At 41.0% G+C, this 109521-nt stretch overlaps 1 protein-coding gene across 1 annotated transcript; it reads left to right on the top strand.

The window, feature by feature from the left end:
* The first annotated feature begins 9308 nt into the window (after positions 1–9308).
* NWD1 (NACHT and WD repeat domain containing 1) lies at positions 9309–106930 on the top strand. The gene is made up of 21 exons (XM_089667611.1): positions 9309–9411; positions 16283–16368; positions 18819–18935; positions 27454–27808; positions 32426–32781; positions 34375–34701; positions 34780–35378; positions 42863–43066; positions 56421–56580; positions 62205–62322; positions 64174–64338; positions 69585–69782; positions 77388–77510; positions 81487–81683; positions 91103–91381; positions 91882–91972; positions 95042–95196; positions 95346–95622; positions 98523–99070; positions 103480–103585; positions 106433–106930. The coding sequence occupies exons 1-21, from the start codon at positions 9309–9311 to the stop codon at positions 106729–106731; spliced, it is 4863 nt and encodes a 1620-aa protein (XP_089523737.1). The 3' UTR covers positions 106732–106930.
* Positions 106931–109521: the final 2591 nt, after the last annotated feature.

Below are 109521 nucleotides of genomic sequence, written 5' to 3'. Positions count from 1 at the left end.
ACCATTTACAAGATAAATATTGATGGGCTCTTTTCACTATGTCAGACCAATATCAACCATGAAAAGTATGTTAGAAATTTCAATTTCAAATTTAACCCATAATAACAAAGTTTGGGATAGATAGAAGTTGTGCTGTGCTGTCTCAACCATTTAAAGGGAGGACATGCAAAGAGAGAGTAGGATGTGCAAATGAAGAATGGTCAAACACAGATCTTATTTTCGATTTATTTATTTTTTGAAATTCTAAGTTATATTTATAAATTATTAATAAATTGTTGCAAACCATCTACAAGATAGATATTTATGGGTTCTTTTCACTATGTCAAATTATGACAAAAAAATAGAAATAGCCTTAAGTGAGTTTATAAATATTTAATAAGTATGTTAAAACCAATATTAACCATAAAACATATTAAAATTTAATTTTTGAACAGTCCGGTGCCAAAATGAGGGCACTAAGTGGTTAGCACTGGGACCTAGGTTCTATTCCCATCAGGAATGCTAAATGTAGAATATACACTTGCCAATCAATAAATTAAGAATACTAGACATACTATGTAGGGCCTCACTTTTCCTTAAACCACCTTCTGTACTTTATGGCATGGATTCCACTTTTCCTAAACATTCCATTGAGATCTTGGTCCATGTTGTAGCTGAATGTATAGCTAGCAGATTTGCTAGCTGTACATTCATGCAGTGACTTTTACATTTTATTATATCTCAAAGATGTTTTACTGAATTCAGATCTGGTAACTGGCCTACTACATGCCTCACTGTCCAGTTTTGGTCATCCTGTGCCCACTTCAACATTCAGTTCTTGGCTGACAGTAATACAACTCAATGTGGTTTTCTGCTGTTGTAGCCCATCTTCCTCGGTCCTGGTTCACACTGATACAGTGCAGGATGGGCGGCACAGTGGCTTAGTGGTTAGCACATCTGCCTCCCAGTAAATGGGTTATGGGTTTGATTCCCGACCATGGTGCCTCCTGCATGGAGTTTGCACGTTCTCCCTGTGCTTGTGTGGGTTTCCCCCGGGTGCTCCAGTTTCCTCCCACACTCCAAAGACATGCTGGTAGGTTAATTGGATCCTGTCTAAATTGGCCCTAATATGTGTATGTATGAATGTAAGTTAGGGACCTTAGATTGTACACCCCTTGAGGGTTAGAGACTGATGTGAATGTTCAATATATATGTGTAAAGCGCTGTGTAAATTGACAGTGCTATATAAGTACCTGAAATAAATAAATTTGCAGCGATTCCTGTGCATTTCCCATTCCATATCACACTCCAGAAATGCAAACTGCTGCAGGTGTCTATGCTAAGTTAACATCCCAAAAACAGTTTGCAAAATGAAGTGTGATTGGCTGAATCAGATCACATGGTTGTGAACACCCATGTGATTGGATTACAGTGTGAAAAAAAAAGGGTTTCAGCACCTGTTGTGCAGGTGCAGTGCAATTTGCAGTGTGAGTTAAGCCATACAAAATGAATGGATCCAAATGCACTGCAAGGAATCGCATGTGATTTGAACAGGAATGTGGTGCAATTCCTGTCCAAATCACATGGGGTTTCCCGCACCGCAATAGTGCGAATCAAGGTTCAGCATGTTTTGCATTCTGAGAAGCTTTTCTGCTTACCACAGTTGTAAAACATAGTTATATAAGTTACTGAAGACTTTCCTGTCAGCTCAAACCAGTCTGGCCATTTTTGTTTTATTTTGGTCATCTACAAGTCTTTTCCAGCCTCAAAACTTCCACTCACTGGATTTCAGAGCGTACATAGCATGGTGCAAAAACAAGATTGTTGTACATGAAAAAAGTGATCATTAGTTACAGGATTTCTAAAACCAGCCCATCTGCCACCAACAATCATACCACAGTCAAAATCACTGAGATCAGAAATTTTCTTATTCTGGTGTTTGATGTGAACATTAACTGAAGCTTTTGACCTGCATAATTTTTTTGTGCAGGTTGCCACATGATGGACTGATTAGGTAAGTGCATGAATAAGCAAGTGTACAGATTTTTCTAATAAAGTGTAGTCTGCTCTAGTTTCTTCATACAAACCCAAGAAGTAAGAACTGGTTTCCACCCAGAACTGGACCTGCATGTGTGTGTCTGTCAAAGGAATATCAAATTCAGCGTTTCAGGGCTATTCAAACTATATAAACAAACATGCTTCACTCATATTGCAAATAAAACCTCATATTTGTAAGTGAAATTATTTTTGTGATTAACGCAGTATTGAATCCAAAAACAGAACTGTAATATATTGCAGTTTACTAATCCTTAAATGTGTTGGTTGCATTAGTTTTCTTTTTTCAGGCATTTTTTCCTTTATTTTCACCTGGTGATCTGGTCAGTAATAAACTTCCTGATTTCCTCTTCTGTCTATGGTACAGCAAAATAGTCACCCTTGGACAGCAGCAGTGTTTTGAGAGGGTAGTGTTAGATGGACTAGTAGATTTAGTTGGACTTTACATAAGAAACTAATTAGGGCTTGACTCTGGCTAACACTTTATAGTTACATAGTTACATAATTAGTCTGGCTGAAAAAAGACAAAAGTCCATCCAGTTCAACCATTAAAAAAAAAAGTTATAATCCTATACCCACATTTGATCCAGTGGAAGGCAAAAAAACCCAGCAAAGCACGATCAAATTTGTTCCTGCACGGAAAAAAAATCCTTCTTGATCCCCCGAGATGCAATAGAATATTCCCTGGATCAATTTTACCTATAAATGTTAGTATCCAGTTATATTGTGTGTATCTAGGAAATAATCCAGGCCTTTCTTAAAGCAATCTACTGAGCTGGCCAGAACCAACTCTTGAGGGAGTCTATTCCACATTTTTACAGCTCTTACTGTGAAGAAACCTTTCCGTGTTTGGAGATTAAATTTCTTTTCCTCCAGACATAAAGAGTGCCCCCTTGTCCTCTGTGATGACCTCAGGGAGAATAGCTCTACACCGAGTTCACTATATGAACCACTAATGTATTTATACATGTTGATCATATCCCCCCTTAATCTCCTCTTCTCAAGAGAGAATAAATTCAGTTCCTCTAATCTTTCCTCATAGCTGATCTCCTCCATGCCTCTTATCAGTTTAGTTGTCCTTCTCTGTACTTTCTCCAGTTCCCCAATGTTCTTTTTTTGAATTGGTGCCCAAAACTGAACTGCAAATTCCAGATGAGGTCTTACTAATGATTTGTATTATATTTTTTTTTCTTTTGGGATAATGTATTTAACCAAGTGAATAAAAGCTGACCATTGTAAGCACACCTGTTAGTAGTAATTGGTTTGTCTCAACCCTCTAACTGCCACTTTTGCAGCACAGCATGGTTTGCTAAAGAAAGCGAAAAGACAACTGCAGTACCAACAGGTAAAAAAAACTATGTTACAAGAGGGACGCAGAAAAACAAGCACTGATGTGTTGATGCTAATGACAGAATGCATCATATATGTCACTTTTTATTTTACCTTTATTACCACTTTAAGAGACAGTGACAATATATTAATGCTTTCTAACAATTATTTACACAGACTTTTGAAAGAGAACAAATGCAAAAAGGTGCTGTCGGTTGGGTGATAGGGAAACCGTGATCAATAATGAACAGATCAGAACTAGTCCAACCTGACTCCCTACAAAGCTTACCATTAGCAAAGTATGTGTACAGAAGCATGTGAACTGAGATCATTGGCAGCAGCTCCCTTAAGGCTCATTTAAACAGTCCCTAAGAGAAAACACATGTTGTTATAGAGATAGTGTACTGTCACACACATTGCTTGTCTCGCATTGTACTCCCCTGTAGACAAAAGCTGCTCACTGTTTCCTTGCAGTTCACACCATCAACAGCTCCGCTCTGTTACTTTCAGAATAATTTTTACAAGATTTTTTTGTATTGAACTTTTTTTTTAGTTCTGTCACTGTATAATCATTTCTGAGATATACATAAAATTCATATAAAGGTGCCTGAGTATGGAACCGAAGTGAAGGTTTTTTAGCAAGACTTGCCGTTAGTTTTCTACACATTCAGGTAAAGACTATTACATGACTAATGAAAGATTATTGTATTTATATATTTGCATGACAAGATGTATATTATTATGATTATGATTATTATTATACAGGATTTATATAGTGCCAACAGTTTGCTCAGTGCTTTACAATATAACGGGAGACAAAACAGCAACAATACAGTTCAATACAAGAGGGATAGGAGGGCCCTGATCCTGGGAGCTTACAATCTAAGATTATTATTATTATACAGGATTTATATAGCACCAACAGTTTGCTCAGCTCTTTACAATATAAAGGGAGACAATACAGCAACAATACAGTTCAATACAAGAGGGTTAGGAGGGCCCTGCTCCTTGGAGCTTACAATCTAAGATTATTATTATACAGGATTTATATAGCGCCAACAGTTTGCTCAGCACTTTACAATATAACGGGAGACAATACAGCAACAATACAGTTCAATACAACAGGGTTAGGAGGGCCCTGATCCTTGGAGCTTACAATCTAAGATTATTACTATACAGGATTTATATAGTGCCAACAGTTTGCTCAGCGCTTTACAATATAAAGGGAGACAATACAGCAACAATACAGTTCAATACAAGAGGGATAGGAGGGCCTGATCCTGGGAGCTTACAATCTAAGATTATTATTATTATACAGGATTTATATAGCGCCAACAGTTTGCTCAGCACTTTACAATATAACGGGAGACAATACAGCAACAATACAGTTCAATACAAGAGGGTTAGGAGGGCCTGATCCTTGGAGCTTACAATCTAAGATATTATTATACAGGATTTATATAACTCCAACAGTTTGCTCAGCACTTTACAATATAACAGGAGACAATACAGCAACAATACAGTTCAATACAAGAGGGATAGGAGGGCCCTGCTCCTGGGAGCTTACAATCTAAGATTATTATTATTATACAGGATTTATATAGCACCAACAGTTTGCTCAGCGCTTTACAATATAACGGGAGACAATACAGCAACAATACAGTTCAATACAAGAGGGATAGGAGGGCCCTGCTCCTTGGAGCTTATAATCTAGGAGTATATATACTGTATATACTAGTGTGTGTGTGTATATATATATATATATATATATATATATATATATATATATAGAGAGAGAGAGAGAGAGAGAGAAAGGGAGTGCCAACGATAAAACACATTTTCACAATGATATAGGACATATATACAGTATATATAAAATGTATTTATTTATTTTGGCTACTTCGTAGTTTGTCCAGATTTATTTTGATGAAATATATGCCCAAATGCATTAAAAAAATAAAATAATTGCCCAGTAATGAGTATATCTTTGCTTTCAATTACACTTAGGCCCCTTTCACACGTGGCAGACTCCAGCTGTGATCCGCTTGCTCAGTAGGGGATCTGTCCGCTGAACCCCCTGAGCATGCAGATGACAGGTCTGTATGCAGATCAGACACAGACACAGCTTGCTTTCATTTATGGATGGTCAAATGCAAATGGACCTACTTTCTGTTTACTCCCGACTGCCATCGGATCTGATCTATTGGACAGAAGGAGACAGATCCCGATCTGTCTGTTTTTGGTGTTTCAGATTGGACACGGACACAGCCCACTTTCCTCTATGGGCAGTCAAATGTAAACAGACCTAATGTCTGTTTACACCAGACTGTTGTGATGTTTCCAGTTGCCTATTCTGCCAAAAGAATTTGGCAGTATGCAGTATATTGGAAATTGCTGCTTCACTTTGCAGCATACCAATATGGCACCCTAGCAGGTGTGCTGCAGATGATCTTAAAACTTCTCTATGGGCTGATGTCCTATTGGCTGTACACATTGAGGTCGAGTTAATAAAACTGAAGAGTGTGAAATCTGGTGTAGCTGTGCATAGTAGCTGGTAGCCAATTGGCTTCTAACTTCCACTTGTTCAATTAAACTCTGACAAAAAAACCTGGAAGCAGATTGTTTTCTATGTAGGGCTGCACCAGATTTTGCACTCTCCAGTTTTAGTAAATCAACCCCATTGTGTATCTTTGGATCATCTATTGCACATTTCCATGGACATTTGAATGTGAGGATTTGGCTTGCAGTGGTGTATACTCAATAAAATGGAGTTCATTAGTGAATGTGACTGGACATACACTCCTATACACCACCCTCTTTCCAGCTGTATAAACACTTTTTGGCTCTGATGGCAATCTGTCTTCTAATGTGGAAGTAACCATTTGACTATAAGAATGGACCATCTGGTGTATATGCGGTAGGCGTATGTTCTGAAGAAGCAATTTAATCGCAAAACACATTGATCCCAGATGCCATATACAGGACAGTTGCATATACCAAATCTTATCTATGCCAAATCTCAGCTATAAAAAATTGAGAGATCTTAACATTTTATTAAGTTGCCCTAGACTTTGTCTATTAGTTGTTATAATAATGGTGCTGCTGGTTTTAGGGTTGCACCGATACCGGTATCGGTATCAGTGGCAATATTAAGCATTATTTGCACAAGTACTCGTGCAAATGCTCAGATACCTGAACCTGATACCTTTGCAATGCCATTTGAGCCAATACAAAATGAATGGGCCCAAATTTCACTGCAAAGAATTGCATGTGATTTGAACTGAAATAGCCCTACTCAGGGGCGGACTGACCATTTGAGCACTCGGCACTGCCCGAGGGCCCGGGCTCAGTAGGGGGCCCCATTAGATGCCCCTGGTACCTTTCATTGGCTTTTTCATAGGCTTTTTTGAGTTTGGGCAAGGAGACAGGGGCCCCATGATCCCCTATTGCCCGGGGGCCCCGTGAGTTGTCAGTCCGCCCCTGGCCCTACTGAATTAGTGGATTCCTGTCCGAGTCACATGCAGTTTCCCTATAGGTGCAATGCGGTGCGATTTGCTTCATTCATTTTATATGGCTCAAATTGCACTGCAATTCACACCGCATCAACAGGGAAATGGCATGTGATTCAGACAGAAATCTACTTTAGGTGAAGTAACACAATTTCAGATCAAATCACATGATTCTTTGTAGTGCAATTTGAGCCCATTCATTTTCTATGGGCTCAAATCACATCGCAAAGGTATCAGTAATTGGTATTGGCGAGTATTTGAGCACAGATATTGGTACTCATACTCCCCGATATGCAACACTAATATATGTGTTTGTTTTTGCTGGGTGGCACACTAAAGTCTCATTTTTTCCTCATCCTGCTTTATTTTGGGGGTAGAGGTTTTGTGGTTTCATTTAAATGACAGGATAATGCCCACAGCGCAATTAACATAAGGTACAAGACGCACCCACCCTCTGTTTTTCCTCTGATAATGAAGGAATGTTCCACTCTCGGTTAATAAAAGTAAGAAACCTTGTTTACCACTAACTGGTGCCCAGTGCCACGAATGGACTTCTACTGTTCTGAGCCAGATATTGAAAAAGCACCATTTAGTCATTTAGCTCAGTTATAAATTTACTGAAATGATTTCAATGCATTTTTAAACAGTAAACTAGTTTATGTAACTGCACATTTTTAGAAAAGGCTCTTCTAATACATTGCACAGCAGCAGCTAGCCTGGGACTGAAGGGGTCAGCTATTTGAGCTGGCCAGCGCTATAAAGCTTAGTGCCATCAGTAGGACACTGTGGGGTTGATTTACTAAATTTGGTGTACACAGAATTTGGTGTAGCTGTGCATAGTAACCAGGCTGATGTCCTATTGGCTGTACACATTGGGGTTGATTTTGCTAAAACTGAAGAGAGCAAAATCTGGTGCAGCTGTGCATGGTGGCCAATCAGCTTTCAACTTCAGCTTGTTCATTTATGCTTTGGCAATAAAACCTGAAAGCTGATTGGTTACTATGCAGAGCTGCACCAGATTCTGTGTGCACCAGTTTTAGTAAATCCCCCCAGGTGAAGTTGCCAACAGAAGGAGAGAACACAGGGATGAACCCATCAGTGCTGTATTTGTCCTTTATTGTACCATTCATCAGTGGTTTGAGGGAGGATATTGGACAAATCTACTGTATACTGCCTAAATGCAGTGGAGAAAAATGAGGTCATTGACCTGGCTATGTTGTCTACCAGGCATTCCTAGAGGACAAGATCAATTAAACAAAATTACAATTTTTATTCCAACTAAAACATTTCACATACATGCAGTGCTAGGACAGCATTAAAAACAGAGAATGTAATTCCCCCACACTCCCCCAAATGTTTGGAATGGTGTTCCACTTTTGTAAATGACTGAAGATTTGTTTATATATTTCCATCACAAACAGAGACTGGTAATCCATAAGGCAACCAAAGTAGGAGCCTAGGGCCTGGTAGATGTCCAGAGGGCCCAGCTACAACATTCATGTTCCTGCAGTGTACTGGGGGATGATCAGGACTGCTGTTAGAAACCACGGGGCCCCTTACAGCCAACCTGACAGGGCCCTCCCAAACCACAGGGCCTCATACAGCCAACCTAACAGGGCCCCCCCCCCCCCATTCTTACAAAAAAAAACACAGTTTGCTATGCTTCAGTTATGAATGAACACAGCGAGTGATTGGTACCAATTGTCTTCATTCAGGAATGGAAGGGGATGGTAAATTACAGTAACCAATCCCCTGTATATTTCTCTCTGTCGCAGCTGAAAGCCAGCCAGGAGCAGAACCCAGCTTTCAGCTGCTGCAGAGAGCCATACAGGGGATTGGTTCCAGTAATTTCCCCGTTCACCCTTCCTGCCGACATCCGATTCACCCAGATGCCTGGGCCCCCCTGCAGGCCTGGACCCCATACAGGAGGACTGGTAGTACCCCTTTATCCACACCCCTGGCGATGATGCATTTGGCCAAAGCTGTGTACCCTCTTGTAAGTTTACAAGGGGGAATATACTTGTAGGCAGTTGGCAGACAATGCCAATGGGGACTTTCTGTGCCTACTACAAAGCTTATCAAAAGAGGGGATGGGTTGCCAAAATGGTACCTTACTTGGGGCCTCATCCTGCCTTAACCCATCTCTAATCCCAAAGAAATTACATATGCAGTGTGAGCAGATTACATGTTGCAGCAATAATTTATAATCATCTGCATGGCCCAGGCACAGAACAGTCAAAAGCTACAGCTTTTGAAAGCTAAAGTCTCCATTAGTCTACTATGCTGATTTCTGAACAATTGTAAGATTTAAAATAAAGGTGTCTATGGTGTTACATTTTTTATTGTTAATGACTTGGCAATAGCAACTTGATAAAAAAAATAAAACCAATTCCTGAATTGTCTTATATTTTCACACAAATAGTTCAATACAGCAAAATGGATCTAGAAAACATAAAAGATATTCTCCATGGAAAAGACGTGCCTCTCCCTGCAGAGTCAACCAATACTGTCCGACTCTTCATAAGCTCCACATTTGCAGGTAATATCATGAAAGATGTCACCAGGCACACAGCACACATTGACCACAGCCGGAGTGTTTTTTTATTTTATATTATTTCCTCTGCAGGACAACTTTTTGTAGGAAAAGATAGCAGCTGTCACTGTGCAGAAGAGGTCTCTTGTACACTGTATCTTGTTTACCTACATCATTAATGACAATGATAATATGGATATAAATATATAATGACAACCTCATTCTTTCCTAAGGCTTACCCATTTCAAGGAGGCTATGCTGCACTGCTTCATTCTCAGAAAACATCTCGTAGACCAGCCTTTCTCAACCAGGGTGTCCAGGCACCCTGGGGTGCCTTGAGGTTTCTTCAGGGGTGCCTTGGCAAAATGTCTAAAAATTGCCCAAAACTTGTATACAAGCCAGCAGGTGGAACAAGCCTGCCTTTTAGTTACACAAAGTCGCAGGTTTTCATTGCGCACTATTCATGACCTTCTAGCCACCGGTGTCCTTTCAACCAATGGCATCATCAGTTGATAGGAAGGTTGTCAGATGCCTACACAGCATCCTAGTTTGACCCTCCCCATCAATGCTGGGGCCACATTAGGTCAGTGATGGAGAAAAACTGAGGGGGAAGAGAAACATTGGAATACTAGTCAGTACCAGTGTGCAAAAGTGTGTTGGCCCTGGAAGAATAAATCGCCTAACGTTGGGTGTCCTACATGTGTAAATGTTACTGTGTTATATAAAACTATTAGAATAGTTGTTCACATTTTAGAAAGGGGTGCCCATTCTAAATTGGGGTGCCTCAAGACTGTCTATCATTTTAAAAGGTGCCTTGGTACTGTCCATAATTTTAAAGGGTGCCTTGATTGAAAAAAAGGTTGAGAAACACTGCCGTAGACACTAGGGCCTTCAGGTATCATAAAAAAATATATATTATTCACACATCCTTATTGCCAGATGGTTCATTTCAACAAAAATCTTCCTATACAATTATATGTGCATTGTATGTTTTTTATGTATCTTGTTTACCAGAGAAAGCCCCAAAAGTCCTGAGACTGTAGGGCACCATCATCTTGGGTGTGCTGTCAGCAGCCCCAGCAGACTCAAGTGGCACTCAATAATCTCCTTCACTTCCTTTCACTCTTTCCCTGGCAGTTACATAAACAGGTTATTTAAGGAGGTGAAGGGAAGGGTGCATGAGCTGGGCCAGCACAGACAGTAATTAGGCTTTCTTAGAGACAGCAGTAACATGCATGGAAAAAGGGGGCTGTGTTAGGGATTTGATTCTTCCTGGAGTAGTCAATTTTTCAATGTCAATTTTTCAACATTATGAAAATTTTGCATTTAAATAACTATATTTTATGTGCTTTTACTTGTGTTTTTTAGTTAGTGGCACAATCTTTTTAAAAAGGATCATTCCGGAAAAAGTAATCCAATTGGTACATATAAGTAGAGATCCCTCCTGGGCCCAGTAGAGTTTATTCTTTAAAAAACCTGGAAATCAGTTCTAACCACATGGCACACACTGGTAACAAACATTGTTAGCATGCTTTTTCAGTTCAGTAGCTTAAAAATAATATTTTCTTTTGTCAATACACTTACAGAAGCCTTGCTACAATGACTGTAAGAAGATACTGGCATTTTCAGTTGTATGAAGCAGCAATTGTAGTAATGTGACTGTGATACTTAACACACTTTATGGTATCAAATTATATTTATAGAATACTGTATTTCTCTAATTACAAATTTTTAGTTACTACAGTATTGCCGTGTTTCATTTTGATGTTACGTTAGCATTTTTACAATTTTTTGTTTTTGTATAAAATATAGAGATTTGTAGATTAGCCACTAGAAGGAGTTCCATGATTTAGATTTGTATAATTAGAAGGAACAATAAAGAGCAGCCATTGTGTAAGACTTTAAAGCAAGGCATATATACCGGTAATAAGCAAATATGACTTCCTCCATGTATGTGTGTACATCATTGAAAATTATACATAAAAAAAAGATTTTTAAAACATTAACATACACTGACAAGGCTGTATTTAGATATCATACTGCTTTACGCACGTCTAAATAATACTTTCAGAAAAGCTCCAACCTTTCTATTGCGCTTTTTTTTTATTGATTGCTAGAATTTGTTACTGGTGGAAGCATGCAGAATACTTAAATATACAGCATTTTTTGTGAATATAAAGCTGGCTTTAGTAGAATTTAATTTGAAATTTTTACCATTAGTAGAATTTAATTTGAAATGTGTTGGTTTTAAGAACTTTTATTTTGTAATTGCTGGTGGGGTAAAACCACTGTTCATTTTCGACCATAGTGACAGGAAGATTCAAAAGAAAAGGATGAAATTTTTTTTAGAACTACTGATTTTCTAACAATTTATGTGGTTTTTGTTCATGAAATTATATTAAATTCAAAATTGGTTGTTATTTATTTCAGGTACTTATATAGCACCAACATTTATGCAACACTTTACATATATATTATACATTTACATCAGTCCCTGTCCCCTATGAGCTTACAACCTCAGGTCCCTAACTCACATTCATATATACAGTGAAGGAAATAAGTATTTGATCCCCTGCTGATTTTGAATGTTTGCCCACTCACAAAGAAATTATCAGTCAAAAAATTGAATGGTAGGTGTATTGTAACACTGAGAGACAGAATAGCAACAAAAAATTCAAAATACATGCATGTGTAACAAATGATGCACTGATTTGCATGTTTATGAGGGAAATAACTATTTGATCCCCTATCCTTCAGCAGGATTTCTGGCTACCAAGTATCTTTCATACAGGTAACAAGCTGAGATTAGAAGCAGTCTCTTAAAGAGAGTGCTGCTAATCTCATTTTGTTACCTGTATTAAAGACACCTGTCACAGGAGCAATTAAACAATCAGATTCCAAACTCTCCATCATGGCAAAGACCAACGAGCTGTCCAAGGATGTCAGGGACAAGATTGTAGACCTACACAAGGGATTTGCCACCAAGTACCGAGTCATGTTTTGTGAAGGGGATCAAATACTTATTTCCCTCATGAACATGCAAATCAGTGCATAATCTGTTAGACATGCATGTCTTTTGAATTTTTTGTTGCTATTCTGTCTCTCAGTGTTACAATACACCTACCATTCGATTTTTAGACTGATAAGTTCTTTGTGAGTGGGCAAACATTCAAAATCAGCAGGGGATCAAATACTTATTTCCTTCACTGTACACATACTAGGGCCAATTACCCTACCGGCATTCCTTTGGAGTGTGGGAGGAAACCGGAACAAACCCATGCAGCACAGGGAGTACATGCAAACTATAGGCAGGTAGTTCCTTGGTTGGGATTTGAACCAAGAACCCTAGTGGTGCCAGGGAGAAGTGCTAACCACTTAGTCACTGTGCTGTCCAACAAGCAAACAACATTTTTAAGTACCTTTGAATGATGATCATCTAGTTATCATATGTCCAAGAATATTTGTACAAATGTTTGTAAGAATATTCAGACAAACGTTAGTTTGAAAATCTGCTAGTGTATAGACAGGTTAAGACCAGCAAACGAGAGTAAGGAAGGTTGGTTTAAAATTTCTTGAACTATAGTCAGAAACCTGATTGCTCTCAATATATCCTGCACACTGGTTAATTGACCTAATTTAGCTAATATATCTAAAAATGTTCATAGGTTTCCAGAAAAGGGAAACAGAATAAGGGAAAAAATATCAGTTTATTGAGGCATTGTCACCTACCTGGTAGAAGTCTGAACTGACGAGGTCTCTCTTGTATCTCCAACCCAGGCCCCACTGAAGGTGGAACGGATGGTGCCAAGGGCAGGAGGAACACGAGTGCCTGCAAATGTTGATTGCAGAACTTGCGGCTGGAGGTGTAACCTCGGTAGATCAGGCAGGGCATCCGGTCAGGAACAGAGGAGATGCAGGAACGACCAGTCGAGTTGAGAGCTGGTCACACATGTGCAGTACGGATTGAAGCTCAGGTTTCACAGCATAGTAGCTGTTCACAGGTTCAGGTCAGGTTTACATCAGGTTCAGGACAGGAAATCGTACAAGACTCTTTTTCAAACCGCATTGAATCCGCACTGCCAGTGCACCGGATATATGTGAACAGGCACCATAGGAAGCAATGTTATGTCACATATCATACGAATTGGATGTGGGTCAAACTGCATCCAATCCGCATATATGTGAACGGCACTAAAGGAGCACACTGCAAGATCTAGGGGCATGGTTTGCTGGAACCTATAACAAACGTGAGGCTGGGACACACCGTGATAACTGGAGCTGATATGATAGACAGCCAGAGAAAGCACTCATTGGGACTGTAGAGCCGAACTGGAGCCAGAAGTGCAGGGGGGGTCAGAGGGGTAGCCAGGGTCAGCAGCAGGCAGTCGGTGAGGTACCACAACATCAGACAAGAACTTGGTTAGGAGCAAGCCAGGATCAGAAACCAATGAGCATAAACAGGATCCAAAAGCAGGTCAATGGCAAGCCAGGTCAGCGATGGATAACACACAGGATACAAGAAAAACACAAGAAAACAATTGAAGACCAGTCATCACTGACAGAGAGTAAGAGCTTTCTTTAACCTCCCTGGAGGTATTCCCGAGTGTAGCTTGGGGTAAAGTTTCAGCACCACAAACGGTAACCCCGAGCTACACTCGGGAATACCTTGCAGCGTTGCTCCGGGATCCCTTCTTCACTTACCTTGTCCTTCGCTCCTGCGATGTCCCCCTTGCAGCGTCCCCGGCAATGTCCTCCGGCCGATGCCGGCATCTGTCTTCCGGGTTCCGTTCCCTGCGACGTCAGGACGTACGGGGGACGGAACAGCGGGAAATTTAAAAATGTGAAAAAGTGACATTCACTAAATACACTAAAATCACATAGTAAAACATTACTGTATCAAACCATTTCACATACATGTTGTCCCTAGTGCTTTGTCCTGTGCCCTGCCTGCATTTTTACTGTTCTTTCTGCCTGGAAACTGAGAAATATCCATGGCATCCAAAAAGCGTCCCTTTAGGTCAAAATCGATTTTAGACCAGCTAGAGAACAGCGATAGTAAATCAGAACTACTTGCAGAATTGAGTGATAATGATTCGTGGGGAAATTATTCCTAAAAATTACAGGCCTACAATAAAAAAATTACATGCAAAAAAATGTACCGCTTTGAGCACAGAAATACTGACATAATCGGACTGCTAGGGAGGTTAAATAGCCTGTCTGGTGCCAGAAACTGTGGGCATGCTCCTGCATGTGTCCACTCATGTGAGCGCATTCTTGCGTGTATGGCAAACATATGCTCATATTTATTAGCAATGCGCCTGTGTTTATTTCTATGCGCGATGTTGTGCACATGCGCATATCCATGCACCAGTTGCCAAACGGAATTAAAAAAGCGGTAGTAAAGTGCAAAAAAACATAAAAAACATTTCCCCCTGCAAATTATGAGCATAATGTGTTAGTATGCATTGTATACTAGGACATCATGAAAGACTTACCTTAGACCAAAGCCCTCCAGTGGTTCGCTGTTGCAGCTGACAGGGTTTCCATCTTTACCCAATGTTCCTTCCAGGTTCGTGGGCTCCAGCTGTTTGAATGACTGAGCCGATATGACATCACTCCTGCGCATGCACATGGGAGCAATGGCCGTAGCACAGCTCTGAGAGCACAGTTCGCATGCACCGGTGATGTCACTGGCTTCTAGTAAAGTATGTTTAGGAGATATTTATTGTACCTAAAGGGAACCCTTATTATAGGCTTCCCTGTAGGTATAAATAAACAAGCAGAGTTTACTACTATTTTAACCACTTGCCCTCAAGAGGATTTACCCCCCCTTCCTGACCAGACCATTTTTTGCGATACGGCACTGCATTCTTCAGCTGACAATTGCGCAGTCATGCAAGCTGCACCCAAATGCAATGTATGTCCTTTTTCCCCCACAAATAGAGCTTTCTTTTGGTGGTATTTGATCGCCTGTGCGTTTTACATTTTTGCGCTATAAACAAAAAAAGACCGAAAATTTTGAAAAAAAACACCCAATATTTTTGACATTTTGCTATAAAACATGTCCAGTAAAAAAATTAAGAAAATCAAAATTTGTCATAAATTTCTGCCAAAATGTATTCTGCTACATGTCTTTGCTAAACAAAATCCCAATACGTGTAAATAATTGGTTTAAGCGAGAGGTATAGCGTCTACAAATAGCATTATATATACTGGATTTTTTTTGTTATACTTGTAATGGTGGCAATCAATGACTTATAGCAGGACAGCGGCGGGCATTCTGACGCTAGGGGGGAACTGTCACTGACATCCCCAGTGACACTAATACAGTGATCAGTGCTAATAAAAACCTCTGACACTGTACTAATGACACTGGGCAGGAAGGGGTTAACATCTGGGGTGATCAAAGGGTTAACTGTGTGTTGTGTGTGCTTTACTAGGGAGGCATGCTGTTTTGTATTGCTCTGCAATGCTATGCAATATAAAGCAGCATGCTGGAGCTCACATGGGAGAGATCTGTACTGTTTACATACAGACCTCTCCCCAGTTAGTGATAGTTGGCAATCACCATGTGCCGATGGGGAATCTCCGGCTGGGACCCAGAGATAGACAGCTGTAGCCACCAATGGCGGCGCAGGAAGGGCGTGTCTGCCCTCTACCCGGAAATACAAAATCACCTATATACGTGATTTTGCGCAACCCTGCCTCGCTGTAGCATTATTTGTGCTATAGGGCGGTGGGGAAGTGGTTAACATATATCACATGTAAAGTATACTATAAAATTAGGTTATTGGGGCATTTCCTTACAGACACTACATTTTCTACTTTTGCAATAAAAACTCTGTAAGTATTTTTTTTAACTTTTTAACCTTTTCAGATATGGCGGAGGAGCGTAATGCACTAATGGAGATGGCCTATCCTGAGATACAAACCTTTTGCCAACAACATGGACTAACATTTGAGGTAAAAATCATTCATTTAAGGAATTTATCAAGTGAAAACATCTTTAACTGTGAGTGGGGAAGGATCTGAACCCTTGTCGGGTTTTTATTACTATCAAGGGCTCTGTAAAATATATTTTCTCAATTTACTGTTCCAGTGACTACAATTTCTTCAGATAGGAAGATCTCCAAAAGCAACATGGACAACTATAAAAATGTAGAAGGGGAAGGTTAAAATTTTGCCAGCTTTTATTGCTATATACTGTATGTCTCCGTTGCAGATTTTCCCTTGACTTCACCATGACAAGAAATGAGTGCAAATCTCTTTAATGGAGCATCAAATATCCTTACAAACATGACAGGGGTTCTAATCCATTTCCTTTGTATCCAAAACTAAAAACTATTGGCTGGGATTACACTTTACAAAGAAAAAAGAAAAGTTACGCAACCTCCAAACTCCATATTAAAAGATTAAGCAATTAAAAAAAATCTGGAGTAGATGCTTGCATTCTGAATTGACCACCCTCCTATATCTCTGTAAACTGAACTGCATTATTTCCAATTCCAGTGTTCCTAGGTTCCCTCATCTGCAATAACCATTATGAAGGAACTTCTTCTAACATTTGAATATTTTACTTAAAGTGGTTCTTCCGTCAGGTTTCAATAAAATAAAAGTTAGCAGCTACAAATACTGTAACTGCTGACTTTAATAAAAGGAAACTTAGCTGTCCAGGGTCCAACACTGTCCACATCTGGGCTGGTTCTTCGCCAATCTTCAGGTCCCCAGCGTGGCATGTTTAAAGTGGGAAGCTGGCTGTGACTCCTTGCAGCTTCACAGCTGGCTTACCATCAGGGGCGGACTGACCATTCTGGCACCCGAGGGCCCAGGGTCAGTAGGGGGCCCCATGAGGTGCCCCTGGTACCTTTCATAGGCTTTTTTGGGTGTGGTTTGAGTGTGGGCGAGGACACAGGGGCCAAAATGATCCCCTATTACCCGGGGGCCCCATGATCCCCTATTATCCGGGGGCCCCATGAGTTGTCAGTTTGCCCCTGCTTCCCATTGCACATGTGTGCGCTACACTGCACGAATGGTCCCGCAGTCTTCTGGGACCTGTCACATGTCAAAGAAGGTTGCAGGCAGGCAGGAAGTGTGTGTGTGTGTGTGTGGGGGGGGGATTCCTGTGGAAAACTAGGTAACTGCTCCCCCTCCAAAAAAAAAAAATTCCAAAAGAGGAATGTAGTTTCAGTTGAAGAAGTGAGACCATTGCAAAAATAACAAGAAAAAACAACGCATGCGTGTGTGGCGCTATTGTCGAAAAATTAGTCTCAGGAATCTGGAGCAGTGAATTAACATCAAATTTTGCTTGAAGATTGGCAAGAGTGCGAGTGAAACTTTAGCTCTGTTACAACAGACCTATGGTGAACATTTCATGAAGAAATCAAGTGTTTTTGAATGGCATAGGCGGTTTAAGGAGGGGCGGGAAGATGTCCACGAGGACCCAAGAAGTGTGTGAACAGGAACTCGTTCAGAGGAAGAGACAGGAACTCTGGCCTGACAAATGAATACTTTACCACGACAATGCTCCTGCACATGACGCATTAACTGTTCACAAGTTCCTTGCCCAGGAATCCATTCCAAATTTTGACCAATCACCTTATTCCCCTGACATAGCACTCTTAGACTTTTGGCTGTTTCCAAAATTAAAAAATGCCTTAAAAGTACACAGATGTAATGACATTCCTGACATCCACCGCACAGTGACAAAGATCCTGTGCAGCGTTCAGGAAAACAAATTCCTCCTTTCCCAGCTCAATTCTTTCAATTTTCCTTACATACTTTATGTTAGACCCTGTTACATCATTACTGGGTCTCTGTGCTTTTCCATACATTGCAGGTAGATCATGGCTGGTGGGAGCAGCCAGCAAAGTGTTGTACATAGCTTTCTGAAAACTTCATAGCAGTCTGGCTTAGTACTAGTGTCTAGCCAGTTCTAGCCAGACAGCATTGGCATGCCCTAGGTAACATCCACATGTGATGCTGAGCCTTTATGACTGAAAGAATGGAAACCCAATGAATGAATGGGGCAGACCAGACCAGGGGCTTGGAAAGAATGCTGGACATCCTCCAGCCAGGAAATGAGGCAGGCTCTATCTGACTTGATGTAACTTCTAATGCACACTGTGAGCTTCTCACAGTGTGCATTTAATTAAGTAAACAATTTCAGTACAGGAGGGAGGAGACTGTACAACTGTCTAAAGGTATTGGTGGAGTTTGACTTTAAGTACACCTTAAAAGTGGGCTTGGCCTGTAACAAATCAGTACTTTAAAAATTAAATTGTTTCATTGTTCTTTTTTTTTAATGCCATTACTAAAGGAATATGTGCAATACTGAATGATGCACACCCATTTATGTATAGCACACTTTCCTAGAATATGTGTGTTGGGACTTCTTACAGTTTGCTATCTCACAGGTTGTGGACATGCGTTGGGGAGTACGTGATTATGCATCAGTGGATCACATGACTACAGATCTTTGTCTGGAGGAAATTAAAGCTTGTCGGAAAACCTCTATGGGACCTTACTTCATTGTGAGTTTTTGTCTTTTAGGACTTTCTGATTCTGAACCTCTATGCTCTTAACTAACTCCATATCAGTGACATTTTAATATATTACTCTAAGACAGAACACCTGAATAATATTTGTTTCATTTACCTACATCCATCACTTTAAAAAACCCTTAGGGCCCATTCACATTGTATTAGCGCTGTATTAATGAGTGTTATGCTGCACTTTAACATGCATTGCGTTGACACAGTCATTCATTTGAATAAGTTGCCCAATGTACAAAAAACACAAAAAAGCTGCATCCAGCGTATTCAACAGGTATGCAACTCAAATGCACTGAAAAGGTGCTTTGGGGTGTAATTCAGAATGAATGGCACTGCATCACACCAGCGCATACCATGTAGCATGCATTGCTGCAGTACAATAGTATGAATGAGCACTTTAAGCTGGAATCCCTGCTAACAGATGAAATACAGTATATGCAAGGGAGCCATTTCACCTCCCAAAGGATTTGCATATCTGTCCATCCATTCCTGAGATTTACGCAACTCTGACACACAGCAAAGCCAGGGATCTGATCTTTCTCTGTTGAAGTTTCACTTTCACTTACAGGTTTTGTCCCTCAATTGGCAGTGAAGGAGAAGCAGCAGACCGATAAGCCTTTCTTGCTTGCTTTGCTCTCTCTCCTCCTGTCAGCATGTTCCTTGTTAGCATATGAGCACTGAAGCGACCATGTGTTGCTTCTTACTCTTCATTTTGCCACCATGTGCAGCTAAGCACAACTTCCAGCCACTATGTGACCTATCTTAATTCTTTATACTCCTGGTATTCACTCCTCTCCCCCCTTTTTTTTGGAGAGGTCTGTACTGCGTTTTACAGTGCATCATTTGCATTCCTCAAGACAGTAAGGTATTTTTGTCTGGATATGGTGATGTATGGAGCTTATCCATGAGAGGCCGACATTTAAGTCAGTGTGTACCCATATTACACATCTGTAGCAATACAGATTGTATTATCTAATTAGTTTTGTCCATGGGGGTAACTCCATTTCCTTAATAGAGATTAAATATTCAAGCTGATAGGTTTATGATCAAACTACAGTGCCTCTTTGTATGCCGTCACTTCATCTAAATTAGTATGGTATTTGATTTGGTCTGGTGTTATTAACAATTTGGATGTAAGGTAAATAATTGCAATGGTATCCAGTCATATTGTTGTGCGCAGTACATTCCACTCCAATAGGTGTTAATTACAGCTGAGCATAAATTTTTTATATATTTGAATAAAGGTTATATATTTTAGATTCATCAATTGGCCAGATGGTGCGTAGGGAAATGCACCCTTGTCCAGTATAAATTTGTTATTTGCCAAAGATAATGATTTACAGTTAGGGCTTAGTTCAATAGTTGCTTCTCACTCTCCTAGTCTGAACTCTGCTGCATATGGGTTGCACGAAACTGATAACAAGTAAAATCCAATTACTTAACCTCCCTGGCGGTATTCCCGAGTGTAGCTCGGGGTAAAGTTTCTGTACCAAAAGCGGTAACCCCGAGCTACACTTGGGCTTACCATGAGGCGCTGCATAGGGAGTCCCTGCAGAGCTTACCTTGTCCTGCGCTCCCGCGATGTGTCCCCTGCAGCGTCCCTGGCCATCTCCTCCGGCTGATGCCGGCATCCGGCTTCTGTGTTCCGGTCCCTGTGACATCGGGACGTACAGGCGCCGGCGGCGGGAAATTTGAAAATTTTAAAAAAATTTCATTTTTTTCAAAACAAATTTTACATAGTAAAACATTGCTGTTTCAAACCATTTCACATACATTTTGTCCCTAGTGCTTTGTCATGTCCCCTGTCTGCATTTTGACTGTTCTTTCTGCCTGGAAACTTAGAAAAGTCCATGGCGTCCAAAAAGCGTCCCTTTAGGTCAAAAGCAGTTTTAGGCCGGCTAGAGAACAGCGATAGTAAATCACAACCACTTGCAGAATTGAGTGATAATGATTCGTGGAGAAATTCGTCATCAGACACTGAAAACAATTTTGCGACTTTGCTCAGTGATGTGCGAACTTGGCGCTATATTTCAAATTTCAGTGTTTTTGGTTTGATTATATTATTGAATTAAATGTATTATTATTATATTATTATTTTTTATGATTATTTATTAAATTATAATTTATGATTTTTTGTTTCAAATTTTATCATACCCGGGATGTTTAATAGACTCTTGTTCGGACAGATTTCAGTGAGTTATTCCTAAATATTAAAGCCTACAATAAAAAACTACATATTTCCATGCAAAATAATGGTACCGCTTTCAGCACCAAAAATCTGAAATAATCATACCGCTAGGGAGGTTAAACCATTTGCATTAAAAAATATATTTAATAATGTATTAATGAAAACAGAGCTGCATTTATTTGTATCATTTATACCTGCCGAGTTCAACTTTTACACCGATTTTATCCGTCAACCTAATTCCAAGGCCTAAACATAACACCAATCTTAATCTTTAGAGAGACATTGTTATGGGAGATTAATAGAGGCTACCATTGCTGAACTTTCTTTTAAGAAAGTTAGTTCCCTGGGTGTCATTGTTTGACTTCAGTGCTGTCTGAGTCGCTGACCTGAAACAAGCATATAGATAAGTAGCAGTTTGGCACTGGACCCAGAAGACCACAGTGATCACTGTAGTAGTGCTGAATACTACAATGATTTCTGCTCCACAGGGATCACTCAGGTATGACATATGCATACTTACATTGGTACAAGCTGGACTACTGTAACTATGTAATAAACATCATACCTAATCTTTCAAATTGCATGTACATTTGTTCTGTGCAAAAAAAAAAAAAAATATGAAGCTATTTCCTGCACTGGCCGATTGCTTTTCAATTTCAAATGAAAAATAATGCATCTGGCCACTGGATGGGGCAAAGTATAGTAAGAATTATCTAAGATACTTGATGCCATCTAGTAGCCAAATTAAGTATTTTCTGTTTTAAATCAATGAAAATCAACCCTACAAAGAAAATAACCCTTTATAATTTTTTTTGCCCTCTTATGAAGCATATTGTTATGCCCCCTCTATGTTATAAAGCAGTTTTTAGTCCTAAAACACTGTACTAGGGTGACAAGATGCTACTCCATAAATACATTGGGGTGAGTAAGCATAGTCACCATAGGGCACGAAATGTGTTACTGGCAGGATCACCATGTGAAAATGATGACAGTCTGAAAAAAGAAAACAAATGCAACCACCACTGGACTGGTAAGCTGAAGCATATTACATTTTTGTCTTAGGTTTAGGAACATGTTAAAATAACATAGTATGAATAAGAAATGGACCTCTTTAGCTGTAAAACACATACAAAAAAAGAACAAAAAAATTATACAAAAATATTACATAAAAAATTATAATAACACTTCAAAAAACAAATGAAACAGGGAATGGTCCCTGTTTTGCACTTAAAATAACTTATCTATCTTAGTCAATACATAGAAGTGGTGTAATTGTTACTTTTTTGTCAATTGCCAGTAGGTAGACACCTGCATCGTAAAGAAGAGAGTGACAGAGCCTTTGAGGGTTTAGACCAGGGTTTCCAAACTTTCTACACAAAGGACCAGTTTATTGTCCTACGGACTGTGGCCATTGGAAGTAGAATTGTCCTCGTGTCAGTGGAGTAAACAATGCATCTTTAGTATTTTGAGGAGGAATAGTGCCCCAATACTGATGTCACTAGGAGGAATAATGCCCCATCATTGGTGTCAGTGTGAGGAATAGTGCCCCATCATTGGTATCAATGGGAGAAATAGTGCCCCATTGTTGCTGACAGTGGCAGGAATTATGTCCCATTGTTGGTGTCAGTGGGAGGAATAATGTTTTGTATCGGTGAAGGGAAAAGTGCCCCAAGTGCTGGATAAAGGCAAGCAGCGGGCCACATCTGGCCCCCAGGCCGCAGTTTGGAGACCACTGGTTTAGACGGATCCAGATGCAAGATGAAGTAAAACCACAGTGTTATCTGTTGTTTGCTTTCAAATAGAATAGAAAACACATCACACTTCTCCCCTGAGTATATTTAACTTCTAATACAAACCTAAAGGAACCTCCCTAGGCAGATCACTTCATACTCATTATATGAATAACATACTGTAGGTGTGCATGTGTGCCATAGTCTTTATGGAAGACATGCCCAAGCTTCATGTCATCTGGAAGTATGCATCCACCTAAAGTGTTACTAAACCCAGGAGTCTGTATTCACTATATCTGGTCTCCCACAGTACACACAACATGGAAATGCAATTATATTAGTAAATATAAACTGCTAAATACCTTTTCTCATCAGCAGTTAGAGCAGTCTTACGACTTCTATCAGTATCCAGCCAAGCACATGTAAAACTTGTAGGAGGAGTCTTCATTGTAGGAGGATGCAGGACCCCTGACCTCTGTCTGGACAGTGCTGATTGGCCCTGTGCTGATCACATGCACTCTCCCAAGAAAAAAAAAGCCTCTCTAGCAATACACACCAAACTGAGCATGTGCAGAGTGTCTCCACACGATATGTCTAATCAGGAGATGAGGGGGGCACTGGAAGAAGGACAGGATCAGAGAAGTCAGGATCAAACAGCATTTTTACACAATGCAGAGGATTAACCCCTTAGGTTCCACAGTGAGTATAACAAGCATGCTTTACTGCATATACAGGCTGATTTTATTGTTGTGGGTTTAGTAACACTTTAAGGCCATCATTACATACACACAGCACATAACTAATTTTTAGGTTGCATATCAGCATGGCTATACCGCTGTCTGTCTTTAGCTACGTTAGAGATTCTGTATATAGGCCTTCAGAACAGACATTGCACAGTCCACATGTGTTTATCTGCTGATTCTCTACAAACAGGGAACAGGAAACAGGAACTTTATTATAGAGAAAAGACATAGAGTTTAACATAGATGCAGCTACAAACTAATAAACACTGCCATCTACTGGTTGAAGAATATATCTCTACTGAAAACTGAAGTAGATGTTGCAAAATACGTGAACACTATTCCAACAATTGCTTTAAAGGTTAAGTTCACCTTCACCCCCGTGACAGCTCCGCCCGCACAGCCGTATTGTTTATTCACAGCCACAAATGACATGCAGTTCTCAATGAGCTGCGAGGGTGATGGTGAGCACTCTCTTAGTTTATTGACACATCCTACAGAAAGACCATACACAGGTACGGGCAGAAAGCTGGAGATAGTGTCTGCAGGAGCCTGACACTGCCCCTGCAATCTGCTGATGCTCATGCAATGCTCTGCAGGCTTCTGAGAAAAAAATATAGAAAAATAATAAATGCACCTTTTTTACTTACAAAAACATATGCATTTACTTTTTTAAAGGTGAATTTTAAAGTATATTTCCACTTTTTCCAATATTTGTTGCATGTTTCCATACTCAGCATTTAAAAAAAATGCTGTTAAGATTTTACTTGCTCTTTTCTGAAAACTCCAAAACTAAAGTCTTCCTCTGCTGTGCAGAGGGGACTTGGGAGTTAAACTACTATCATTAAAATGTTTAAAACTGTAATGAACTCCCCAGGGGACCAAGTGCATGTAGCACGTAGTCCCATTCTAATTGGAGGTCCCATAGCACCCATAATGCAGCTCTTTATGCTGGCTGTAGCTTCACCCCCTTCTGAAGCCCAAATTATGGGTGTTCATGTGGGGAGGTGCAGCCAACACTGAGCCTGGCCCCTTGAATGAGCAAGCAGCGCAAATAGTAAAGTGAATAGCTGTGGCTCTGTATATTTTATCTACCTGCTCCCTGTATGACGTAAAAGTAGCTGCAGATACATTACACAGCGATGCTTCTCTGAATGATCTTCTACTACTATATACTGAAGAGGCGATCCTCCATTCATAATAGTGACAGATCACTTAGAGCTTTGGCCATGTGTGTCTATCAGCAGATGCTTTTACACATACACAGCCCAGCCAATAGATCACACAGCACTGCAGATTTTTTCAATTTTATGAATGATTGATCAGCAATGTCAGGTCAGAGCTGTGTATAACACACTCCAATAATGCTGGTGACTCATTCATAAAACTGAAAGATCACTCGGCGCAGTCTGATTTATCACCACGGCTGTGTATGTGTAAGAACAGCCGCTGGCCACCACAGAGAACTTACATTCATAGGCTGTGAACAAGCCTGTGTACACACTAACTAAAGCCTGGCACAGACATTCAGCGAGGTTATTACAGCGATCTCTCACCCTGTGACTGCCCCCCCCGCCAGAACACACTAATAAGTGCTCACAGCCGTTGGCAGTGAGTGCTGATCAGATGCTGCCCCAGAGGTCCTGGAAACCATGGAGAATCCAGGTTTCTCCTGACTTCCTTTCCAGCTGCAGTACCGCATCTGGACCTACAGAATCTACATTTGCCAGAAGCAGATGTATAAAGAACTCTACAGATGACTTGTAGGAGAGGTCTAAAGCCCATCCAGACATTGAGAGTTTACTGAGATATCTGCGTTGCAGAGGGATTTTTGGGGGGTATCCTCTTCCCCTAACCCTCCCTCCCCAAGACGATTGAGCCACTAAAATTGCAAAACAAGATTAAAAGTATTGGAATCTCTTTGTCCATCTGGGTTATTTATTTATTAATATTAATTCCATTTATTAATTCATGCAGTACTTTACATATATATTGTACATTCACATCAGTCCCTAACCCTCAAGGAGCTCACAATCTAAGGTCCCTAACGCACATTCATACATACATATACTAGGGCCAATTTAGACAGGAGCCAATTAACCTACTGGCATGTCTTTGGAGTGTGGGAGGAAACCAGAGTACCTGGAGGAAAATCATGCAGGCACAGGGAGAACATGCAAACTCCAGGCAGGTGGTGTCATTGTTAGGGTTCAAACTAACAACCCTGGTGCTGCTAGGCAGAGGTGCTAACCACTTAGCCACTGTTCTACCCTCAGATTGGTGAGTGTCTCGGAGTAGCTAAAAGACAGGTCACTGTTAAGAAGGCTAGCAGAGTCTGATGAATTTCCAGCTGCTTCTGCTATAGTTAGAATATAGGAGAAAGAATCTTCCTTCCCATATGGTTTTATTCTGTATGATCTCACAATAACACACTGGTATTTTTGAAAAAAAAGTGCAGAGCAAGGAAACATTCACCCAAGGCGATGTCATAGGTCAAGAGATTTAAAACATCATGATTGTCTTCCTTTACTCAATACATGCACAGACTTGCCTGTCTACACACTCTGACAACTAAAATCAATTTTGAGGAAGACCTGGTCATTCACAAAAGTTTACATGTAGCAGACAGTCCCATGAAAATTCAAGTCTTATGTAAACCAATATGTAACCTTTTCCTTTGTGCAGGTGTATAAAAAATGAAATCACAGTTGCAATATGTAGTGAATTATCCACCAGATGACATATATATTTGAAAAAATATAATTTTTCACATATGTATGTCAGTTAATAAGTTATAAAAATAGCCCTAATAACTGCAAAGACACATCGGCATTATTATATATTAGCAAAAGTGTGCCCATTCCAGAACAGTTAAGGTTGGGTAATGGCAGCAAGGGAAAGTGGGGTTTGCAGAATCGGTGCTGAGGGGGGAAAGGAGGATCAGGTTTTGGGGAAACGGGTGTAAGGGGGTGTGCTTCCAGCAGGTTTAGGATGAAAGTAGAGATGGGCTAACATAAGAGAGGTGGTACATACAATATGCTGTGGTGAAGGGGGTGCACAGCAGTGGTAGTGGGAAAGAGGGGTTACATAGTTAGTCTGGCTGAATAAAGACAAAAGTCCATCTAGTTCAACCATTAGAAAAAAAAAAAGTTATAATCCTATACTCACAGTTGATCCAGAGGAAGGCAAAATAACCCAGCAAAGCATGAAGAAATTTGCTCCCGCAGGGAAAAAAATTCCTTCTTGATCCCCCGAGAGGCAATTGGATATTCTCTGGATCAACTTTACCTATAAATGTTAGTATCCAGTTATAATCTGTGTATCTAAGAAAGAATCCAGGCCTTTTTTAAAGCAATCCACTGAGCTGGCCAGAACCAACCCTTGAGGGAGTCTATACCACATTGTTACAGCTCTTACTGTGAAGAAACCTTTCCGTGTTTGGAGATTAAATTTCTTTTCCTCCAGGTGCAGTGTTGGTGGAGGTATGCAGGGCAGGGGGAGTATTGGGGGGATGTTTTTGGAAGGCTTTTTTAATGGTAGAATCAGAGGGGCGTGTGTGTGCAGGCAATGGGTAAGGGTTTTTGAAGGGGAGAGCTGTATAGGTGGATTGTTGAAAACTGGGAAGAAAGTATGCAGGGATGGAAGGGGTAGTGTGCACAGACTCCAGTTGCATCCACAGCTGGTTGGTGAGGTACAGGTGAAGTGTTGGAAGGGGGAGTGCAGGTGTGGTGGGAGAAGGGACTTGCAAGCATTGTCTATGCATGTGTTATTTCTTTATTAGTGTTTGTGAATGTCTATAGATGCATATTATACATTTGTCTTTATCTTTATTTCCACAGGGATTAGTTGGTAATCGATATGGTTATAGACCCATGCCTCGAGTTATTGGTGAGGAAGAATTTAATATTCTGCATAAAAAAGTACTCATGGATGAAGCCCAGGCACAGTTGCTGGCCCACTGGTATTGGAAAGACACCAATTCTGTTCCTCCTATTTATGTTTTTCAACCAATCACAGTTCACTTTCCTCATTTCTCTGACACAAATCCATCCCATGCAGAGCTTCAGGCAAAAGAAATCAAGGAGTGGAGAGAAACTAAAAAACAACTATCTGAGGCAATGCGTTCAGCAGCAGAAATTGCTCAGAAAGAAGGACTGATTACATTAGAACAAAAACACAAGTATTTCAAATCAGGTTTGTAATTATAAATGTCTAGAGGATTTTGGGGTGGCTTCTGTTGCCTTAGGTTAAAGGGGAACTTTTTGTTTTGCATAGAATTAAAAGGGTAGTGTCCTTAGTCATATTTTCATTGCTATCAGAGTCTCTCTTAAAAAGATTTTTCTCACTTCCTGTCCTGGTGTCACAGACTAACTTGCTGTGAGCTGCTTTTCTTGTTTTACCTATCTGAAGTGCATTCTTTTTATATTCTTTGGAGAAACTACTAGGGGCTATTGACAGTGTCACAGGAAATCTGTAAGATTTTTCAACGGAATATGCTGAAAGCACACTGCAGGGTGTATCACTTGTTAGAAAAGATGTTAGGATGTTAGGAAAATATCTCCAATGAGAACAGAGGCAACAGTAAAAAAAGCTAACAAAAGATCTAACTCTTCCACATCTTATCCAAAACTAAAAGTAAATCAAAAGCCATTTTTCCAGTTTGGATAGAGCACGTTTTTGTAATCTCAGAGTCCCATTAGTGAGGTTTCTTTTTTACTTCCTGTCTCCTGTTCTGTAGACAGAAAAGTAAGTTGGAGGAATTATCTCCAAAATTTGTCACCAACAGAGGTGTCCCCAGTGGAATATCTTCTCATATCTTGTGTTCTGGTGACAACCCAAAATCTTAAATTTTCCCTCAGTTGAAATTGTTACCAGGACAAATGTAAAACGAGAGTCTCCATAAAAAAGCAATGACATCATTCTAGCTCATCAGCACCCCATCCAAAACTAATAAAAATTGCTTTAGTACAAAGTCTTGAAACTTTGAGACTGAAAATTGTTCAATCAAACCGGAACTTCCCCAAAAAATGCATTTTTGCTAGGGGGTCCTGGTGTTTAGTCCTATCTACATTCCACACAAATAGCACACCTGGTTCTAGTGGTTTCTGAGAAATATTTGCCACAATGGATTGATATGGAAGTGCTAGCTTGTCCCAGAGTTACGATCAATTCGTTGATATGGCTTGCTGAGCAGGTTGCAACCTCCCATCCTATGCTTATCCCTCTCCTATATACTTGCGGTCTGGGATAGATATAGATGTGCTAGAAGGTTACACTTTTGTCATTCACATTTTGCTCTTTTACTTAATAATGTGGAATTTCCCCTGGGTCTTCAACCACATTCTTTTCAATGGTGGGAAAACAAGGGATTGTGGCAGATAGATTCCCCATAAACATTTCCAAACTAACTTGAAAATACCCCCACTGAAATGTTTCTCTATCTTCAAATTATGTCTTGGTAGCTAACAGACCACTCGCCCACTCACCTTAAGGCTGGCCATACATTATACAAATGTCTTGAGAATTTTGCTTTAGATTTACCAAAAATCATATAATATGAGATCAAACCTAAACAACACTTTCAATTGTATCCAATTAGGCAGGCCCTTGCACTACATAGTTGAAGGTAAATCTAAAGGAAATTGGGCAGAAATTGGACAGAAAATTGTCCTTTGAGAATTTCTGTAGAGCGGCCACACCCATAAAAGGATATGTATCTTCTCTCTAGGAGCTCCTAACAACTTCATTGCACAAACTTCCCTATATGATATTCAATAAGTAGACTGAAATATAAAAGTGCATTTTTGAAAAGTGAATACATAACAGTCTGAAACAGTGTTTTTATATACAGTGAGGAACAGAAGTATTTGAACACCCTGCGATTTTGCAAGTTCTCCCACTTAGAAATCATGGAGGGGTCTGAAATTCACATTGTAGGTGCATTCCCACTCTGAGAGACAGAATTTAAAAAAAAAATTCAGGAAATCACATTGTATGATTTTTAATGAATAGATAAATTAATTAAATTCATTAAGTCTTGCACTGCTGAATATAGGTATTTGAACACCTGAGAAAATCAGTGTTAATATTTGGTACAGAAGCCTTTGTTTGCAATTACAGAGGTCAAACGTTTCCTGTAGTTCTTGACCAGGTTTGCACACACTGCAACAGGGACTTTGGCCCACTCCTCCACACAGATCTCCTCTAGATCTGTCAGGTTTCGGGGCTGTCACTGAGCAACACGGAGTTTCAGCTCCCTCCAAAGATGTTCTATTGGATTTAGGTCTGGAGACTGGATAGGCCACTCCAGAACCTTGATATGCTTCTTACGGAGCCGCTCCTTGGTTATCCTGGCTGTGTGCTTCGGGTCGTTGTCATGTTGGAAGACCCAGCCACGACCCATCTTCAATGCTCTGACTGAGCGAAGGAGGTTGTTGCTCAAAATCTAACAATAAATGGCCCCATTCATCTTCTCCTTAATACAGTGCAGTCGTCCTGTCCCATTCGCAGAAAAGCACCCCCAAAGCATGATGTTACCACCCCCATGCTTCACAGTAGGGATGGTGTTCTTGGGATGCAACTCATCCTTCTTTTTCCTCCAAACACGACGAGTGAAGTATAGACCAAAAAGTTCTAATTTGGTCTCATCTGACCACATGACTTTCTCCCATGCCTCCTCTGGATCATCCAGATGGTCATTGGCAAACTTCAAACGGGCCTGGACATGTGATGACTTGAGCAGGGGAACCTTCCGTGCAATGCATGATTTGAAACCATGAAAGCGTAGTGTTCTACCGACAGTGACCTTTGAAACTGTGGTCCCAGCTCTCTTCATGTCATTGACCAGCTCCTCCCTTGTAGTTCTGGGCTGATTCCTCACCTTTGTTATCATCAGTGATACCCCACGAGGTGAGATCTTGCATGGAGCCCTAGTCCAAAGGAGACTGACAGTCGTCTTTAGCCTCTTCCATTTTCAAACAATTGCTCCAACAGTTGATCTATTTTTACCAAGCTGCTTGGAAATTGCCCCGTAGCCCTTTCCAGCCTTGTGGAGGTCCACAATTTTGTCTCTGATGTCTTTTGACAGCTCTTTGGTCTTGCCCATGGTAGTAGTTGGCATCTGACTGACTGTGGGGTGGACAGGTGTCTTTAAAGAGCTCAGACAGGTGCTACTAAGTTAGATTAATGAGTGGAGTAGAGGTGGACTTTTTAAAGGCACAGTAACAGGTCTTTGAGAGCCAGAATTCTTGCTGTTTCTTAGGTGTTCAAATACTTATGTTCAGCAGTGCAAGACAAATAAATTCTTTAAAAATCATACAATGTGATTTCCTGAATTTTTTTTTAAATTCTGTCTCTCAGAGTGGGAATGCAACTACAATGTGAATTTCACACCCCTCCATGATTTCTAAGTGAGAGAACTTGCAAAATCGCAGGGTGTTCAAATACTTCTGTTCCTCACTGTAGGCCTGGAGCTCAGCTTTAATCCACAACTTAAAAGTTTCAACACTTACCAACACACCTTGAGGTATTTCAAAGAATTTATTAGGCCAAGCATAACCTAAAAGAAGAGAGGATTAGAAAATACACTTATGCAAACAATCTATATGGTTAAACACCTGCAGTATTCTGTCGAACAGTGATCAACAGATCTGAACAACATTTACCTAATTTGCTGTAACAGTTCCAGTTTTAATGGCCAAAAACAAAAAAAAAGCTGACTGGCAATGTTGGGGCCCTTGAAGAAAGCACAGCAGTTCCCAACAGACAACAAATTAACTTATGCAATGTTATCAGACCCAGGGCGCCCTCTTTTATGGGTCTCCAAACACATGTTGTGGTTCAGTTCAAGTCTTCAGACAGGGATAGGACTTGCTGTGATGTCTCTTTTTCAATCCTACTGAAACAGTCTAATTCTGAGCCCATGCTAACATATAGTATTAAAGTTCATATATCTCTGTAATTCTTCAGAGGCTCACTAGTTTTTTCTGGAGCTACTTGAGTGTATTTCCAAGGCTTCTATAAGCCTTTTTGAGGCAACGTAGATTGTGCTTTGGACGCCCAATGTCCACATTAGGCTCCAAGGTTTTTATATTGCTGGCCAAATCCAAGAAGTTAAGTGACCTTGAAGCTGGCCACAACAGTCCACAAAAGACCTGAATGATATGTGGAGTCAAAATGGGTTTGTGAATTAAACAGCTTATCTGCCATGGCGGACAAACAGTCTGTTTGAAATAAATACATGTTTACCTGCTATAGGATTTGTAATTAATTATTGTCAGTTCTGCAATTTGCACATATCTGTGGCATCACAAATCAGATGAGACATCTATTTTCTGTTTCAGCAATGCAGCTTTCATTGTCAACTCTTTCTCAATATACACTAGACCAGGGGTAGGCAACTTGCGGCTCTCCAGCTGTTGTGGAACTACATTTCCCATGAGGCATTGCAACATTACAAAACTGACAGTTACATCTATGACTTGCAGAGGCATGATGGAACTTGTAGTCCTGCAACAGCTGGAGAGCCGCAGGTTGCCTACCCCTGCACTAGACAACTAAATAGTATCATCATCCCTGTCCAATTAGTAGCACCATGATACAGGAGACACGAATATTGAACCAGAAAGTAGCAATGTGAGCTTTGAGACACTGCAACATTGGTGTGGAGATCACAAGAGCAGCTGAACGAAATCTTCCCATGTAGACAGTAACGTGTTTCAGCTGTAACTATAGCTGTTTTTCTGAAGTTTAGCTTTAGTGTAATACCAGTTAATGTATTTAATAAACTATTTTGTATCTAATTTTTTTCAGTGACAGAGTTTGAGATTGATTGTGGACTCTTTGCCTCTGACACAGATGAAGAAGGCTCTACTATTTTCTTCAGGGAAATTAAAGACATTGATCTCTGTACAGATAATGTTTTAGAAATGTTAGATGTCAAGGAAGATGGGAGCCCTGACTCAGAAGCTCATGATCTTTTAGAAGACCTGAAATACAGAATTGCCGAGAAACATCCAAACAAAGTAAAAACATTCACTGTGGAGCTAAGTAAACAGACGTTAAAGAACACTTACCTTAAGAAGCTTTGTGACCAGGTCAATGCTCTTGTAAGTCACCAGATACTTGGATGTCTGTCAACAAGAGAAAAGGAGATATCAAAATCACAGGTAAACAAAACTACTAAATTCAAAATACGTTTATGTAACCTTGTACATGTAATCTTCTACTGCTCTTAGAACGTTTTTTAGCTGGTTGCATTCTAATTATAAGTAATGCATTCTATATTTTTATTGTATCTAAAACCCCATTTTTTGGGGTTTTGGACAAAGTATAAAAAACCCTGTCAAGATTATTTGCTGTCAATGTCCCATAAGGCCCCTTTCACTCAAATGTTCTGATCAGGTCTGCCTGTCCTATTTTCAGGACCCGATTTGAACCTCCATTCTCCTCTTTGGAGCGGACATATGTCCATTTACACCCGCCTACATCCAATATGATCTGATCTGCCAAAAACAGATGGATGAGGATCCATTTCCCTTTCGTCCAGTGATTAGTTGGCAGTCGGGTGTAAGCGGACACTTGGTTTTTTTACATTCGACTGCCCATAGAGGAGAGCGGGCTTTGTCCGCTCTGCATAAGTGAAGCAGACATGGACCTGTCATCCCCCTGCTCAGGATAAGCAGACAGATCCCCTGCTAAGCAAGCAGATCTCAGTCAGAGTCTGCCATGGGTGAAAGAGGCCTTAGGATGATTATTCTTCACTTTTGTCGCCAAATACAATAGGAAGGCAAAAGGTGATCTCTTCAACATAAGGAGAATATTAGACAAATGTCACTGGAACAAGTGTCTCTATTGGAAGATCTGTTTTCCTCTACCAGTGACAAGCCAATATTTTGGATTTTCCCTCACTTTCAGTTCTAGCGACAACACTCACTAGAGCAAATAGAGAGGGTGAATCTCCCTAATGGGGATGCAGACAGCACTAAGAATTTTAAATGGGTTCTAAACCTATTCTGCCCCCCTCCAAAACAAGAAAAAATATTTTGGCTTTAGATACAAATGTTTCCTATAGCAGGAATAAAGGGTTGCACATGAGTGCTTATAAATTGGCTTCTAGCATGTAAAACATCATACCACATGACCTTTTTGTGACTGAACAGAATAGTCCAGGCTTTTGTGGCATTTGAAGCCAAAATCTCGGCAGATATAAAAGATACACAATAAAACAGTTCTGCAATTATTAATGCATTATACTTTTTTAATTTTACCTGGCATTACCCTGTACAGCAAGGCTGGAGTGTGAGAAGAAGAAGAAGCAATACAAGGAGATAATAATAAGTTCATGTGTTGACAAGGATAGGAGGAGAAAGCAGATAAACAGAGAGCTGAAACTCATCACTGTGCTGCTTCTCTTTTCACTGTCCAGTCACAGGCTGTGGCAGGTCCAGGGTGATCTGGGCTTACTGTAGAGGAAGTTGATAGCATGATGTTGGTTTTGAGACTGAAGGCATCTAGAGAGAGGAAAATATAATCTCTGCATTATAGGTGAATATTGCAGAAAAAAACATTTAAAAAACTCTATTGATGTATGGCAGTATTTCACATGCAAAATACAACCAAGAAGCATATATTTAAATGGTAACTGTATGCAACACCTGTTTACCACTATAAAACTATCTTCACAAATTCTTAAGTATCCAGATTTTTATGCACCCTTTTGAAAAAGTAGCAAACTAATCTTGGTTGGTACTTGCTTGCAGAAACAATATCCTTGGTTAGGAGGGCTTTTGCAGGAGGTAAAACATCATCTGCACTTGTCACGTACAAAGTCAGAAGTATTTTGTGGACGTCAGGAAATGCTCGATACCATTGTGAGTCGACTCAGGAATAGTAAAGCCCCTGTGCAGTTCCCTCTCGTCATCTACGGAGCTTCTGGGTCAGGAAAAACGGCTGTTATGTGCAAGGCTTTCGAAATGATGAGACAATCTGCAACAACTGATGGAAATCATGTGTTGGTCTTAAGGCTTCTTGGAACTTCACCTCAAAGCTCTGAAATCCATGATGTCCTGAAAAGTATTTGCTATCAGGTAGGTTTGCTTAGACTTGTACTTACGCTCAAACTCAGTTAGATTGCTGCATTCTTATGACTGTCATTTTCTACTTAGGTATGCTTAGCATTGGATCTGCCCCTCCCCACTGCACAAGTCACTAACATTTACAATGAAACAGTGAGATTTTTTCAACAGATCCTCACACAAGTATCTGATCAAAGGTCAGAAACATTGGTACTTTTTCTTGACTCACTTGATCAGCTCTCCTCATCAGATGGTGCCCATCATCTCCACTGGCTGCCAAAGGAATGCCCACCCAATATACATATTGTTTTGTCCACATTACCTCATGAAGGAGGAATTCTAAACACCCTACAAGAGAAAATCACGGATGCAACATCTTATTTGGAGGTGCAACAACTCTCTGGTGAACAAGCGGGCCAGGTGATTGAAATGCTCATGTCTTCAGTTGGACGGAAGTTGACTCCTGCCCAACTTGATATTGTGCTGAACAGCTTCAGAAAATGTGGGCAGCCACTGCTTCTTAAACTGGCATTCGATGAAGCCAAGAGATGGTCATCTTACATGCCACCCTCAGAACTATATATTGCCACAAGTACAAAAGAAGCTGTATATCAGTTATATCAGAGGCTGGAAGATGTTCATGGCAAATTATTGGTATCTCATGCCCTTGGTTACATTGCAGCATGCAGGTTGGTTAATACATTTATCTACATTATAAGAATAGCTTTAATATTATATGTATAGTTTAGGTTTTGCAGGCTACAATATCCTTTCAAATTTCATAGAGCCATTCTTACAGGCACAATGTAATAAATGTATGAAAATTGTTCAATACAAGAATCCAGTGTAGTGCAGACCGGGACTGGTCTGGCTGTTTGGTACCAGGTTACATTCCTTGATAGGCACACGGTAGTTCACAGTCACTCCAGTCAATAAGTAGGCAGTGAATGTCTTTTTTACAGTTTATTTGCTTAAAGAACTGGGATATGGTAAGCGTGAGCCTAGGGATACTCCAATAACATCAACAACTTGCAGTAGAGGACACTAAATCTGAATTATTCCTTCAGGGTGAAGGCACCCCTTTCAGATGAGGTAAAGAGGTACTAAACAGGACTCCTCAGCAGACATATACTGTAGCCCTGAATGTACAAAGGAAACGCTTTCCCAAAAGAGGCCCCAAAAGGCTTGCATTCAGGAGTGGAGTGACCATTTGGAAACTCGGGCACTGCCCGAGGGCCCGGGGTCAGTAAGGGGCCCCATGAGATGCCCCTGATACCTTTTTCATATGCTTTTTTGAGTTTGGGCAAGGACATAGGGGCCCATGATCCCCTATTGCCCGGGGGCCCCATGAGTTGTCAGTCCGCCCCTGCTTGCACTCACTGTTTCCTGAATACTGTGTACCCGCCTTCACTATCAACAGATCCTCACACAAGTATCTGATCAAAGGTCAGAAACATTGGTACTTTTTCTTGACTCACTTGATCAGCTCTCCTCATCAGATGGTGCCCATCATCTCCACTGGCTGCCAAAGGAATGCCCACCCAATATACATATTGTTTTGTCCACATTACCTCATGAAGGAGGAATTCTAAACACCCTACAAGAGAAAATCACGGATGCAACATCTTATTTGGAGGTGCAACAACTCTCTGGTGAACAAGCGGGCCAGGTGATTGAAATGCTCATGTCTTCAGTTGGACGGAAGTTGACTCCTGCCCAACTTGATATTGTGCTGAACAGCTTCAGAAAATGTGGGCAGCCACTGCTTCTTAAACTGGCATTCGATGAAGCCAAGAGATGGTCATCTTACATGCCACCCTCAGAACTATATATTGCCACAAGTACAAAAGAAGCTGTATATCAGTTATATCAGAGGCTGGAAGATGTTCATGGCAAATTATTGGTATCTCATGCCCTTGGTTACATTGCAGCATGCAGGTTGGTTAATACATTTATCTACATTATAAGAATAGCTTTAATATTATATGTATAGTTTAGGTTTTGCAGGCTACAATATCCTTTCAAATTTCATAGAGCCATTCTTACAGGCACAATGTAATAAATGTATGAAAATTGTTCAATACAAGAATCCAGTGTAGTGCAGACCGGGACTGGTCTGGCTGTTTGGTACCAGGTTACATTCCTTGATAGGCACACGGTAGTTCACAGTCACTCCAGTCAATAAGTAGGCAGTGAATGTCTTTTTTACAGTTTATTTGCTTAAAGAACTGGGATATGGTAAGCGTGAGCCTAGGGATACTCCAATAACATCAACAACTTGCAGTAGAGGACACTAAATCTGAATTATTCCTTCAGGGTGAAGGCACCCCTTTCAGATGAGGTAAAGAGGTACTAAACAGGGACTCCTCAGCAGACATATACTGTAGCCCTGAATGTACAAAGGAAACGCTTTCCCAAAAGAGGCCCCAAAAGGCTTGCATTCAGGAGTGGAGTGACCATTTGGAAACTCGGGCACTGCCCGAGGGCCCGGGGTCAGTAAGGGGCCCCATGAGATGCCCCTGATACCTTTTTCATATGCTTTTTTGAGTTTGGGCAAGGACATAGGGGCCCATGATCCCCTATTGCCCGGGGGCCCCATGAGTTGTCAGTCCGCCCCTGCTTGCACTCACTGTTTCCTGAATACTGTGTACCCGCCTTCACTATCAGTCAATTTCTGTACTTGGATTGCCTGTGTCCTAGATCCTTAGAAAAACTATCTGCAATCTTCAGCAGCCTAGAACAGAAGTCCCCCAGCCAAGTCTGGGACCCCAAAAAGTATTCTTTTAGCTGCAAGTGAACCCCCAGGGATGCCACAGCCCTCGGGCTGGGTCTTACTCCCCCAGGAACAACAGCCCTTTGTTCTGGGTTCCAGCCTATTTATGCCTCTTTATACCCCCTGCTAGTCACTCACTTACCTGACCAGGTATTTGCTGAAGAGGTATTATTATTCAGACCAGGATCTACAGTTGTGTCCAAAATTATTCAACCCCCAATGCTGTAAAGGGGTTTAGGGACTATAGTGTACATTTGGAATTGTATTCAGAATCAAATCCTACAAGGACGTTGTAACTACCCAAATGCAACTAAAATGACATCAATTGTTTATGTAATACAGTAGTAAATGGTTCTTATGTGGTTTCTTCATTGCCACAATTATTCAACCCCTTAAAGACTACCACTCTGAAGAACAGAGGTTCATACAGGTGCTTTCCATCAGGTATTGAAAACACCTGTGGATGTCACCGAGCAGCAATCAAGCATAATAAGCACCAATTAGGCAGCTTTAAAATGACTGTGATACTCAGCTCCTTCTAGACATTTACTGGTGTGGTTACAAACATGGTGAAGGCAAGAGAATGGTCCAGGAAGACAAGAGAAGAGGTGATTTCTCTTCACAGGAAGGGCAATGGCTATAAGAAGATTGCAAAGATGTTAAACATACCAAGAGACACCTTAGGAAGCATCATTCGCAAATTCAAGGCAAAGGGCACTGTTGAAACGCTACCTGGTCGTGGCAGAAAGAAGATGCTGACTTCGACTGCTGTGCGCTACCTGAAGCGTAGAGTGGAGAGAAGTCCCCGTGTGACTGCTGAGGAACTGAGAAAAGATTTGTCAGATGTGGGTACAGAAGTTTCAGCCCAGACAATAAGACGCACACTGCGTAATGAAGGCCTCCGTGCCAGAACTCCCAGGCGTACCCCCTTGCTGTCTCCAAAGAATAAGAAGAGTCGACTGCAGTATGCCAAAAGCCATGTGGACAAACCACAAAAGTTGTGGGATAGTGTTCTGTGGACTGATGAAACAAAATTAGAACTGTTTGGGCCCATGGATCAACGCTATGTTTGGAGGAGGAAGAACAAGGCCTATGATGAAAAGAACACCTTGCCTACTGTGAAGCATGGTGGAGGGTCAATCATGCTTTGGGGCTGTTTTGCTTCTGCAGGTACAGGGAAGCTTCAGCGTGTGCAAGGTACCATGAATTCTCTTCAGTACCAGGAGATATTGGATGGAAACGTGATGCAGTCCGTCACACACCTGAGGCTTGGGAGACGTTGGACCTTTCAACAGGACAATGATCCCAAGCATACCTCCAAGTCCACTAGAGCATGGTTGCAGAGGAAAGGCTGGAACATTTTGGAGTGGCCATCGCAGTCACCAGACTTAAATCCGATTGAGAACCTCTGGTGGGACTTAAAGAAAGCAGTTGCAGTGCGCAAGCCTAAGAATGTGACTGAACTGGAGGCCTTTGCCCATGAAGAATGGGCGAAGATACCCGTAGATCGCTGCAAGACACTTGTGTCAAGCTATGCTTCACGTTTAAAAGCTGTTATAACTGTAAAAGGATGCTGTACTAAGTACTAAGATTGAATGTCACTTGGGGGTTGAATAAAACTGATAATGCTGTGAGCACAGAAAAGACATTTGTGGTTATTTCATTATAACTGTTATGTTATATTTGTCTGACCTACAAGTGCCTCTTTAATGTAAATGTAAGCAAGATGACTGAATGATCAAAAGCAATGTCAAACTGGCCAAAACACTCAATTTCAGTGGGGGTTGAATAATTTTGGACACAACTGTATGTTCTTACACCCACTATATTCCATAATTCAGAGGGATGCAGGGGAAAGTAAACAAGCCTGCACCAGCAGAACCCAGAACAGATACTAATAAACAATTGTTGCTCTCCCTGGCTACAAAGAGGCCAAAAAACGAAATTGAACTACTAGTAGCCTATTGGAGTGCGACCCCAGTTTATATCCTAAGCAACTAAAGTACTAAACAAGGTTCATAGCAAGCCAGTGCAGATTTGTGATGACAAACAAGTCTACCAAGTAACACAGAGTTACTACTTGGGCATTGATGCCTGGGCATCAACATAGTTTGCATAGTCTTTGCATATTTCCTTCAGTCCTGTTGTGAATGTCATATGCATGAAGGTGAGCCCTAAACAGTGTACCCAAGAGTTGAATAAACACATGTGAATACTTAAGCTTTGTCTATAATGTAGAAATCGACTGTTCACAGACATAAAGCAATTTGCAGCAATGGCACCGCATATGTTGCAGGTCATACACTTCTTCAGACAGAAAAGGGGGCTGTTTATGCAAAAGGCACTCTCAATTGTAATATTACAGAAATAGCACACATACAGGGGTTGGACAAAAATATGGAAACACTACATGATTTGTAGGTGTGAAAGTGACTACATGCTTCACGTTGAAAGCGGAAGTGATGTAACATTCTTTTGCTTCTACTGTGTGATGAGACACCTAGCTAACAGGTGGGGAGCCTCATTTTCGTCATTCACTGCTTCAAAGAGAGAAAATTGTTGGTGCCCACTTAGCTGGTGCCTCTGTGACTGAAGTTGCTCATTTATTTGTTGTGTCACAAGGTACAGTATCAAAGGTTATGATGACATACATTTTCGGGGAAAATGTTGTCTGATAAGCATAACTGCAGTCGACGTGGTCAACTGACTGAAAGAGATAAAAGAACATTGCAGACAATTGTGACCCAGAATAAGTAAACAACTGCTGCAAAAGTGACTGCAAATCTCAGTCCCATGAAGAGTTTTGATTTTTCTACTAGTTGGTCTCTCGTTTTTTTGTTTTAAGAACACCAAACATACAGGTGACAACCAATTCTCTAAATGCTGCTATAAAACTGTACTGTGGAGTGCCCATTATACTGTCTAAATTTATATCTTTCCACAACCACATTTAATTTAGGCAAAAAAGGTCTTTAATGCAATGAGACCCGTATCTTAGAGTATGTACACCCTCACCTTGTAAAACAACCCATTCTGTTTAAAATATTATTGAAAGGCAAAACATTTATTTATACATATAAAATACATTGTAAATACGTTTTCCCCCTTTTTTATAAGAGATCATATACCCTCTTTCTCAGCTGCATAAGGAGCTCAGGGAGGAGAAAAAGTAGTACACTGATCTTCTCAGTGAATGGCTGTGCCAGCACAAGTCTAATCATAGGATTAGTTTCCAGCACAGTTAGAAAACTGACCGTGCTGTGCTCTCATGCCTAGTGTGGTCAGTTTTTAATACGAAAGCAAAGGTACTGGAAGAATAACAGGGATTTCACTCTAAGGAAGAAATACAAAGAGAAAATTATACTTTTTCATACAAGTAAATGGTACAGCATGGGCGGCACAGTGGCTTAGTGGTTAGCACATCTGCCGCGCAGTAAATGGGTCATGGGTTTGATTACCGACCAAGGCACCTCCTGCATGGAGTTTTCATGTTCTCCCTGTGCTTGCGTGGGTTTCCTCCAACATTTCAAAGACATGTTAATTGGCTCCTGTCTAAAATTGTCCTAGTTCATCCCTGGCCATGCAGGATCTCCTGCATGGTAGGGGTTGGGGAAAGACCTGGCAACCTACCCTGTAAAAATAATTGCTAAGAGAATTCATGGAAAAAGTTGCTTGTGAGTGACAGTCCATGCAATCGCCAAGGGTCGGATATGACTGAATGGATAGATAGAAATGGTACAGCAGGCACATACAGTGAAGGAAATAAGTATTTAATCCCCTGCTGATTTTGAATGTTTGCCTACTCACAAAGAAATGATCAGTCTAAAAATCGAATGGCAGGTGTATTGTAACACTGAGACAGAATAGCAACAAAACATTCAAAAGAAATGCATGTCTAACAAATGATGCACTGATTTGCATGTTCCTGAGGGAAATAAGTATTTGATCCCCTTTGCAAAACATGACTTAGTACTTGGTGGAAATCCTTTGTTGGCAATCACAGAGGTCAGACGTTTCCTGTAGTTGGCCACCAGGTTTGCACACATCTCAGGAGGGATTTTTGCCCACTCCTCTTGGCAGATCCTCTCCAAGTCATTAAGGTTTGGTGGCTGACATTTGGCAACTCCAACTTTCAGCTCCCTCCACAGATTTTCAATCGGATTAAGGTCTGGAGACTGGCTAGGCTACTTAATGTGCTTCTTCTTGAGCCACTCTGTTGCCTTGGCCGTGTGTTTTAGGTCATTGTCATGCTGGAACACCCATCCACGACCCATTTTCAATGCCCTGGCTGAGGGAAGAAGGTTCTCCCCCAAGATTTGACGGTACATTGCGCTGTCCATTGTCACTTTGATGCTGTGCAGTTGTCCTGTCCCCTTAGCAGAAATACACCCCCGAGGTAGAACAAACATTCAAAATCAGCAGGGGATCAAATACTTATTTCCTTCACTGTATCAGGAATTTGAAATGTTGGGTTGACATATTCTTAATACCACCTGTTGCTGGTGGATTATATGTAGTGCTACCCCTCCAGGAGCCACTTGTATATTTAGGTCCTCTGTTCATCACTAGGCCCAAAAGAGAACCGCACCCATGCTGGTACCACCAAAGTATTGGGAGGGAATCTCCTGGCGGCCACACAAGCAAAATACACACACACTATTGTAAAATAACTACATAAGTTTTATTAGGATCAATAGAAAAGGAAGGTGGGAGATTTAATGGGTAACAAAAGTTCACAATAAATGAGGTGATTCGGCACAGAAACCAGTCAATACAGTACAAATTCCCTTCGTAACGTGGCCGCTTCTCCTACAGGACTGAGGATATAAACTATAGCCCTCTGACTGGGAAATTACTCCCCAAGTGAGACAAGTATGAGTAACAAGGAAATAAGGCTTGTTCACATGTAGGTTCTCAGTCAGGAGAGTATAGTTTTAGGCTCTAGGAGATCTGGTAAACCTACTGCACACCAGTACTTTTAACAGAGATAGTCCCTGCGGGATTGGCAGGTGTGTTTCCTTTTAAATTAATAAATAGAGCTTAATAGGAAAAACTTGAACATAGATGGATGCAGCTACAGGGTTCTGCTATTTCTTGCAGTAGGCAAGTCTGATTAGCTGCAAACATGTAATTCTCAAATATATGAATCCAAGCAGTAAGAGGTGTTACAGGATCACTAGGTTATAGAAGAAAAGATGCAGGCTGCTGTAGAAATATAAGAGCCATCCTTGTTGCCAATCTTGTTGTGTCCTGTAGTTGGGAGGCAGAGTAGTTATGGGGTACTTTAATAACAAGTTCAGGCACCTATGAGTATATCATAACAGGAACAGCAACTGAAAGTAACTTTTACAGTGTATAGAAAGTATTATACATAATTTTCCACTTATATCTCAACTTTAGGACTGGTCTATCAGAAGCTGAACTAAAGGATATTCTCTCTATAGATGATGAAGTTCTCGCAGATATTTATCAGTATTGGGCTCCTCCAAGAAGTGATGTCATACGAATTCCTGCACTGTCATGGACTCACTTACGCCATGACCTGGATGGATATTTGGTGGAGAGGCAGGCCGATGAATGCACAGTGCTGGGACTATACCACAGGTATGAAAACCTAATCCTGTTTTAATGTGAACCTGTGTTTTGCCCATGCAGGCTCCACCAGCAGCTTAGACATATCTTCTCTTTGCTCCCTCACTTATCTGTTTGGCCAAAGGAAGCAAAGTACTCTCAGGGGTTGGGTAGCATGGGACTTGAATATGCTGGTGCTAAGTGATTGGCCACTCAATAATGCAGTGCTGTCACATGGAAATGGGTGGGAATCTTGCATCCTGAGTAAGCTCAAGTAGTGATACAGAGCTTACACAGAGGTAAAGCTCATCATTCCCAAACAAACTTATCATTGGGGGAGCACAGAACATCAGTATAGACTGCTGGTGGGACCACTGTGAGAGTGAATGCATTGTTTTGCCTTGCATAGTCAAAGCATAGGTTTCTTTAAACACATATAGCACTTTCCAGTTAGCTAGGTTTATTGTTTTGCAGTTAAGCCATGGATCAGTCAGCCTGGGAGAGAGGTAATAAGTTCACCTCAGCACAGGCTAGGGGGCTCTACAAGTCAGGGCTTCTGGAGTCCTCCCACTTATTCAGAAACTCAGAGAATATTCTGGAAGAGGGGCACAAGAAAGGAGGAGGCCCAGATCTGCATGTCTGAGGGACCTTGGCCAATCCCTAGGCAAGAGGCTGGGCATGTGAAACAAGAATAACTCTTAAATTTGTCAGAACCTGAGCAGCAACAGAGTCGGGTGGAAGGTGGACTCCTAGGGAGGACAACCTGTCAGCCAGGAAGGGGCCAGCCAAGCAAGAGGTCTGAAAGCAGCTTCAACCCACTAAGCTTACAGGACAGGACAGTGTGAGTATTTCCAAATCTCTAGTGTCAGATAAAGGGAGAGGGCAGTCAGGTGCAAGATGCAACTAATTCTCATCACACTCACTCTCACTACTTCATTGCTAGATCTTGGAATCCCTTGCCCAGGGATACCCTCATTGCAGCTGGGTGAAGAGGAGGATTCATCTGGGATATGAGGGGGTACACTGAGGGGACTTCAGTGCTTCTTAACCACTTTAAGTCCAGACACTTTCACCCTCTTCCTGTCCAGGCCATTGTTCGACTTTCAGTGCTATCACACTTTGAATGACAATTTCACAGTCATGCAACACTATACCCATATGAATTTTTTAGCATTTAGACAGATAAAACTTTATTTTGGTGGTATTTATTCACCACTGGGATTTTTATTTTTTTTGCTAGATAAATGAAAAAGTCCAAACATTTTGAAAAAAAAAGTGTTTTTCTTATAAAATTTAGCAAATAAATAATATTCCTTCATAAATCTGGGCCAAAATGTATTCAACTATCTTTTTAGTAAAAAAAAAAAAAAAATAACCCAAATTAGTTTATAACCTAAAATTATAATTTTTCAAAAACATATTTTACATTTTTAATTTATTTTTTATATTATTATTTCTACGTTCTTTACATACTGTCAACCTAGCAGTACAGTGTCACCATAGTGATGAAGGGATGATGAAGATTTTTTTGTTGTTTTTGTTTTCATAAAGGCTGTAAAAGCAATAATTTGTCCTTCTCTCTGGCTGCATTCTTGCAGCCATTGAGAAATACTGTGCGAGCTGTGATTGGTCACAGCTTGTCACATGGTACATGTCAGGAAGTGACATCTTGCTTACTGCTATTCATTTGATCACTGATTGGCCAATCAATGATCACATGATCAGACAGAGGTCCCGTACAGCGATCAGTGTTCCTCCGGACACAGCGGGCACCGGATCGCGGTGCGTGCGCTCCCAGGGAACGCACACAGGCAGGGAATGCAGGAGGACGTTTATAAACGGCCACCCGCTCCTGCACTGATCCTGTTCGGCTGTTTATATGCATAGGTCGGACGGGAAGTGGTTAACAGAGACAATTGTTATTTTTGATTTACATTTTTATACAGTATTGTTGCTAAGAAGTTTGTCCTCCAGTTTGCAGTTCCTTGGACATTCCATATACCCCTTGATCCCATCCAAGTTGTTAATCCCTTAATAAAAACAACTAAAAGCCAGCTCAATAACAGTCTACTGTCTACAAGTTTGCAAGTGTGGAAAATGTGTGTTGCCTGGCCGTGCAGAGCTTAGGGAGACCCAAAACAAATCCAGCGGCCCTCAAGAAGGAAGTGCTACACACATTTAAATTCTGTGCTGGTCTGTTAAAGTTTATGCCCAGACTCCAGCCTAAATATTTTTTAGTACTGGATGCAGTGGTAAAGAATTAAAATGCCTGTTGAATTTTACTGATAAAAATGGTAGTGCAGTGCCATTTTGCGTTGGTCTAGAGTGAAAGAACTGTACAGCCGAATGTCGGGGTTGTATTGCGCATGCGTGGGCACCATTTTCCCTTAGTCTCAGAGGAGGAAGCAGTGCAGACGGCAGTGTATCTGGAAATTGTCACAGCCAATGGCCGTACTGTTATGAACTATTATATATACTTTTATTACATCTCGGCAATTAAACTAGCAATATTGCCTTATGTTATTAAAGCTAATAATTAGCTAATATTTAATTAGTTATGTGCCGCCGCTAATAGATGCATCGCGCATGCATGGGCACCATTTTCCCTGAGTTTCATGGAGGAAAGGTGTACATGTCATAATAATGTAGTAGAGAGCAGGGGCGGACTGACCATTTGGAAACTCGGGCACTGCATGAGGGCACGGGGTCAGTAGGGGGCCCCATGAAATGCCCCTGATACCTTTTTCATCGGCTTTTTTGTGTTTGGGCAAGGACACAGGGGCCCCGTGATCCCCTATTGCCCGGGGGCCCCATGAGTTGTCAGTCCGCCCCTGGTAGAGAGACTCCGTTGTGTCAATATGTCAAATGTAGTTCATCCCTCACTTGGGAGAACTTAAAGTGCATATTAGATGTTTATAAAGAGAAATAGAAATATGTACTAGCATATGTGTAAAAATACCGCAATGTGAATACGTAAAAGCCCTCTTGAGCGCAAAATACATATATAAAACACCACTAAAAATACATCCATAAGAAGCATAAAATAGTCATGTCAGACCAGTATCACATAGTTAAGAAATTACATGAAAAATGCATGCTGGAAACATATACGGTAGATACATCAGTTAAACATATAAATTGTATATAAAACCATGAATGGAAATTAAAATGGTACTACCCAACAATAAAACGGTAAACGTGCATGGACAAAATGAAAAAAATTTAAAAGATGTAAAAAATGGGATCAAGAATACCTAAAATGTAATAAAATACTAGAACTTAAAATAGAACCATATAGACCAGGATACCTCAAAAACATATTAATTCAGCAAGAGGGGGAGAGGGATTGTATAAAAATGTATACAAGACTAATATGATGAATTATTGTACTGTAAAAAGTGAAAAACTAATAAATGATCATGATGGTCTCAAATCAACCCATATAGACCAGGATACCCTAAAGTGCACTGCCCAATAAAAAAGGATGATAAACACTAAAACTTATGCACATGATGCATGGTATATGAGATATATATCTCATAAATGGACACAAATTCCTAACTGCGGTTCCGCACATGCACACTTGTGCCCTTCTTTGGCAAGATGGCGCCCGATGATTTTTTATGCTTTTTTCAAAATTCTGAGGATATAAATAGCACAGTCAAGACGTCAGGCTGCAAATAGGCATACCCCCTTTGACAATGTACTTTTAGTAAGAAACGCATCAAGGAGGAGCCCCTGCAAGCCGTTGACATCAAGCCGTCAGATCATGGAGATCCAGCGGCCACCTAATGATGCCAGCTGGTTAGTTTGCTTTGTATGCAATTGTCATTATATTGCTCCTGTCATATACTGCAGATTTTGTAAGTTTTTGGATTTATTCCTTTTTTATTATCACGATTAAAGTACTATTGAACTACTACACTATGGGATTATCCCTATTTTTTGCTCTGCATTGAGCACCTTAATCCCCTAGCGATCCTCAGTGAACGTCCCAGTGCCTGGAAGAGGCTAAACCATCTATATTGGCTATTTTAATATCCTGTTACCAAAGGAAGGCCACCCACCCCTAGGCTGCATCGCGGACCACCCTTAGAAGGGACCCGTGACTGATCGACATTACATGATACAACGCGCTTTTGATTAGCGCATCTGGTGAGTGCGCATTTTATATATTTATCGGCACACCCACCTGAGGACCATATGTGCACTGGGATCTAACTGAGTTACCTGGAGATCTGTCTTTTAAGATTTAATGACATTTTATGATTCTAACGCACTTCACGCGTTATGCGTTTATTATGAATATTGTGATTTGATCTTTACGCATTTTTTTATGAATTTGTAAGACCACAACACACCTATAACCACCGTGTGAGTATTTTATATGATTAAAACGCACCCATTACCAATGTGCGTTTATTTTATCTGCTTAATATTTGTGTATTGCTCTATATTTTTAATTATTAATTATTTTTAGCGCTAGGCTACCATTTTTACCAGATTTTATTGAAGGCATATGGTTTACCTTTTTTCACCTGCTTTAGGTTTTAGCGCTCGCTTTTACTTTCTACCTTTTTGTTGAATTTTACTGCTTTTTGCTACTCTGTTTGAGAGATTTCTGCTCATTTCCTGGCACAGTGATAATTACTTCACCTGAGGTGAAGGGAAATTTAAAACTGCAGTGTCAAGAGAACCAGAGAGCACACAGAGACAGATTGCACGGAACCCAACGTGCTTTTATTGGGGAGGTTTTTGGGGCACAGACAACAGTTCCTTTAGTCCACAGATCCACACCAGACACAGCAACACAATACAGTTCTCTGGAAGGCAATATGGAACAACAGGGGTATTGTAATCCACAGGGTTAGTCCACACAGGGGGCTCCAGGCAGAGATGGGTTAAGTCCAGGCAGGTTCACGGAGAACAAAGCGTTAAATCCAGGTAGGTTCACGGAGAACGAGGGGTTAAGTCCAGGTAGGTGATAGATCCAGGCAGGTTCACGGGGACAGCAGAAGATCCCTCCACAGTCCAGGGATTCGAGGCAGCACAGACAGTCCAGGAGATGAGGAGGAGGACGGGGGATGAGAGGAGCTGGCCCTCAGCCAGCCTTCCCTCACACACGCAGCCAGAAGACCACAATGGGGGTTTTTCTGCTCACCCTTAAGAATAGAGCTGGTAACCGGATACTTCCTATCGGGTTACCATGGCAACGGGCCCTGTCTCTCAGGTCTCCAGACCTGCCCAGGAATTCATGCATGAGGGGGAAGGGAGGAGATGGCCTGTTTGTGTATTCCTTCAGCAGGAGGCCAAGCTGCAAGCCAGGGGGGTGAAGGGCTGCTGAGGTCTGCCTGTGTCAGGGACAAAGAGGACTAGAAGTCCCAGCATGGATGGGACAGAAGGGTGGCAGCCGGCAAACCTGGAGGATGGGGAAGGAAGGACCAGCTCTGTGACACCCCTCCCCCCTCCATTCTACAAGTGCCGCCAGGGGGACCTCAACAGGTTTCCGTAGAGGCACTTGTGGACTGCATTTACTGGGGGTCTTGCTGACGGGACAGCCCATCTGCATTGTGGTGCTGGCTTCCCCGTCGGTATTGGATGGTGAAATTGTAGGGTTGTAAGGCCAGGCTCCATCGTAAGAGGCGGCCATTATCCCCGGAGACCCGATTCAGCCAGGTGAGGGGGTTATGGTCCGTGAGGATGGTGAACTCCCGGCCATACAAATAGGGTTGAAGTTTCTTCAGTGCCCACACTATGGCCAGGCATTCCTTCTCTATGGTGGCATAGGCCACCTCCCGGTCTAATAGTTTCCTGCTAAGGAAGGCCACAGGGTGCTCCTCCCCCTCCTCATTTACCTGGCTGAGGACGGCCCCCAGCCCATAAGTGGAGGCATCTGTCTGCACAATGAACCTTCGCTGGTAGTTGGGCGCTGCTAGGACGGGGTCATGGGAAAGGGCCTCCTTCAGCCGATCAAATGCGTTCTGGCAGGCCGGGGTCCAGGTTACCATCCGGGGCATGGTCTTCTTGGTGAGATCTGTGAGGGGCTTCACAATCGTGCTGAAATGGGGAACGAATTTGCGGTAATAGTTAGCAGTGCCCAGGAACGCCATAACCTGTTTCTTGGTTTGGGGGGTGGGCCATTCCCTAATGGCTTCTATTTTAGCCGGTTCTGGGCGCAGTTTTCCCCCTCCCACCCGGTGTCCTAAATATTGCACCTCCGCCATCCCCATCTGGCACTTGTCTGGTCGAATCGTGAGGTTGGCCCCTGCAATTCGGTCCAGGACAAAGCCCACATGCTGGAGGTGGTCTTCCCATGTTTCACTAAAGATGGCGATGTCATCCAGGTAGGCGCAGGCAAAGTCATGACAGCCCCGCAGCAGCTGGTCCACCGTACGCTGGAAGGTGGCAGGAGCATTCTTCATGCCAAAAGGCATGTTGAGAAACTCGAACAGGCCGAAGGGGGTAATGAAGGCAGAGCGCTCCCGACCCTCTGAAGATAACGGGATTTGCCAGTAGCCCTTGCTCAAGTCCAGAGTAGTGACATAGCGGGCTCCAGCCAGCCGGTCCAGTAGGTCATCGATACGGGGCATCGGGTAGGCGTCACTAACCGTGTGGTCATTGAGGCGTCGGTAGTCAACACAAAAGCGGATGCTACCATCTTTCTTGGGGACAAGAACAACTGGAGAGGCCCAGGGGCTCTGGGAGGGCTGAATAATTCCCAGATCCAGCATTTCGTTCAGTTCCTGTCTCATAGTGTTCTTAACAGCTTCGGGGACACGATATGGGGCTTGCTGGAGGGGCCGGGTTCCCAGGGTCTCCACATGGTGAGTGGTGATAGTAGTTTTTCCAGGCCGTGCCGAAAAAGCGGAACTGCGCTGGCCCAGGACAGCATTCATGGCCTTCTGTTGCCCCGGGTTCAGCTGCAGACTCAGGGGCACCTGGTGCACATCAGTTGGATGGCGTGCTGCTTCCAGGAGGTCCGGTACGGCCTCTTCCTCCTCCTCAGAGGGTATTGGACAGACAGCCATAACAAGGGGGTTTCGGTCATGGTACTCCTTGATCATATTGACATGTACCATTTTCTGCCGTCTCCCCCGATCATCTAGTCCAAGAATATAGTTAGTGTCATTCACTTTCCTAATGACACGGAAGGGTCCCTCCCATGTGGTTTGCAATTTGTTCTGGGGATTTGGGACAATCATGAGGACCTGTTGGTTTTCAGTAAAGTCCCGGGTGCGTGCCTTGCGGTCATACCATGTCTTTTGCCGGACCTGGGCGGCTTGGAGATGGTCAGCTGCTAGGCCGGCTAGTTGTCCCATCTTTTCACGCAGTTCCAAGACATAGGGCACCACAGGGACCCCGGTATCTGGTAGTTGACCCTCCCAGTATTCCTTCAGTAGGGTCAGGGGGCCACGGATTTTCCGCCCATACAGCAGTTCAAAGGGGGAAAATCCGGTAGATTCCTGCGGCACCTCCCGGTAGGCAAAGAGGAGGTGGGGCAGGTATCTTTCCCAGTCTGGCTCTAGGTCTACAAAGGCCCGTAGCATGGCCTTCAGGGTCCCGTTGAAGCGTTCACACAGTCCATTGGTCTGGGGGTGATAGGGGCTTGTCCGGATGGCCCGCACTCCACAGGTCTGCCAGAGGGACTGAACAAGGCCTGACATGAACTGAGTCCCCTGATCTGACAGGATTTCAGCAGGGAAGCCCACTCGAGTGAAAACAGTAACCATGGCTTCTGCAACTTTGGGAGCTGTGATGCTGGACAGGGCGACTGCTTCGGGATAACGAGTAGCATAGTCCACGATGGTCAGGATGTACCGCTTTCCAGATTTGCTGGGGCGAGCTAAGGGGCCCAGAATGTCAATAGCTACTCGTTGGAATGGCTCCTCAATAATGGGTAGGGGCTGTAGGGGGGCCCGCAGGCCACCTGTTCTTCCATGTCGCTGACAGGTATCGCAGGTACGGCAGTAGCGAGCTACCGATTGGGACATCCCAGGCCAATAGAAGGCCTGGGCCAACCTCCTTTCGGTCCGTAGCTTTCCCTGATGCCCAGCCATGGGAATATCGTGAGCAAGGTGTAGCAGTTGGGTCCGGAATTGTTGGGGAACTATCAGCTGTTTAGCCACGGTCTGGGGCCCTCCTTCGGCATCGGTCTCCACCACTCGGTACAGCAACCCATTTTCCTGCACTATCCTTTCGCCGGTCCCCGGACCAGTCAGTCCTGCTCGGGCCCAGAAACTTGTCAGAGTAGGGTCGGTGGCTAAGTCCCCTTGAAACTTGTCCCGGTCCCATGTCACCCCAGCATTGTCAGCAGTCAGAGTTGAGTCACTCACCGCGGGCAGCGGAGGTCCGTCCACATGATGGGGTGACTCCTTCCTCTCAGCGGTTTCCCGGCAGGCCTGACTTCGTGTGACGGCTCCCACAAAGTGGCATTGAAGATCGCCAACATCATTCCCAAGAAGCACATCTGCAGGCAGTCCTCCCATTACACCCACGTTGCAGCGTTTAGGCCCCAAGCCATAGTCCAGATTGACGGTAGCAAGAGGGATGAAGCGTTTGGTGCCCCCTGCTAGTTTAATCACTCTCCCAGGGCCAGGCTGTACAGCGTCAGGGTGCACCACTCGGGGGTCCACAATGGTGAGGAAGGCCCCTGAGTCTCGGAAGCCCACCGCCTTTTGTCCATCCACAGTGACCTCTTGCAAGTGCTTTCCTTGGAGGCTCTGGGTAGGGGCCCCCACCGGCAGTAGGCCAAAGACTCCTGGGGGGGTGTTCTTGTCTGCAGAAGCAAGATCCCAGTCTGAAGGGGGTGGTGGCAAGTCCTCGGGAGCTTGGTACAGATCCACAGAATTCACTGGCCGGGGCAAGCTAGGCCCGAGAGTCTGTTTTTTGGCGGGGCAGCTGGACTGGTAGTGACCAATCTGTCCACAGCCAAAGCACCGCCTATCTAAGGCCTGTCTGGGGCCCCGCTGTGAGGTGGCGGAACGAGGTGGTAGTAAGGGCCGTAGCGCTGGCACTATTTGTGGGGCCATCCGGCGATGGGGAGGCGTGTAGGGCACCGGTGTAGGATGGGGCATCCTTGCCGCTTGGGGTGCCTCGGCCGCAGGCTTCTTCCATTGCGGGTTAATGAGGAGAGCCTCATCCGCTAAGGCTGCAGCTTCTTCCAGGGTGGCAGGTTTCCGCTCACGCACCCACTGTCGGAGCTCGGGGGGGCACTTGAAAAGGAATTGTTCCTTCAGGATGGCCTGGATGATCTGCTCAGGGGAGGTTGCCTTCTCCCCTTCCAGCCACCGGCGGCAGGCTACCGACAACTTGTGTGCAAACATTTTGAAGGAGGCCTCTGGGAGGCGGGGGGTAGTCCGGAACTGGGCCCGATATGACTCCGATGAGACCGCGTAGTAGTCCAGTACGGCCCTTTTTATCTCCTCATAGTTCCGTCTCTTGAGGGGGTCCATCATTCGGTAGGCTTCAGCAGCCCCTCCGTCAAGCAGCCCTACCACATGTCGAGTCCAGTCTGTGACTGGGACCTCCAGTAGTTCGCACTGGTATTCAAAGTCCTGGAAGAACCCATCCACATCTCCGGTGTGTTCTTGGTAGGGCTTAAAGTCCTTCCTGGATATTCTCTGGGCCTCCCGTGCCACAGGGACAGCCACAGGAGCAGCTGCTTGGTACTTTGCAGCTTCCCACTCTGTTTGTCTCTTTTGAGCCTTTTCCATGGCCGCCAGCTTTCTATCGAGGGTGGCATCCTCCCCCAGAATGGCCATCTCTTCCTCGTACCAGATGACCCAAGGGCTCTTGCCACTTGTGCTTTGAAGCTCTGGTCCATCTCCTCTCAGGACCGCTTGGCTCCTGCCTGTGCCCGCATCTTCCCGTTGCTGTTGGCTGGTTTCCTCCAGCATCCGGACCAGCTGATCTTTGGTAAGTCCCTTGTAGTTGAGGCCCAAAGTTCTGGCCTTTTCTTGTAAGCTGGTTACCGTCCAGTGTTGATATTCCGGGGCCACCGCTTCCATTGTATGCAGACTCTCATCTGCCATCTCGAGTGCTCTCGTCCCGCTGCTGCCAACCAGTTGTCAAGAGAACCAGAGAGCACACAGAGACAGATTGCACGGAACCCAACGTGCTTTTATTGGGGAGGTTTTTGGGGCACAGACAACAGTTCCTTTAGTCCACAGATCCACACCAGACACAGCAACACAATACAGTTCTCTGGAAGGCAATATGGAACAACAGGGGTATTGTAATCCACAGGGTTAGTCCACACAGGGGGCTCCAGGCAGAGATGGGTTAAGTCCAGGCAGGTTCACGGAGAACAAAGCGTTAAATCCAGGTAGGTTCACGGAGAACGAGGGGTTAAGTCCAGGTAGGTGATAGATCCAGGCAGGTTCACGGGGACAGCAGAAGATCCCTCCACAGTGCAGGGATTCGAGGCAGCACAGACAGTCCAGGAGATGAGGAGGAGGACGGGGGATGAGAGGAGCTGGCCCTCAGCCAGCCTTCCCTCACACACGCAGCCAGAAGACCACAATGGGGGTTTTTCTGCTCACCCTTAAGAATAGAGCTGGTAACCGGATACTTCCTATCGGGTTACCATGGCAACGGGCCCTGTGTCTCAGGTCTCCAGACCTGCCCAGGAATTCATGCATGAGGGGGAAGGGAGGAGATGGCCTGTTTGTGTATTCCTTCAGCAGGAGGCCAAGCTGCAAGCCAGGGGGGTGAAGGGCTGCTGAGGTCTGCCTGTGTCAGGGACAAAGAGGACTAGAAGTCCCAGCATGGATGGGACAGAAGGGTGGCAGCCGGCAAACCTGGAGGATGGGGAAGGAAGGACCAGCTCTGTGACATGCAGATTTTAGAAAGGAAAGGGAAGGATAGAACCCCTGGTTTATTGCTGTTTGTGCCTCATTTGCAAGCTCTCTTCCTGTCCGGTGAAACCATTGCAAGCATGACAATAAGTAAAAGGAGATCTATCCAATGAATCCCCAGATAGGAGTAAAACCTAACATGGGTTCTAATCCTTTGCCATTCTATGGAAAATTTGTAGCTTTACACATTTATTTCATAAAGTAAATAACAATTAATTTGACTACATGCAAAGACCTACAATTCTGCAAAACATCATGTTATGAACTACACTGATTTTATATTTCCTACCCTCCCAGACCAACTGCTTTATGCTGACCACATCCTACACCTGATTACCCTTAAATTCACATTAATAATACTTGGAGCTCTCTTTCATTTTTTTTCTGTTCTGTTTTTTTTTACTATAAAAAGGAAGAAGATCCCCCCCCCTCCAAAAAACAAAAACAGTTTACCTTATTCTCTGATTTTAAACAGCAAATAAAAAGCCAAGACAGTGAAAAATCCTCCACAATTGCCTCTTTTTGTAAAGTAGACACCCAAAGATGATCTTTTTTTGCCTCCATTTTTGGAAATGAAGAAACATGCTGGTGTTGAGGGATTTAAAACATGGAGTTTGGTAGTGGTGCACAAGATGTAGTAAATGTAGAGCTCATACACCAAGGGATCAGGAGGTGAAAAGTTTAATGTACTTACAGTGGGAGGATGGAGATGAAGGTGAGAGGTTAATATACAGGTCAGATCACAGACAGGACTCTTAGCACTGTTACTGCATTGAACTGAAGGTGTGTATAAGAATAAAGAGCGCATACTTATCACCAGCCTCTAAAAGTGACATAGCAGTTCACAACAGCCTTTGTTTACTCTATGTGATGCTGTGATTGGTCACAACAATCATGTGGTACAGAGCTACTGTAATTGATGCTGTACCACTTGCCTGTAATTCAGTGTGTCCAATCACAGTGCAGTCACAGTGCGATTGCAGACTATGCATGCACAGGAGCACACGGGGGCGCAGTTCCCAAAGGACATAATAGGGGAGAAGACATGCTGTACATGTACAGTGGCCAGTCCACACTTGTTATATCATTGAGTGCGTGGAATTAGGTAACTGATAACTGAACATACTCTATTCTTTTGCAATAATGCCACACAGAGCTATCAGTCTTGCCAGATTATGTTTTTTTTTTTATTATTAAAGGTACTTATATAGTGCTGTCAATTTACCCAGTGCTTTACATATGTATATGTATAGTATATTCATATCAATCCCTAACCCTCAAGGGGTGTACAGTCTAAGGTCCCTAACTCACATTCATACATACACATACTAGGGCCAATTTAGACAGGATCCAATTAACCAGCAAGCATATCTTTGGAGTGTGGGAGGAAACCCATGCAGGCATAGGGGGAACATGCAAACTCCAGACAGGTGGTGGTATTCGAACCAACAACCCGACTACTGCTGGGTGGAAGTGCTAACCATTTGGACACTGTGTTGCCCTGTTGACCTCCTAGTAATACAGATTTTATAGCACCCTCCTCTTGTTAGGTTGCTAGGTAATTTTAGTATTTGGTTTCATTGTACTGAATTGGATTTCTTGAGCTGAGAGTTTGATTACTTCCTCCTGCCTCTGAAAGAAGTTTCCAGAACATAGGACAGGGAGATTCAAATAATCAGCTGAATATTTAACATGCCCTAGCCAAGCCCTGGAGAGAGGTGTCCAGAAGGTGGCTTGGGAGGTGATAAATATGCAGGAGGTCTGAGTAGATTGTTCTTTTCCCTCAAAAGAGAGTTCCAATCTCCTTGAGGGCTGTTTCCCCTGGAAGATAGCCAGAGAGACTAGAAGCTGCTCCTGCGTCATTGTGAGTAAAGACCTTGTTGGGGACTGATTGCTGTGAGTGCTATAAAGGAACTAATTGCCAAAAGTGGTTCCTACCTTCAGGAACAGGGGCGGACTGACCATTTGGAAACTCGGGCACTGCCCGAGGGCCTGGGGTCAGTAGAGCTCCCCATGAGATGCCCCTGGTACCTTTTTCATAGGCTTTTTTGAGTTTGAGCAAGGACACAGGGGCCCCATGATCCCCTATTGCCCAGGGGGGCCCCATGAGTTGTCAGATCGCCCCTGTTCAGGAAAGCTACTTTTGGAAGATAAGAGAGAAGTCTATTCTGCTGTTGTTGTTACTGATCATTTTGGAGTATCCTGTGAGCCTAAACTAATCTCCTGTTAAAGGTCTTCAGCAATAAATCCTAAAAAGGCATCCCCTAGACTGAGCCTTAATTGTTGGTGTGAGTGGGACCGTGCTTGGGTATATTCTCAGCAGCCCCTTCATGGTGAGCGCTACAATTTAATTGTCTGACATTAGAACAGTTTTCAGGGAGAAGCCAAGGAGTAGGGTTTAATGAAGAGCATTTCAGAGTTTGTTCAGAGTCTGAACTTTGTGTTAAATGTCCAGCTATGTACCTGGAACACATATCCAAAGAACAGTTTAATCTCATTTATTTTTTCACTGAATGATTTTGTGGCTACAGGCAGTTCATTGAAGTAGCACAGGAACACTACCTGAGTGATTCAGAAAAGAAGAAAAGACATCATACCCTGGCAGAATATTTTTTGGGCACATGGAGTATGGGGGCCCTTCGGTGGATAAATCTCCCACTCCTCAAGCAATCCCTTTGTGCGGACAGAAAGGTACTTAAACTTTAGCTGTTCCAAAATGCAGTTCATTGTCATTTTATACTGTAACCCTGAGAACCAGCTATGTGGGCTTTGAAATTTAGCTAACAAAAACATTGCTTTTAAAAAACAGTTGCTTTCAATAACTTAATTGATAACAATTATCAGCCTATAAGGAGATTAAAAAAACAGCATAACCTAGCTAGTCTCTAATCTAATCTAACACAGACTCCCACCCCTTCCACCACCACCTCCCAAGGTGTTACCTCTACCCACAGTGGTGGCCTCATCTGGTGTTTACGTCCTCTGGCCAAAATTCTCTGGCCATGCCTGAAAAATAACTCCCTATATGTTTGAATTGGGATGTAATTCTACAACCCCTACTCTATAAGTGTGACCCCATTCAATTCTATAGTTAGTTACTGCTCACTTGTGGGCTGTGTGGAAAAAGATTTTTGCACTGAGGGTGTAAACATTGGAGGGGCCCCCATCTTCAGAAAGAGGTAATTAGTTGTTTTTTTTAAATGAACCACATACAAAAACTAAACACAGCCATTGTGAGGGTGACGAGTCGCTGTTCTTACTAAGGCCAGCCATAGACAAGTAAAAAAAAAAGAAGAAAATTCTTGGCCATTTGTTAATCACGTTAGGTCTCCTTTTGTGGATGTATTTATCTTTACAATTATATCTAGTTTGTTACTTTTATTGGATTTCTAGAGAATACAGTCAATAAAAAATTGTTACATTTTATACTGTTATCTTGTCTGTAAAGTCCCTGGGGCCACTTTTCATGTATTATTCCATAAGTACTGCATTTGCTCTAAAACTCTTAAATAAGCTGTGCTGCAACCAACTGCATTCAGAAATTACATAATTATTTAAAATGATGCAGCTTAACCATTTCGCTGCTAGGTTTTGTTACAGTGCTGCTTCCAGCTAGCCAGGTCTGTATGCCATATGGACCTGACCTTCCTCCATCTGCTCACTGAAGAGTCCTTGAGCTTATGGCAAAACTGTGCGGCAGCCTCTGCTGAACTTACAGATAGCTCCGATTAGCAGCTAACAAGCCGCTGATCAGAGCTATGCATCTAAAATGTGACCCCCCCCCCCCCACTGAGCCTCTACTTTTTAAACGCCTCCAGCCTCTCATCCCACACAACTGTTGTTCTGCTGCTTTTAAATGCCCCTGCACTATTTTGTCCCCTTTCCCTACTAATTCACCCCACCCTCTTCCCCAGCACCGATCCAACCCCAACCTGATCCCTTGTGGCTACCCTGAAGCTGCCAGTTTCAGGTGTTGAAATAAAATATTTACATTCACCCACCGTCACTCTGATCCCCGCGATGGCCCCCCTCACCAATCCTCCAATTTGCCCCTGCTGTGCTGCTGGCTGGCATTCCCTCCTCCCCCTCCTGCCAGCTGCAGCTTCTGCTGGGGAACAAAGGGCAGGGGGAAGCTGTCAAGATTGAGAGTGGTGGGGGGTGGGCTGGTAAACATGTGTTTACCATCCCCCTTCCTTTCCTTGAATGGACATAGTGAGTGATACACAGTACTAATCACTCCTGTGTCCATTCATCACTGGAGCATAGTAAACAGTGTTTACTATACTTCAGTTTTGTAAATGAATGGGAGTCTCTATACAGTCTCCTATTCATTCATGCACAACGCAGCTCAGGCTGCAGAGAAAGGGACTGGCTTTAGTCCCTTTCTCTGTCTCACAAAATAGACATCAGGGGTCTGTTTAGATCTCTGCATCTCACCAAAGCCTCTCTCCTAAAAAAAATAGTTCAAAATGTAATAAAAATGTAAAAAATTTCAAATTAAAATTGTTCATACAGGGCATACTACAGTGTACACCCCTACAAGGCCGTGTTTACCTGCACAGGGATGCTCAGGTGTTCCATGCATCCATGTGTAGACAGTACCATTGATGTTATTTGGGATGTAGCAATTGCACAAACACAGCTTTTGCTCCCAAATTGATATCCATGTGGTTCCAGGTGTATGTCCCTTAGCTCACATTGTCTGCGTTTGGAGTCGTACACTCACACCCACACGGATGTCAGATTGGGAGCAGCAGCCGCTGCATCCCAATTGACATAAATGGGATTGCATGCATGGGGATGCATGGCACACGTGTGCATCCACATGTAGGTAAACACGGCCCTCCACAAGCATACACTTTAGTACGTCCCATGTGAATGAGACCTTAGTAGCAATTTAGCAGAAACTTTGTAAGTTATGTTATGTTTCTGTGCACTAATAATGATTTTTTTGTATTTTTAGTGAAAAAAGCGGTTTAATGAACATTTGCACAACTATTGCGAGGCCTAAAAAATCTGTAGCATTTTTTTTTCTATAGGTTATGTGCTTTCAGAAAATGTATGTTTTGGAGGGACTGTTACAAACTCTAGTTTTGCCTCTATCCAATAATAGGATCACATGGACGTTTTAGGCACCGTAGACAGGGGTTAAAATACAAGACTTATTTTATTGTTATACAGTGTCAGTATATAGAATGTTTCACTGATCACTGCATTACTGCCACTAGGGGCATCAGATAGCATCAGGGTCAGTTAGCGCCCCTCCCAGCCAGTGTCAGCTGGTGTTAGATTGCCCGCACACTATCACACTCACGTTAGAGTTCATAGTATACATTACTAGTATAGTGTTTGTACAGATCAATATATTAATCACAAACAGAATTATACTAGTGTCTCTTTTCTATAGTGGTCCCAAAAACGCAGTGTTAGCAGGATCAGCTCTGTTTGCTGTCAGCACTAGCGTTTAGCCCCTCCACTGTTTTTCATGGAAGTTTTGTACCAATTTATTGTAGGCCAAAGCAATTTATACGCACAACAATACATCTCCGCCCACCAAAATTCAGCTCTTGCCAGACAATTCGCATGGAAACCTATCACAGTTTCTGAATTTAAACTTTTTTGGGCCTTACCATCAACATGGCCATTAGAAAAAATTATGAATTGTGGTCATATTGGATCACAGACCCGATTCATCATATGCCCATATTCTCTGCTGTTACATACTGTATCTACCCAACATGGACCAGCAACGTACTGGTACATTGCTGGACTTTCAGTGGTTATACCAAGATGAAGCCTGCAGCTACAGATATCATCCTGGCTTCTTTTTTCAAGCTGGCGGTTGGCTTTCATGTAACAGTTCTAACCACTAATTAGCCACTGGGTTGCTTTAACAAGCATCGGAAAGGGACTCCCCCACCCCTTCCACAATCTTCCAAGCTTTTCTTGAGCTCTTCTGTCCTACCGGGGAACCCAAAAATGCAGCTGGCAGTTCCTCTGGCTGACAATAGAGCTGATAGGAGACTGGAATGCCTCCAATAATCTCTATGGTCTAAGAGACCGGAAGCTATGAGCATTTCATAATTTCCATTTTGCTGGATATAAACAGTGCCATTTTAAAATTGGGTAAGCATCTGATCACATCGATCTTGGTGTGTTCAGATGCTTTAAGGGCAGAGGAAAGATCCAGAGTCTACCAGATTTCACAGAAAAGAGTACCTGTCACTATTTCTATCTCAGGGGATATTTAAATTCCCTGTGATAACAATAAAAGTGATAAAAAAAATGAAAGGGACAGTGTAAAAATAATTTAACCACTTCAATACTGGGCACTTTTACCCCCTTCCTGCCCATGCCAATTTTCAGGTTTCAGTGTTCTCACACTTTGAATGACAATTGCGCGGTCATGCAACACTGTATCCAAACTAAAATGTTATAATTTTGTTCACACAACCAGAGCTTTCTTTTGGTGGTATTTAATCACCGCTGGGGTTTTTATTTTTTGCTAAATTAACAAAAAAAGACCAAAATTTTGAAAAAAAAAACCCACTTTTTTTGTTTCTGTTATAAAAGTTTGCAAATAAATAATTGTTCTTCACAAATTTAGGCAAAGATGTATCCCGCTACATTTCTTTGGTGAAAATAACCCAAATCAGTGTTTATTATTTAGTCTGTAGGAAAGTTATAGAGTTCACAAACTATGGTATATATCTAAAAATATCTGATCAACCCTGAAGTACTGACAGCCAATCTAATTTCTTGAGGCCCAAAAATGTCAGAACAGTACAGATATCCCCCAAATGACCCCTTTTTGCATAATAGACAGTTCGACGTATTTCGTAAGAGGCGTGGCAAGTTTTTTGAAGTTTTTTGTCATAATTTTTTGGAAAATGAAGAAATTAAAAAAATTATTTTCACAATTTTTTTTTTACATACCAGTGCAGTGCAGCGTCATCATATAACTGGTGTAGCAGTGATCAGGGACAGTATTATCTGATGACAGTATGATCTGGTGACAGTACGAAAAAAAAAAAAAAGATAATTTTTTTTCTATTTTTTTAATTTTTTTATTTTTTATTACATATTTTCTTTTTTTAAGATTTTTTGTCATATTACACTATAACCAAAGTAGTATAATGTTACCATAGTAACATTGTCCTACTTTGGTGAAGTGATCAGTATTTTTTTTTTACACAATTTGATGGCTTATAGCAAAGAATTACTTTGCTGTAAGCAAGCATTTAACTGAATGAAATCGATTCATTCAGGTTTTTTTGTTGTGATTAGCTGTGATTGGTCATGGCTAATCACATGACACAGATGGGCTGTGATTTTCCCAGCCTGTGCATGTGATCACTGTGACCATTCACAGCTAGACACGCTTGTATACAATGACATGAAAGGAAGCCATCCATTGTATACAACTGTCATGTGACCTGCTGTGATTGGTCACAGCAGGTCACATGGTACTGGCAACGGGGTCGGTACACAGATCTGTCATTGGATGTGTCTGAGGTACAGATCTCGCCACAGCGCAGCCCTGCGGGCACGCACAAAGCGCGATCTGGGAAGGACGTCATGTGACACCCTACTGGAGGGACGAGAGGCTAATCCAGCCATCATTTTACTATAGGCCGGGCAGGCAGTAGTTAAAAAAGCAAATTAAATAATTGAAAAAAAAATTTCACCCCCACCTCCATCCCCATGCTTGTGTGCAAAGGCAAACGCAAGTGGTGGTCCCATGGCGGTATGTAGACAGAGATTGCACCATGCATGTCAGGTATCACCATGAATGTTAGATCGAGGACAGTAACATGCTCTTTGTTGATTTAATGGAAAATTTCCAAATAAAAAACATATTTCATAACAATGCATTTTATATATTTAAAATGGTAATGCGAAAGGATTTCAAGTAGAAGTTATTAATATATAAAATAAAAATGGTACAGCATAGAGCATTATTTTCCAACACATTCTGTCCAGTAATCCCACATAGGTAAACTACTAACTGACTTGGGTGGGACTTTTTGTCTAACACGGTAGCTTACATACTGTATGGCAGTAGGCAGCTCACCAAAGTTACACACATTTTAATTATGTCAATATATCTGTAGGTATATTACTTTACCACATACAATCAATGTTATCTGCAGCTTTTTCACAAGCACATAATGTAGACACTTTGTTTTATGCTCTGTAGTCCTTGTGAGCAAATTCTTGTAAGTCATTATGTCAGTGCTGTATGTTATTCTACAAAATATAACAATAACAATAAAAATGTGGTAAATAACATTTGTTTCTCATTTTGATTACAGGTAGCACCACAGCCACTGTGGTTCTCAAAAGAAATGCCCAATCTCAGAAAAATGATTGAGCTTCCTTACCATCTTCTTTATGCAGGCGACATTGATGAATTGCAAAGAAAAATTTTAGGTATGTATTCCTGACATGATTTATTTTGAAAGTTACTATAATCTTGCTATCACGGTCATTGACAAAGACCCATAATTATTTATTTCACGTTTGTTAATTTCTCCCCAACTTTAAAACTCCTGTTTTAAAGAGATGACTGGAACTGTTGTAATCCAAAGACATACTGTAAGCAAGAGGGAAGGGAATTAAAACTGTTGCTGTGCTTCCTAGAAAGGGAAATGTAGATTTTTTTTGCCAGTTTTAGGCTTTTGGAGGGATCGTACAATAGTCTGATCATTAGTACACAGCTTTCAACAGCTGATTACAACAGTTTATGTAACATGATTAGCACAAAAGTTTTTCTCATACCATAACAAAGTGAACGATTTTCATTTAATCAGTGCAGTATTCGTCTGAAAAAAAACAAAAACAAGAGACCAAGACCACGCAAGCTTATGAACAAAAGAATACATTACAGTACAATATGTTACATAATTTCTAAAAAGTTTTATTCTTTAGTACGGGAATTTTCATAACTTTAGTAACCACTTATTATTGATATGAGATTAGCATGCAAAAAAAAAAAGGAGGACCATTCCCCCAATATTCTCATTGTGTGTATGGGGCATTGGACAATTATTACTGATTGCTTGGTTTTATCCATTTGTTTTTATTACAGTATAGCTTTGGAATTAAATGTTATTTTAAAGACAGGTATGACCTCCCATCTCTCTTTTGTTTTTATGTTTAGCAGTTGCTCTTTAACAGGTGCCCTTAATTTTGATGATAAGACTAGACTGTTTGTGATCTAATTTGTCACAAATAGGCCTGTATTGAGGAGAAGGTTTGTAATTTTGCCTGATATCAGTCAGTCAATGCCTAATTATTACATGGTGACTGGTTCCCCTACATTTATGTCATTATACTACTGATGTGTGTATGCCCAAAGATTGAGGAACCCACTTGTAAACCCAGCTGTGTCAGGAAATAGATGTGTTCATGTATGGCTAGTTTCACTGTTAGGTCATCCCTCAGTTTGATGCTGACATCTGCCATTGGCTTTAGGACTAGAGATGAACGTAGTGATAGTGATTTTGATGCAATTGATTTATTTGTGTAATTACTGACTTTGTGAAATTTCAGAGAAGCCGAAACTCTTATTTTTCCACATCAAACTTCTCAGGCTGAAATTGCATAAAATGAGTTTTTTCTTTAAAGGGTATCTTTAGGGTAGTTTAGGTTATTTAATTTAGTGTTAGTTATCCCCCCCCCTTTTTTTTTATTGTTCAATGCCTATGTTTCTGTGCTGTGGAAAAAAAACATAAATTAATGAGGTACAAGAACAGGTCCAGTAAAGTTGAATGGAGCTTCTGTATACCTCCAGTTTTTTTTTTTAAAGCAAATTGCATTCTTAAAAACCAATAAATCATTCCTAATTTCACCTTCCACATGGACTCCGTTGCATTTCTCCGAAGTGGCAAAGTTTCAACGTAATCCCTTGATTTTTACAGACATAAAACATTCCATTCCATATTATCTTTATTTAGAATTATTTTACAGTACTAACAATGGGAATGGGCGGGTCCTGGAAATATACAGAAAAAAATGGATTAATACCTCCTATATCCCACAGAAAAAAAACGGATTATTACCTACTATATCCCACAGCCAGTGCATTCTATTTAAACAGATAAATGTGCTGTAGTAACCTTGTAGACACAGAATTACTAGTTCAGATTGACTTAGGTTATATTGTCTTCAATAAATACTAATTACTAACATCACTTACCATATTCTATTTATTAGCAGATGTACTTTTTTATTGTTTATTTTCTAAAAAGAAATATTAAATCTAAAACACAATGTCTACAGGTAATATGAACTGGATATCTAGCAAAATTGTTGCGTGTGGAATTAACAGTATCATAAAAGACTTTGACATGTGCTTGAAACACATTAACAATAATGAGGCCAAACTTGTGCATGACACACTGCGACTTTTTCAACCCACTATCAACTTCATTGAGGGCCAAATAGGTGAGTTTTCTGCTTTTCTCTTTAATTTAAACCTAGATACAATTAAATTATAATTATTCATTTTACATAGAATATTTAAAGAACATAATGTAAACCTACAGATATGTCTGAGTTTTACAGACACCATATACTGTATGTAATGGTAGAGGATGCAGAAGCCTACATCTTCAATAAGAAGGGGGCATGCCATATTTCAAAACAAAAGACAGTCAAATTGTGATACAAATACACATGAAAAAGTGGAAAATTGTATACTCACCTTTCTATAAATTTCCTTTTCTGGTGCATCTTCATGGCAGCATACAAAGGCTTATGGCTCTGCCCCCACAACCTTATAGGACTGGTTAACTATAAATCAAAGACAGACCCGGCTTGCAGAATTCTCTGTAACTCATCCCATTTGGGTGGGAATCTGTATGCTGCCATTAAGATGAACAAGGAAAGGAAAAATTCCGAAAAGGTGAGTAGCTGCAGCACCAACGTGTTACACCCTGAATATGGGTATAACATGCAACATGTTAGAAAAAGTGAACCTATCTAACTTTAACCACTTGCCTACAGGGCACTTTTACCCCCTTCCTGCCCAGGCCAATTTTCAGCTTTCAGCGCTGTCGCACTTTGAATGACAATTGCGCGGTCATGCTACACTGCACCAAAATAAAATTTTTTATTTTTTTTGAGAGAGATAGAGCTATCTTTTGGTGGTATTTAATCACCACTGGGGTTTTTATTTTTTTCTAAACAAACTAATAAATCCTGAAAATTTTTTAAAAAAAAAGTTTTTTCTGTTATAACATTTTGTAAATAAATAATTTTTCTCCTTCACTGATGTGCGCTAATGAGGATGCAGTGATGGGCACTGATAGGCGGCACTGATGAGGAGGCAGTGGTAAGTGGCACTGATGGGCATTAACAGGCATCACTGATGGGCACTGAAAGGCAGCACTGATATATGGCACTGATAGGTGGCACTAATGCGCACTGATAGGCGGCACTGACTGGCACTGATAGAGGGCACTGATTGTAACTGTTGGACGGCACTGTTTGGAACTTTTAGGCAGCACTGACGGGCACTGATAGGTGGCACTGATGGGCACTGGTAGGCACTGATATGTGGCATTGATGGGCACTTACAGGTGGCATTGATGGGCACTGACAGGTGGCACTGATAGCGCTACACTGATCATCAGTGCCCCGAGGATCAGTGTAAATGTCCCCTCTGAGGAATGCCAATTACCGGCTCACCTCACGAGCTGTCAGCAGGAGGAGGGGACTGCCGATAACCGGAATTTCCTATTTACATGTGATCAGCTGTGATTGGACACAGCTGATCACATGACAGAGCCGACGTCATCTGCTCTTTACAGTGATCGGTGATCCGCTGTGTCCCAGGGACACAGTGCACCATTCATCGCCACGCCGCATGCGCAGTTAGAGTGGGAGGACATCATATGACATCTTTCCAGAACGAGAGAACTGCCACCCTCCCATCATTACCTTATATGGCGGGCAGGCGGTGGTTAAATAAAGAATTCCAGGGACCATGTACATGATAATTACTCAAAGCCTAAACTATTAAAGATCATTTGATTCTCAGCAACCTATATTATCTACTTTCCAGATAAACTAACATGCAATATACAGTGAGGAACAGAAGTATTTGAACACCCTGCGATTTTGCAAGTACTCCCACTTAGAGATCATGGAGGAGTCTGAAATTCACATTGTAGGTACATTCCCACTCTGAGAGACAGAATTAAAAAAAAATTCAGGAAATCACATTGTATGATTTTTAAAGAATTTATTTGTCTTGCACTGCTAAACATAAGTATTTGAACACCTGAGAAAATCAGTGTTAATATTTGGTACAGAAGCCTTTGTTTGCAATTACAGAGGTCAAACGTTTCCTGTAGTTCTTGACCAGGTTTGCACACACTGCAACAGGGATTTTGGCCCACTCCTCCACACAGATCTCCTCTAGATCTGTCAGGTTTCGGGGCTGTCGGTGAGCAACATGGAGTTTCAGCTCCCTCCAAAGATGTTCTATTGGATTTAGGTCTGGAGACTGGCTAGGCCACTCCAGAACCTTGATATGCTTCTTACGGAGCCACTCCTTGGTTACCCTGGCTGTGTGCTTTGGGTCGTTGTCATGTTGGAAGACCCAGCCACGACCCATCTTCAATGCTTTGACTGAGGGAAGGAGGTTGTTGCTCAAAATCTCACAATAAATGGCCCCATTCATCCTCTCCTTAATACAGTGCAGTCGTCCTGTTCCCTTCACAGAAAAGCACCCCCAAAGCATGATGTTACCACCCCCATGCTTCACAGTAGGGATGGTGTTCTTGGGATGCAACTCGTCCTTTTTCCTCCAAACACGAAGAGTGAAGTTTAGACCAAAAAGTTCTACTTTGGTCTCATCTGACCACATGACTTTTTCCCATGCCTCCTCTGGATCATCCAGATGGTCATTGGCAAACTTCAGACGGGCCTGGATATGTGATGACTTGAGCAGCGGAACTTTCTGTGCAATGCATGATTTGAATCCATGACAGCGTAGTGTTCTACCGACAGTGACCTTTGAAACTGTGGTCCCAGCTCTCTTCATGTCATTGACCAGCTCCTCCCTTGTAGTTCTGGGCTGATTCCTCACCTTTCTTATAATCAGTGATACCCCACGAGGTGAGATCTTGCATGGCGCCCCAGTCCGAGGGAGACTGACAGTCGTCTTTAGCCTCTTCCATTTTCTAACAATTGCTCCAACAGTTGATCTATTTTCACCAAGCTGCTTGGTAATTGCCCCGTAGCCCTTTCCAGCCTTGTGGAGGTCCACAATTTTGTCTCTGGTGTCTTTTGACAGCTCTTTGGTCTTGCCCATAGTAGTAGTTGGCGTCTGACTGACTGTGGGGTGGACAGGTGTCTTTAAAGACCTCAGACAGGTGCTACTAAGTTAGATTGAGTGGAGTAGAGGTGGACTTTTTAAAGGCACAGTAACAGGTCTTTGAGAGCCAGAATTCTTGCTGTTTCTTAGGTGTTCAAATACTTATGTTCAGCAGTGCAAGACAAATATATTCTTTAACCTCCCTGGCGGTATGATTATTTCAGATTTTTGGTGCTGAAAGCGGTACCATTTTTTTGCATGGAAATATGTATTTTTTTTATTGTAGGCTGTAATTTTTAGGAAAAACTCACTGAAATCTGTCCGAACAAGAGTCTAGTAAACATCCCGGGTATGATAAAATTTGAAACACAAAATCATAAATTATAATTTAATAAATAATCATAAAAATAATAAAAAATTTAATTCAATAATATAATCAAACCAAAAACACTGAAATGTGAAATAGAGCGCCAAGTTCGCACATTGCTGAGCTCAGTCGCAAAATCGTTTTCAGTGTCTGATGACGAATTTCCCCCACGAATCATTATCACTCAATTCTGCAAGTGGTTCTGATTTACTATCGCTGTTCTCTAGCTGATCTAAACCGCTTTTGACCTAAAGGGACACTTTTTGGACGCCATGGACATTTCTCCGTTTCCAGGCAGAAAGAACAAACAAAATGCAGGCAGGGCGCAGGACAAAGCACTAGGGACAATATGTATGTGAAATTGGTTGAGACAGCAATGTTTTACTATGTAAAATGTAAAAAAAAAAAAATGACATTTTTTAAAATCTTTAAATTTCCCGCCGCCGGAGGCGGCGGCGCCCGTACGTCCCGACGTCACAGGGACAGGACACAGAAGCCGGATGCCGGCATCGGCTGGAGGAGATGGCCGGGGACGCTGCAGGGGACACATCGTGGGAGCGCAGGGTAAGGTAAGTGAAGAACACATGCCGGTAACCCCGAGTGTAGCTCGGGGTTACCGCTTTTGGTACTGAAATGTTACCCCGAGCTACACTCGGGAATACCGCCAGGGAGGTTAAAAAACATACAATGTGATTTCCAGAATTTTTTTTTTAATTCTGTCTCTCAGAGTGGGAATGTACCTACAATGTGAATTTCAGACCCTTCCATGATTTCTAAGTGGGAGTACTTGCAAAATCGCAGGGTGTTCAAATACTTCTGTTCCTCACTGTAATTATTTGCAAAAGCAAAATACATCTTATGTATGTACTTGTAATGATATACTGCCCCCTACTGTTAGATGCTGATATCACAGTTTTATGTATAATTATGTACATAAATTCCTGCCCCTGTGGTCTGGATTAGGAAGCCAGGAAGGAGGAAGTAAAGGAAGAAAGAGAGACATACTCAGCCATGTCCTGTTCATGCTACTAAATCCTGTACCAGAAGAAACTATTATACACCACTAAGGAGGGACTGTGCTGCTGTGTGCTCTACTGGGCTGCAGGAAAGTGAGGGAGTACATCTCCTGGTGTGCCCTGGAGTGTTGTACCGTTACTAAGGAAATATACAGTGTGCTGGGACCTGTGGGCAGAGACTGTGGTTCTGAAAGCTGTGCTGATCCCATTAAAAACTGTTGAAAAAAATGCTGATATCATATACTGTAAGTATTCTTCTCTTCCTTTATTGTGTCGGATAATGATATCTATAAAGTCACAAGTTCATGTTATTCAATGAAACTTCTTATGACCCCGTCACCCCAGCAATTTATACATATGTACTATAGCCACCTACATTAACAACATTCAAAAACGTTCTAGTTACAAAACTAATTTGAATAATGTGGCTCCTATAATAAACTTCCCAAAACTACCTGTACCTGTAAACGAAGACTGGAAATACTTAAATCTCCTGCTGTTGGTGGTGATGAATACCTTCTTTTCTCCTGATAAATGGTCCCTTGAGGTTCACTGGGAAACTAACACATCCAACTGTATCCCCAGCAGCTCTTGCTGGTTCCTCCTGCTGACCTCCATGTCCCCACTATCTCCTGCAGCAACTATGGAGGTCAGCAACTAAGGTAGCAGGGGAGGTTAGTATTTACAGACTTTGTTTTTACAGATATAGTTTTATTTGGAATGTTTAGAATAGGGATGGGATTGTTTTAGGCTGAGTGTGGCTTTTTTTTTTTAGTCTACTACACAGGAATCTGATATCAAGACAAATTCAGGTACATAAACTAGGAGCAAGTTAAAATATATGTTTAAATAAATAAATGTAACTTTCCCAAGAAATATTGTAGGAGAACATACTGTATTAAATAACAAATGGGACTTTTTGCTTGGTTTAACCATTTCTTTGGAAAAGGCTCTTGTAATCAAAACATTTGTTACTTCCCTACAGATCCCTGCATCATATATGTAGAGATGTTGGCAAGGCTGCATTTCTTAAAGCTGTCCTGCCCATCTTTAATTGGTGACCTCTGCAAGCAATGTTTCACCTGGTTTGAGCAATATCCAAATCCCACCCTTATTCCTATAAGTGGATTTTTCCAGCCACCTGGTGGACCTCTACAGACCACTCTTACAGGATTCAAGAAAGGTATTTGATGACTTGATGCCAGAATGTCAAGACTATACTTCATTTCTAGTTATCTTTTACCATAGTCCAAAAACAAGGTGAACCACATTTATGCCTTTAGTGTTTCTTTTTTGGTGCCTAAAGGTGTAGGTTATGTCTTCAGAGCTTCTCAGTGTAGAAATTAAAATATGAATGGATTAGCATTGGAAAGGAAGATTTTTTTCTACTGTTGCCATACTACGTGCACAATCACTGAGCAGAAATGTAAGATAAAGTAATAAACTTTACAGCAGGAACATGTTCACATAGATTGTCCAACTACATCATCAAGAGTGATTTAAAACTAAGGGGTGCTTTCCTGGGAGGAGGAACTGACATTTATATTGACCATCCTCCTGTCTTGAAGAAATCAGAGTGGTTCGCACATCACATCACATCACAGTATTCTGGCTTTTCAGATATTTTCTTGATGTTTTAACTGAACAAAAAGTAATCATATTATAGATAATATTACAAAGGTAATCAATATAAACAAGTATTATACTATATATCCAGAGGTGGATGTGGAATACACAGTTATGACCAAAAATATTGGCACCCCTGCATTTCTGTCAGATAATACACCACTTTACCCAAAAAATTGTTGCAATTACAAATATTTTGTCATTCTCATGTTTATTTCTTTTGTTTATATTGCTATGACACAAAAAAGTGGAGAAACAAAAAGCCAAATCTGACACATTCCACGCAAAATCCCAAAAATGGACTGGACCAAATTATTGGCACCTTCTCAAAATTGTAAGAAATAATTGCATTCCAAGTTTGTGATGCTCCTGTAATTTTTAATTAAGCTCACCGGTATCAATTAACAGGTGCTGACAATATAGAAATCACACTGGCAACCAGTTAAAATGGTGAAAAATTGACTCAACCTTTCTGTTGTGTCTCTGTGTGCCATATGGAGCATGGGGAGGAGAAAGAGCAGCAAAGAATTGTCTGTGGATTTGAGAACAAAAATTGTGGAAAAGCATGGACAATCTCAACGTTAAAGTCCATCTCCAGAGATCTTAATATTCCTGTGTCCACTGTGCGCAACATTGTCCAGACCTTTACAGCCCCTGGCACTGTAGCTAATCTCCCTGGATGTGGAAGAAACAGAAAAATTTAGCAAAGATTGTTCGAATGTTGGCTAAAGAACCTCGGTCAACTTCCAGGGTGCAACTGTGTCAGCTCGAACTACACATCGGCATCTGAATCAAAAGGGACCCTATGGTGGGAGACCCAGGAGGACCCCACTGCTGACACAGAAACCTAAAAAAGCCAGATTGGAGTTTGCCAAAACTTACCTGAGGAAGCCAAAATTCCTTTCGGGAGAATGTGCTGTGGACAGATGAAATAAAATTACAGCTTTTTGGAAAGCCCATCATTCTGCTGTTTTCAGAAAAAGAAATGAGGCCTTTAAAGAAAAGAATACAGTCCCTACAGTCAAATATAGTGGAGGTTCACTGCTGTTTTGGGGTTGCTTTGCTGCTTCAGGCACTGGATGTCTTGACTATGTGCATGGCAATATGAAATCTGAATACTACCAAAGAGTTATGGGGTGCAATGTAGGGCCCAGTGTCAGAAAGTTTGGTCTCCGTTAGAGGTCATGGGTCTTACAGCAGGACAATGACCCAAAAGCACACATCAAAAAGAACCCAAAAATGGTTTCAGACAAAGCCCTGGAGAGTACTGAACTGACCAGATCTCAATCTCATAAAGCACCTGTGGAGATATCTCAAAACGACAGTTGGGAAAAGGAACCCTTCCAATTCGAGAGACCTGAAGCAGTTGGCGAAAGAAGAGTGGTCCAAAATTCCAGTAGATAGGTATAAGAAACTGATTGATGGTTACAGGAAGCGACTGATTTCAGTTATTTTTTCCAACAGGTGTGCTACTAAATATTTATTTGAGGGTGCCAATAATTTTGTCCAGTCCATTTTTTGGGGTTTTGCGTGGAATGTGTCAGATTTCGCTTTTTGCTTGTCCACTTTTGTGTGTCATACCAATACAAACAAAAGAAATAAACATGAGAATGCTGAAACATTTGTAATTGCAACAATTGTCTGGGCAAAGTGGTGCATTATCTGACAGAATGCAGGGGTGCCAAAATTTTTCATCATGACTGTATATTCCACATCCACCTCTGGATATCCAGTATGTTTGGCCATGACTGTATACTGAGTTAAAAACTGTAACCAAAAGAGAGCAAAATTATATAGCAGAACAGAAAAGGTGAGAAAAGAAGGGGAAACAGTAAAAAAGCCAAGAGAACAAATAGAAAAATACTACTCCCTGAGATGTTCCTCTTCTGATTGATCCACCTGGTTCAAGATCACCCCTAAGCCCTATGCATTGGCATGCACCAGAAAGCAACAGGTGAAATCTGGAGCTTGAAGTACAGGAGCACTGGCCAGTCCTCCTTCAAGGCCTGGAAGGCCTTCTTGTTGGTTATGTGTTATAGAAGACACTGGTAGTGATAGCAGAATTCAGGCTTTACTTGTGTGGCTTAAGTTACAAACATGCAAAGCACATTTCTCAGCAGACAGATTACAGACTCATTACTTCCTGAAGAGATGATAGAGAAAAGGAGGAACAAACAAGTTTTCAGATATACACAACTAGTAACCTTTAGCGTATAGTGCCTTCTACTGGTCAAGTGATATTACCACAGAATACTGTATATAGTACATTATAGTACATGCTGTTGCATTCCCAACACCCCTTCTCAACGGCATGTGCATAATTATATGACATTTAGTCTCTTTTGTAGAAAACAATGACGTTCCCTTGGCAAAGGTTTGGTGAGTGCGTCTGCAGTCATCTCCTCTGATGGGCAGTACTGGATGTCGATAACCCCTTGTTCTTGCATGTCTCTGAGCAGATGATATCTTACATCAATGTGCTTGGTTCTTGGGTTAATCTTCTCAGAGTGTGTAAGCTTTATGCATCCCTGATTGTCTTCAAAGATGGGTGTGGGTTGTGACATATTCAGTCCCATGTCTAGTAGAAGTTGACGAATCCAAATGGCTTCTTGACATGCATGTGCTGCTGCTATGTATTCCACTTCAGTTGAAGAGAGTGCAACAGTCACTTGTTTCCGACGGTTTTGCGACCGGGAGGGAGTTCTGTTAGTGACCAAGTTTTATTTTCTTGAAGTGATTTTATTTCTTCTTCAGCTGCTTTCCTCCACTGATCGGCTTCCCTTCTCGGCAAAGTTTCTATGTCTTCCCAGGATGTTGGCTCCTGTGTTTGATGTGTTTTAGCAGCGTATGATAACCTGCGTGGTGGTATCCCTTTTGTCATTCGAGAGGATCTTCTGATTTCTTGTTGTTCAGTGGATTCTATTGGCTCGTTGATTGTAAGTTCCACTTCTTGTTCTGGCTCTTGTCCTGCTTCGCATGGGTCAGTGTCTCTTGCCGATTCAGTGTGTAAATCTCTACATTTTTCAAGAATTGTATTATCTGGTTCTTCACTTTCATTAAAATAAACACTGCAGCTTACTGTGACCTTATTGGTCTTTGGACAAAGGATTCTATATCCCTTACTCTGCTCACTGTAGCCCACCAGAATGCCTTCTATGGCTTTGTTCTCCAACTTGGAGCGTTTCTGACTTGGAATGTGGGCATATGCTTTACAGCCGAACACTCTGATGTGTCCTATGTTACGTTTTGATCCATTCCACATTTCATATGGTGTACTCTCAATAGCTTTTGATGGGAGCCTGTTTTGTAGGTATGTTGCAGTCATTATTGCTTCTCCCCAGTATTTGTTAGGTAAGCCAGCGTCCGTAATCATACATCTTGTCATTTCTACAAGAGTGCGATTCTTTCTTTCCGCTACACCGTTTTGCTCAGGAGTGTATGGTACGGTTGTTTGGTGTATAATACCTTGTTTCTTTAGGTATGATTCCATCTCTTTATTCATATATTCCCCTCCATTGTCAGTGCGTATTATTCCAGGTTTCCTTTGAAACTTGTTGCTTGTCATAGCTACAAACTCTTGAAATTTTTCTAATGTCTCACTTTTGTGCTTCATTAGATACGTTATTGTGTACCGGGAATAATCATCGATGAAAGTCAGTAAATACCTGTTCCCGCCAGGTGTGATGGTTTTCATTGGTCCGCACACATCACTGTGTATCAGTTCCATGGGTTTAATGGTTTTACTCTGACTGGTCTGTGGAAGAGAGGTTCGGGTGGCCTTTGCTTTGATGCAACATGTGCACTTGCTGAGTGTGTGGCAAGGCAATATTTTCATGTCTTCTGATAGACCTCTCTTTGCAAAGTCCTTTATAGCTTCTGGGTTTCGATGCCCCAGTCTTCTATGCCACAGGTGGATGCACTTGTCCTGTGGGTTATGAGTTGCCGCATTAGCCTTCTCACTTTCAGTGATGAGTTTGTACAGATGTTCATTTAATCTTCCTCTTGCTAGAATTTGCTTTCCATTTTGAATTGTGCATTCATTACCTCTGAACTGGATAGTGAGTCCATTGCTTGCAAGGGTTTTAACTGATAGGAGGCATCCTTCTAGGCTTGGAACATATAGAACATTCTTTACAAGGATGCTCTGCTTGCCCCCTAATGGCGTTTTGCAGTTCAGAAATCCCTGACCTTTACCTTCCCCTGTAATACTTTTCCCATTTGCTAGGAAGACTTTATCTTTTACACTAAAATCAATTTCTGTGAAGAATGTCTCGTCGCTTGTCATGTGACTTGTTGCCCCTGAATCAATGTACCATCCATGTGAGGTACTATACTGAGTCACTTTAAAAGTACCACTCCATGATGCACTTTCATTTTCTTTCATGACTGCTTTAGCTCTTTCTCTTGTGGGTAGCTCCCGCTTTTGCTGCTCAGCTTTCCAGATTGAACAGTTCTTTTTCAGGTGACCGGCCTTTTTGCAGCGAAAACATACCCTGGTTTCTTTGCTTTGTCTTATGCCTTCATGCACCTTCAGAGCTGCCTCTGGTCTCTCGTTCTCTTCACTATGCAAATTTTCCTTTCTTCTGCTATATTCATCAATTAATTTTCCCTTAACATATTCTAGCGTCAGTTCAGTTTCCGGTCTAGTTTCTAGAGCATTTATAAGGGCACTGTATGATTCTGGAAGGCTGCACAGAAGTAGCGCCACAACATGGTTGCCTTTTATTTCTTCGCCTATTGCAACCAGCTGGTCCACAATTTCTAGCATGGCATTTACATGTTCACCCATTTCCTGCCCTTTTTCCAGCCTCATCTTGTACAGTTTGCGCAATAGATATAGTTTACTGTTTAGGTTTGCACGTTCATGCAGTCTTTGTAATGCAGTCCACATACCTTTAGCTGTGCTTTCTTTCCTTATATGAATGAGCTGATCATCCTCCACTAACAGGCTTATGACTGCTTTTGCTTGCCTGTTTTTTCTGTCCCATTCTTCCGGGTTGTCATTGGGTCTGTGTGTATCTAGTACCTGCCACAAGTCATCTTTGGATAACAGCATTTCAAGCTTAAACTTCCATAGCTGGTAGTTGGTGTTGTTGAGCTTTGCTATTGTAAACTTCATATCTGAAGCACTTGCCATCTTTCAGTGAATTGGTAGGATTGTAAATGCAGCACTTACTTGCTTATAGTTTTCCTTATTCCAGTGTCTGGAGCTGGGCCCATAACCTGTTGGTTATGTGTTATAGAAGACACTGGTAGTGATAGCAGAATTCAGGCTTTACTTGTGTGGCTTAAGTTACAAACATGCAAAGCACATTTCTCAGCAGACAGATTACAGACTCATTACTTCCTGAAGAGATGATAGAGAAAAGGAGGAACAAACAAGTTTTCAGATATACACAACTAGTAACCTTTAGCGTATAGTGCCATCTACTGGTCAAGTGATATTACCACAGAATACTGTATATAGTACATTATAGTACATGCTGTTGCATTCCCAACACTTCTTACACTTTGTCATTCAGAAAACTAGTTTAGGTAGTTTCTGCTTGGTTAGATCAATTGGCAGTTTAGCAACAATGCTATAGTTGTGTACAAATTCCTATAGTAACCGGCTGTCCCGAAGATTGATATAACCTGCTTCTTGATTTGAGAGGTAGACCAGGCCATGATGGCATCAACCTTCCCTTTTTCAGGGTGCCTACCTCTACCTGGTGTCACAAGTACTGGACTTCTGTCATGCCTATTTGACACTTACTGGGTTTGACTGGCAGATTAATTGCTGCCAGTATACCCAGGTTTTCTGACGTGTGTGCGACGAGATGTTCTGAGGAAACATAGAAATGTAATCCAGTTAGGCAACTGCAAATGCTTCTAGCCCTTCCTGCAGGTCATTTATAACCCTTTAAAAGGGGCTGGTACATTCTTTATCCCGAACAACATTATTGTAAACTCCAATAATCCAGTGGAGTATGATTTTCTACTATTCCTGTGCCCCCCAATGAACGATAAGAAATTCCCTTAGCTTTTTTGGCATCTATTTTTTTGATCAATGACGTGTATGTAATATCAAATGTGATTTACCCCCATTCTGTCAGATAGGTACACCCACACATTGGGCTTTGATGGCATTTGTTTAAATTGGCCAAGCTCCTTTTTTAGGGGAAAAGTGTACATTATAAAGTTACCACTCTTAGTAGCCCTTAAGTACATTTTGCTGTTTCTTGGACTACTTACTTGACCTCACATGTTCTAATTTTGTTGAACTCTGAACTCTGCAAAGCTCTGCATTTTTGTGAATTTGCTTCATCCTTTGAAAAACCCCCACCCCTCTGTTAGGTTAGGATCATTGCCTAGGGCAGGGGTGTCAAACTGGTGACCCTCCAGTTGTTGCGAAAAAACAAGTCCCATCATACCTCTGTCTTTGGGAGTCATGCTTATAAGTGTCAATCTTGCAATGCCTCATGAGAATTGTAGTTTGGCAACAGCTGGAGGGCTCCCAGTTTGACATCCGTGGCCTAGGGGATGAAGATCAAAGTTTCTGTCTAACCCTTAAGATGGTCATACACTGAATACATTTTAGCTGGTTCCTGATTTATCACCAAAAAAAAACATCCTTCGAAATCCCTGGCTGAAAATTGTTGGCCTAACAGCAAACAAATTATATGCAGCAGCTGTTCTGGTATGCTGACAGCCACCTGTGACCGCTGTCAGAATACTTTAACCAGCACTGCAGATTAGTTTATCCAAGCTTTATAGATGAAGGAATCTGCTCTTTGTTTTATTCAGCCTGCAGGATAAAGAAGAAAACCTACCAGTGAATGGCCAGGTTTAAGTACTGTCTCTGCTTGGCTGGATGCCCTGACCTCTCCTTGCACATGAACTTGTCACTCCACTTTTGTCTGTATAACTGGTAGTTGTCACCAATAAGGCCATTTCAAGGTCTCACTCTTAGCACAAATCCAACTCAACCAACAGAGACTCTGGTGTAAGTATTTCCATGTCCTGTTTTTTGGTCAGAGCCAAGTTCAATCCTGCTGGTGCCTATAAGCATCCTTGCCCCACCTAGATTGTGTCAAGATCTGGTCTCAACATCTGGTCTGGATTCATACAGATAAAAACAGAGAAGATCTAATCATTGTAATGTATTAATGTTTCCTTTTAGGCATCACAGTAATGGAAGTTTGCCCATACAAGGATCTTGTTGTTGTGGGATCTGATGATGGCACCATGATAGTGTGGGACATAAAGGATATTGAAGTCATTCACACATTAAATGGTCATTCTGGTAGGTGTTAAAGATAATCTCAAAACACTAAATAGAAGAAATACCAAAAATATAAAAGCATTTGCTTTGAAAAGAATGGATATATACAAAGTTGGGAAAATTACCTCAGATACAGCTAGCTTTAACAACATACATCTTGCATTATTATATACTAATAATAAATAAAGAGTTACCCAATGGATCTTTTTTGAAATTCGCCAAAAACTAATATTTCAGTTTTTGGTAGAAGGTAGTAGACATCAAACAGTTCTCCTTATTGAGTATTGATCTCTCTGGTCTGGCACAGCTGCTGTAGCCACATAAACAAATCCTATTCTTACTTCTGGATTTTTCATTCATTTTATATATCATGAATACACAGCAGAAGTTGTAACATCTCATGATGGACAGGAACTACATTTTCAAGGTGTGTGGAACACTGTCAGCTGCTATAACTTAGATCGGGGGTGTCAACCTCAATTTCATTGCGGGCTGCATCAGCAATATGGTTGCCCTCAAAGGGCCGGCTGTACAGTTGCAAGAAAAAGTATGTGAACCCCTTGGGATTACGTGGAGTTTTGCATGAATTGGGCATAAAATGTGCTCTGAACGTCATCTAAGTCACAACAATAGAAGAACACAGTCTGCTGAACTGTCTGCATACTACACAAACATTAGATGTTGCCATGGTTTAATTGCACATAACATGTAAACATTCACAGTGCAGGGAGGAAAAAGTATGTGAACCTTTGGACTTGGTTGACTGGTTGACCTTCCTTTGGCAGCAATAACCTCAACCAAATGTTTCCTGTAGTTGTAGATCAGACCTGCACAACGATCTGGAGTAATTTTGGACCACTCCTCTTCACAAAACTGTTTCAGTGTAGCAATATTCTTGGGATGTCTGGTGTGAATCGCTCTCTTAAGGTCATGCCACAGCATTTCAATCCGGTTGAGGTCAGGACTCTGACTGGGCCACTCCAGAAGGCGTATTCTGTGCTGTTGCAGCCATTGTTTTGTTGAATTACTTGTATGCTTTGGGTCATTGTCCTGTTGCATCACCCATCCTCTGTGGAGCTTCAGTTGGCGGACAGATGGTCGTACGTTTCCCTGCAAAATGTCTTGATAAACTCTGGAATTCATTTTCCCATCAATGACAACAATCCGTCCAGGCCCTGAGGCAGCAAAGCAGCCCCAAACCATGATGCTCCCTCCGCCATGTTTTACAGTGGGGATGAGGTTTTGATGTTGGTGTGTTGTGCCTTTTTTTCTCCACACATAGTGTTGTGTGTTCTTCCCAAACAACTCAATCTTGGTTTCATCTGTCCACAGTATATTTTGTCAGTAGTGCTGTGAAACATCCAGGTGCTCTTTTGCAAACTTCAAAGGTGCTGCAATATTCTTTTTGGACAGCAATGGCTTGCTCCGTGGTGTCCTCCCATGTACTCCATTCTTGTTTAATGTTTTCCTTATTGTAGATGTGTCAACAAAAATGTTAGCATGTGCCAGAGATTTCTGTAGGTCTTTAGCTGACACTCTGGGATTCTTCTTTACCTCATGCAGCATTCTGCGCTGTGCTCTTGCAGTCATTTTTACAGGACGACCACGCCTAGGGAGAGTAGCAACAGTGCTAAACTTTCTCTATTTGTAGACAGTCTGTCTTACCGTGGACACATGAACATCAAGGCTTTTGGAGATACTTTTGTAACCCTTTCCAGCTTCATGCAAGTCAACAATTCTTGATCGTAGGTCTTCTGAGAGCTCTTTTCTGCGAGGCATGGTTCACATCAGACAGTGCTTCTTGAAACCAGTAAACCCAAAACAGGTGTGTGTTTTTTAAGGGCAGGACAGCTGTCAGCAACACATCCAATATCATCACACTGATTGGAGTCAAGGTTGGCTCACTCCTGGCTCCAATTAGCTCTGGGAGAAGTCATTAAGCTAGGGCCTCACATACTTTTTCCTCCCTGCACTGTGAATGTTTACATGTTATGTGCAATTAAACCATGGCAACATCTAATGTTTGTGTAGTATTATGTTCAGCAGACTGTGTTCTTCTATTGTTGTGACTTAGATGACGTTCAGAGCATATTTTATGCCCAATTCATGCAAAACTCCACGTAATTCCAAGGGGTTCACATACTTTTTCTTGCAACTGTATCTGTAAGACTATAGAAATTTATCTACTCTTGATCATATTAAATAATTATCTCTGCAGTTGATTATTACTGGTTTTAGTAATAACTTAAGACTTTGGCTCCATGCACACGGGACGTTTTGATAACGCTGGTAACGTTAGCTGTGTAAAGTCATGTTAAAAACATGAGTTTTCCAGCTTTTTTTTGTGTTTTTGCATTAGTGTATAGAGGCGTTTTCCTGCATTTGCATTTTTTAGCTTTTTTTTACAAAAACGTTTTTTGGTCAAAAAAACATCCAAAAATGCCGTTTTTTTTAACGTTAAAACGTCAAAAGCCAAAAACAGCAGCTGTAAAAATGTCCAGTGTGCATGAGGACTAAGTTGTGAAAGGCAGATGCAGGACCAGCATAGAGCTCACTAACACGCCTATAGCAGATGAAGCAAGTCTGAAAAGGAGATTCACACACCGATAATATCATCCACAAGAAACTTTATTGGTGACTGCTCAGGCAGAATATTAATAATAGAAAAAAAAAATCTTTGCATGGTAAAAATGGCTCCAGGTAACAAAAAATGTATTACATCTGAAAATGCCTGTCCTGGTCAATGTACAGTCCTTTTTTAATTTTATAGTTCACTATATACATCTTATTTGCGAGTACATTTGCAGTGGCATGACTGCTCTATTGTCATTGATCCTCTTGATGTGGTCTGGCAGTAGGTGGGAAACATCTGCCTCATGTTATTAAGACATTCAGCCAGAGAAATTACATGTCCCAGTGGGCCTAACAAGGATGCAGCCATCATATCTAATGATTGGTAAGCTGCAATATTTGACATTTTTGATATTGTGTTTAAAACCACTTTAGGTGTCGGCAGGCCCTCTGCTGATTGAAATTTTACATATGCATCGTTCTAATATTGTGAATTGCCTTGTAACATAGATTATCCTTGATTTTAAGTTGTTACAGTTATTAAAGTGTTACTAAACCCAGGACCCTGCATTCACTATATCTGGTCACCCACAGTACATACAACATGGAAATCCAACTATTTTAGTAAATATAAACTGCTAAATACCTTTTCTCATCAGCAGTTAGAGCAGTCTTGTGACTTAGTGTGCTCAGTGTCCAGCAGAGCACATGTTAAAGCTTGTAGGGGGAGTTTTCTTTCTGCTCTAGGAGGATGCAGAACCCCTGACCTCTGTCTGATTGGCCCTGTGCTGATCACATGCATTCTCCCAAGAAAAAAAAAACCTCTCTAGCAATACACACCAAACTGTGTGTGTGCAGAGAGCAAAGCTTGTAGGGGGAGTTTTATTTCTGCTCTAGGAGGATGCAGAACCCCTGACTTCTGTCTGATTGGACCTGTGCTGATCACATGCACTCTCCAAAGAAAACAAAACCTCTCTAGCAATAAACACCAAACTGAGCATGTGCAGAGTGTCTTCACACGATACGTCTTATCAGAAGATAAGAGGGGGGTACTAGAAGAAGGGGAGGATCAGAGAAGTCAGGATCAAAAAGCGTTTTATGCAATGCAGTGGGTTAACCCCTTAGCTCCACAGTGTGTATAACAAGCATGCTTTACTGCATATACTGCATATACCGGGACTGATTTTCCCGGTGTGGGTTTAGTAACACTTTAAAAGAAAACCCTAAAGACAAAAATATGACACCTGCCAGGTCAGTTCTTCAAAGTCATTAACTCTAGGTAGTAAATGTATGATTATTATGTTAGTCATTGAGGGCAAACCTTGCAAAAATGAGGTAAGTGTGACTGCGGCAGCTTTCATATTCCTATCATCACAAGTTGATTTTAAGAGCAAGACTATTTGTAATTCACTCTGTCTGCTTTCAGCTGGCATACTGTGCGTCCAGGTCTTTGGGCACGGAACGCGTGCAGTCTCTTGCTCTCTTGACAATACACTGCTACTGTGGAATCTTGTAACTGGTAAACATTACCTGACCATTCAAGAGGACCATACAATTTATGAAAATGCCTATCTGCATGTGGATGAAAAGAAGGAGATCATTTATTCAGTAGCAGGATCTCAGGTGTGTCAATCTTTGTCTAGCAATGAACCCTACAATATAACACACAACTAAAAAGAGAGAACATTGGGCTTCATCAGCAAAGCAGAATAGAAACAGCAAGGTTGTGGAAAGGGAGAAGCCTACAGAACTGATTTGACTGTTTTTACCATTCATGCCAATGGCTCTTTAAGCCTGGGTTCACACTTATGAGGCATATCGCATGTGATTCGCACAGGAACCGCACTGCATACTTGTGCAAATCACATGCGAATTCTGTGCGGTGCGATTTGAGCCATACATTTTACCCCCTTCCTGACCAGGGCAATTTTCGGCTTTCAGCGCTGTCACACTTTGAATGACAATTGTGCGGTCATGCAACACTGTACCCATATACATTTTTTACCATTTTTCTGAGACAGATAAAACTTTATTTTGGTGGTATTTATTCACCGCTGGGATTTTCATTTTTTTTTGTTATGTAAATGAAAATGTCCATTTATTATTTTGCAAATAAATAATATTTCATCATAAATCCTGGCCAAAATGTATTCCGTTATCTTTTTAGTAAAAAAAAAAAAAATAAGCCAAATTAGTTTATAACCAAAAATTATATTATTTTTTTTATATTATTATTTATTTATTTATTTTTTTACATACTGTCACCCTAGCAGTACAGTGTCACCATGGTGACACTGTACTAATTTTGGGGGGTGATGAAGATTTTTTTTTTTTGTTACACTGATTGCTTTTACACCCATATAGGATGTAAAAGCAATCATTTATCTTTCTCTCTGCATTCTTGCAGCCATTGAGAACTACTAAGTGACCTGTGATTGGTCACAGCTTGTCACATGGTACAAGGCTGTTTTGAATAGCCTTGTACCATGTGACCTCTGTGATCATTCACAGATTTCACACGTAGTAAGCAATGATGTCAGAAGTGATTGGCCAATCAGTGATCACATGATCGGGACCTCGTACAGAGGTCTCGTCCAACGATCGGTGTTTCACTGTTTCCGGAGGACACAGCGGGCACCGGATCGCGGTGCTGCGCGCTCCCGGGGAGCGCACACAAGCAGGGTGCGGGGAGACCGTTTATAAATGGCCCCCCGACCCTGCAGTGCCACCGTCTGGCCGTTTATATACAACGGCCGGTCGGGAAGTGGTTAATAAACACAAAAACAGCTGGAACTCCACTTTAAGATGTAACAAACAGCTCTTTTCTACAGGTTGCTGACATTTCTTTTACATTAAAGCAGAGTTCCAGCCGTTTTTGTGTTTATTAAACATCAGCAGCTACGCAAACTGTAGCTGGTGACTTTTAATAAACACACACTCACCTGTCCCAGAGTCCAGTGATGTTCTCACCCATGCCGTCCCTTCTCTCCTCCATGGCGTCGGCATCTCAACTGTGGGCACCAGGGTGTGACAGCTTGCGACTTCACAGCCTGGTGCCCACTGCACATGCGCGAGTCACTCTGCGCCTCCTGATTGGTCCGGCATTCTTCTGGGACCTGTGAGAGTTCCCAGGAGACTGCGGGAGGAAAGAGGGGGCTGAACTTCCGGCTCACTTTGCCGCAGGCACCTGTCAAAAATAGGTATCTGCTCCCCCCCAAAAAGTGAAAAATATGGCAGTGGAGGGGGGGGGGCAAATAAGCAGAGCTTCCACTTTGAGTGGAACTCCGCTTTAAAGTAGTTGTAAACCCTCACATATACCCAGTGAAGTGACTAGCCTCAGGTGATACAAGAAGATGAAACAAATCCTCCTACATAGGTTGTACCTATCTATCAGCAGTCATTTGCACTGTACATCCTTGTAAAACTCAGTGATGAAAAGGATTTTTCACAGCTTCACAGAGCAGGGGAGGGCAGCTACAGTTACACACTGTACAAGAGCTCTAAGAACTGATTGGAGGGAAGGGACACTCCCCCCTTCACACAGTACACAGGAACAGAGCTGAGGCTGTCAATCAGCTGGAGCTCCCTACCTTGTCACCTTTTTTCTCTTGGTGTCAGGAAAACTTGTCAAAAGTGGCTCGCACAGATATAGAGAAGTGCAGCAGAGAAGTTAGGAAGCATAGAGAAATGGAAATTAGTGCTTTGGAGAGGGGCACGTAAACACTATAGAAAGACGTGCTTTGTGCAGATTTCATGCCTGAGGTTTACAACCACTTTAAGGGCCAAGTGTAAGGCTTTGTAGAGAGAATAGTAATAATCTTAAAGGTTTGCATTTGAGAATAGAAATTCATGTTCCATCATAGTTCATGCTCTCATCCAGTAAGGTCTTTGTTTTTGGTTGAATGATAATTTCACAAGCTAAATGATAACCCTATTAACATACCTCATAGCAGTGCCCAACATACAATGTAGTAGTCTTTACTGTAATTTGAAAAAACTTTCATTGTTTGTGTCACTGCTGAGCATACTGCTGGCCCCTTTTGCAGGTATAGCTATGTGCAGCACAGTGGCTAAAAGGTTAGCACGTCTGCCTGGCAGTACTAAGGTCGTTGGTTTGAATCCCAACCACAGCACCACCTGCCTGGAGTTTGCTTGTTCTCCCTGTGCCTGCATGGGTTTCCTCTGGATACTCCGGTTTCCTTTTACACTCCAAAGACATGCTGGTAGGTTAATTGGCTCCTGTCTAAATTTACCCTAGTAAGTGTATGTATGAATGTGAGTTAGGGACCTTAGATTGTACGCTCCTTGAGGGTTAGGGACTGATGTGAATGTACAATACATAAAAAACGCTGCATAAATTGACAGCGCTATATAAGTACCTGAAATAATAATTAGCAATCAACCAAGTGTCTCTTTCCCTTATTAAGGACTTCACTTTCTAAAACTGTAAGGGGGTGAAGATGTCTTCATTTTAAAGCAGTATGAAGCATCTTTTACAGCTTCTATCCAGGTAGCAAGATATTTAACTTTGGAGCCAAATATTACAGGAGAGACACATACTATAGATTCAGTACATTAACATTCCTTTATACCACATTTGGAATTCTTCATAAAGAGACCCAGAAGGTGAGTTATATGCATTAACCTCCTTAGCGGTATTCCCGAGTGTAGCTCGGGGTAAAATTTGAGTACCAAGAGCGGTAACCCCCAGCTACACTCGGGCTTACCATGCGGCGTTGCTCAGGGAGTCCCTGCAGCGCTTACCTTGTCCTTCGATCCCGCGATGTGTCCCCTGCAGCGTCCCCGGCCATCTCCTCCGGCCGATGCCGGCATCCGGCTTCCGTGTTCCGGTCCCTGTGACGTCGGGACGTACGGGTGCCGGAACCATTTGAAATTTTTAAAAAATGTCATTTTTTTAAAAATGATTATTACATAGTAAAAGATTGCTGTTTCAATGCATTTCACATACATTTTGTCCCTAGTGCTTTGTCCTGTGCCCTGCCTGCATTTTTACTGTTCTTTCTACCTGGAAACTTAGAAAAGTCCATGGCGTCCAAAAAGCGTCCCTTTACGTCAAAAGCGGTTTTAGACCAGCTAGAGAACAGCGATAGTAAATCAGAACCACTTGCAGAATTGAGTGATAATGATTTGTGGGGAAATTCGTCATCAGACACTGAAAACGATTTTGCGACTTTGCTCAGCGATGTGCGAATTTGCCTCTGTATTTCAAATTTCAGTGTTTTTGGTTTGATTATATTTAGAGATGAGCGAATTATTCAAAAATTCGATTCGGCTGATTCGCCGAATTTGAGGAAGAAATTCGATTCAATGCGAATTTATTCGCTGCGAATTTAACTTATAAAAAGGGTTTCTAGGCTTCAGAGAGCCTTTATATTAGTGCAGAACACTGTACCTTTAATTTAAATGCCCTTGGAGATGAGGAAGGAGAAGGAGAAGGAGAAGGATGAGAAGAAGGATGAGAAGAAGGAGAAGGATGAGAAGAAGGAGAAGGATGAGAAGAAGGAGAAGGAGAAGGATGAGAAGAAGGAGAAGGAGAAGGATGAGAAGAAGGAGAAGGATGAGAAGAAGGAGAAGGAGAAGGATGAGAAGAAGGAGAAGGAGAAGGATGAGAAGAAGGAGAAGGAGAAGGATGAGAAGAAGAAGAAGGATGAGAAGAAGAAGTAGGATGAGAAGAAGGAGAATTCCAAGCCGGCAAAAAGTGTATCTGCAGAGCTCCGCTATTTCTTAGCGGAGCTCTGCAGATACACTTAGCGGAGCTCTGCAGATACACTTTTTGCCGGCTTGGAATTCTTCTTATTTTCATCCTACTTCTTCTTCTTCTTCTTCTTCATCCTCATCCTCAGAAGAAGAGGATGAGGATGAAGAAGAAGTAGGATGAAAATAAGAAGAATTCCAAGCCGGCAAAAAGTGTATCTGTCAGAAATAGAGGAGCTCTGCAGATACACTTTTTGCCGGCTTGGAATTCTTCTTATTTTCATCCTACTTCTTCTTCTTCTTCTTCATCCTCATCCTCATCCTCTTCTTCTTCTTCTGAGGATGAGGATGAAGAAGAAGAAGAAGTAGGATGAAAATGTATCTGCAGAGCTCCGCTAAGTGTATCTGCAGAGCTCCGCTATTTCTGACAGTTCTCTGACATTCACTCCATACAGCGGTTGAAACATTGTATCTATTTGTTTCCATTTATGGAAACAAATAGATACAATGTTTCAACCGCTGTATGGAGTGAATGTCAGAGAACTGTCAGAAATAGCGGAGCTCTGCAGATACACTTAGCGGAGCTCTGCAGATACACTTTTTGCCGGCTTGGAATTCTTCTTATTTTCATCCTACTTCTTCTTCTTCTTCTTCATCCTCATCCTCATCCTCAGAAGAAGAGGATGAGGATGAAGAAGAAGAAGAAGAAGAAGTAGGATGAAAATAAGAAGAATTCCAAGCCGGCAAAAAGTGTATCTGCAGAGCTCCTCTATTTCTGACAGATACACTTTTTCCCGGCTTGGAATTCTTCTTATTTTCATCCTACTTCTTCTTCTTCTTCTTCTTCATCCTCATCCTCAGAAGAAGAAGAAGAATGAAAAGAAGAATGAAAAGAAGAAGAAGAATGAAAAGAAGAAGAAGAAGAATGAAAAGAAGAATGAGAAGAATGAAAAGATTCTTCTGCTTCTTTTCATTCTTCTTTTCATTCTTCTTCTTCTTTTCATTCTTCTTCTTCTTCTTTTCATTCTTCTTTTCATTCTTCTCATTCTTCTTTTCATTCTTCTCATTCTTCTTCTCATTCTTCTTTTCATTCTTCTTCTCATTCTTCTTTTCATTCTTCTTCTTCTTTTCATTCTTCTTTTCATTCTTCTCATTCTTCTTTTCATTCTTCTTTTCATTCTTCTTCTCATTCTTCTTTTCATTCTTCTTCTCATTCTTCTTTTCATTCTTCTTCTTCTTCTTTTCATTCTTCTTCTTCTTTTCATTCTTCTCATTCTTCTTTTCATTCTTCTCATTCTTCTTCTCATTCTTCTTTTCATTCTTCTTCTCATTCTTCTTTTCATTCTTCTTCTTCTTTTCATTCTTCTTTTCATTCTTCTCATTCTTCTTTTCATTCTTCTTCTCATTCTTCTTTTCATTCTTCTTCTTCTTTTCATTCTTCTTTTCATTCTTCTTCTCATGAAGAAGAAAAGAAGAATGAGAAGAATGAAAAGAAGAATGAAAAGAAGAAGAATGAAAAGAAGAATGAGAAGAAGAATGAAAAGAAGAATGAAAAGAAGAATTGAAAAGAAGAATGAGAAGAATGAAAAGAAGAATGAAAAGAAGAAGAAGAAGAATGAAAAGAAGAAGAAGAATGAAAAGAAGAATGAAAAGAAGAAGAAGAAGAATGAAAAGAAGAAGAATGAAAAGAAGAAGAATGAAAAGAAGAATGAAAAGAAGAAGAAGAATGAAAAGAAGAAGAATGAAAAGAAGAAGAAGAAGCATGAAAAGAAGAATGAGAAGAATGAAAAGAAGAAGAAGAAGAATGAAAAGAAGAATGAAAAGAAGAAGAATGAAAAGAAGAAGAAGAATGAAAAGAAGAATGAAAAGAAGAAGAAGAATGAAAAGAAGAAGAAGAAGAATGAAAAGAAGAATGAAAAGAAGAATGAGAAGAATGAAAAGATTCTTCTTCTTCTTTTCATTCTTCTTCTTCTTTTCATTCTTCTTCTTCTTCTTTTCATTCTTCTTTTCATTCTTCTCATTCTTCTTCTCATTCTTCTTTTCATTCTTCTTCTCATTCTTCTTTTCATTCTTCTTCTTCTTTTCATTCTTCTTCTTCTTTTCATTCTTCTCATTCTTCTTTTCATTCTTCTTTTCATTCTTCTTCTCATTCTTCTTTTCATTCTTCTTCTTCTTTTCATTCTTCTTCTCATTCTTCTTTTCATGAAGAAGAAAAGAAGAATGAGAAGAATGAAAAGAAGAATGAAAAGAAGAAGAAGAAGAATGAAAAGAAGAATGAGAAGAAGAATGAAAAGAAGAATGAAAAGAAGAATGAGAAGAATGAAAAGAAGAATGAGAAGAATGAAAAGAAGAATGAAAAGAAGAAGAAGAAGAATGAAAAGAAGAAGAAGAATGAAAAGAAGAATGAAAAGAAGAAGAATAAGAATGAAAAGAAGAAGAAGAATGAAAAGAAGAATGAAAAGAAGAAGAAGAATGAAAAGAAGAAGAATGAAAAGAAGAAGAAGAAGCATGAAAAGAAGAATGAGAAGAATGAAAAGAAGAAGAAGAAGAATGAAAAGAAGAATGAAAAGAAGAAGAATGAAAAGAAGAAGAAGAATGAAAAGAAGAATGAAAAGAAGAAGAAGAATGAAAAGAAGAAGAAGAAGAATGAAAAGAAGAATGAAAAGAAGAATGAGAAGAATGAAAAGATTCTTCTTCTTCTTTTCATTCTTCTTCTTCTTTTCATTCTTCTTCTTCTTCTTTTCATTCTTCTTTTCATTCTTCTCATTCTTCTTCTCATTCTTCTTTTCATTCTTCTTCTCATTCTTCTTTTCATTCTTCTTCTTCTTTTCATTCTTCTTTTCATTCTTCTCATTCTTCTTTTCATTCTTCTTTTCATTCTTCTTCTCATTCTTCTTTTCATTCTTCTTCTTCTTTTCATTCTTCTTCTCATTCTTCTTTTCATGAAGAATGAAAAGAAGAAGAAGAAGAATGAAAAGAAGAATGAGAAGAAGAATGAAAAGAAGAATGAAAAGAAGAATGAGAAGAATGAAAAGAAGAATGAGAAGAATGAAAAGAAGAATGAAAAGAAGAAGAAGAAGAATGAAAAGAAGAAGAAGAATGAAAAGAAGAATGAAAAGAAGAAGAATAAGAATGAAAAGAAGAAGAAGAATGAAAAGAAGAATGAAAAGAAGAAGAAGAATGAAAAGAAGAAGAATGAAAAGAAGAATGAAAAGAAGAAGAATGAAAAGAAGAAGAAGAAGAATGAAAAGAAGAATGAAAAGATTCTTCTTCCTCTTCTTTTCATTCTTCTTTTCATTCTTCTTCTTCTTTTCATTCTTCTTCTTCTTTTCATTCTTCTTTTCATTCTTCTCATTCTTCTTTTCATTCTTCTCATTCTTCTTCTCATTCTTCTTTTCATTCTTCTTCTCATTCTTCTTTTCATTCTTCTTCTTCTTTTCATTCTTCTTTTCATTCTTCTCATTCTTCTTTTCATTCTTCTTCTCATTCTTCTTCTCATTCTTCTTTTCATTCTTCTTCTTCTTTTCATTCTTCTTTTCATTCTTCTTCTTCTTTTCATTCTTCTTTTCATTCTTCTCATTCTTCTTTTCATTCTTCTCATTCTTCTTCTCATTCTTCTTTTCATTCTTCTTTTCATTCTTCTTCTTTTCATTCTTCTTTTCATTCTTCTCATTCTTCTTTTCATTCTTCTTTTCATTCTTCTTCTCATTCTTCTTTTCATGAAGAAGAAAAGAAGAATGAGAAGAATGAAAAGAAGAATGAAAAGAAGAAGAAGAATGAAAAGAAGAATGAGAAGAAGAATGAAAAGAAGAATGAAAAGAAGAATGAGAAGAATGAAAAGAAGAATGAAAAGAAGAAGTATTCCAGTACAGCAAAAAGTGTATCTGCAGAGAGCTCCGCTATTTCTGACAGTTCTCTGACAGTTCCTTCACATTTACAGCGGTTGAAACATTGTATCTATTTCCGAATAAAAACATCTGTATCCTAAATGGAAACAAATAGATACAATGTTTCAACCGCTGTACATGTGAAGGAACTGTCAGAGAACTGTCAGAAATAGCGGAGCTCTCTGCAGGGACACTTTTGCCGGCTGATCGGGAAAAATCCGATTCGCGCACCCGAAGTATGCTAATATTCGGATTCGAAGTGGAATTCGAAACGAATTCCACTTCGCCTGGTTCGATTCGCTCATCTCTAATTATATTATTGAATTAAATTTATTATTATTATATTATTATTTTTTATGATTATTTATTAAATTATAATTTATGATTTCGTGTTTCAAATTTTATCCTACCTGGGATGTTTACTAGACTCTTGTTCGTACAGATTTCAGTGAGTCATTCCTAAAAATTACAGCCTACAATAAAAAACTACATATTTCCATGCAAAAAAATGGTACCGCTTTCAGCACAAAAAAATCAGAAATAATCATACCGCCGAGGAGGTTAAAGTGTTCCTAAACCCAGGACCCTGCATTCACTATATCTGGTCTCCCACAGTACACAGAACATGGAAATGCAATTATTTTAGTAAATATAAACTGCTAAATACTTTTTTCTCATCAGCAGTTAGAGCAGTCTTGTGACTTCTATCTGTGTCCAGCAGAGCACTGGTTAAAGCTTGTAGGAGGAGTTTTCTTTCTGCTCTAGGAGGATGCAGAACCCCTGACCTCTGTCTGAACAGTGCTGATTAGCCCTGTGCTGATCACATGCACTCTCCCAAGAAAAAAAAAACCCTTTCTACTAATACACACCAAACTGAACATGTGCAGAGTGACTCCACATGATATGTCTTATCAGGAGATAAGATGGGGACACTGAAAAAAGGGGAGGATCAGAGAAGTCAGGATCAAACAGCCTTTTTACAAAATGAGAGGATTAACCCCTTAAGTTCCACAGTGAGTATAACAAGCATGCTTTACTGCATATACAGACTGATTTCTGTTGTGGGATTAGTAACACTTTAAAGCTTTCTAAATACTAACAAACAATTTAGGAATTCCTGTTGAAACCTATGTATTGTGTAGCACCTGCTCTATGCACTGTCAGTTCTGAAATCACGAGAATGTAAACTAAAAGTACTTTCTCTATATACCTACATTAACCTAAATTCAATGACATCTATGTAAAAAGCAAGGGTTCAGTGAATCATATAGAGAGTTTTAGCACAGCCAAGCTTGAGCTCTACTAGATGGAGCGTCATCCTGATGAGGCTAGAGTACTCTGTGGTCCAAGTGCATCAAGTCTGGCAAAAGTTTGACATTTCCGGTTTCTTTATGTATTATACTCATTAATTAGTCACTTCTGTCTTTCTTCATTCTTCAGGTCTGTGGATGGAATATAGAATCTGGGGCTCCTGTTCTGTGCTTTTCACCTGGAATTCATGGGTTTCCATTGCAAGCTGCAGTATGCTCCCCACAACAAACTGTAATGACAGTAACAGAAGGAGGTACAATTCACATTTGGGAATCCACCACAGGACAACTAAGGGGTTCAAGGCAGATACCTGGTGCGGATGCCGAGTCTGCACATCCAGTTTGTAGCTGCACTATTCCCAAATACGGAAAGATGGTGGTTGGTTTCCAAAATGGCCTTCTGGCACTGGTAAGTTGAATGGTTATCACATCTGTAACATTTCAAAAAGCATTCGGTAACTAATAACTGTATAGACCAAAAAAAAGAAAAAAAACACCACTCCAGGTTGGTTCCCTCTTCCACTACCATACACACACTAAATCCCAGGTGCTGGCTCTGTCCGCAGCAGACTCTAATATACAAACATCCGATGACCACACATCTGGTAAAATCACCTTTATTTCTTCTTATAGCATATTCCACAAATATGACAGTGATAAAGGACTCCAGCAAACGCATTTCATGCTATGACTAAGCACTAGTGGAGCATGAAACGCGTTATCTGGAGTCCTTTATCCCTGTCATATTTGTGGAATATGCTATAAGAAGAAATAAAGGTTGTTTTACTGGATCTGTGGCCATCGGATGTTTGTTTGCATAACTGTACACTGGTCAAGCTGCATAAAGAATGATTATAATGGAAACAGCAGTGTACTTGGGTGGTAAAGTTTCATCTTCTTGTATATCAGATTTCCACTGGAGGAGCTGTATCAGCCGAAAAAATGCCCAGTGCTCTCATCTTTGCAGTGATCTCTGATGATGAGTCATTATTTGCTGCAGGTAAGTAATGTACATACTATAACAAATATACTTTAAATTGTATTAAAAAATGGTATCATCCACGCTGGAAGCAGCCTACCAGGTATTGTTCCGTTGGTACTGGGTTCCGGCTCGTCTGGCCCAGGCTAACCCTGCCTGTAGTGATCGATGTTTTCAGGGTTGTGGCCATCGTGGCGATGTACTGCATATCTGGTGGTCATGCCCGAGGTTGGTTCATTTTTGGTCTCGTGTGTTTGGCCTCCTTTTCACTTTGTTCCATCTCTCCATACGCCGGGATGCTCGGTATGCTTTGCTTCATTGCCCCATACCGGGCCTCTTGGCTCGTCAGCAGCGGTTGGCTTCCTATTTGTTTTTATCGGCTACTAGGACAATTGCTCAGGCCTGGAAGAGTCCGTTTGTACTTTTCCAGGGGGTGTGGGATCGTATGACTACTATGATGCTCAAGGAACAGATGTCGAGTATATGCAACGACTCTCAACATAAATTTTTGAAAGTATGGGAGCCGTGGTTGCAATACGCCTTTCCCACGCTCCCCCCGGCCAGTGTGGGGAAGTAATGGAGTTTGGTATTGGCGCTCGTGGACCCCTGCTCTTTGGGTTTTTTTTTTCCCCTTTCTTCTCTGCTCTTCTTCTCTCCTTTTCTGTTTGTTTTGATGTGACAGTGGACAACTGTCTTTAGTTGCGATAGTCAGAGTCTTACTGATGTTATTGTAACCTATGTGCCATTGATAGCCCCTGCGTGGACATACGTTTTGCCTTATTGGAATTAGAGCGTTGTCTCCTCTATTATGCCTTTTTTATTGGTGCAATTGATAGCCCCTGCGTGGGTGTGTTTTGTTGCCTCTGTTTTATACTGTTTAAAATTAATAAAAAAACATTGAAATACAAAAAATGGTATCATAGTGAGCAAGGATGCAATAAAATCCTGAACATTTGACAAATCTCAAGCCAAATCTGAGAAAACAATTATACTAAATCCAGCAAAAATGTATCCTACATCTCTCACCTCAACCTAAAACAGATGAAACTTCATCTTACAGTTATGAGGAAAGATTAGAGAAACTGAATTTATTCTCTCTTGAGAAGAGGAGATTAAGGGGGATATGATCAACATGTATAAATACATCAGTGGTTCATATAGTGAACTCGGTGTACAGCTATTCACCCTGAGGTCATCACAGACGACAAGGGGGCACTCTTTACGTCTGGAGGAAAAGAAATTTAATCTCCAAATACGAAAAGGTTTCTTCACAGTAAGAGCTGTGAGAATGTGGAAGAGACTCCCTCAAGAGTTGGTTCTGGCCTGCTCAGCTGATTGATTTAAAAAAGGCCTGGATTCTTTTCCTAGATACACATAATATAACTGGATACTAAAATTTATAGGTAAAGTTGATCCAGGGAATATCCGATTGCCTCTCGGGGGATCAGGAAGGAATTTTTTTCCCTGCAGGATTTTGATCGTGCTTTGTTGGGTTTTTAGCTGTGGATATAGGATTATAACTGGTTTTTTTTTAATGGTTGAACTGGAAGGACTTTTGTCTTTTTTCAGCCAGGCTAACTATGTGACTATGTAACAGCTGATAAAACTGCATCCTATAGCAGGCAAAATCTCATCCAACTTTGAACAACACCTAATCTTACTAAACTTTAGCACAAAGAGAGGTACGCATATATGGGGCCCCATGGATAAAGGCCACATTTCTGTGAGGCCATACATATGCTTACAGTCGGCAGGAGGGTGTTAACAAAACAAAACTCTGTTGACACAGGCCCTATGCTGCAGAATTAGTTTTTTGTCAAATGTAGAAATAAATTTTGATGGATAAGGTCCCCAAAAGAATTACTGTTTCTCAAAAATGGATATTGTAATTAGTGGCTTACTTGGCATGTCCGGCACCCAAGGTCAATAATTTTTTTTCATCTCCCTCTAAAAAAATGGTTGAATTGTGGGTGTGGCCATATTGCTCTTGCAGTGGGAGTGGCTTAAAGAAGCATAGTTAAATAAAACCTGAGCTCCTGCCCCTATACTCAGCACACATATGCCACAGTACCACAAAATATGCTACAAGCTAGAGTGTAACAGACACATACAAACATCAGAACACTAAAATAAAACTGTTCCAATACATTAGCTTTTCTACACAAAATCTACCTTTCAGATGTACTTCAGGAGTATTGTAATGTATTTAGAGTGCAATAGTCAGGAGTGTGAAATGTAAAACATAGTGAAGGGAATTTATCAAAACTGGAGCAGCCAGAATCTAGAGTAGCCATGCATGGCAACCAAAAAGCTTCTCTCTTCAGCTTGTTCGGGGTTCAATTCTAGTTTTGATGAAAGCTAGACCTTTTTTGGTTACCATGCACAGCTGTTCCAGATTCTGGCTGCTCCAGTTTTGATAAACTCCCCTAAGTGTCTATAGTGAAGGGGTTTGGAGTGCATAACACATAGGCCACTTTGCAAAGTACAAAAAAAATTGACCCCCTCTTCCCAGTACAAATCATCCCCCCGGCCCATATCCCACACTGTACAAATCTCCCCTAACATACATAAATTCCCCTCCCAGCCTACACCATAAGTGCAGACATCCCCAGCACAGACCCCTCAGTGCAGAGAGACCCCCCCAACACAAAATCCTCAGTACAGATGGACCCCCTCAGCACAGAACAACCCCCCTCCCCCACACAGAGCCCTCAGCACAAACTGACTACTTCAGCACAGATCACCCCTCTTGATCCCTCATTACAGACCAACCCCCCCAGCACAGACCCCTAAGCACAGACCAGCTTCCCCCAGCACAAGAAATGGACTGCCCCCAGCGCAGACCACTCAGAACAGATACCCTCCCAGCACAAGCTTCTCAGTACAGGCTCCCCCCAGCACAGACCGACCATCCAAGCATAGACTGATCCCCCTAATACAGATGGATTTCCCAGTACAAATCCATCAATCCCGACATGCTCCCCCAGCACAGAACCCTCATCTTTGAAATGTTCTCAGTTATAAAACAAAGTGATGTTTATAGTTCTGATTTTCATGATTTCAAAATATAATCTCTTTATTTCTATCCAGGATTTGGGAAACAAGTGCAAGTATTTCGGGCTGACTCTAACACCCTTAGGACATTTCTAGAATCCTGTCTAGAACATGACGACATGGTAAAAACAGCTGTAATACATAGTCAGAAGAATATCATTGTAACTGGATCCCAAGATGAAACTATTCGGGTTCGTAAGAAATATTTAAAACTACAATTTTGTCCAGATAGTACAAAATCTACTGTGCAGTAAATTGCACCCTTCAAATGATAAATTCAGATCAAGTGTTTCTTTGCCACACTGTTACATTTCATAATCACATGTAATGTATTTTGCAGGTCTGGAGTTTGTCTAAGAGGGGAACTCTTCTAGACACATTTTTTGGAATGGGAGTATCAGTCACTGGACTGGCCTTAAATGGAAGCACTTTATTATCTTCATCCAACACTGCTTACTACCTTAAACTCTGGAACCTAGATTATGATCAGAAGCACAAGACAGTGCCTCCTTTTCAGGATCGTAATGGCTGTGTTGCTCTATCCAATGGAGGTGACCGGGTTTATTTTCCAAAAACTGGTGACAAACACAAGATTGTGGTCTGGGACACAGTGCAAGGTAAATTAAAGCCAATATGTTTTATGGACGTAACATTCACAGAAATTGGCCCATGTTTGCTGCTATCTTTATTTACAATACTGAAAAGTAAATTAATAAGAAAAATGGGACAGTATATACTGTATATTCAGGGTATACAAGGTAATACATAGTAAATTTCAATTTTTTAAAATATTTAGTATATTTTTCAATTTATAGTATATTTTAAAATATAGATCACTCAACATTTTACACACAGTAGATTTAACTTTACTACAGTAGATTGATAATCTTTGTGAGTAATAATTATAATAAAGTGCATATAGGATGATAACACATGTATGCCTATGCTTTAAAATAAAAGTAAATTAACTCGCAAAACACCAGAACCCACACTATTGCAAACTAATCTATACCTACAGTTCAAATTCACAAAAACATATTAAAAGTGAAAAAACTCTTGTACTATGACATACAAAATAATAATCTTCCCCCCACATATTTCTCAGAGGGACAAATCCTGACATGTCAGCCATTAACATTTCGTGTCAACTTTAAAGTAAATCTTTGGCCAGGCTGTAACATATTTATTGTTCATAAAAAGCAGTTAATTTGATTTAAAACGGAATATGCAGTTCAGTTTTGGGCACCAATTCACAAAAAGAACATTGGGGAACTGGAGAAAGTACAGAGAAAGGCGACCAAACTGATAAGAGGCATGGAGGAGCTCATCTATGAGGAAAGATTAGAAGAACTGAATTTATTCTCTCTTGAGAAGAGGAGATTAAGGGGGGATATGATCAACATGTATAAATACATCAGTGGTTCATATAGTAAACTTGGTGTAGAGCTATTCACCCTGTGGTCATCACAGAGGACAAGGGGGCACTCTTTTCATCTGGAGGAAAAGAGATTTAATCTCCAAATACGGAAAGGTTTCTTCACAGTAAGAGCTGTGAAAATGTGGATTAGACTCCCTTAAGAGTTGGTTCTGGCCAGCTCAGTGGATTGCTTTAAAAAAGGCCTGGATTCTTTCCTAGATACACAGAATATAACTGGATACTAACATTTATAGGTAAAGTTGATCCAGGTAATATCCGATTGTCTCTCGGGGATCAGGAAGGAATTTTTTTCCCTGCAGGAGCAAATTTGATGGGTTTTTTTTGCCTTCCTCTGGATCAACTGTGGGTGTAGGTTTAAAATTTATTTTTTTTCTTCTCAATGGTTGAACTGGGTGGACGTTTGTCTTTTTTTCAGCCAGACTAACTATGTAACTATTAAAAAAGCTATAGATAATTAGATAATAAAACAAGCCCTCACTGACTTCTGTAGCTTCAGTCACCCCAGTGTAATGTATCTTCATAGTTTGCAGCAGAAGTTGTTAAAAATATTTTTTTTCAGTTAATGTACTATGAACAAACCATTCTCCTATGCTTGTCTCTCTTGTCTTCCAACTGCAGGAGGTGCCTCTTCAGTCGTAAGCCACTGTACATGTAACTTTTAAATACTCCAAAACATAGAAGAGAGAAAGGTTCACTATAAAAGCCAACTTCTAAATTATTAAAGCAAAAATATGTACAGACAGTTTAACTGGTGCCATGACAAGTTCCAAGGCTTTTCACTCCTCACAAGAGCTAAAAGGAGTTGGCACTGCCATAGCACCAGGTGAACTGTTTGTGCATTGTTTGGCTTTGATAAAATAGAATTTGGCTTTTATGGTGAGTGGCTCTCCCTTCCTTGTTTTGTATTATTTAAAAGTTACATTATTTAAGTCAGGTCAGCTCACTCTGCTCTTCCCTCCCAGAGAACCTACTCTGTGTTTAGGTTAGAGATTAGAGGGCTAAAAGGCTTCCAAGAAGTGTTAATTTCATTAACGAAAATATTTTCGTCAACTAAATTAACACTATTTTAGTTGACTAAAATACAACAGAAACTAAAACAACTTAGATGACTAAAATACGACTAAACCTAAAATGGCATTTCAGTCAAAAGACTAAATTGAAATTTGACATCAAAATTAACACTGGTTATACAGTATATCACAACGGCTAGATCTGTGTCTGTAGTGCATGTTCAAACTTTACTACCATAAATAATAACATGTCATTAGATTTTTACTCCAGGAGTATGTAATGAGTTTGGAAAATTCTAGAGAAATGCTTCAATAATGCATTACAATTTAACTAAATCCATTAGATTTTAGCTGACTAAAATTATTTTAGTTGACTAAAATGTACTGGAGATTATAGTCGACAAAAACTAAAACTATTCAAATGACTAAAATACGACTAAAATTAAAATGTAATTTTAGTCAAAAGACTATGACTAAAACTAGATCACAATTTGATCTAAAAATTAACACTACTTCCAAGTTACTGCTAGGAGAGGAAAACAGGGTGAGTTAAGCTTGTGGGAAAATGACTTGAAGGACTTTGGTGCTTTTGCTCTAAACCAGCCTTTCTCAACCAGAGTTCCACCAGAGGTTGGCAAGGGTTCCTTGAGCAATTGGCAATTTTTGCCCTTCAAATGAGTAACCACTAACACGAATTACATTTTCAGCTATCTGTAAAAAAGGAGGGGTTCTTTCCAATGACAACAAATGTAGGGGGCATTCTTCCCACTGACCAAAATGCTAATGTACAATGAACTGTAGGTTTTGCAATTATTGGCATGAGTTCCCTGAGACATGAAAGTTAATGCAAGGGTTCCTTTGTTTTAAAAAGGTTGAGAAAGGCTGCTCTAAACTTTGAGGATGGATTGCCCCACAGTGTCTACAGCTACAGAGGTCTGACTCATAAATACCTGAATGTCATTTGGGTTCACTTTAAGCAATATCAGCTAGTAATCAGTCTAATTTACATAAGTAAATTTGAAAGGTTATACAGTTCCCACAAGGTCATATAATTATGTACTTTTTTTAGGTCTTATGACAGATATCCTTGAGGCCTCTTCTGAAGTAACATGCCTGGAAGTTGCCAACACCAAGAGGATTTTGCTCTGCGGTTTGACCTCAGGCACTGTACTGGCTTTTCCATTAGACCAAAGGCAGGATGTGGCATGTATTCCACCACCTGATCATAATTTGCCTGTGATTTGCCTGTCATTAAGCAAACAAGAAAACTGCCTAGGTGTAGCACACCATAATCTGATTCTGCTCTATCAAGTTACAAAGGGGGATCCTCTTCCAATGCTTGATGGCCCAGTGCACGCCATACATCCACAAGTCCCAAATGCTGTGAGCAATATAGCCATATTTGAAGACCAAAGGATTATCTATGGTACAGAGAAAGGAGACATGTGTCTTTTTAGCCCAGAAATGGAAGAAAAGTGTTTAGATTCTCATGTAAGCAGAGTCACTTGCTTAGAAACAAGCTCAAAGGAAATATATGCATTAAGTGGCTGTGAGGACTCAATTCAGCGTCTTTGGAACATGGAAACTGGTTGTTGGGAACATGAGATGTGTTACAAGGTACCTTACCAATGCAGTATAAATGCCAATTTTTAAATGCAAAGGTTTATATGTAAACTATATTGCATAATCAGAATGCTTGTATACTTCATGGTTCTCTCCAGAGTTTAAAAGCCAATACTTGTTGGAAGTTTCCTGCTAATCTATATCTAAACATAAAAACAAAATGTATTGCAGCTTACTGATCATTAGGCATGTTGACTGCATTAGTTTTCAAAAGGAAGAAAGTCCTTTTGATCTAGCTGGAAATCTTGTGTAATTAAGTGTTCTTGCATGGCAAGACCACTTACAGTTATCTCACATATATATTCTTATTATTATAGCCAAATTTACCACCCTAACTCCTCCCACAGTTTTTACACTACATAGACAGTAATATACCGAAACGTGCCGATTGTTCCCGATTGGTGTGCTATTACTTTGTGGAATGTTTCGCGGAATGGTTCACAAAATATCTGCATTTTTGTGGTGAAATTTGTCCCATAGGAATGAATGGCAGAATGTTCAAAACTAGAGTGGGAGCTGACAAAAGCTAGAATGTGAGCTGAAAAATCAGGACATGATTTCTAAACTGCCATCACTCCCTCATTTTCAAGCCCACCTACACAAATCTTATATCAAAATGTTCAGCTATACATGCTGCCACGGCTAAGCCATAGTCCTGATAGTTTTCACAATATGACCGTTTGTTTGCAACTCACGCCGCCCATTGACATTCATTGAAATTCCACTCTAGCCACCTCAAATTTTAAGGGCAATTTCTAAACTGCGACTGTGCCTTCATTTTTAATATTTCAGAGACATACTATGCATCAAAATGTAGGTCTGGGTCTTGTGATTCTCACAATATAATCTTCAGTGTAGGATTTATAATTTTTAAACTACAACCATTTGAAGATGGCAACTGCCAGTGAAGTGAGCAAGTTGGAGCAGTTTGTTTTTAACCGCTCTTCTCTGCCCTTGCTGTAGAGTGAGTTGCCATAGGAACCCAGGTGTGTAAGCAGGCAGCAGAGTGACAAAAGATAGAGTATGAGTTGTAGACTACTGGTGGAGGCAAGAACACTTCACACAATTTCCCCAGAAATTGTAGCTTTTCTATTTATAACTTGTTGTGCACTGAACTGAAATTTCAAACAATGTTGTCAGCCTTCTCAGCTAAGTTTTGTAAATTACACAACTGTCGACAAGGTTTAAGAGTGTGTCTATGGGAAGTCCGCCCCTGGTCATGTTAGAACAGGAAGGGGCCATCCCCAAACTGTTCCCACAAAGTTGGGAGCATGAAATTGTCCAAAATGTCTTGGTATGCTGATGCCTTAAGAGTTCCCTTCACTGGAACTAAGGGGCCAAGCCCAACCCCTGAAAAATAATCCCACACCATAATCCCCCCTCCACCAAACTTTACACTTGGCACAATGCAGTCAGGCAAGTACCGTTCTCCTGGCAACCGTCAAACCCAGACACATCCATTGGGTTGCCAGACAGAGAGGCCTGATTTGTCACTCAAGAGAACACGTTTCCACTGCTCTAGAGTCCAGTGGTGGCATGCTTTACACCACTGCATCCAACGCTTTTCATTGCACATAGTGATGTAAGGCTTGGATGCAGCCGCTGAGCCATGGAAACCCATTCCATAAAGTTCTCTACGCACTGTTGTGCAGATAGTTGGCAACTTCTAAGCACTGTGCGCTTCAGCATGTGCTGACCCCACTCTGACATTTTATGTGGCCTACCACTTCATGGCTGAGTTGCTGTTCCCAGTTGCTTGCACCTTGTTATAATACCACTAACAGTTGACCGTGGAATATTTAGTAACAAGGAAATTTCACGGATGGACTTATTGCATACAGTTGCAAGAAAAAGTATGTGAACCCCTTGGGATTACGTGGAGTTTTGCATGAATTGGGCATAAAATGTGCTCTGAACGTCATCTAAGTCACAACAATAGAAGAACACAGTCTGCTGAACATAATACTACACAAACATTAGATGTTGCCATGGTTTAATTGCACATAACATGTAAACATTCACAGTGCAGGGAGGAAAAAGTATGTGAAGCCCTAGCTTAATGACTTCTCCCAGAGCTAATTGGAGCCAGGAGTGAGCCAACCTTGACTCCAATCAGTGGGATGATATTGGATGTGTTGCTGACAGCTGTACTGCCCTTAAAAAACACACACCTGTTTTGGGTTTACTGGTTTCAAGAAGCACTGTCTGATGTGAACCATGCCTCGCAGAAAAGAGCTCTCAGAAGACCTACGATCAAGAATTGTTGACTTGCATGAAGCTGGAAAGGGTTACAAAAGTTTCTCCAAAAGCCTTGATGTTCATGTGTCCACGGTAAGACAGACTGTCTACAAATGGAGAAAGTTTAGCACTGTTGCTACTCTCCCTAGGCATGGTCGTCCTGTAAAAATGACTGCAAGAGCACATCGCAGAATGCTGCATGAGGTAAAGAAGAATCCCAGAGTATCAGCTAAAGACCTACAGAAATCTCTGGCACATGCTAACATTTTTGTTGACACATCTACAATAAGGAAAACATTAAACAAGAATGGAGTACATGGGAGGACACCACGGAGGAAGCCATTGCTGTCCAAAAAGAATATTGCAGCACGTTTGAAGTTTGCAAAAGAGCACCTGGATGTTCCACAGCACTACTGGCAAAATATACTGTGGGCAGATGAAACCAAGATTGAGTTGTTTGGGAAGAACACACAACACTATGTGTGGAGAAAAAAAGGCACAGCACACCAACATCAAAACCTCATCCCCACTGTGAAACATGGCGGAGGGAGCATCATGGTTTGTGGCTGCTTTGCTGCCTCAATGCCTGGATAGATTGTTGTCATTGATGGGAAAATGAATTCCAGAGTTTATCAAGGCATTTTGCAGGAAAACGTACGACCATCTGTCCGCCAACTGAAGCTCCGCAGAGGATGGGTGATGCAACAGGGCAATGACCCAAAGCATACAAGTCATTCAACAAAACAATGGCTGCAACAGCACAGAATACGCCTTCTGGAGTGGCCCAGTCAGAGTCCTGACCTGAACCCGATTGAAATGCTGTGGCATGACCTTAAGAGAGCGATTCACACCAGACATCCCAAGAATATTGCTACACTGAAACAGTTTTGTGAAGAGGAGTGGTCCAAAATGACTCCAGATCGTTGTGCAGGTCTGATCTGCAACTACAGGAAACGTTTGGTGGAGGGTATTGCTGCCAAAGGAGGGTCAACCAGTTATTAGGTCCAAAGGTTCACATACTTTTTCCTCCCTGCACGGTGAATGTTTACATGTTATGTGCAATTAAACCATGGCAACATCTAATGTTTGTGTGGTATTATGTTCAGCAGACTGTGTTCTTCTATTGTTGTGACTTAGATGACGTTCAGAGCACATTTTATACCCAATTCATGCAAAACTCCACGTAATCCCAAGGGGTTCACATACTTTTTCTTGCAACTGTAGGTGGCAACCTATCATGGTAACACACTTGAATTCATTGAGCTCCTGAGAGCGACCCATTCTTTCACAAATATTTCTGGAAGCAGCCTGCATGCCTAGGTGCTTGATTTTATACACCTGTGGCCATGGAGCTGATTGGAACACCTGAATCCAATGATTTGGAGGGGTGTTCCAAAACATTTGGCAATATACTGTGTGTGTATGTGTGTGTATATGTATATATGTATATGTGTATATATATATATATATACAAACATACATACATACATGTACACGTATGTATAGGTGTTACTATTCCCATGTTAGTTTAGGCTTATCTTAATGGTATTTATAACATAATTCTATACCATCAGAACATCAGAAGCTTGTAAATACACAATATTTTATGCCCCATTTACATCTGGGCATTTTGTTGCTTGAAGCGCCAAAACATTCACCATCCAAAATTCCATGGTTTTTAGTTGTGCTTGTTTACACTTCAGCATAATGTTGCTTGAAGCTCCAAAAGAGTACATGAGCTTCTTTTGGGCAACAAGTTTAATGCAATTTTTCCCACAAAATGCCTAAACCACATGCTCAACTTGCCCAAAAGGCATGCATTACACAATTTCCCTAGCAACTAACTTTGTATTGGCTAAAAAATATTTTTTAAAAAATGCTCAGATCTGAGAGGTTCACAAATGATTGGAAAAAAAAGCCTGTATAACGAACAAAGATGCTTAGCTTAAGTGTAAATACAGCCTTCTATAAAATTCCAAACATAAATTACCTACAGTCTGGTCAAAACAAGTGAGTGCTATGATATGATACCACTGAAAGCGTTATTCCTATCCCCTGCCTTCACAGAGACATATATGCTCATTAAAGAATCCAATAATGCAAGAAAGTAAAAAACAATTATTATAGAAATAGGATTTTAAACAGAACTGTCATTTTGCCTCCAGGGCTTCTTCTTTCAAGGAGTTGATTGTGCCTGCTTCTCACCAGATGATCGCTATATTTACACTGGATCTAAGGACAGAGCCATCAAAGTGTGGGATGTATCCACTGGTGAGTATTCAGTCATTTTCATCTACTTTGTTTTCATTTAAGAATAATCAATCAACTAATCAAATAATTAATCAACTCAGAATACTTAAAGAAATCTATAGTATTTTTGTACTTATTTGAATATGAATATCTTGTATTCCTATATCCAGGCAGCTGATTTTTCCTTATATCTGCCTATAAAAAACATATTTAAAGAGCTCAATAGCTCAAGCTAAAATTCACATACCAAAGTAAATGAGCCAGACCAGTGACTCCCTCTTTCCTTTCCATTGTATATGGCTTCAGCAGAGAGGTTTCCATTCTTTGTGCAGTGCCTGCTGTACTCCCTTTTTAGAAAACCCATAGGGATTGATTTACTAAAATATACATAAGGCAAATAGACTGTGCACTTTGCAGATCAAGTTGCTCTAGATCTTACCAAATGAGGTAGAACTTCATTTTACAAAGAATGACCAGTCACATGCAAAGAAAATAAATAAAACAACATTTTACTTGCACATGATTGGATGATGGAAGTCAGCAGAGATTTCCCTCATTTACTAAGCTCTGGAAGAACTGTACTTGGAAAGTGCACAGTCTATTTGCCTTTAGTAAATCAACCCCACAGTGTTCTTGGAATCTTGTGTCAATGGAGCACCATGTATTAGCTGTTTGTTTAGAAACAAGAAAACAATGAATAGTGTGTATTGTTAAAACTCCCCCCCCAAAAAGTAACACAGTTGCTTTCGACAGCAGCATTGTCAACCCTTGGGTAACAAAGAAAGATAAACTCCAGCTAACACTTTTTAAGCAACTACACAATCAGTTTTTTTCCTTTTCGGATACATTATTTTACACAAATGAATAAAAGCTGATTATTGTAAGCAACCCTCTCAGTGTTAAATGGTTTGTGTCAGCTCTCTAACTGGCAGTTTTGCTGGACAGTTTGGTCTGATAAAGGAAAATGTCACAAAAATAAAACAGACCTACTGGCTGGATCAGTACAAACAAATGGCAACCACCCCAATCTATAACTGGCCTTTGCAGCAAGTAGCTCATGGAAGGGTGATGCATGTGAAAAAACAACAAACAAAAATTCCCTGCTCATGTACCAGCCAGCCTGCAACAAACCGAATTGTCCTGTCTAACAATTTTTACGTTTTAGATTGCACATGTTTGCAAATATATGCATAAGCTGCAGAGGCCACTTCATGGTACCCCAGTATATCTGCAGTCCTAACGCTATACATTTTGGGAGTCTCCAAAGTTGGAGCACATATATAACAATAGATAGATAAAGGCAGGTGTGCCTGGAGGGAGCCCACCTCTCCTTAAAGGTATAGGAGTTCACTGGAAACCCAGCCATAGCACAATGGCAGCGAAGGTATCCAGTGCGGCCCCCCACCATTTCACCAACAGTACAAACAAATGGTAACCACCCTGATCTATAACTGGCCTTTGCACCAAGGAGTACATGGAATGGCAATGCATGTCAAAAACAACACACAAAAATTCTCAAGCGGTTTAGTTTTCACACATTTGAAAATATATGCGTAAGCTTCAGAGGCCATTTCACGGCACCACAATATATCTGCAGTCCTAACTCTATAAATTTTATGTGTCTCCAAAGTCAGGGTACAAAGTTGGCTGGTAAGTGAGCTGGGAATTTTTTTTTGTCATTTTCTACAGACTGGATCAACAGGCAAAAAAAAATATTAATGCAGCCACCACATTTAGGATCGGTAAACTACAATATATTAAAGTGAATGTAAAAAAAATAAACAGAAAAATCAGCACAAATGACACAACTTCCAGCCAGTAGGATGTATCCCATGTGCTGATTTTTCTTTGGTAAGTAGAAATCCTCCTCAGTCCATGTCCCCACCCCTTCTGTTCCAATCTTCCAGTGTGACAGGGGTTATTTAAACTATAGGGCTTTTATCAAGAAATCCTGACTATGCCTGCCGTTTCTGCCCAGCTGCTCCATTCATAGAAGCCGTAATTCATCTTCTGTCAATGAAGCTGGATCTATGAAAGGAGGGGACAGACCTATCAGCCCCTGCTCCATTCACAGATTGCTTTCCATTCACAGAAGCTTTATTACAACTTCTATGAATGATGAACCTGAGTGGAAAGGGTGGGCGTAGTTGAGCTCTTTTAATGAGAGCCTGTGCCAGCCCGTTATGTTGTATGCAACCCTGCTACATCAGAAACTTACAGTGGTAGGGTTATGGACTGAGGAGAATTTCTACTAACAGAAGAAGAATCAGCACAAGGGATTCATCCTACTGACTGTAAGTAGTGTCATCTGTGCAGAGTTTTCTTTTTTTTTTTTTTTTTTCATTTTTAGCTACAGTTTAAATGTTTGCTTTTGGGTTTAGAAGGTTACATTGGGTTTTAAGTAGCATTGACCCAAAACCAAAATCATTACAGCATTTGTAAGAGAGACCCTGCTGATAGCAAAACAGTGCAATTCTTATATATTTACTGGTTTAGCTAACAGTTTTTTTGTAATTTTGTTTAGCCATTCTAGTGATTGACACATCTGTGCTTTACTGAATAGTCATAAAGGTTCCTTACTGTTTCACCTTTCTGATAACCGACATTGCTGAACCAGGAACCTTGCCTGATTTGCAACGTAGCAGAGGCATATAAATCTCATGAACGACTACTGTACAATATGGCAAATAAATTGGTATTTAGAATTTCAATTGTGTATTTAGCAGTTTCCACTTAAGAAGAAAAATGCATTTACAGCAAACCACATTTCAGAAACATATTTAACTGATTTTCTCTTCAAATTGTAATGTATATATTACTATGTGTCTGGTACATAATGCTTCTTTCTTGTCATGCCCCATTACACAGGTTCCCTGCTTGCAGTGCAATATGTATATGCAACTGTCACCCGAATTGTCTCTACACCTAATGGATTTATAGGAACCACACGTCTGGGCTACGTGGTCCGAGAGAAGTTTCATTGCCCAGAAACCATCAGCTCTCAGTACAACCCATTGCAAAACATCAAAGCCACGTGTACTGTCAATTCTAGGAAGTCTAAAAGTGCCAACAACAAACTGATCAAATCAGAAGCAAGAAGTGAAAGAAAATGGTGGAAATGCAAAGAGCAAGCAAACAAAAACTCCCAAGTCTGCAACATTGTTTAAATGAAAGAACAGTCATTTTTTCTAGTCTGCATTTTTTTTTACATTTTTCCTGAAATATTCCCGAAAGCAGTTTTTGGGACTTTAATTTATAAACTGAGCAAATTATGTTTTCTGGAAGTAGAAATGTGCCTTAACATTTACACAAATGTATAATTTGCCAAATATGTAATTGTAATAACAAAGCACTTTAATACTTTAATTTATTACGGTTACTACGTTTTACTTTTTGCTTCTAATCCTATTCCTTTCTATATCCTGCCCTATATGTTTACTTTCATAAATACGCAAGAGTACTGCATGTACTAAACCCTACCCTTTCTCATTTGGCAAAAGCTTCCCATGACTGGTGCAGGCAGCTGCACCATGCCTTGACATAAAGTGGGAGATTTACTAAAACTAGTGCACACAGAATCTGGGGCAGCTGCACATGGTAGCCAATCAGAATTTGCACTCCAGTTTTAGTAAAAACCCCCAAAAGAAGAACATTGCGAGAACTGGTGTCAACTATCCTAATTATGAGAAGTGACAGTTTACACACGACGCCTCCTCCTGGTCCATGATCAGCCAGCTCTTTTTCCCCTTACCAGTCGAAGATCATGTCCTCTCCTGAATCTTCTCCCAGTGGAACATGATCAGCTACCACTTACTCTTTCCCCTGCAACCCTCCCATAAGAAGAGTGCCTGCTATGCTTTGGGAAGATATTTTAGTCAGGCATGATTTTACTGCATATGCAAACCATCCAAATAATTTTTTTTAAATCAGTTTAGAGCAGTCAAAACTTGCTGATTAACTGCTATGAGATACTTTACATTGTTTTTTGCCTCATTACAAATGTCTTTGTTGGTATTGCAGCACTGAAATATCACCTTTCATATCTACGTTTAAGTAGTATTTAAAACAAAAATTTAAAAAAACAAAAATCCAAAAACTGTTCTCTACCTGTGCATGTTTCGTCACAGTGGTCTCTCTTTGTTCTTTGTTCCCTAGTGCCTTATCTAAATCCCTAAAAGGCAGTTTAAGTAGACTATCTGAGGTAACCCTACATGTATTTTATATACCATGGGTGACTCTAGTAGTTTCCATTTAGAAGACAATGATCTCGTGGGTGTGTATCCCCTGATCCCTGTATTGTTAATGCCAAATGCTAGGAATTAAACAAAATCCACCCTTGCAGTGTATCCTACCTTGCACTTCAAGGGTTAAATGTACTCTCTATGTTTAGGGGGTGATGACAAGACTGTAACCCCCCCCCTCCATCATTAACCCAGCACTGTATATGAAGGAGGCAGGAGTGTTGCCGTGGCTGGGAACACCTTAGAGTGGAGGCTTATGCAGGCCATAGACGGGTCGAAAACCAGCCGTTTTAAAAAAAACAAAAAACGAAAAATCGGTCGTTCAATAGGCCGACGTTACCACCAATGGGAAAAAAAATCAACCGATTTTTGGCCCGTCTACGGCCGGCATTTAATTACTTCTGTCCCTTGCAGAGAGCGCCGCTATTGTATTTGACATGAAAAAGTATTGTGGTTGCAACAATGTATCCCTTTGTATCTATTTTGGATACAGATGTTTGTATTCGGATACAAATACAGTCATGGCCGAAATTGTTGGCACCCTTGATATTTTTCCTGAAAATCAAGTATTTCACACAAAAAAGGTATTGCATTAACACATGTTTTGCTATACACATGTTTATTCCCTTTGTATGTATTGGAACAAATATAAAACAGAGGCAGAAAAGCAAATATGACATAATGTCACACAAAACCCCAAAAATGGGCTGGACAAAAGTATTGGCACCCTTAACTTAATATTTGGTTGCACACCCTTTGGAAAACATAACTGAAATCAGTCGCTTCCTATAACCATCAATAAGCTTCTGACACCTCTCACCCGGAATTTTGGACCACTCTTCCTTTGCAAACAGCTCCAGGTCTCTCTTATTGGAAGGACACCTTTTCCCAACAGCAATTTTAAGATCTCTCCACAGGTGTTCAATGGGATTTAGATCTGGGCTCATTGCTGGCCACTTCAGAACTCTCCAGCGCTTCTTTGCCATCCATTTCTGAGTGCTTTTTGACGTATGTTTGGGGTCATTGTCCTGCTGGAAGACCCAGGATCTTGGACGCAAACCCAGCTTTCTGACACTGGGCCCTACAGTGCGACCCAAAATCCTTTGGTAATCCTCAGATTTCATGATGCCTTGCACACAGTCAAGGCACCCAGTGCCAGAGGCAGCAAAACAACCCCAAAACATCATTGAACCTCCACCATATTTTACCGTAGGTACTGTGTTTTGTTCTTTGTAGGCCTCATTCCGTTTTCGGTAAACAGTAGAATGATGTGCTTTACCGAAAAGCTCTATCTTGGTCTCATCTGTCCACAAGACGTTTTCCCAGAAGGCTTTTGGCTTACTCAAGTACATTTTGGCAAACTGTAGTCTTGCTTTTTTATGTCTCTGTGTCAGCAGTGGGGTCCTCCTGGGTCTCCTGCCATAGCGTTTCATTTCATTTAAATGTCGACGGATAGTTCGCGCTGACACTGATGCTCCCTGAGCCTGCAGGACAGCTTGAATGTCTTTGGAACATGTTTGGGGCTGCTTATCCACCATCCGGACTATTCTGCGTTGCAATCTTTCATCAATTTTCCTCATCCGTCCACGACCAGGGAGATTAGCTACAGTGCCATGGGTTGCAAACTTCTTGATAATGTTGCGCACTGTGGACAAAGGCAAATCTAGTTCTCTGGAGATGGACTTGTAACCTTGAGATTGTTGATATTTTGCCACA

The sequence above is a fragment of the Staurois parvus genome, unplaced genomic scaffold, assembly GCF_062004578.1.
Source record: "Staurois parvus isolate SC_StPar_1 unplaced genomic scaffold, SC_StPar_1.0 ptg000053l, whole genome shotgun sequence".
Classification (NCBI taxonomy): Eukaryota; Metazoa; Chordata; class Amphibia; order Anura; family Ranidae; genus Staurois; species Staurois parvus.
The sequence above is the reverse complement of the archived record's forward strand: the minus strand, read 5'-3'. Positions and strand labels throughout refer to the sequence as shown.

Bases quoted from the DNA above. Each gene is read 5' to 3' on its own strand.
- NWD1 (XM_089667611.1), top strand. From the start codon at position 9,309: ATGGATCTAGAAAACATAAAAGATATTCTCCATGGAAAAGACGTGCCT. The intron at 9,412-16,282 runs GTAATATCATGA...TAACCTTTTCAG, and splicing joins CATAAGCTCCACATTTGCAG to ATATGGCGGAGGAGCGTAAT. The intron at 91,382-91,881 runs GTAAGTTGAATG...CTTGTATATCAG, and splicing joins AAAATGGCCTTCTGGCACTG to ATTTCCACTGGAGGAGCTGT.